Here is a 141,033-nt window from a genome sequence, read left to right on the forward strand (position 1 = left end):
TCGCCGTCCGACAGAGGAATTTCTACACCGGATACACCTGTGATTTCTTGCTCCTCCTCTCCCCCCAGGATGCATTAAAGGGTTAGAACAATGTTCGGGCTGGAGGATGGAGGACGGAGGAGTGAGGATGGGAAGAAGAACAATTACCGGAATAAAAAGCCCCCACACAGTGGCCACTGGAAGTCGGGAGGTCAGTGTGAGGAATGAGGATTTAAGAAGAGGCCTCATTTTTTAACTCTGTGTGGACGTGTCTTGCTAAACTAGAGTCATTATCCTGCCGGAACCGGCGACTTTCATGTGAGCGTGGTTGTTGAGGCAGAGGAGCTCACTGCTGCGTATGGGCGGGATGACTGAGCCCAGCTGTCTGGTGTCACATCGGCTGAAGTATCGCATTAGTTATCGGGACGCAGCATCAGAACTGTTGGCTCTTAGGGAAGTGGAAGACAAATATCGACTGTATCAGCCAATGCCTGAGTAATTGGTCTCTTATTTTAGCACTCTCTGCATCTCTTGATATGCTGCTGTCATGGTAACCAAGGAGACGGGGAAGAGACAGCACAACGATCTCTTCACCAAGATGGAAGTACAGGCTGACCTGATATTAATCTATAACCTATATTACTATGACCTATATTAACTACAAAACGGTCTTCATGTAAAAGGATAAGTCTGTTGATAGTCTATCTTTCTTAACAAATCCAATGTGCAGATCCAAACCAAAAATGAATGGATCATACCAGCAAGTATTGTCTGTGTCTTGGCTTGGGACTTGGCCCAGGTTAACAAGGCTAGATCGAAACCTGGTATTTGGCTGGACTGCCTTTTGTGCTCACATACGCAGTATTTTAATGCAGCTGAACTCTCAATAAAGCTGCTCTCATCTACATTTGTTTCTGTTTCTGTTGTCAGACAAAGGAACAAGTATGAAATAGTGACTGAAACGTGGCCCATTCAGGCGTCATGTTAACCAGGAGTCACTTCCAAGCCATTTCCAAGCTGCTGCTCTAAGCTGCTAAAATCCTGATCTTATAGCCGTGACTTCGTCTGACAAAAATCCCCAGACACATGAGTTAAAGACAACGGCTGTGCTGTAAGATTTTGGCTATGTTTACCTGTAAAATGATCAGTCAGAGAGGAAGTTAGAAGCTCATTCATGTCTGCGTCCGTTGAATAAGACGCATCGAGAGATGTTGCCTGCGAAGGGAGAGCCCGACATCGCGCCAGCGGGTCAATGGTGGCGACCTCTGCAATGGAAAGTAGCTAAGGTTTGTCCAAAAAGTCGCTAGATTTGTCTCTAGGTGCTTTTGTGAGGAAACCTTGCTAAAAGGGTGTGAAACATCTGTAGATCTAGCGACAAAGGTGCTGGTTGGCAACACTGCCTTTAAACACCTCTCTGATGATGTGAAACAAACTGTTTGCGCCATTCGCTTTGAAAAGGCAAGGACCAATGGTGTAATGTCAGCAGTCAGTCACGCGACATTCAGCTGACCAATGGTGTAACTTTATGTTTATAGGGCTCGCCCTGCTGTTGCGGTCCAGCCAAAAAAATACTAGAATTTCCCCTTACACTGACAGTAACTGATATTTTGGTCTAGGTTGAACACAACATTGACTTATCATTTTGTTATCAAACACATCCAGCAGCTATAGAGCAACATTATCATTCATCTGGATCTGGTGTCTGTGTCACCTGATGAATCCAAGTACTCCCTCTTCTTTTAGCTCTGGTTTTGGTCTCCACCAGCTCCTGAGGGAAACATCTGTCTCTTTAGCTGCTAAATGCTCCGCCGTGTTCACCAGCTGCTCTCTGACTGTGTCTGTCTGCTGGTTGCCGTTCAGCAGGTAGTGGACAGAGGGTTTTTTTTTTACAGCTGCTTCTCTGAAAAACATCTGCCTGCTGTATCAGAGCGGTGAGAGTGAACCAGAGCAGTAAAGTCGTGGTCTGGACAGATAAACAAGGAGCTGAGACTCCTGTAAAGCTCTGTAAAGCCGAGGGAAGCTGCGGGTTCAGCTGATAATTCTCTGTAGGTTCATCACCCCCACAGACGCCTCTCACGTTGTCACACTGTTTACACTATAACCACTTTAATGTCTGAGGTGTCAACATCTGTGTTGTTACCGTGTGCTTGTTGGGTTTTGAATGCAGTGTGCCCCTTTGCTTCATGGTGTGTCTACTTAATCTAATAGCAGGAGTTGTTATGTGAATATGGACAGTAGAAATTGCTTTAGGAAGAACATCCCATTGGAAAAATTGTTGTGAGTCTTAATAAAGCTCACACCGTTGCAGCTAGCGACATTTAAATGAATTCCTCAATTGGTGTCTGAATTTCCAGTGCCCACCAGATTAGTTTGGTCTGGCACCAGGACTCCCTGCCTGTATTACCGCAGCTACTGTCTCTGAGCTCAGTAAGCTGTCTCTCAGTCTCAGTCCTCTAACTGGAGAATGAGACACCAAGACGTTGAACTCCTCCACTTGGAGCGGCTGAATAAAGCAATCCATCTTTTTCTGGCACGGAGCCTTGGTCTCTGATTCAGAAGTGCTGATCCTCATGGACCGCGTCACCCTCATCTGCAAACCACCCCGGTACACAATGAAGGTCGCAGTGCAGATTAGGGATAAAAGCATCCACCGATAGCTTGGATATTACCTCTCAATTGTCATATTCAGTCGTTACAAATAGTGAATGTCATTCTAGAAAAACTTTACTGACTAAAAAACGAGGCCTGTATTTATCAAGCGCCTCTTCTTTCTGGTCCTGCTTTGAGGAGTAAAAGCATTTTGCCATCTTTGATAAGCAGTGACATCGCCCCCATCTATGCTGATGTCTGGGAGTCGTAACCTTTCAGGAGCAGCAGGAGATGGAGGTCACACAGAGACAACTGCACATTCTGTGGGCGGAGAGAGGTTATTCACTAATGACAATTAGGTTATTAAAAAAAAATATACCGTTTTGACAAAAACGAATGAATTATTCCGACCGACCTTGTGCGGGACAGACAGGTACACATGCTCTCTCCACAATAACAGGTCCTCAAACCCTCACAGCAACAGGGAAAATGAAACTTAATGCTCAGATGCTTTCATTTCAAAACCACTTAAAATTAATTTGTCGAAAACCAAGCTGCAGAGATTCATGCAAGTGCTATAGAATTATTTAATTATAAAAGAGTTTATTTGTACGGCCCCTTTCAAAAGCAAATGTTAAAGTGCTTCAAACACAAACAAAAACACTGATAGAAGAACAAAATAAAAAGGCAGACATCCACATAAAAGAGAGAAATTATTCAAAGCTTATAATGAGTTTTAAGAAGAGATTTAAAAAGGTAGTTATTTGGTTAGAGTGAGCTCCTCAGGCAGGTCACTCCAGAGCTAAGGTGGCCTAACAGCAAAAAAGGTACCATCCTCTCAAGTCTGACATCGAGACAGGGAAAGCTAGCAGGTGCTTGTCTGAGGACCTCAGGCTGTGCGTGAGTTAGCAAGGGAACGATCTGGAACGGGGCCACGAACAGCCTTATAATTTAATCACAATCTTAAAAATCATTCAGTAGCCGGCGTAGCGGCGCTAACCCGTTAAAAAAACACTGCAGTAATCTATTCTCGAGGAGACAAAGGCAGGTAAAACAACTTCTGTGTCCTTAAACCGGTTGAATCTTGGAAGTATTTCTTAGATTATGAAAACAGGGCTGGATGAGCTTTCTCGTATTCAAAACTGCTGCCTGTACTAACTCAAGCTGCATTTTTCTCCACATTTGCAGTTATTTGCAAGGGTGCTACTCCACAGTCAGTGTTCCCCCCTCCTGCTAATTCCTGCCCGCCTGGCTCACCGCCGTCAGGAGAGCCGGCGCGGCTCAAAAACCTCCCAAAAGTCCATCTTTCCACTCCAACAAATATCCGAGCTCTGACTGCAAACCTGTCGGCTCATCCAGACTCTGTCTTCACGGACCACCTGCTCACTGGTCTCTCTGAGGGCTTTCTGGGTCGGGGTCTTTCCATCCCTGGACTCTACAAATGTTGCAAGAAAACTTCCAGTCCGCTATAAAAGATCCAGAGACCGTGTCCCCAGTTACTGGGAGAAGAGCTGAATAAAGGTGACCTAATCGGCCCCTTTGCCTCATCTCCTCTTCCGTTTCTTGTACTAGTCCTGTGAGCATCAAAACTAGGAAACACTCAGGGAAGAAAAGATTCATTTCTGGTTTATCGGCTCCTCGCTCGACAGTCTTATCCCTCCTCTTCTTTTTTTCCTTCATTATGCTTCAGTGGAGAATCAAATTGATCAAATAATATAACAGATGCCTTCAGAACTGTCCCCATTCGTCCGTCTCAGTGGCATCTCTTTGGCATATGGTTGGATTTTGCCGTCCAACTAACTTTTGGCGGTAGAAGCAGCCCGTGATTATTTATCCTGGTGTCAACGATCTTCTACTAATTGACCAACCAAACAACAGCTCCAGGCATCACTCTTGACACTTGAAAGCATCTCTCCCTGATGGGAAACTGCAGAGAATCGCTCAATCCTTCACATCAGCTGAAAACATCTCGCAGCAACAGTGACTCTCCGTCCTAGGCCAACTTCATTTTGCTACGTGCGTAACGCCACAAGGTCGCTCCTTTATTTCTAGGCTGCTAGATCAGCGGAACGGCATTTCCACTCCGCAGCTTCCATTTTAACGTCTTGTCCATGAAAAGTCTCAGGTCTATGATTTTGCTTGGGTTACTTTTGCTATGTTTTGTGTTTCGATTAATATTCCCCTGCAACCTGTTCTTAAGCCTCAAAACATTCATGGCTTCCTTGCAGGGATCCAATTTAATGTTTGATGTTTTGATCCCTCTTTTCCCGCTAATTGCTAACCCAGCAATAAAACTACTACTAAAAAGGACTTTCTAAATGCTTCCCTTCTGTGCCTGATATTGGACGCCCCATGACGCTGCCGGTCTTGCATAATAATAACTGTTCTTCACAAGGGTCTATGTTTCCCCTTCTGTTGCTTCACTTCTCGTCAGTGTATTTTTATTAGCCCTCTATGGGTTTTTAAGAATTGCTGAATTCACTTCATCTAATTCACATAATCCTGCTAGAGATACTTCATTTTCTGATCTAGCGTTCCACCCTGGCCACCATAAGTTATTCCTTAACCATTCTAAGGTGAGGGGCACTTGTTCCATTATCATCGCCCGCAGTGATTCCTCTTTTTTGTCCTCTTGGTAAAATGCATTGGCCTCAGACCCTCCTCTACTTCGTCATCTCCCCTTTTTCAAACCCCAGGCAACAATCCGATGTCAAAGATCTTGTTTAGCCGGCACCTTAAAAAAGTGCTCCTCAAGTGTAATTTATCCCCTCGGCAGTATTCAGGTCATTCGTTTGGAACAGGCGTTGCCACCTCTGCTGCAATGCCAGGGGTTTCTTCAGCCTCTGGTCAGCAGCTGGACCGCTGGTCTTCTTCTGCCTACTCCTCCTACATAGGTCCAGACTCTGCCTCAGTGCTAGCTGCTCAGAGATCTCTTAAACCCTGACTGTCACGTAAGTCATGCAGATCACTGGTGTCTCTGGCATTTTCCCTGATTGCTGTTTCTGTCCTCATCTTCTGATTATTTATTTCTATATTCCCCCGCATCATTATTTGCTGTTTCCCACATTTGTAGGCTATTTTTCTCAGCATCTGTGGCCTGCACCCCCGACGTCATCGTTGGCCTTTTCCCCTCCATAGCTGGCCTTATTCCCCGGCACCGCTGCCGTTCCTTATTCCCCACGCATTATACAAATGTTTAACCTCCCTCTGCCGGTTTAGAGCTGCGTAGTCAGGTATGGTGTACCTTCTGTTTTCGGGGGACGTTTCCATCACATCGGAAGCACCTTATTCATCGGATCGCTTCCCATGGCGATCTACTTCCTGCCGGGGTCTAATCGCCGAAGTCCGTTCCTCCCCTTCACAATATATCGAATCTCAGATTTGCTCATTCTCTTTCCTTCCTCTTGTGAGTCTATTAACCATTAGGCTCGACTGTATAACATACAAAAATGACAACTCCCTTTTAACGTTTGTGAAGAGAGGCAGGAATATTAACTAGTGAGCCAAAAAAACTGAACCTGTACACATCTGTGAGTTTGATAAATGCATGGAAATATAAAGGCACACACAATTGTTCACACACACACACACACACACACACACACACACACACACACACACACACACACACACACACACACACACACACACACACACACACACACACGTGCGTATTTTCCAGACACACAAAGCCCAAACCGAGCTCTCGCTGATAAGCAGGTTGGTCTGCAATTACTGCAAATGTAGTCGGTCTCCATGTTTTCCTGACAGGTCCCAACTTTGATCCTGTGATCCTCTGGGCTGCCTCAGTGCACCAGCTAACAAGGCCGTGATTGAAGTTTCTGTGTGTCTTCACAGTGGGGGATTGGAAGGTGAGATAAAGTAGAAAATTGTGGTTTCACTGTCAGTAACAACTTGTCTCATCCTCTCCCTCTCTCTCTCTCTCTCTGTCTCGTCTGTTCTTCCGACTCGCTCCTGCTCGTCTCTCTTTCTGATGTCTTCTCTAAAAGAACAGTGGGCTCACACAGAGCTACAAGAGATAACGTCAACAACAAACATTTTGCTTGGCTGAGTTAAATTAATAATTGATGGTAAATTTGGACCACGAGCTACTGTAACCGATGGTACGTTCTCTACTGCAAATTAAAAACGGTAACTGCGAGCGGCAGTGATGGATTTCTAGCCCATGATAACTGATGTTAGGAGAATAAAGGCCTCTGTAATTATCTCATTTAATCCAGGAAAGTATTAATTACACGGTTGAAAAGTTACGTCTACAAATGTACCACCACGAACGCCGCATTTCTCTGTTAGGTTCGGTCGGTGATACTGAAACCAATTAAAATGAGCTCAGAGTAACTGAGCTAGAAAAAGAACAATGACACTAAAGTTGCATGTGAAATACACTAATTACACCTGCCCCACTATGATGGACAGTTTACTCCTATAAAGACAAAAAAAAACTGGGAGAGCTGCACACTCACAAACCTGATGCATTTATTTCAACCTGTAAAAATAAATGTTTCAGCAAACTACCTTCTCCAGGTTAAAATATTTATACCAAGTGGGACAGGTGCTACAAATCAGGGCGATCAACTTCAGGAGCCGGTCTGAAGGAGGCCAGAGCCCAGACGCCAAGAAGTCAACCAGGACAAACCAGAAAATACAGGACAAAAGTCATCCACAACACAAATCTATGAAAAAACTACGATTCAGTTCTGAAGGTCAAATAAAGAAGAGTGAAGTACACTCTAATGTACTGATATGTATTTATCCCTGCATCAAAAAAGGCAAAATAAAATATGTATGTACAGAAAAGCTACATATACGGTAGATTTAGATTCACTCAAAATGCATTTGTACCATCGACTCTGCAAACCACTGTTCTTTTTATACTCTGGAACATTTGACATCTGGCAACTACTGTGTGTGTGTGTGTGTGTGTGTGTGTGTGTTCTCCCTTCAGGTGTATCCGATCTGGTCTGATTAGGGAAACCTATATAGAGGGAGCAGGGTCACTGTCTCTCCTGGCTGCTGCTGCCGCTGCCTCCTGAGATGTGACCGGCCCACGTTCCCTTTTCAGTTGTTTCTTTTTTTTCGGGCTGATAGGTCCGGTAGTCCTGTTTTTGCGGGGTTTTTGTTTGTTTCTGTTAGATTTAGTTATCAAATCAGGGGTAGTCTAAGGGGAGCGCCCATTGTGTGGTTGGCCCGGGTGGCTTCCCTTCCTTTTTGTCAAGTTCGGACGGCCTGTTGGTCCCTTTTCATTTCTTTGGTTTAATATTGATCTGGGGGTCACATTTGTCACAAAAATAGTTGTTCATCTGTTACTCCTTACTCTGGATTCTGTCATCGACCATGCATGTTCCTGAAAGTAATGGTTGGGGTTTTGTTTGTTTTTTGTTTGTTTTTAAATAAAACCCAGCTATTTTTATTGAGGAAAAACCCGGTTTCACCGTTTTAAATCCTGGTGCACCTAGACCTTGACGAAACCACATCTAGGCAGGTCAGCCTCCCTCAGACTGGCCTCTAAAGCTGCTTACCCTGATTCATGTCACCTGCACCTGTCGGTGTGAATCCCAGTCAGCCATCTGCTGTTTCGGAGCCCGAAGGAGGCAGGTTGCCAAAATGTTGATCTTTATTAGTTGAAATAAACGCGTCATCAGAGCTTGGCGTGTGCAGCTTCCCCTCCGTTCTTCAGTTCGCTCATATTACCATAAAATATGCCACAGTCAGTAATGCACCTGAGAGTCAATACACAGTCTCTTACATAACAAACTGCGCCAACTAAACAGGAGAGTGCTGAGGTAAAGGTTTGCGAAGATGGAGGATAATTGCGTTTTGGCAGCAGGAGGCTGACTGAATGCACTGAACCGATGAGGACAAATCAACCTGCACTTTTTCTCGGGCAGAGAAAACTTTCTACTTTCTGTTGAGTAAAAACAGACATAATACACATCAGCTTATCACCAGGATATCCCAGAACAACCTTGTCTTATATTGTTTGTTTTGATATTTTAGCTCTAGAGTAAATAAATTTATTCATTGAATGTTTGTGTGAGGAGTAACAGGTCACAAATCCCTTTCCAATTTAACACTTCACAGCATCAAGTCGAAGGTATTTCTGGACTCTCTCGAGTGGTTTGAATGCATAAGAAGAGCCCACGAAATTCAATGGGAAGCAGCAGCCTTGCGGGAGCTGCGTCCCGTTATTGCCCTTCACCACAGCCGGGCTTTCTCAGGCTTCTTTTTGTCGTCTTCCGTGTGCTGCCTTCTTCCAGCCGGCCACCGAATTTGTGTTCAGAGAGAAAAGTGGCTCACATTGCAGTGCCTCTTAAAAAGTGGTGTGTTCTTTCACAGCTGAGGGTGAAGGAGAGGATGAGGATGTCATTAAAGACCGAACGTGGCGAGTGAATCGTGGTTTCTAATAGCAGCCTGCAACAGCTGTGCAATATTAATCAAACTGAACAGCAACAGACCACTCGAGAGCCTCTCTCTCATGCGTGATAAGCACTTGGGGATTTGTGACAGACATCAGGCTTGATTCGTTTCGTTACTGATGGAGCCATCGGCTCCTTTTTTTCCTTTTTAGATGTGTCAAGGAGCAGTGACTTCCAGGGGTTTTGTTATCATCATGAGGCAGCTGAGACTCCATGAAGTCACTGCAGTTAAGTCCAGCACATAAACTCTTCCGTTTTTCTACAGATTAAACAATTGCAATACAACCCTCCCTTGTGAGCCTGAGAGGTGCCGGAGGCTGGATTTTGTTACCTTCAGATCAGCGCTGGAAGGATTAGTTGATCTGACAGAAAATTAATCGGCGACTATTTTGATAATCATTTTAGGCAGCTTTACAAACAAATGTCAAACGTTCTGCGGTTGCAGCTGCTGACACACGTGAGGATTTTCCACTTGTCCCCCAAATCAAACAACAATATGTGCCAATACAAGCTTTTTCTGACAAAAATCAGCGGACCGACGTCTTACGGTTGCGTTTTCCACATCGCTGTTGAAAAATCAGTTTTATCACAAGACGCTATGGTTAAGGGTCGGGCACGAACACGACTTGGTCGGGTTTAGAGAGAGATCAAGGTTCGACAGCCGACAGCCACAGGTTACAAAAACCAGCAGTGTGTCCAGATGACCTAAGCCAGGGGATCCCAACCTGTTGCACCATGGACGGTTTCTCTATAGACAATTTTGCTGCAGACCTGCCAATATTTACTAGATTCAGATTCCTTGTTATTACCTACCAAACTTTACAGTATCTGTCCATAGACTATAAAACCACAGTAAAACTACTTTCTCAAAGGCTCCCTTCATCCTCCACTGTCGGCCTCTCTCTCTCCCTTTCTAGACCTTTTTCCAAATGCTCTTTGACACGATCAAAAATGGCTCTTTCGGGGGCCATATTTGCCTTTTGCATCTCAGAATTTCGTTCTGCCGTCAGGGCTGTGGGGCTCGGTGGAAGCCTGTGGCACAGCAGAGGCTATTGCAACTGCAGGCAATGTGAAAGTGACTGAGTCATTCATCAGTGTGAGAGCACACCACACTGACCTGTGTGTGTGTGTGTGTGTGTGTGTGAGTGCAAAGTATGTAGGGCTCTTCACTGGAACTAAGGCTGCTATTGATTGGCCAGCACATTTACTTTAATGCTGATGACACTCTGTTTGTCTCAGCGTGTGTGTGTGTCGCTGCAGGTGGCTGTGAGAGCGTGGAGGTGTGTAAGAGCAAAGTCGAGGAGGAGGGAAGAGAGAAGGCATTTCATATCTGATCATCACGGGTAAACAACTCCTAGTTGTGTCTCGCAGTCCAGAAAAAAATAAACAAGACCTTTTTTATAAATTTTTTTGGAAACTGAAACCAAAGCTGTTTAAGACTTTTCGAGACCTGCAGGTACCCTCTACGCCGAAACCTGCCCTGAACTGTGCCATGTTGGAGAAGAGGCCTGAGCTGTTCAGCTAAGCCTTAATGCAGATAAGCCCTGATATTTGTAGCAGACTTTCAGCTCATTAGCCCTGCAGCCATTGACACTGGAAGATGGAATATTCATTCAGTGCTGACAAGTTTCAGTGAGGCCATTTATTTAAAAAAAAAACACACAGAAAAACAAGAAAAAAAGAAAACTGTAAAGTTGAATCAGCGAGTTTCTGGAGGAGCTGCTGGAGCTCTGTGAACAACTCATATTATCACAGTCATCCATGTGGAACCGCAACAGAGTCTCCCAGTCAGGAGGAACTTTCTCCAGACCTGGGTCCAGGCAGAGTTGAAAACTTTCAGGAAATCCTTGAAGCAGGATGTGAGGAGCGAGGAAAAAAGACTCATGAGTATTTGCTGCAATTCGTTTTATAGCCAGGGGCTTTTCTCCCAACTCAAACTGAATAAAAGATTAAGGCTCACCACGCTGCTTTCAAGCTCTCCGAGCACACATTTCTGTCTGTGTGTAAAGGCTTAATTTCTCAGGTGCATCTACCGTATGTACAGTTAGGTGCGCTAGGATTTGGACAGTGCCACAGTTTTTGTAAACTTGCCTCTGTGCGCCACCACAGTGGATCTGAACCGGCGCCATCGAGATGTGATGGAAGTGTCGACTTTCAGCTTTAAGTCAATGAGGTTAACAAGAATTTCTCATCAGCTGTTTAGGAATTACAGCCATTTTTATACATAGTCCCTCATTTTCAGAGGCTCAAAAGTAACTGGACAAGCCAACATAATTATAAATATAAGGATTATCTTTATTCTTGGATGAAAATCCTTTGCGGTCAATGACTGGCTGAAGTCTGGAACCCATGGACGTCATCAAGTGCTGAGTTTCCTCCCTCGAGCTGCTTTGCCAGGCCTTTACTGCAGCCGCCTTCAGTTGGTGCTCGTTTGTGGGTCTTTCTGCCCTCAGTTTTGTCTTCAGGAAGTGAAAAGCAAGCTCAGTTGGGTTGAGGTCAGGTGACTGACTTGGCCGTTGAAGAATATTCCATTTCTCTGCCCTGAGAAGCTCTTGTTCTGCTTTCGCATCATGTTTTGGGTCATTATCCATCTGTGCTGTGAAGCACCGTCCGGTCAGTTCTGCAGCATTTGGCTGAATCTGAGCAGAGGGTTTAGAACTGTACACTTCAGAATTCATCCTGCTCCTTCCATCAGCAGTCACATCATCAATGAACACCAGTGACCCAGTTCCACTGGCAGCCATACATGCCCAGGCCATAACACTGGCTCCACCATGTTTGACAGATGATGTGGTGGCTTTGGATCAGGAGCCGCTCTTTTCCTCCTCCAGACTCTTCTCGTCCCATCATCCTGGTACAAGTTCATCATCTGGGTTTCATCAGTCCAAAGAATCTTGATCCAGAACTGGGCAGGTCTTTTTAGATGTTTTCAGGCAAAGTCTAACCTGGTCTCTCTCTTCTTGAGTCTTACCAGCGGTTTGCACCTGGTGGTGAACCCTCTGTATTTACATTCATGAAGGCGTCTCTTGATCGTAGACTTTGACAACGATACGCCTGCCGCGTCCAGAGTGTTGGTGACCAAACCTGCCTGACCTTTTTTTGAATTTTTCCTGCCTGTCCTACGAGTCTTACTTTTCAGTCCAAACTTCAGTGCCAGAACCGTTACGCTATTGGATATTAGCATTGCCATTGTGAGCATGTTAGCATGCCAACATTTATAATTTAGCTCAAAGCACCACCTCACAGAGCTGGTAGCAAGGCTGCGTTCTCTTAAGCTCTTCCCCATGTCCATTTTACATACCACCTCATACTAATAATCAGAGTTTACCGTTTCAGCAGTTAGTTTGAAAATTTTCCGTGAGCAGCTCCTCCTTTTACTTTGTGCATCACATGGTGGGAAAATACTGTGCATCAACAGCGTGCTCAAAAATCATTATTTTTAAATCCCAATTTTAAATCCAGGATTTCTTCCGCCTGGAATAAATGTACAACTGTCCCAGATTATTGTGAAACCTGGCAACGACGGAGTAATAACCACGTCAGCTTGTATCAGACTCTGAATTTAGGGCATCTTTCTATCCCGATTAGTAAAACTGTTTCCTCCGCTGTTCAGAAGATGATTTAGCCGTTTGACCTGCTGCACTACTATTGATAAGAAAAACCTTGCAAAGTTATGTGTCTGTCAGTCATGTTGTCTGTTTTGGAATAAACAGATTTATGGACTAAATTCCTCCACAGTCCACTAAGAATTAGACCAGAGGCGGCAACAAACCGGCTGAGACAAACTACAAAAACGTGCGGGCGGCACAACGACCTTTGTGAAAAGGTCAACTAACGTAACCATCAGGCGCCGTGGACGTGGAGGAAGCGTTAACGTTACTCTCAGTCTGTAGTGTTGCTATCGGGAGGAGTGAGTTCCAGGATTAATGTCGGCGGTGCGTCTAAATGTTCGCTAAACAAAGGTCACAGGATCCACGTTTTCCGACGAAATAGCGTCTCCTCTGAATCTAAACCCGGGAAATGAACGGTACCTTAGTGAACAGGTGAATGAATCCAAGATTTCTGAATGATTTGCTGCTCAGAAATATGGCACATTAAAATATGTTCAGTTTTTTGTGACTAAAAATAACAGAAATCAAAAACCTCAGAACTGATACAGATTTTCGACAAAGGACTAAAACGAAATCAAAAGCAGTTGCCAAAACTAACACTGTAAGAGGTGCTGCAGTTTTCGGGAAGGATCGTGTGAAATCCAGTGCATCGCCGGCTTTATCTCTGCGACCTCGTATTAGCCGGTGACGTTAGGAGCTTTCAGTCCATCACTCTTCAAAAAAATTAAAAAAAAAGCCTTGGATGCTCACTTTTCCAAATGAAAGACTGAATGGTAACTGTCCAGATTCCCGCCTGGATTCTTCTCAGGGAGCTGAGAACCCGGATTTACATGGATTTACAAATCACCGATGATGAGGTATCTTGTATTCTCTGCTTGTTCTCATCTCACTCGTCTCCCTTTGAAGATCTGAGTTTTCCACAGAGCTCCGAAATTTGATTTGCCCCAGCTTCATCTGACTCACCCCCAAAAAATCAATACTTCTCATAACAGTGATAGTTTGCTCCAATATATGGAGTTATTAAACACAGACAGACACTTAGAATCTCCAATATTACAGGCAATACGTTTTGCAATAAACTTCAGGTCTGGCTGATGTGAGCACCAAGTGTCTAGCGAGTCACAGTCTGCAATTTGTATCAAATTTCCAAGGTGTAGTCCCGTTCGAGTTATCGAGCCGCATGAGTGAAACCTCAGATCTGGCGTCTGTATCGCGGCTAAATTGCAGGGTTAGCTTCAAACTAGTTTGTACTTTTTTGCCAAAGTGTTTATGGCTGTTACAAACAGCCAGGCAAAGACGGGACAGAAAGCCCGCCATCACAGCGAGGGAGCAGATGCACTGATTTGTAAAAAAGTTTGAAAAACAAACTTTATTGCCAGATAACAAAAACACTGATATTGGTAGATTCTTGGACTGTGTTAAATCACATGTTTTCCACTGGCAACATTCTTAGCCATGCTAGTGGTGCGGCTCAGTGGACGGTAGCATCGTCTGTTTGGTCAGTTCACCGCTCTGGTTCAGACCCAAATAAGTCCCAGCAACTGCGGGATGAATCGCTATGAAATTTTCTCCTGACATTCATGGTCCACAGACAGCGAATCCGGCTAACTTTGGTGATCCTCCGGCTCTCTGATCCTCCGACGGGGATCAAACATTCACGAGGAAGTGACAGAAGAAGTCGTGTACAGGATGGAAAAAGGAGCTTGAGTGAGAAGTTCAAACCCTCCTGCCTTCACACCTCCACACACCTGACCAGTTGGTCCAAAACTGCTCGTACACACACACTTGACTGAGGCCTTTTTCCTGCAAAGTGCATGAGCCTGTGCTAAATGCAACAGTGGTTTAACAGCATCTAAGTAAACACACACACACACACACACACAGAAAAAAACACACACGCTGTCATTCATCTCAATACATCATATTTATCTTATTAGAGGAGAAAGGCCTGCCACAGTAGCTGTCTATAAACTGATACTCCCTTCAGCAAAGACATCCGTCTTCATCTGTCCTGGCCTCCAGGGACAGATGAGGGCAGAGAAGGAAGGAAGCTATGGAAAGAAAAAAAAACAAAAAACATTATCCACGGGCAGAGCAGAAAACATTTAGTCTGAGAAAACAAAGGCGAGAGAGAGAGTTCTCAGAGAATAAGGGCAGATTGATAATCTAGCATTAGTGTTCGGGTGTCCTCTCTGGTGAAGAATAAGACAGAGGTACCACGTCTTTGACCTAAAGCTGTTATCATTTTTAAGCCACTTGACACAGAGCTGACAGACACACAACCCAGACATACAGTATTATTACCTTTTTTTATACAGTTACTATGACTAAAGTGGAAGCGAACAGCTGCCTGTTTAAACGTCCAGCAGTTACAGAGCAGCACGATGGTTCATCTGGATCTGGTGTCTGAGTCCACCTGATGAATCCAAGTCCAGTACCCCCTCTTCTCATAGCTCTGGTTTTGGTCTCCATCAGCTCCTGAGGGAGACATCTGGCTCTTTAGCTGCTAAATGCTCCACTGTGTCCACCAGCTGCTCTCTGACTTAACTTCCAAGGGAGGTCGAGTTATTTCACTATAGGACTAAAACAAAAACTCAACTTAAGAACTTCCTGTTGAAACAAGAATTTATGTATGAAAGTTAATAGGGATCCTTTCTTTTTTTTTTCTGTCTGTAATCAAGTCAGCGATGAACCAAACACTCGACACTGTCCAGACATAGCCAGTGACCCGGACACGGCAGAAAATCAAACAGCCAGACGGACACGTGTGACGATAATAATGGAGTTGTGTTGATGGCAGAGGCCCGACGGAGAGCTCTCTGCGGGCTGGAGTGGCGTCAGGCTGTTGAGACTGTAGTTGTGACAATTCCACTTTATTCATTGAGACAACCTGACGCACAAGCAGCGACAACAGCCGACAACATAAGCTGCTTTCAGACACGCAACCTTTTGCAGGTCAGTATCGTGTCTGAAAAGCACCCTGGTCCCTTTTTTTTCCTTTTTATTTTGATCGGATCCAGCACCAGTCTGAATTGACGTAAAGACTGTAAAGTAAAACATGCAGAGAGAGAGACATGTGCATCTTATAACGTTACTGACTGCTATGGTTACTGTAGTAAATGCATTAGGGCCTTTCCCTTCAAATGTTGAAAATTAAATATTTGAAGAGTTACGACCTTCTTGAATTCAAACTTTGCATCTGTCTGTGCATCGGAGCGTTTGAAGTAGTTTGCCTAATGTCCAGTAAAATTTATTGTCAGCTTGACCTTTTTCATATACTCCGTTGACCTCAGAAATCTGAGCTAATCAGTATAAATGCATCAGTGTCACACGACGCAGGCAGATATAAAGACCGTACCGAGGGGTGAGCCACTCCACCGCCACTGACGACCACCGATGGCTGTCTTGGTGTTTGAACGAACACCAATCACATGTTAGTCTGTTAGTTTGAATTGTTTTGAAACTTTCTTCGAGGGCTTTTTGAAAAAGTGACAGTCCTAAGATGTATTATCTCGATCTTCAACTCTTAAAGACAAAGAAAATAAGAAGGTAAAACAGTTTCACGCTGTATCATCCAATTTTACATCGCTGAGGTGAATTTTCCTTAAATGAGATCGATATATAAAAAACGGTTTTTCCTTTGCTCTGCGACCAACACAAAAGATGTTAAAAAAAAACCCCTGTACGACCACAGCAATAATCTGACCGGCACTCTCCTCCTTATATCTTTTCGTTCAGGCCGACTGCAGGAATGAACAGACGAAGATCCGGCAAAACGCTTTACATACAGCATGCGAGCTAAAAGGGATTAAAGCAGAGTCCCAGCTTGACCTCCCGTCGTTCAGTGACTGACAGATCATAAAACAGGCAGCGGACTCTGCTTTCTAATGACATTAAGGAATGAGAGTGATGCGAACGTGTATCAGTGGATTCACTGTGGCAGGCAGTGTCTTTATCTACCCCCCTCCCGGTCATCATGTGACTCACGTGATGACCGGGGGGGTCAACGACTCATGTGACCTCAGCGACTCACATGTGTTGCTGATCTCAATCTCACCAGAGGATACAAACCTGGAAGTCCCCGCCAGTCAGGCAGAGCTGAGGAAGCCTTTCGGTCTTAAAGACCCTCAAGCACGTCCAGTTGCCTCGGCGTAGCACGGGTATAATTTAACGGGGACACTGAGACATTTCATTTTTACAACCCTTTTTCCACAAACTACATTCATTACATTCATATCCAAACGTTCTGGAGTAAACGTAGCCACGTCCAGTTCATGTTCCAAGTGTTTTCCCTGTCCTTCAACAACACAGACGCACAGAAGGCCGATATCTGCGTTTCCCTCTCCAGCTGACCACCTCTGTCGGCAGGGTGGGAGAAGGTCAGACTGTCTCTGCATTGGCCCCTGCGGCTCTGCGGCGCTTTGACCCAGAAGTGGCCCCAACAGAAACCCCGACTGGTCGGGCTGGATTGGCTGGATCTCCAGACGGCAACTCAGTGTCATCTGACTCAGCCTCAAGGCAGGATAACTCACAGTCCATTAAAGAGACAAGAGACAGGGGTAGAGGCTGACGGGAGACAGGGCCGGCACGAGTCAGGAGTTGGAGCTGGTTAAAGATTTGGTTTGAAACACCACCGTCCTCAACTCTGACATGTTCCATCCTTCCTCTTTGCTCCTGTTTAACCTGCTGCATTGCATTGTTGACCTCAGACAGACACAACGCTCACACCATATTTTTAAAAGCGTTACTGCAGCGTAGTACGTTGTTCGTGAGATTCAGCAAGGCTCAGTAAATGGAAGCAAACAAGCCACTTTGCTGTGACGTGGGTGCGGCATTTCAGGTTTTAACTCCCTCCGACCAGCTTCTGCCAAGAGATGTGTCCGGGAGATCTCGCAGAACCCGCTACCTGTTGTAAATATGGTCTGTGACATGCAGTCCACAGCCGTGCTAGCATGCCCCGTGAGGCCGCGCTCCGAGCTAAATGCTCATGTCAGCATGCTAACATGCTAAAATTCTGCCAACGTGTCAAGTTTGCTACAAAAGGAGAAAATCCACTGGAACTTGTGATCATTTAAAAATCAGTGTCTCCTGGACGACGCTCCTCTCTCCACACACCTGGACAGTGGCACCTGGAGCAATGGGTGTGATTGACAGATCGCTGGTTTTGAAAAGTTACAGAACTTGTTGGATGCAGCCCCCCAACCCCCGGATCTGACATTTGAAAGGTGTGGGGGGAGGGGGTTGGTTTCTCAGTTATCTGACAGGCAAGTCTGATTAAGTCCTGGCACCGGAACAGCAACAAAAGTGAAATGCGGGCACCATTGGATGATCAAGTGTCTTTCTGTGTTGGTGATGATTAAAGCTTCTTCAGTGAGGAGCTGTTGCTGCTCATTTCTTCCAGCCCAGAGCGACAGTGTTTTCCTGGGCTGGCGCTCGATATTCACAGCGACCGAAAGAGACACAAAGTTATGACACCAAAACTAACTGCATTTTACGTTTTCTAATTAAATTTTCTGAGTAGTTAGTCTGAAATGAAAAATCAGTACTTGCTTTACCGTGAAGCCTGTAGCGCAGTGGCAACACGGGCATGATAATTAGATCCCTAAATGAGCAGGACTTTGAGTAGTTTCGGGTTGCCTACATTATTAGGGGCATAGACCCTGGATTTTATTTTTAGAAATTTGTTTTCTGTTTAGAACACCTTTCATCTCAATCTGTACAGTTTGAAATTTCTTGACCGGAAGCTCAGCTTTGTCGAAGCGAAACACGGGGTCCCCAGATGAAAAGCGGACGTGAAGAAAGGAAATCTGATTTGTGATTTCTCCTTTATAAACTCAGGGGTACCGTCTGCCAAGGCCTCTCGTAATCCTTTTCTCGGTGATCAATCTTTGTACCTTGGTCTGACAGGAGCGTAAATTGGGTGTAACAGGATGCTGTGAAGCTCCTCAGGGCCATTAGGAAGGAGTCCTTGTTGACTGTAATGTTTTCTCACTGACCAACTTTGACTTGAAACAACTCCAAAGGAGGGAAAGTCAGCACTGATGTTTTGGGTCTATGAGCATCACGTGAAATGTTGGTCGGCGTCTTATCTTTAGAGAACCACATTTCCTTTGGCTCACGATACTGATGCTTGTGAATTAATAGCCTCCCAATACCGAGGTCTCTCTTCATCTCTCCAAACCCACGGCAGAGACATGAACGGCAGAATTTGCAACGGTTTGGTTGTCGGGCGGTTTGGATCTAAAACTAAACGCCCCGACGAACAAAGCTGGCGTAGATGGAGCACGAAGAGCGGAAACCATCAGGTCCGTGTGGAGCCACGAGGAGACTGGAGCCTTGACATGGGGTTGCACCCCATGATTCTTTTCATCACTCGCACACCATCTGATTATTTTCTCCATGAACCGATTGATTGTTTGGTTTGTAAAACTGAAGAAAATAATGAGAAACGCCTGCCAAAGTTAGTCAGTCACACCTTCCCATTAAAAAAAAAAAAATGTAATAACTAAAATTATGAACGTAATTAAATGGAAAAGCAGCAAATTCTCTCATTTGAGAAGCTGGAACCATAAAATTAATTTACGGTCAATCGAATTATTGACTAATTAACTCACAGTTTCTTCTCTAATTGTATATACCGACGGATATTTCCATCTATCACAAAGTTTTTTATACTTTTGAAGCTTGTCCTACGTTTTGTACGTAAAATCGTAATTTGTAAAGTAGCTGCTAAATAAAGCTGTTGGATTGTGGAGTGAGAGGTAAAATTTTTCCCTGTGAAACGCAGTAAATGTGTTCCTGCCAAAAGTGGCATGAAAACGAGTAAACGCGGGTACTTTCCACCACTGCCATGGTGTGAGGTGTGCACATGGCCGCAGCTGCGCCCTGACCTGATACTGCTCCTGTACCTCCGCTGCTGACGCTTGAAGCTGAGAACACTGCTCTACTTTCACTCAGGTCAAACTTCGAATGCAATATTCCGAGTTCTTCTTTCACCGCTGGAGACGAGCTCGTGAGGAGGCGTTGTTCTGCATAAATAACCTTATTATTATTTTGCCCCATGCGGAATGTGTTTGCGGGAAGGAGCCTCAGACGCAAATTCAAGCTGAGGCTTCTACCCACGGTGTTGCCGAATCGACAAATCTGCTAAATTTCTGTCCCGTGCAGACACCGAATTCCTCAGCGAACCATCTCCAATGAGCTGCTGGAACTGAAGAGCTTCCTGAAACACCATAATCCCTCGTGAGACAGAGTTTCTATGACGACCGAAAGGACAGTGATGCTCAATTACCCACGTCGCTTACACCTCTTCCCTACTCCCTGCTCCCCTCCTTTTTAGTACGTGTGTCTGTGTCTGTCCCAGTGTCTCCCCTTTTTGTTTGTGAAAGCACACGTTAGGCTTAATTGGCCAGACTGTCTTTTCTGGTTCACTGAATCATTGCTGTTCCTCTGCCCATTACTGTCCATCTAGTGCTCGGTTATAGAAGGGAGGGATGGAGAAGAAAGGAAAGCAAAAATACGTCGATATCAAATTGAGAGAAATGTGAGGACAAGAGAGCTGAATTTTTTTTTTTTGAGGATGTTCAGGGGAAGCTCGATTCAGTAGGCTGCACATATTTTCACTCACAATGTGTTTGCTGGCGACTTTCATCGTCCTCAACCCTTTAATGGTCTTCTCAGCCGTTTGGTGCAGCACATTCTGAGCGTAGATATCTGCTCACCCCCCCCAGTGGATCTGAAACGGAGCCATCGAGATGTGGCTGAAGTGTCGGCTTTCAGCTTCAATTCGGGGGGTTTAACAAAAAGATCACGTTAACTGTTTAGGAATTACAGCCGTTTTTTCATACGTAGTCCCTCATCGTGAGGCACAGTTACAAAAACTGTGTCACCGTCCCAATACTTTCGTCCCTGTATGTCAGAATGTAGCGCCTATAAACGAACGCAGTGAATGATGTTGTCAGGTCGTTTCTCATTCGTTGTCTGCAGGAGCAACGTCCGATTTCCAGCAGAGAGCGGTGCGGTTTCCACAGGTCGCGTGACTGTATTCACTAACTAGCACCAGAGGTTGTGTAGTTGTCAGATTACCTGCCAAATAAAGTAAATCTGAAGCGAGTATTTTCAGTGGCCACGGAAAGGGTCAGAAATCCGTTGTGGCCGACCAGGTGAAAGAGCCAAAGAGAATGCACTGGCCTCAAAGCTCATGGTGCACGCCCCCACACCGTGAGAGGCGAGCGCCGCTACGGAAGCGGAGGGAATCAGACCCACAGTAGGAGGTGGGAGGAGAGCTGCACAGCCCATTGAATAAAGTGACGGACTGCACGTCAGTGTCATGAGTCGGGGAGATGCTGCACGTCCAAAAAATGCTCAGCTACATCGGTCTAAGGATTCAGGCGTCAAAAGTCTAGGATTAGATTGGACGATTCTTCTCGATGAGACCATTAGTGTCTCCATGAAAAGAAAACGCTGTTTGTGTGTCCTGTATTCTTTCCCTATTGGAATATATTTCCGTATCTTGAGCGTTGTTAGGCAGCTTTTGGTTCACCTGTTTGTACTTGCACGTTAAAAAAACCCGAAAGGGAAAAAAAAAGCAGAAACGAAGAACAAGAAGCGCTAAAAGCCGATGGAAACCTGGGGCCTGTCTCTGCTTCTCTGTTCATGATTTATACTCCTGTGACTTTCCATGTGAGCACACAGGTTGAAGGCCTTCCAGAGGAGACCCTCTGAAGCTCTGTACAATGCCCCCTTCCTCTCCTTGAGGAGGCTCCAGGTGGCTTCTCAGCCTGCTTTAGTGCGGACGCTTGGATCCAGCCATAAGAACCTTCGCCTCCAGGTGGACATCACGTCGTACGAAGGAGATCTTTTCCAGAGGATCCCGGCCCTAAGGCTGGATTTATGCGTCTGCGTTAGGAGGCTATAAAAGGCCTAGCTGACGGGCGCCTCCTCAGAAAGGAACTGCGCGTCGGGGCTTCGCCGTCCACGGAGATACCACTGCGCGGGGAGAGGACGAGATGCGATCGGCTGCTTGTGTTTTTCCCTGACACGTGTCTGAAAGCTGTGTCTAGTTCTACTGTCAACTGGTGACATCTGCGGTGCAGGTTGCTGTGGTTGGACTCGCGGTTGGTAACCTCTTGAACCAAATCCTGCGCTGACCAGGAAAAGCAGCATCCCCCGTCTGCCTCTCCCTCCGTTTCCTGTCATCGCTCCGCTGTCACCTCTATAATGCACCGCTGAGACTGACACGGTGACGCAGGTCGGTGCACCACGGCTGAACCTCCTCCCGACCGACAATTAAATGACTGACGGAGCGAGAGCGTGCACGTGGACAGAGAGGAGAAGCTGACACCTAACTTTTAATCTGGTAATTATTTGATGTTGTTCCCAAGTTTATCAGCAAAGTGTGTGTGTGTGTGTGTGTACACTACCGACGTCTGAAAGAGGTATGCTGAAGCCAAAAAATACCCCAAAAAAGAGTTAGTGGCGCTCGGTTAATTGTGATGATCAACTCCTGATCAAAACACACACCCATTCACATTTTATTTGCCAGAACTTTCAGGAACAAAACCCGAGGCAGCATTAAAACATTCGAGTGAACAGAGCTTCTTGCTCTCGGAAATGAGGTTGTTCATTATTCGTCAACGTGTCGATCCGTCCGAGTCCACAGCCACACAGGTGTTTTCACATCCGTCTCACTCTCTTTGTGCCGTAGTTTTGCTGAGTGTGTTGTTGTTTTCCAACTCTTCAGAGATAGGCGACATCATGTAACTCCCATCGTAGCCTGCCCAACTTCGACTTAAGACGTGGCCTCCGTTGCCACGTATCTTTCCATATCCCTGTCAAAGTTTCCGAGCTTTCCCCGAGTTGCAAACTTCAGTTTGCGGAAAATGTCAAAGTGTCAGTTTCTCAATCTGAGGTCTCTTTCGGCAGTCAGTGAACTGTGGGACAGAGGCTACGCTGCAGTGCCTCGCGCCACTACACAGAGCCACGCTTTGACACGACTACAGCCCTCAGAGTCAGCCAATGGGAGCTGAACGTTCACGAAACTCGCCACTGTCTAAAACTAGGGGGCCAAATGCGGGATGTTATTTTTCATGATTAAAACCAGGAAAATGTATAACCCTTGTTTTCATCAGAAAAAATGATCAAAAAATCCTGATCATTAGGGAAGTTGTTGCATGTGCCTCATTTCCGGCCCTACGGGAAGCTGTAGAGGCCCTGGATCACCATATCAGTCGTATCGATACTCCTGCACCGAACGCTCTTTCAGTAAACAGCAAAGACGACGCACAGTTCCATCGACTGCGTCAACCTGGCGAGGTTCTTCAACAGGGGCCGGAGCAGCGGCATCATTTTACCTGCACGGTGAACTCAGGCTCCCACTTCAAACTGTATTCGTTTTAGTGAAGCGTTTCGTTGTTTTCTCCGGTTTGGCTGGAGCCAGTCAACATATCTGGCAGTTCCCCTTCGCACCACCATAAGACAGATATCCGCTCGTAGATCTCGCTGTTTGCTTTTACGATCGCTACCATTTTAACGTCCAACACCTGCGTTGTGGACTATTCCCGGCAGAGTTGCAGACTGAAGGCGGGGACACACATTGGGACTAATGAGCCAACTGATGGTGGATTCTCGGTGGATTTGTGGGGTCGTCTTTCTCCAGAACTCCAGCACTGCGGGACTTTGATCCTTTTCATTTTAGGGGTGTTTTCAGGTTCCCCTGCGCCAGTTCGAGGTGCCCCATCTTAGTGAATCCGTGAGACCCGGGTCCGGTTCTTGCTTGGCGCTGAGAGCACTGAAGAGCTTTGCAATTTAGAGAATTATTTAAGAGGCAAAACCAGAAAACTTTAAGCCGGGGGGTCCATTCGGGATCAGCATGACGTGACAAGGTGCAGTTAGCCCGTCTCATTATACAGCTGAAGCCAAAGGTCGGACACACTGTGTCACCGCTGCAGAATTCAACGGGAGTGAATGTTTCTTTACTTCATATACTATACAGCAGCTGTGGCTATGAAGCGTTAATCGGTTAAGTTTTTGTGAAAAGTCAGGTTTTTAGTCTCAGCAAAGTGGTTAGAGTTGACTTGTCTTTACTGAATACCTGAAGATCCAGGCAACAAAAAGCAAGAGGTCATTTGTGAGTTTTGAGTTATTCTGTGGTGGTAAAGCACAAAAGCTCAGATGATGATCATTCCTGTTCGTGCTTTGTGGGCAGTGGCCATTTTAACTGGACAAATATCAAAGAATTATGGTGAAAGGATCCTGGGGTGTGTTGAGGTGACATTAGGCTGAGTGTGTTATCTGTGTCCACTGCTCATAGAAGGTGTTGCCACAGAACAATGAGCTGCTGCAGTCTGTGCGTATAGGTCACAGGGATCAGTGGGTCATGGGCATGAGGGAAGTCGATTGTTGCTGTTCCCTCCTGACTCCAACGGATTTTCTGTCAGTGACTAAATCCCATCCCATCAGTTTTTATTACAGCTTTTTTAGCCACAATGTGGCGGCTGACTGGTCAGTCCACCGCTCTGGTCCAGACGTAAATATCTCGACAAACAAAGGATTGTCTGCTGTGAAGCTTTGCACAGAGCCTCGTGGTCTGCAGAGGACACAGATCATGGCTGGATCGAGCTCCTGAAGAGTCAGCTTCATTCCTTCCCCAGACACCAGAAACTACCACAACTCAGAGCTGAAATGATGAGTTCATTAGTCGATTGGTTCATTATCATAGAAACGAAACAATCTGAGCAAAAATGGCAAAAATTCCCTGGTACCAGCTTCTCAAATATACGAAATCGAGACATTAATTGAGCACAATCTGCAGGATTTGTTGTGTGAATTTTTCACTGTTGGCCGTGAGTTCACAAAATCAATCATGATATTAATATTAATGCGGCTTTTCCGGAGGTTTTCTGTTCGTTAATTGCTTGACCCAGTAGAAACAGTCTAATGTAAGAATTTACAACAAACAACCAGAATAAAAACAGCAACATTTTAGGTCTTAAGACTCCGTCTGGCTGGTAATTCAACCTCGCTACCGGCTTTTCCTCCAGCGCCAAGCATCAGGTCGACATTTTCATTTGTCCAGTGCTCCGGTTCATGACCAAGCACCTGCAAAACGAAGGACGTTCCCGTCAGCCTCAGCTGGACTTGGCCTAGATAAAAACACAGATAATGCGTAACGTGCACAGAAATGAGCACGAATTTACGACTTGGCTGATCGTGCTCCCCGCAGCGTAACACGAATCGGCTCTGTAGCACCGCCACACAGATCTCTGAACACTTTCCCTGCTCACATCATGATAAACCCTTCAGATTCACCCTCTGGGCAGTCGCCACAGTTACTTCACTGCGACTGCTAAAGAAAAAATGTGGACCTCAGCTCTTATCGTTTCAGGTAACAGGGAAGTTTCCATCCAGACTTATTGCAAGTTTTTCTGAAAATGGCCAAAAGAAAATATAAGTTACTGTGTGTTTCCATCCACTGTTGTTGTGAATACTAGGAGTCGGTCGTAAAATATTTCCACATGCATCGGAGGCATTTTAAGTCGTCCGTTATTTCCAGTCACAAGCGCAATCTGAAGCAGTTTAGCAGTTTCTAAATGGATTTTGGTCCAGATGTCCTGCGGCCATTTTCCAGAGGATAAGCGGTCAAACAGTCCACTGGAGACGTCTCCCTGATGAGTTAGAGATAAGAAGACAGCAGTGTCCTGCTGGGGGAGGATCATCCGCAACCCGGCAACCCAAAAGTTGTTCTAATCAATGTCTGATAACTGATCAATAAAGCATTAGTAAATGAGTAAGTAGTAAATTTTTAATTACAGCTTACAAAGCCTTTATAAATGCTGCCTTATCAGAAAGTGGGACCGTCAAAACTCACCTCGATGGCAGAATGTGTAAACTCCACCCACAGAGGGACTGAAAATCAAACACACCTTCTCTCCGCAGGTCGTCAGTGTTGGGGGCCTTGAAGCCCCTGCCGCTCCGAACCCTTGACCTCGTCAACGATGGCTCCGCGAGGGTCATTTCTGAGGCCGATCTGCGTTCGCCACCGGGGCACGCCTGGAGTTTTCCTGCTTCTGTTCTCCTTCACCACCTCGCTCTTACCCATGAACTCCCTCCTCGTTCTTACCAGACTTTGGGTTGTACTTTATTTTCCGGTTCATCTGTCAAAGTCTGGGCATGTTCTGCAGACCTCGCACTGCAGTTTAGCCTGAGAAGGTGTCAAAATTGATGGAATCTGTCTCAAAACCACTACCTTTGGCCTCATATTGTAAAGATGACGGATGCGATTTCATGTTACTTGTGGCAGAGGCCTTTCGGGAATTTAACCGTATTCATGAATTCATATTGGGAGCCTCGGCATCATGAGCAGAAACGGTTTGTCGCCGGCGCTCTCTGCTGGTCGACGGTGGCACACACTGGTTCACAGACCAAGCTACTGATCAACCGACCTGCACACATGACAAGCAGAGTTCAGCAGGTTTTAAGAGTCTGGCCATGTTTTATTGTTTCTTTTTTTCCCCATGAACAGACTCAAACCAACAATGAACGTATCGGCCAACAAGCAGTGGTGGAATGTAACCAAGTACATTTTACTCTGTGTACTGTGCTTAGGCACAAAGTGGAAGTACTTGTAGTTCACTTGAGTATTTCCTTTAAACAATTCCTAGATTTCAGAGAAAAAATGTTGTACTTTTTTACTCCGCTTCATTTATCTTATAGCTTTAGTTACTTTACAAATTTAAGATTTTGCAAACAAAACAAATAAAGGGGTTTATAAAATAAGACGCTGTATTATAAATGAAATTACCCAACACGTACAAGCAGATCTGAAACAATTAGTTGATTGACAGAATATTTATTGGCAACTGCTCTGATAATCGTCGTCATTTTCCATGTTTCATGGTTCCTGCTTCTCAAATGTGAAGATTTGCTGCTTCTCCCTAATAAATTTGGGGTTTGGACAAAGAGTGTGAAGGTTTCACGTTGGGTCCTGGGTAACATTTCTCACTATTTTCTGAATTTTTACAAACCAAACAATCAATTTTGCAGATTAATCCAGGGTGAAAATAATCATTAGCTGCAGTGTGGATTAATCCGCCGCTGAAAATCGTCCCCAACAAGGTCACTATTTCCTCCTGTTTGTTAAAAACCACAGTGAGCAGCTGTTTTAGGAAACTGAGCCCGTTTTAAAAAAAGAAGAGGAGGGGGTCAGAAAGTAAAGTGTTGAGAATAATAAAAATATGGATTAACAGACTAATATTTCAAGTATTTCTCCCTGAACATCGACCCTGGATCTGAGCTCTGCCATGTCGCAGGTGTTTGATCGATTCAATCTTCTCTCCAACCAGAGAGAGGAGTGAACAACAACAACAACAACAAAAGAGTCAGGCTCAAAGCAGAAAAATAAGTTGAAGACTTTATTGGTTCAATAAAAGGAATAAGTGGACCGAGTGTAACATTGTACAGTACATGTGTCAATGTAAACTGCAGCTGAATGGAAATGTTTTGAAAGAAACAGTTGTGTCCCAAACCACATTTTATCCCTCTGTAAGTTTAACACGTAAAGCAAAGACTGATGAGGTTAGCAGGTGGATCAAGTACTGAGACAGAACAAGTCAAGGACCAATCAGACGACGGCTCATACAATAAGACCTCCCGGAGACGGGGGAATGAAAACATCGCCGTCTGATCCTTCTTCGCCTCGTTCTGATGGAATATTTCAAAGAGAAGCAAACGCTGTGCAGAGACACGGCTGCGCGGTACACGTCTGTGATATCAGAGGTTAGTTATAGGTTAGTGGGGGAGCTCATAGTGGACCAGTTTGTAGTAGGAACCACAGGACGGGCAGCGCTGGGCATCGCCCTGATGAATCCAGAACCAAACCACGGACGTGTTGTCTTCTTCACCTACGGAGAGGAGATGAGACAGAGTGAGAGACGCAAACACAGAGACGCTCATTTCGCATTCGATGTGAATATTGTAAAGAAACCGTTAAATGGGGACCGAGAGCTTCAGCATGAAACACAGGGTGTAAACTAACTCCTTTTGAAAACAGCACGGCACATGAATTAAGTGAGACAAATTTTCTGGGATTTTACGTGAGCACTGAAACTACTGGCTTTTCAGCGGCTTGGGTTGAGTAAAGTCACTACGTTTCCATTTTAACAGCGAGCGACTCTCAGATTAAATTTTCTCACCATTATTAGGTTTCAGACTTGGTGCGTCTACCTTCTGAATGACCCAGTTCTGGTGAGTTTTTATAGCACATGCCTTGCATGTGTAACACAAGACATTTTTACAGATGTTATCTTCTTCGCTACACATGCAGGACACTATATTTGCATCACTTCTTTAACATTTAACCTACAAGATGCACAAGGCACAGGAGCAACCCGACCTAACAAAACACAAGATGTACTTGAGACCACAAACTGCACAGGGGCTGCTGATTTGTTTTGTTGTTTGGTTAAACGCTGTGCACAACTTGATATATAAAATGAAATCAAATAAAATTCTATGAGGCTTTGCAATTACGGGTTTGTGCGTGACGGCAGTTCATCAAATTCCTTTATCCAGGTCAAATCTAACCTGGTTTCAGACTCTTAATCGCTGCCCACGTCCCCTATTTTTCAGAAATTGATTCAGTGGGATCAGCGGGCCAATTCAAATGTCATTAAACCTATTTAGCATTCAACTTTTAACAGTAACCAAAGTGTAAGTAAGCAAACCTGCAGCTATAACCTGAAAATGAGCTGAGCAGCAGATGATATGAAATCCTGACTAAATATCTAAATAATGTCTGTGTACACATCAGCATATGCTGTTAATGAAAGTTTAACTGGGGAATTCTAAAACTGAACCCGGCCTCATCAGCACCACTCGCAGCGTGAAGTTTGATCACGGAGGGAGGCTTCCTTTTCCGCTGCATTTGCTGTCGTTTAACTGGTGACGGCGACAGTCCGCACTGGGCTGAAATACTGAAAGATACACTGCGTCTCACATCTTAAAACTACTGTCGTGATTTTCTACTGAGCAATACAGAGTCTGTATTTGTGCTACCAAAGGGCAGGATCTCTTGTGTGGTTAGACAAGACTTAAACCAAAGAGAGACTGAGGTCTACAAAGGCAGAATCCAGTGTCACTCATCGAAACCAGATGTACGAAGCCAGACAATGTTCAGGGCACAAAAAAAAAAAAAAAAAAGACTTACAGACACATCCCACAATCCTCTTGTCTGTGATGGAGGGAACAAGGTTTGGATCGTCCTTGGTGCCGCTGTACCACTTTGCCTTCATCATGTTGTAGGGATCCTGAGGCAGAGGGAAGGATTACAGCAGGTCAGGTGAACCGATCTTCTCAAAAGAGGTAGACGACAATGAGAATGAATCGCTTCAGCCTGAATATCCCTGAGCGCCACAGTGCCGCTATTATTTTCATACGAGTGTCATTTTAATTAGGCCTATCAATGTGACAGCCTAAAACCCCATTCCCTCGACAGGATGAATTCTTTTCATTAATAAAACCGGTTCTGGTCCACGTGCTTCAGGACTCCCCAGCAGAGAAAACACCCCGACAATAAGTAATACCCTTAATGTCTGAGATAACCGAAGTTAATTTAACAGCCTGTCCAATAACACGCCTGCTGGGCACAGATAACACCCTCCAGAGTCACCATTACCCGGCTCTACACATTTCTTATCTGGTAATAGACCAATTATTGAAAACCGGAACAGCTTGCGTGAAGTATTTCGGCTGGACGATAAGAGATTCTGATCAATACGCTGCCGCTACAGGCTACCACGTGGACGTCAAGGCATCCGTTTTCTGCAGCCCATCCAGCTCCAGGTCACGCTAGCAGCAGTGTGGATGTATTGACCCGTCTTCAAGCTGGGAGCTCACGTGTATACGGCCGAACTCGAACACTTTAGTCGGCTGTGTAGTGTCTGCTCACGTCTCCTCGTGCGTTCAGGCAACAGAAGGGGGAAAACGGTGTAAACCCAAATAACAGAACTGGCAGGAGCAGAACTTCATCTTATCACCTCATCTAGGAGAAGTTTATGAAGTAACGTGGAAGTGTTTGCTCAATATATTGTCACTGATGACTTAAGACTCTTTAGCGTGGCTTTTCATTAGAACATTTTATGGCCGTTATTTTATTTAATACTTTGTTTTACAACTACAACTATAAGGCGGTTAATCAATCAGCAGTAAAATTATCAGCAACTAATCATTTAAGTAATTATTTCAAGCAACACAGCTGAGGAGAACTTGCTGTTTAAGCCTCTAAAATGTAAAGACTTCCTGCTTTTCTCTGCATTACATTTTTGCAAAGTGAATATCTTTGGGCTCTGGACTGTCGGTTGGATAAAATGAGACTCCTGGAGACGTCACCTTGGACTCTGAGGAACTGGGGACATTTTATAGACTAAATGATTACTTGATTAATATGGAAAATAACTGGAAAATAACTGGAAAAGAATCGTTAGTTGCAGCCCTGATTTATTTTAGGTGTTTTGCAATGTTTTTACTCCCTCTTATCTATTTCACCGTTTTTAAATTAAATTTTAAACTATTTTATTGGTTTTATCAGATTTCTTTCTTGTGTTCATTAGTCTCAGACTGTTTAACTGTTTACATTCGTACTGTTTTAATATCACTTTGAATTGCATTCATCTGTGTGACAGGTGCAACACAAATAAAGTTTGACTGACTGACTGACTGCTGGGAACAAAGCTCAGAAGCCAAACACATGCTTATTCAGAGACATTATCGCACCTTTCCCTCCTTCATGGCCTCCATAATGATCCTCTCCAGTCCTGTGGCCTGCTCCTCGTCGGTGGGGATCCCTGCAAACACGACACATCAAAACAGGTCTGAGAAAGGGGTCGAGACAGCGGCGAGAGAAGTCGTATTCAGCAACCGCCACTGTTTGACCTAACAAGCTAATTCTGTGAATAATACTGTTCTGAAACAATCTTGTTGAAAATGACCCATTGGTAGGTTTCCACCAACTAGCAGAGTTAGCAACAGCCCCCAGTTGATGTTTGTTTAACATTTTATGCTCATTTCTGAAGGCAGAAGAGTAAATCCAGCCCCTGCAGCAAACAGGCATTAAAACGAGCCCTTCTTCAAATATTAGTGCTCTCTTACTTTATACTTCATCAACTTCAAAACAAAGGGAAAAACACTCATTTGGGGCACCTTTATAAGTCAATACTTACACACTACTTATCTTCTTACCTGTTAAAATGACTTCTTTTACCTTCAAAAATCAACTAAATGTGAAACCGGTCCAGTCGTTGGCAGACGCATGTGACCCAGTCACTTACTGACCACTGGGACTTAACGTGCCCGTCTTTCCACAGCGCTGTAACTTTTATTCGCTTTTAGCTTCTTAGTATCTTGTATTTTGTGCTATTGTTTTTTATTTCCTCCTTTGACTTCTAACATCGTTTTGTGTTCCTTATACGTCCTTTGTGTGTCCTGATGAGGAAAGGTCCGGTACAAGTAAAACCGGCCTGGTCCTACTTCATTAGTCTAAAAGCCTCATTAACAGAAACCTTGACAGTTTTAATCTTAATATCTGAAGCTGCGTTGTCGACTGTGAGTCGGTCGTTAGCTCAGTTCAGCTAACGTTAGCCGAGGGGCTTTTCGTAAATGTAACTACGGTCTGTGCAGTTTTCTACCCGGTGCATCACTCACCACAAACACAAAGCACACTTGAATGTTGGTAGCAGCTCCTGAAACTTTAACGCTATTTATTTAAAAAAAAATCACGTTTGACCTTTCACGGCTACGGCGCTGCTGATGCTAGCCGGCTAGCGGACGGCGGTCTTTCCGCCTGCGTTTGCCGCGGACAAACTACCGTTTTAAAATCGGATTTCACCGCTCTGTCGGGTTTCTAAGGTCCCGGTGCCGGTTTTCGTCCTCACCTCCAGTCGCCATGCTGCGGGTCAGGGCAGGGACCCGGGCAGCCCGGCACGTTGTGGCGGCTCTGACAGCGGAGCGGAGCAGTAACCTTGCAGCCATTTCTTCCTCTTTACTGACACAACAATCTGGTCGCCGGGTGATGACGTGAGAAATTTATTTCACCGTCGCTCGGTTTGAGCGTCATATATGCTTTTTTTTTCCCCTAAACAATAAACCAAAGTTCATTAAAAACACATTTATAAGAGGTTTAGATTTCATTTGATCAGTATGAATATTACTGACTCAGTAATAAACATAAGAAAAAAAGCTGTTTTATGATCAGTTAATTAGCTGGAATAAAACTTGGTCATCACCCTATAAGTAGAAAATAAGGTTGGAGAAATACATTTTAAAATCCTACATAATGTAAAACATGCTTTACTGCCGTTAAATGTTTGCTGCACTTTTTGTTGAAAAGAAACGGAATCACTCATCTTTTTCAACTGTAACTTCAAACACAGTTTCAAACTTTCTATTAAAGATGTCATAATAAATTTTATATGTAAAGACTCCAGGATTGATTTTATCGTAAATTCGGTGATTAGAATCGGAACTCACAAATGATTTTGTTTAAAATATTTTATTAATTCTCAAATTTTCATAAAAACAATCAGTACATACAAGCGGGTCCAAAAGTCTGAGACCACTTTCCTTGTTCTCAGACTTCGTCCCTGGTCCCAGACCCCACTCTACACTGTACACAATACTTTCAATCTGCTGTTCTCACACACACACACACACACTTTCATGTTTACCAACCAGCATCTAACGGCACAAATTATTTCCACTGCTGAAATAACCTGCATACAGTAACTTACAGTTCAATAAATACGTACACACAGCCTCAAATAAATACAAGCACAAACATAAAATACAAACGTAAATACAAACATAACCCGAACAAATGAAATCTACATTTATGCACCAAATTCGTGCCAGTTAACAAAACGTATGACAATTAATCAGTTCATGAACAGTCTGTAACTCATAAAGTAAAGAATAAGGCTTTTCTATAGTCAACAGCAGCACAAACTGCACCTCTCTAAAACCATTTCAATAAAAACTGAACATTAGAGGCTTCATAAGGGTTTGATGCAGGACTGCTGTGTTAGGTGAAGCTAATAAAAAGGCAACTGAATGTGAAATGAGCGCAACCACATGAATTGTATTACCTTTTTTTTTTCTTCTGTCAATTTGCAAAACCTTCTCCACTCGCGCACCGTCATCCCAGTTTAACAGAATAATGCTTCTAAGATGTTAGTATTTGGAACAAGAAGGGAGACAAGTGTCCAAAAGAGTCAAAGACGTCTATAAACAGGAGTTTAGAAGCTTTATTGGTTCACCAGTGGATCGAGTGTAATGTTGTACAGTACATGCGTCAATGTAAACTGCAGCTGAATGGAAATGTTTTGAAAGAAACAGTTGTGTCCCAAACCACATCTGATCCCTCTGTAAGTTTAACACGTAAAGCAAAGACTGATGAGGTTAGCAGGTGGATCAAGTACTGAGACAGAACAAGTCAAGGACCAATCAGACGACGGCTCATACAATAAGACCTCCCGGAGACGGGGGAATGAAAACATCGCCGTCTGATCCTTCTTCGCCTCGTTCTGATGGAATATTTCAAAGAGAAGCAAACGCTGTGCAGAGACACGGCTGCGTGGTACACGTCTGTGATATCAGAGGTTAGTTATAGGTTAGTGGGGGAGCTCATAGTGGACCAGTTTGTAGTAGGAACCACAGGACGGGCAGCGCTGGGCATCGCCCTGATGAATCCAGAACCAAACCACGGACGTGTTGTCTTCTTCACCTACGGAGAGGAGATGAGGAGCGGGTTAGAAAACGTTCTCTGCAGATTCAAATCAGGCGTAATGTACTAGTTTTACTTGTGTTCTAATTCACTATTCAATTACAATGAGTGGATCGCTGGCAACCGTAGGTCCGATCGATAAACTTTCATCATCATCAGAAAGATTTCTCTTTTCATTTTCCTATCTTAGCCTGGACCATGGAAACTCTGAAGTCAGAGAGAGGAAGAATGTGTTGCCTTTCAGCGGTAAAAACATTTTACCTAAATATCCGTTTCTATGAGGCAGATTGTCCCATCATGTCAGGCAAAAGTACATCTTCACATGAGATATATTTACATAATTTCCACTTTCCTTACTAAATAATTTCTACCAAATGATGAGACATTGTCATCATACCCTGGATTCAAACATTATGAACTCACAAATAAAAACAACAAATGCAGACACAACTAATGAATTAAATAAACAACACCTTATATGCTGTCAGTGTCTGAGCAGTGACTTTGCAAACGGTGGTTTGATGGATCTGTTCACCACATCGGTACCAGACACAGCTGCTGTCAAACTCTTTAAGATCTTTCACAATTACTTTTGTCATGGTGGAGGACGTCGCTACATCGCTGCGCCGGCTGTAGTAACTGTGAATCCTTATTATCATCATCTGGACAGTACATCACATTATCTGTTCTTCTCAATAACCACAGAGAACAACATTTGAGACCTGCTACACCATCGTACCGGCCGAAAGATAAAAGTATGATGGAAAACCAGCAGGGCCAATATAACCTACAATTATTCTATCACAGTTTTCAGTACTTCCCAGCAGCTTATAGCAATAAACTTCTGATGATATTATTAGTGTAATTAATGTGACCTGTGCGTAGATAAACAGCAGTAAATGGATGGATAAGCCAATTAAATACGATTTATTCTTTTTAGAGCTGCAACGATTGGTTGATTATTCAATTAGACCATCAAAATAGACAGCAACGACTTTGATAATTGGTTTTTTGTTTTCAGTCATTTTTCAAGCAAAAATGCAGAAACTTTGTTTAAGCTACAAAATGTAAAAGAGTAAATGAAATATCTTCGAGGACTGATGGACGGACAAGACAAGAAAAAATGGTGGGTGCAAGACAACGTTTGACTTTTGATTTTTAAAGCCTTCTAAAGCCTTTTTTTTTTTGAAAACCTGAATTCAGTCCAGACCTGCAGATACCCCGTGTTAACACCTGCAGACTGACAGCCGATCCAGCTGTGCCACCATCATCAGAAAACTGGTGCCGACGTTGTGTAGGGACTGGGACGTGAAGAAAAGACGCGAGTGAGGGAAACGAGAAAACATTTCGGACAGACGTAAAGCAGAGTCTACAGCCACGCTCACAGCTCTGCGAGGCCATACTTAGCCACGGCAGTGCTTCAAGACTGACAACGGCTACAGCATGGCAACGTGCTCGCAGTGACAACGCTACGCTGCTGATGTTCAGCAGGTTACACGCTGCCATTATGTTTCATCCTCTGGGGAACACGAACGTCTGAACCGCAACTCGTGGCAATTCCACCTAGTAGATGTCGAGATATTTTGACCAAAGTACGGTGGCGTTTCACATGTTTGAAATTTCAGGTGCTAAGAGGGAGCGTAGGAGACCACCAACGTCATCAGGATTCATCCCCTGGGGAACACGACTGGCTGAGCCAAATTTCAGGACAATCCATCCAACAGTCGTTGAGATAATTCGGTCTAGACTGACCGACAACCAATCCAACCCTGGTGACGTCCTCAGGGTTAAAAATATCGGTGTGAAGTGAGCCTACAACGAAACAATAAGCTTACTCAACCTGTGGTTCACAGTACGGTGGCGTTTCACATGTTTGAATCCGTTATCACTTCAAAACGGATTCGTACATACCACAGCACTCATTACAAAGCTCGAATAGATTAAATGACGACAAAGAGTTCTTGACCGTGCTTATTTTTCTCTGCTGCAGGTCATTTGCCTGCAATTCAAGCAGCAGTGTTTCCCAACCTGTTGGTCGGGACACACCCGTGGGTCTCAAGGTAAATCTGACAGGTTGGGAAATCCATTTCTGTCACACAAAATTAGGTTTCTTTTATCAGACTTTTCTCGTAACTTATGAAATGCTGAGCAGTTTTAAAATGTGTTTCACGTGACACAATTTAAGAAAAGAAAATCACTCGTCGTTTGAACACCTCACAACTTTGTGATAATTTGCTAAATCCAACCCAAAAAAACCAATCCAGAAGCGCTTGGTAGGGCTGGTTTAAAGGGCCAGTTCACCATTCAAACAGTCGCCCCAACTTTGATGCTCATCTAGCGGGTGTAAGAAGTCAGGTAATGTTTAGGGCAGGCAACTTACAGACACATCCCACAATCCTCTTGTCTGTGATGGAGGGAACAAGGTTTGGATCGTCCTTGGAGCCGCTGTACCACTTCGGCTTCATCATGTTGTAGGGATCCTGAGGCAGAGAGGAGGCCCCAGGTCAGGTTTTACTGATCCTCTGGGTGATGCAAGACAATCACTGAAGAACCAGTAAAACTCATTAAACGTGTTTTCCTGTCAGAAAACTGTTCCATCTTTTTTCCCCCCTCACACATGGTTCACTAGCTACTGCCTGACTGCTGACGAGGTTAAAGGGTAGGTCATGAGTCCATACCCAAACAAGGAGATTGCTGTTGCTATGAAGGGAAGACACTTGAGGAACTAGGAGCGTGTATTCATCCTGTAACAGGAGGGCTCTATGTGAGGAAATATTACACATCACTGAGGGAGATTTATGGTCAAACTCTGAAACTGCTTTGACCAGATTATTTCTTCAGATAAAAAGATAAAAGAATAATGTAACACACACACACACACTCCTTTGTGGGGTCCTAACAAAGGCAGCAAATCCTGTATCCCTTTTGCTATGATTGCTATGATTATAATTGCCAAGTAGACATTTACTACTTAAACTGCAGTAAAAATGGACTAAGCCTTGACTGACTGTGCCCACACTGATTTAACTTTAACTCAACAGTTTGTCATTCTGCTTCACCCCCTTTCATTTGTAAGTTGTGAGTTCCTTTACTGATCTCAGCAGACGGTGACGGAGTTATCGTACCTTTCCCTCCTTCCCGGCCTCCATAATGATCCTCTCCAGTCCCGTGGCCTGCTCCTCGTCAGTGGGGATCCCTGCAAACTCGACACATCAAATTAGATGCAGAGAAAATCCACCACATCAGCAAAAAGCAAACTTTAGTCTGGCAAACTGTTTAACGGGGAGGTGTATCCATCAAACTGATACAGAGGTGGAAGAGTGACGACACCTAGTCTCAGTGGAAACTTCCTTACATACGACCAAGACAAGGTCAGTCCTGGTCACCTCAGTCTAGCACTGCACTGACAAGATAAAAATATGAAGATCTATTTAGTTCAAAATAGTCTGTTGTAATTTTGAAGTGTGTCGAATTGAAGGCGGTTTTGTCCCAATTCTGTTGCGGAAACTGCCTTCATCTTTCACAAGCTATGACTTAAGAGTTACACGAGTTCTAATAAAATTGGCACTTTTTTAAATGAAGTCTGGCCTGATCTCCTGGGTTGAAACGAATGTCATCAGAGGGTCAGGACGTCTTCCGCCCTCAGTCGCGTTATCTGTCCTCGCCTTGAGCAGTCAGATAATAAACGAGTTTTCACCGCTCTGTCAGGTTTCAACGTCCCGGTGCCGGTTTTCGTCCTCACCTCCAGTCGCCATGCTGCGGGTCAGCGCAGGGACCCGGGCAGCCCGGCACGTTGTGGCGGCTCTGGAAGCGGAGCGGAGCAGTAACCTTGCAGCCATCTCTTCTTCTGCGCTATGCCCTGACAGTAGCTGGTCGCGGTGATATGACGTCGCAGGTGGGCCTCGTCTGACTTCTTCTTCCCGGTGTTTGTCAGGGTGGTAACGGCGCATTACCGCCACCTACTGGAATGGAGAATTCCGCTTCCCCCCGATGAAAAACAAAAGAAGCTTCATCTGGCTCCGCCATGTTCGTTCTCAGATACTGAAACAATAACAGATAGAACTTGGGCTTCGGCGCTTCTGTGGGACGGATCATGAAGAATTCAAATTCACCTCGATTTCCTCCGAGGTTCAGCATCTTAGTCTCATGAGGGGGCAACAGGCCAAACCCGGCCACGAAACTGATCAGCTGCCAACTGTCCCGTAACCTTCGACCCTCTGGAAAAAAAAGGGGGGATTCGTGTAATTCGTCAACGGTCAACGTGGCCCCTCGAATTAAAGCTGAGAGTCTACACTTCCATCACACGTTGATCCATGGCGGTGGCGTACGGGGGCAAGATTATGAAAAGTGTGTCGCTGTCCAAATACTTAAGGCCCCAACTGTATGTTCTGAGAGAAAATCAAAATCAAAATATTTCAAGAAGGGAAAAATACGGTTTCGTCGTTTTTACCCAAGTAAGAATCGAGAACATAAATACCTCAGTGATATGAATTTCTGATCCCATCGAAAGTTAAACAACACACTCATTTTCTTCTTACAATGTTCATTGTTTGGTTTTAATTTATTACTAATCATAACAGAAATGATAAAATTAGTGATATGCTGATGTTTTTATCAAGAAGGAATCGATTTAATGTTAATGTCTGATATCAAGACAAGGATTACATTTCTCCTGTTAGTCAACACACACACACACACACACACACACACACACACCAGACATGAAGACTGATAGGAGCCTATTCATAGTGATTTTTACGACAGTCTGTTAAACAATGAGAGATTTGGACAGAGACACGACAAACAAGTTTATTGATGAGAAATATTTTTCATTTTCATGCATCCGCCTCCCGGTTTTCTGAAAAATGTTTGCACCAGAACTCTGCGATCCACCAGACGGAGGGCGGTGAAAGTTAGAGAAGCTCCACGTAATTGGCGGGAAACAGGCCGTAGTGTCCCCCAGGTCCGTAGCCTCTCCACCAACCTTCATCCACCATCTCTATCCCGGTTATGATGTCGTCCGGGTCAAAGGTGAGCTCGGTGTCGTCCACTGTGGAGCAGAGGTCACGGTGGTAAGGAACAGCGTGAATATTGACAGTGGTGTGCGTTGATGTTTTTGTAGGTGTGTTTGCATGTGCCTGCTTTTAATGAAACATTTTCAGTTTGCACATTAACGAGCTGAGTGGAAACGCCAGACGTTGAGAAAACAGAGAGCTGAACTATCCCAAAGGGTCTTCAGGATCCTCCTAGACCTGTCCACCGCGCATCTTGCTGGGCTGGTTCCTCTCTGTTTGTCCCTCCGACCGCCTGCTAGCCGCCCGCTTTGAGCTTCTGCCGCTGCTCCGACGCTTCATTCCCTCACCGACACCGACGCCCTGCCTTGTTTCTCTCCATCTGGGCTGCGACTCCGTTTGATTAGGGACGGAGCCACGTGTGAGCGAGCCCGAGACCCTGCCGCCGCCGCGCGAGTGAGCGGCGTCGGCAGACCGGGGACGGTTTCCTCCTCTTTAACTCAGCGGCGCCATTTACGAAAATGTTGATGAAAAAGGTCTCGTGCTCACGGTGCAGTTCACTGTGTCAGCGTAGTTTTTTTTGAATCCTCCTGAATGATCCTACATCAACCCTCTATTTATTTACCTGCCCAACAGCACTTCTGCAGCTGCGTTCCCCCCTCGAGCAGCACAACTGCACCACAGCACCACGGCGACTTAAAGCAGATGTTGACAGCCTTACATTTAACACTCATACTTCAAGCTTTTAGTTTAAAACATGGCCGTTTAGAGTTTCTTAGGAATTATGTTGAACTGGCCGAGTTATTTCCATGTGAGCCTCTGACTGAGCCACATGAGACTCGTCGCTCCCAGCGAGGGGAGGAAACCATCGAGTGTGTGAGGAGCCGTGAGGAGGCTGGAACCTTCCTCACATCAACACATGGAACCAACAGGAACGTCAGGTCTCCGTCACGTTCTCCACGTGGTTCCCCATCGTCTGAGCTCCGACTGCAGCTCTTTCAACGACCTCGTCTCGCTGCGTCCTCTTCTTCTGTGCTGGTTTAACGGCGGCGACTGGAGAATCGGCTCCACCGGCTGTTGATCGGCTCACGTTCACTCAGCAGCAGTGGAGGGAAACCAGACTTTTCTGGAGACTCATTTAAAATTTGCATTGGATTTGGATGGAAAGTCGTGTGTGTGTGTGTGTGTGTGTGTGTGTGTGTGTGTGTGTGTGCACATACCAGCCTGGTAATCATACAGAGCTCTGGCGCGGACGTTCTGTCCATTCACGTCCGCGGCCCGGTCTTCAGCCTTTTATTTAAGACAAGTCGTCAGATCATTTCACATCCTTTCTGAAGATGATAATTACACCGTGACATGTTCATATGACGACAGAGGGGGTCGCGGTCAGCCGAAACCCGAAACCGGCGCCGCGGCGCTACGACAGAGCGGACTCACTGTGTGGCCGTCCTGGTACACGTTCTCATACAGGTCCTCCTCCTCCGTCCCGGCCGGCGTTTGTTCTTCGTACACGTCGTCTTCTGCCGCGCACTCCTCTGTAGATCGGGTGAATTACTCATATTAGCGATTCAGTGCATGACAGGGTATTAAGTAATCTGTAGATGTACCAGCGCCACGATTTGAAAATACTCCATTACAGGTGAAGGCCCTGCGCTCAAAATGTCCCTCAAGTTCATAGGTATAATCAGGAAAATGTTTTTATGGTATCAAAAATGAAAGTACTCAAGCAGTAGACATGGCCAGTGTGAGTGTATCTAATGATAATCTATAGATATACTGATTTATAGTATTTCATTAGATTATTAATGTTATTGCATTAAAGCCTTAGCAGTTTTTACTGTTGTAGTTGGAGGCAATTTTTAACTATTTTATATAAGAAGCTGAAGCCGTTTTCCTTCCGGATGAATCCTCTGGTTGTTTTCTTCAAAATAAAACTCGTCGCTCATCAGCACAATTACCCAGAGTTCAGTTAAGTGACACCCTCAGATGTCCCCGTTTTGTCCGTCCAACGGTCCAAACATCACAATTAATCACTTTACTGTAATTCAGGATGAAGAAAAGCAGCAGCTGGATCCATGAAACGTTTGCTTGAAAGATGACTCGAACAATTAGTCCGTTATCAAGACAGTGGCTTATTAAGTTTTTGTTAATTGACCAATCAACTAACTGTTTAAGCTCCAATTTTACGTTGATTAAAATGCATCATATTTTAGCAGCTCCTCGCGTGTTTTGTGAGTAAAATCTTAACCTGTAAAGTAACCGCAGCTGTCGGATAAATGTAGTATAAAGTAGCATGAAATTGAAATACTCTGGTAAAGTTCGAGCTCCTCCGATTTCTAGTTGAGCGGAGTGGTTGATTTAATGTGCTTGAATTACATTCGGTCGCTGTTCCAGGAGTTACCAGGGGTGGCGAATGCTCAACAGCACCGAGCTCACTGATGTTGTTGCCTAACAGGTCATGTTTCGTACCTGGAGCGGCTTCTTCCGCGTCGTCGTCAAACTCGTCGGACCACCCCTCCTCCTCCTCCTCCGCGAAGGTCGTGTCTGTGAGGATGAAGGACAGAGAGACGGACATGTCCGGGCCACTTAGTCACCGTTTCGGTCCACCTGTCGGACACTGTGAGAATCTCACCGTTCGACCCAGGAACTCTTTTCTATTCAAAGCCGGCTCTTGATTCAGTAAATAGAAAAGCGTGTCCTAGTGTCAGGCTCCCGCTCAGTTGTTTACTCCCCTAAAACGCAATACGACACAGGTGCGTGGCCAAGGGGAGGTCCGGACAGAGCCAGGCCTCCTCAGGTTGACCACATTCACACTGACCTGTGGTCCCTGCTGGCGTGCGGGAGACAGCTGCCGCAGGCGAGCGAGACACCGCAGGGGTCGTGGGAGAGGTCGGGAGCGCAGCTGGAGCCGGGGGATACAGAGGCTGCGGCGGGGCTTGGCTCTCAGGGGATGTCTGGGATAGAAACGGACTCTGCAGCTTCCCTGGGGGACAGAGCGAAGACGTGGATATAGCGACCCGCTTCACGTTTCAGCAGGTGTTATTTACGCCGGGTTTCGGTCGCTTACCAGGTCTGGGAGCAGCAGCAGACGCTCTCTCGTTGGCCTCGAAGCTCTGCTCCCTCTGCTTGAACACGTCTCTTGGGTTAAATGTTCTCTGAGAAATCAGTGATCTGGCCTCCTGTGAACGAAAGCGAGATTTTCCTTCATACAAACCCGGCAACTTTTAACATAATGACAGAATCCTTCATTCTTCGTGCTTATACTCGCATTGGCTTTCTGCACGGATGCCGCAGAGTTGACGCCTGTCTTCTTCTCCTTCTCTTTTTCCTGCTGGGTCTAAAACAGACACACGATGTTACCTGCACCTTCTTTTCACATTGATATTGGTATTTAACGGCCTGAATGTGGAAGCTGCAGTTCTCCATTGGAAGGTTAAAGGAATTTCCAGTGTGTTTATTTACAGATGCGTAGTCAGTCCAAGCCTCAGGACGCCGGGAGGAAACAGTGCATTTGCTGGGGACTATTTTCAGTGGCGGATGAATCCGCATTTGGCGCTGTAGTGAGTGTTTGGGGCAGCAGGAAGGTGTGTGTGTGTGTGTGTGTGTGTGTGTGTGTGTGTGTGTGTGTGTGTGTGTGTGTGTGTGTGAGAGACTGAGTCTAAATAAGCTACAGCGTGTTTGTTCATAGTGATGAAGGAACGTGTCGCCCAGAGCAAGAAAGATGTAGAACCATCACCAGAATGATCCGTTTGATTCCCAGTTAAACCAGCTCACCGGTCGCAGTTGCTCCCTCTCTCTCTCCTCTTCTTCTCTCTGCTTCTGGTAAATCCTGCCGCCCACATAAAAAACAACAAGCAAAAGACAGCGGCGTTGACTCTTTGGTGATGTGTTCGTCGTTGTCGTGTGTTGGCATGGCCGGATTAACCCCCTGGGGGGGCCAAGGGAGAGAAAACTCCTATTGACCCCCATTCCCGCATGTCAGTTTCCTTATTTTCCCCAGAGACCCAGAAACCAAAGCTGACACCAGGTAGCTAATTAATTGGTTGGTTAATGAAGTTAATTGGTTAATTAAGTCATTTTTTAAGTAAAAATGGCACCAAAAAAAAAAAAAAAATCACTGATACCAGCTTTTGACCAGTTTCTCATTTTTCTATCATAACACACAAACATATCAACCTCTGGGGCTTTCACTGATGGTCAGACAGCTCAGAGGTTATTAACTTATTAGCTTCAGGGAGTAACGATGGGCAGTTTCTACTACAATCAATCAATCGATTGTTAAAGGAGGTAACTGTCAGACGTATTGATAGTGAAAACAATCGCTGGTTGCAGCTTTACACTTCTTCTGCGATGGATATATTTGATAAAACCCTTTACAACAAATGAGCAACAAATCTTAACTCAAACAGTGAAGCTCTTAAAACCACATTTCAACACAGAGTCCCTCCACGGGACCGGGGCCCCAGGACGGAGGATGGGGGACCCATCGGAGCTGATACCGTGCTTTTGAGCTGAAACGTTCTGTCAAACTTGGGATTAATCAAAGTGTTTAGACTCAAATGATGTGCAGAAAACGGTGTGGCTGTTGGGGCCCCTGGGGGTCTGTGGGGTAGCTGACAATCCAGCCTTGTGTGTTCGACTCACTTCTCCTGTTCCATCTGCTTCGCCCGCTTCTCCTCCATCTCCCTCCTCTCCCTCTCCAGCCTTTGCCTCTCCAGCTCTGCTCGTCTGGTCTCCTCCCGGCGACGGACCTCTTCCTCCCTCTGAAGAAGAAAGTCGTGTCGTTGTCAGGTAAACTAGAGACGCTCGGGGCTGCATGGCCGGCGTTTCACGTGTGTGATAAATGTGAAGAGAAACCTGAGTTTGGACCCAGAAGTCGCTCTTCTTGGTTTCTTGAATTTCCTCCACAGCATTGACCTTGCGATACACTGAGCCCTGAAACAGCAGCAGAGGGTGAATTGTGAAACTGTAAATTAGGCCTAATCGCACCCATTTCCGCCTCATGCTTCTGCGGCGCGTGACGTCGCGTGTCTCCTCACCACAGGTCCTCTGGGTGCGTCTCTGTATTCTGTTGGTTTGTAGAAATTGAAGTTCGCCCCAGACGCTTTGGCCACTTTTGCCAAGATGGTCTCCGGCTCCACGTCCTCCTCCCCCCGGGCGTTGATAGTCACATGGGCCCCCTGCGATCACACACGTGTCAGGGAAATCAGTTACGCCGGGTTTTCACAGCGTCCCGCACGGAAAGCGGCGTGGACAGAAGATGGAGCCACGAGCGGGCGTGTTGGGGGAATGTTGACACATTTTAAACAGGAAGTAAAGATGACATTGAAAAAAATATGGAGAGGAGATTTTATCCCTGTGTGATATGATCATACGGTTATCTTAACTTTCACTATTTCTTAAAATGAAACTGAGGGCAGAAAGACCCACAGACGAGCGGCGACTGAAGGCGGCGGCAGTAAAGGCCCGGAAAAGCAGCTCGAGGGAGGAAACTCGGCACTCGGTGACGTCCATGGGTTCCAGACTTCAGCCAGTCATTGGCCGCAAAGGATTTTCATCCGAGTATTTAAAATAATCCTCATATTTATAGTTATGTCGGATAGCCCCTCATTTTCAGAGGCTCAAAAGTAATTGGACAATTTATAAAAACGGCTGTAATTCCTAAACGGTTAATGTGGCATTTTCGTCAAACCCCTTGAATTAAAGCTGAAAGTTGACACCTCCATCACATCTCGATGGCTTCGGTTCAGATCCACTGTGGTTTCGCACAGAGGCAAGTTTACAAAAACATGTGGCACTGTCCAAATACTTACGGACCTAACTGAGTAACCACATGTGGGTCTGAGTGTTTTTCGTGTGAGACATGAACACGTGCAGGCCTTGAAACACATTTCCCTACTGGGACGATCCAGTCGTGACCGACGCACTCTTCAGTGTGATACACGCTCTCGGAGGATACAACAACAAATACAATAAATATAATTTATTTTTTTCAAAGAAACGCGAAGCGGTAAAAAATAGGTGACTTTTTCAATCGTTCTATCCAGGACAGCAGTGTTTTATTGGCAGTAGCGGAATAACCCAAAGTCAGACTCACCTTGAGGAAGTTGGCCATGGAGCCCACGTGGTTGGCACATATCCCTTTCCGAGAGTCCTTCACGCCTTCGCCTGTCTGTTGCACACGTACACATGCGATCACACATATAGACAAAGGACACGCACGTGTAAAGACAAACATTATTGTATGTGTCTTGTGGTGTGTGTGTGTGTGTGTGTGTGTGTGTGGGTGTGGGTGTGTGCGCGCATGTTGCGTGTCTCACCCAGTTTATGAGGACGTATTTGGGGAGACCAGAGTTGGGGTCCTGGACCCGACAGAAAGCGTACATCACCTTCCCACTGTTCAGCTCCTCCACCATCTCCTCTAATCCACCATCTACACACACACACACACACACACACACACACACACAGGATTATCATCAGATGAAACGATTATGGAATAAAATGCATTGAACACTGTGAAATCAGTGTGTAGTGTTGTCTCCCCCTCATGTTTCCGGTGCATATGATTTGTTATTACTTCCAACAAAGAGGCATTACCTCACTAAACGTCTCACATCGTTTCATTTAAACTGTCTGAGGCACAACAAGGTCACATCGTCCGATATTAGTGGAAAAAAATGAATCTAAATGTATGTATCAGAACTTTGCTTCTTCTTCTTTCTTCTCCCATGAATCATCTGACGACCCCTCAGGTTCATCTGGTGACCCCCTGGAGGGGCCCGGCCCCCAGGTCTGGAACCAGTGGACTATACTCTGGTCCCTGTCTCTGACGTAGCTAAAAGCAGCTCCAGCAGTAAAACGCTGCCGAAGCCTCCGAGACTCAGGATCAATGATCCATTAGAATCAGAGACCAGTCACAGGAGACAGGTCCCAGCACAGTGAAGTACTTTTACTGTGATACTGGGACTACAGGAAGTACTTTTACTGTGATACTGGGACTACAGGAAGTACTTTTACTGTGATACTGGAACAACATGAGGTACTTTTACTGTGATACTGGAACTACAGGAAGTACTTTTACTGTGATACTAGAACTACAGGAAGTACTTTTACTGTGATACTGGAACTACAGGAAGTACTTTTACTGTGATACTGGAACTACAGGAAGTACTTTTACTGTGATACTGGGACTACAGGAACTACTTTTACTGTGATACTGGAACTACAGGAAGTATTTTTACTGTGATACTGGAACGACAAGAAGTACTTTTACTGTGATACTGGGACTACAGGAAGTACCTTTACTGTGATACTAAAACTACAGGAAGTACTTTTACTGTGATACTGGAACTACATGAAGTACTTTTACTGTGATACTGGAACTACAGGAAGTACTTTTACTGTGATACTGGGACTACAGGAAGTACTTTTACTGTGATACTGGGACTACAGGAAGTACTTTTACTGTGATACTGGAACTACATGAAATTCTCCAAAAGCCGTCTTTTTTCTAATATATAAACAGCAACATGATGGAGGCAGTTGTGCATTTTTTTTGTCCATGTGTCTCGGACGAGTCACATTGGCTTCTCTCTGATGCAGGCAGGTGTCAACCACTCGTCCTCTATAAATATCTTTAGCTATAGATGCCTCATCCGTTTTCACTGATCCTGGCCTGAAGGAAGCTTTGACCATTAACGGCTGCAGTTCACAGACTAATTGAGAGTCCGCTTAGAAACAGAAAATTCCGAATGGGTGCGACGTCCAGATGCGAGGCACGGAAACTTTGCGCCGGTCGACGGAGGTGAAAATCCCATCAGTGAAAGTTGGACAAACTTGGGGGGAACCCCAAACAATGAGCCTAAGCGACTAGTTAAACATTTTATTGAGGGTTACGGTACATCAATCAGATCTTACCTCCCTTCTCTGCCAGGCGAATGTCATTACTGTTGCCTTCATAAGTAAACAGCGCCCTGAAAACATAATTATAGAGGAGCACATGATGTGGGGGTGTGGATAGACAGATGCTTCCAGGTTCCAGGAAGTGAAGTTGGTAACTTAAGACTCACCAGTTTGTACCCAGCTTGCTGTCCACCACTTCTTTATAAGCGGCCATGAGTGCAGGACCATTCTTACTCAAATTCACTGCCATTTTGATCCAGGTTTCCTCATTCACAGTCCAAACCGGCTGCAAATAATCCGACACAAATCCGCACCGAGATCCCACAGGCTGGGGAGACGTGGAAACAAAAAACCCAAAGAAAGAAAAGAGGAGAAACTCCAGGTGGATGGAAAAAAAAAAGTCCCCAGAGTCAGAGCAGAACGACTGCGACTCTGAATGATCAGGATTTCCAGAGCAGATTTTCCTCCGCCCTGATGTGTCAAACCAGTCGGGGAAGAACATCAAGACCTGATCGACCACATTCTTACAGAAGTTACTCACCTCCGAGTTACACTCAGTCATTCATCAACAGCAGAATAATGTGTCTGAACGAGGGAATATACACTTCTTCGTGTGCTTACTGGCTCTGTTCTCCTCTGCGCCGTCCCCACCGAGAGTCGGGGATCTCCTCACGCAAGGCTCCAGTCCCCTGGTGGATCTGACGGCTCCTTCTCTCCGCTTACCTTTGGGTCTCATCCGCACGGCTGCTGCGACGCCTCAACAGACACCAGCCTATTCCCCCACATCAGCGGCACGTCGAGGGGAACCCGGCGCGTGCAGGCGCGCAGGCAACCACCAGGGGGGGTTTCAACATAGGAAATATGAAAATGCTTCCACCAGTGGGGACAAAAGCCCAGAGCTGGAGACTCACCGGATCCGTCTCAACATGAAACCGAATTACTTGCTGTCACCAAATCCCGCGTGCAGACTCAAACCAACAATGTGTTAGTTGGCCGCCCGTCACTTGTCTGACCTCTCCTCTCTGTCACTGGCGTGTTTCAATAGGTTTTTGCTCTTTCCACAGGATTTGTGACACAGTGTGAGTTTCACGTGTAATGAGGTTCAGCAGGGGATCAGCGGAAACCCAAGCTGGACATCTTCACTCTAATCCTCTGCTCCAGTGTCCCGCAGCATTCGGGGTCACAGCTCTCCACCCCGTGGGGATCAGCACCGTTTCCTCATCGGCTGGACCGGGCGCTCCCTCGTGTGCCGCGCGAGGGACGTCTCGGAGGTGCTACGAGGCAGTCAGCCACAGCACTGGCAAGTATACATTTCTCTTGGAGCCCCGCTCTGCTGAACAAGTGATGGATCACCCTTGAACACACACAGACACTAAACAGTTTTGGTCCACACACTCAGAAATGGACTTTAAAGGCTTCGCTTTCCCAGTTGTGCAATGTGATGACCACGTGCTATTTCAAAAATAGTTTGTGTCTATGTTTGTGTTCCGATGTAAAGCGTGTAGGAGCCCTTTTCTCCCTTTGCGCAGCGACGTCCTCCAGTTTCTTAAAATAAGCAACTTTCCCCAAGACGGACTTGAGATGTCTTCACGGTCTCTCTTCACCGTTGATCCCTCATACGTCCCAACGAGTGCCCTCCCTCCCAGCTTTTTAGTTGTAAATCTCGCTGACTTAACCCGCGGTCGTTCTCATATGAGCGTACCTCGCACTCCCGGTCACGTGAGCCGGGGGCACATGGATGCCCGGAGCTAGTCACCCACCTCGGCGTGCCGACACGCCCAGTGACGACGCGAACATGCCGGCGTTTAGCAGGCGTGATGTTCAGCACGGTCGCCATCTCAGTTCAGCTGCTCCTCCAGCCGCGCGCGTAGAAGTTTCTCCGTTCCCATGGGGGCCTGAATCTGCTTTCGAGCAAAGTGCTTTTCGGATCATAGAAAATCCGACAGTCCCGCTTCTCACCATTTGATCGGGGTCAGCTGTTTGGAAGTGGGGAGCTAGGTGGGGTTTGAGCTCTCGTTTCCCTTCTCCGCGCACCCACTTCAGTCCCTTTTTCACACAAACAACCGAGTTCAGCGCCATAAGTGACTTCCAGGAGACAGCGTCTGGAATCTCCGTGTCAGAGACAATGTGTGCATCCCTGGGCTCTAACAAACACGTTAAATGTGTTTCCCTCCTCATTCATGGTGTTAAAATGTATAGATGTATTTTTGTCCGTAGCGCCCAGTCCTAGATGCGACAGTGTCTGTGTGGTGGATCGGCCTGTTTCTGTCTGTTTGACAGATGTGACTTGGACAGAAACAGGAGCAGCCATTGACTGCTACAATGGCAGGAACAGGGATCACTCCCTTTCTCACTGATGGCGATCGTGTGTGTCTCTCTGTGTGTGTGTGTCTGTCTGTGTGGTTGTATGCATGCGTGAGGGTGATTGTGGGCTCTGATAAGCGGTTTTTCCTCTTACTCGAAGATGTCCCACCCTGGCTGCTGAATCTCTGCCCACATCTCTGATTTTTACAGATTCAGAGAGCAAGCCACAAATAAGAAAACAAAACGAAACGCTGGTTATTCTGATTATCATCTCTACTCCCGCCTTACCTCTGAGATACGTTGTGTGTGTGCTCGTGTATGGGTAAGATTAATGAGATTTTTGTTCCCTATAATGGGCACATACTGCATTAGCCTTTTTTGGGGTACACTCACAGAGTTGTCTCTCCTTCCCTGTTCGGATTGGACTCCAGGGGCCTGTACCGCGATGCGAGATCGGTCGGTCATCCAGCTCTTTGTGCGCCACTCGGGTTTTCCTGAATCACCCCGGTAGCCTGTGCCGCTCTGGCGCAGGTGAACTTCAGAGGATCGGATCAAAGCCTGCCAACAGCCCAACAGCTGACCAGTCAGATCACTGGAAACACCAAGGCGTCGCTCCTGCAGGATCCCGACAGGGGAAAGAAAGAGTTTACAATAAAGCGACAAGTAATAAAATCAATAAACATATTTGTAGATCGGCTGATTTGTTTCGCTGGCCCAGGCTTTCTGCCCTGACAAGCAGAGCGATAAATAATAACACAAAAGTTCCTGTTTCCATTTAATTCCCGACAGGATTCCTGAAAGTGGTGATGATTTATTCCTCTTCTGCACTTTGTGGTGATAGTTGGAAATAAAACAAAACCCCGTGTTGTCTTTAATTACACGAATAATTCACACACTGTTAAATATTTGGACGACACCCTCAGTGCCGATGTTTGTGTCCAGCTGATGAATTGAAATTCCCAGTTGGACGGGACTGATATTATGGGGGGAGGTGTGGGATAAAATATTCCACATGGTAATTTAACTCGTCTTTCAGGTCAGGTTTTAAACTTTGTGAAATTACAGGAAAATAGTGTTCCTCTGTTTTACTTCAGGACATGTCTACATTTTGGGACTTTTTTTAAACTGATGGGAGTATTGCTATTTCTTGTGTGGTATTTGTGATTTTACTCTAAATCCGTCTTCCAGTACTGAGGACTGGTATATGTGATGATGTTAAATACTAGTTATATAGGCTGTTATACCGTAGATAAAATCAGTTACAGTGGGGTGGACTAACCAAGAGCGGACACCGGTACTTACGCGGCGTATTAGTTCCCAAATAGGCCTGGGTGTTTGTGCGGTAGATAAAACTCAGTGATCCACTTTAAAATACAAGGACAAGGACAAGGCTCCGGACGGGACTTAAATTACAGGAGCAGCAGCCAGTCAGCTGAAAAACAAGAGGTCATTTCGGCTGTAACTATTACTTGGGGCCAGGGGGTGAAAAATGACCCATATATGCTCTGGATAAGATTAAAAATTGCTGACCAGGACAGGTAATATTAAAATCACCTCACGTCCCCTAAAGAAATAAATAACATGCCGAGAGGCTTTAGGTCCGGTGCTCCCTCTCTCTCTTAGCTCTGGTTTTGGTCTCCACCAGCCCCTGAGGGAAACATCTGGCTCCTCAGCTGCTAAATGCTCCACTATGTTCACCAGCTGCTCTCTGACTGTGTGCTGACGTCTAAAGACACTTAAGAAGAAACTTTCTTATCTTTTTATAAATTACAGGCAAATCTATGTGAATGGGTCACCCAAAGGAATTCCACACGGGAAACACTGCTCTCCTAGCACTCTTGAGTGTTAATCCAATTTTCCAGTGTTACACTACTTGTTGACATTAATTTAATTACATAGCGTTTTCCTTAACACACACACACACACACTCAGTGTGTGACGGGCTGGCAGACGATCCTGTTAGTAAATGAATGGTTGATTGATGGACCGAAGCTCATGAGCAAATTGCCCCCTGGGGCTATAAGCTCCCTCCCCCATCCATCCTCCCTCCTTTCTCCCCTCTTGTCAATTCTTTAGCAACCCCCGCATCCGCCCTCACCTCCACCCCCCCGCCCGGGGTTTTACCCCCATACTCTCCTCTCTCCCTCTGCCTGCTTCTCCGTTCTTATCTGCTCCGGCTGTCACAGGTAACGTTAACATTCTCCCTCTCGCCGCTCCTGCTCTTCAGTTTCGGGAGGTTTGCAGGGTCGATAGAGGAGTACGCCCACGCTCGCATACACACCTCATCTGAGAATTTCAGCCCAGTCCACTTAGGAGATACGTTGGTGACACCTTATAACAAAGCCCGCAATTTACAGTGTTATTTAATTATAGGATTCAGGCACCAATAAAACACTGACTGGCTTCTACTGGTATTTAAATGTAGGTACAGTGGAGGAAAACGGAATATATGGGGAACAGGGGAGTAACAACTGGGTATTTTAGAGGAAAGGCGAAATAAATGATGCCTACAGGGTATGGTACTTGGAAACAAAGCTGAAGTTTGGGGGAAATGTCGTTAAAACAATGTTTTTGCCGTGTAATTAAAGAATAAAGAGAAGAGTAAGACAAACGTGCTATTATGTGTGATGAGCTGACATTTGAGAAGATGTAAATGAGGCGCTCCAGGTGCAGACGGAGCCTCTTTAGGCAGCTGTCTTCCTCCAGCAATAACCTTTCACTACAGCTGTCAATGACCTCACCCCTCAACCATTTCATTGAACGTACATGCATGTTTTCTTACACTAGACTCAGATTCTCCCATATCCCCTGACAAAAAGTACACTTCAGAAATATAAAAACCACGAAGAAGACTTTTTCTTATTTTGGAGAGAGTTTGTAAATGAGCTGCAGTTCTCACTGGGGGGGGGGGTGTTTTAATAGTGAGAGTTCGGCTTTTACAGTGTCTCATTTCCTCTCTGTTTCTGTGCTGTAATGAGCTTTGAGCTGTATAAACACACACACACACACACACACACAAGCCACTAAATTGTTCTCTTACCGCTGAAGCTAAATGTCATTGATTCTGTGTCCCTGCAGAAATTTCTACGCCGACATGTTACTGACACAGTCATGACCTTTAGGCTCTGCAAGGCCAGAAGACTGATTGACTTCTGAGCAAAAGTAACGTAACATGAGTGAAGCTTGTCGGGAGGCTCCGTCTGTTCGAAGTCACCAGCTGGACCGGCTCGGCTTGTTAAATACGACCATTTCTGGAAAAATGTTTGAATGAATGTCTGACTTTGAAACTTTTTTTTTCAAAGCGATCACAGATCAGAAACTCCAAGTAGAATGGAGCCTACTAAATTCCTAAACCCAATAGAGGCAATGCATTCATTATGTAACTCATTATGTTCAGACAACAGCAGCACCAGAAAAAAAACATCTCCTGACGTGGGGGGGGGGGTCACTTCTCCTGTTTACCTCACGATCACGATTAAATATCTGTCAGAAGTCAAGTTTCCATCTGAATCTGGCACAAATTTTAAACACATTTCCAGAAAAACCCTGCAGAAGAAAATGCCTGTGGGTTCGCATTTGAAGAGCTGGGTGCTTTGAGATAAACAGCCGGTGGAGGCGATTCTCCGGTGGCTGCCGTTAAGCCTCCACAGAAGAGGAGGACACGGCGAGATGACTGGAGCTTTGACTGAGTGCCAGTCCACACAAATAAGAACAAAGAATATCGTGTGTTATATGTGCTTGGGATTTATCATCACTAATTTGTCATAACTGCTCATTTGGCAGTGAACGGCTACTAAACACTTCCCTGACGAACGTTTCCAAACCTTAAATTTCAGGTGTTTGACCTTTTTCATGCCCTTTTCACTTCTGTTTTTTCCCCACTCGTGCCCTTTCACTGAAACTTTTAAAATTAAACACTATGACCAACTCAGTCTGAACTCCGACCTCTCTGCTTTTCCACTGACTGCAAACATTAAGGACAAAACCGAGAAAGCGTTTCACATGCCTGCTCTGAAAATAGTATTTGGGTGTGTCTAGTGTACACAGCTTTATTTTAATTCTCACTGTCTTGAAGGATAAGGCAGATAATCTATAGTTTTCTTCTTGTCAGCAAATCCCATGAGAGCACCAGAAAGGTTGGGCTCTCAACATTTTTCGACTTCCCTACTCTGTCTGGATTTGATGTACACTTATTTATCTACATGGCCCAATTAGCCCCGTGCAAACATTTGTTGTTAGGCACCTGTTGACCCCCGCTACACATGACAGTTTCACTGTTTCCCCAGTCACCCAGAGACCGAACAGAGTACTCGACTAGTCGATTGACAGAATATTATTTGGCAACAATAACTGACTGTCTTTTTTTAAAAGTCATTTTTTTTAAGCAAACATCCCAGAAATTCAATGATACCAGCTTCTAAAATCTGAATATTTGGTTTTCCCAGTTTTCTATGAGAATAAACTCAACATCTTCGGGTTTTTGACTGTTTTCAGACAAAGAAAAAGCAATTTGAAAAAGGTTAGCTTGGGCTCCAGTGATGAATGAGGCATTTTTCACTACTTTCTGACATTTTACACACAAGCCAATCAATCAATCGTTAAAGAAAACATTTGTCAGATGTACTGATAATGAAAATAATTGTTGGTTGTGGCCTTACACTACTTTTGTAAAGGACTGAAACGACCTTGCCTGAGGTTTCTTCTGCCTGTTAATTATCTGGCGAAATTAAAGCAGATTGACGAGACAAAACTTTACAACAAATGAGCAACTTATATCAACTAAAACAGATCAGGTCCTGAGGCTAGATGTTGACTCAGGGTCCCTCTACAAGACCAGGGCCAAAAGATGCAGGATGGAGGACCTGTTATAGTTGACACTGTTCCACAGTGATGCAAATTTCTAACTAATTAGAGATTAATCAAATTATGTAGACCCGAGATGTTTGGAATAAACCCGGGGGTCCGGGGCCCCTGGGCGGCGTCCCGCTTTGTCTGGTCGGCAATCCATCTTTGATCGCTGCTTGCTTTAACCTCTGACCGAATTATTGGCGATGAACTAGCTCCAACGTGTAATCTAACCAAAACCACATAATGTCTGATGTTCTGTTTCTACAGGGGTTAAATACAGACTGTGCGCAGTCGCCACAAGCTGTGAATAAGAACTCTTCGGAGCTGTTAGTGGTAAATTATAAATATGTACTGGATATTATGTCTGAACTGGACAGCGGTGGAAAGTAACTAAATACATTCACTAAAATACCGTACTTAAGTACAATTTTGTGGCACTTGTCCTTACTTGTATTTACCCTACTTTAACATGATCCTAATATCGTACTTTCTACTGCACCACATTTATTTGACGGTTTTTATAACTAGTTACTCTACTCAAATGGTAGTAAAAGACTAAACTAACGATTCCCAACTTTTTTGACTTGTGACCCTCTGCTCCAACAGTCGAATGCTGCTGAAGCCTCCGTGACTCAGGATCAACGATCCGATCGCGTCACCGGAGACAGGTCACTGCACGAGTGTAACGCCTCAGGGTGGCGGGAACTCAGCTGCATGACTCAGGCACCGGTAAAAGCTCCAAACAGTTCACCTTTATTAAGGCTCGGCTGACACGAGCAGGGCGCGGGGCAGTGATCGGCAACCAGCGGGCAGGGAAACCAGGCGAAAACTGCACAGCAGACGGTCTGGCAGAGAATGGGTGGAAATGGGCAGGTATTTATAGTAGGGGCTGATTGGAGAATCAGGAACAGGTGAGCAGGGGGTTGGGGAAGTGTCAGGTGGCCAAAAGGCGGGAAGCGCCGGGGTTGCTGCAGGACAGGAGGAGGTGGCAGGGTCTAAAATGACAGCAGAGTTAGGAACGTGGCAAGGACAGGCAGCGGATGAATGAACCCACGAAAGAACTGGGACAGCTAGCACTTTTACTGCTGATGCTTTCACTACCTTTAGCTGATAATACTTTTGTTCTTTAAGTTAAGTAAGATTATGGATTTTATCGGTACTTTTACTCAAGTAGAGGATCCGCGTGCTTCGTCTATCACTGGTACTGGCTGCAGACGGGTACGGATACGGTATCTGGTTGAGTGAGACACTAAAGGTTTCCCAAAATGTTAGTCTTCCTTTGACTTAGTTCCTTTCTAATAATAGCCACTTCTAATTTTACTCTCAGTTTGGTTGTACCTGCAGATAGTAGACAGCCCTAGGACTTTCCTACAAGTGCTCTTTGTCTCTAATCAGCTGAAGACTAAAAATGAGTGAGAGAGAGAGAAGTACCACATCTGCATTCAGGAGTACGCCCAGGTCTCCAGTTTCATTTCCACCATTACGAGCAGGAAAAGGGGTCACGATCCTGAAAGCTACAAGTGTTCACAGTTGATTTCTGTTAGCGGAGGGTTCAGTAACAGCGCTGTAATGTTTCCCAATTTGTGATGGAGCTAGAAAAATCCAGCCCATTCCTGACAGGCTGAGCTATGACGGGTCTGCTGGAGGGGAATAATGAAAAAAATATATGACACAAACTGGGGCTAGACGCTCAAACGGCCATTGTACGCTTGCACTCAACACACACACACACACACACACCAGCAGCTGTGTATATCAGCAGGAGGGGATTACAGAGAGGGTTCAGTCTTTGGCTCAGGTCCAGACTGTGAAGATCCTCTCCCCCAAAGCTATGCAGGCTGCATACCTCAGTTCAATCGTAACCCCCAAATCTGCCTCCTATTGTAGGATGTGTAGCTGACCTCCACCACAGAGCCTGCAGCTTAGGAGAAGACGCAGGCGTCCCTGCTTGTCCAGTATACATTCATGGGTGTGTGTTTAGGCTTGAGAGCCCGTCGATGGGGAGGAAATCCCTCTTTTGTTTCCGAGGAAGCCAAGTGTGTGCTTTCTGTGTTCAGTGGAGGAAACTCAAAGACGGTGGAAGCGGAAGGATGAGTATGTGCCTCACTCAATCTGACAGCTGGCGGGAGCCAGACAGAAAGACAAAGTAACGGAGAGAGGTCAAAATTTGCAGCTCTTCTTCTCAAGACTACGCTTTTGCTACTAATTTGTTTTGATAAATAGATTTTGAGAGCAACGTGATCGCTGCCGACGTGAGTGCTGAGGTTTTTTTGTATGAAGTAGGTTTGTAAGGACATGGTCACAGTGGAAGGTGGAAGTACGAAGTTCGAGTCCTGAGACTGCATCTACAAGAAGCCGTCTAAGTTTTAAAATGCCTTTTTTCATGTGAAAAACATTCGCATCCACATTAGTGTCTGAACAAGGTTAAAACTGTTAAGATCAACTCAATCTTTTCTTCTTCGTCCTCTTTTAATTCGGCCAAAAAATAAACTGGCGTCACAGCCAAGCCTGGTAAAGAGCTGGACAGACGGTCGGCTGATAAAATCGTTATGTCATGGTCAAAATCAGCATAAATCCCGGTTCATGACAGCAGCTCTGCCGTGTATTCGGCTGTATTGAGCCGACTATAGGTTGTCTTCTTAATTTTACTGTTACTGTTGGCACAGAGCCCCCGACCCCCCAGCCCTCACTGGGCCGGCTAATATCATAGTTTAGCAAAAGCTCGGTTTACCCCATACACACTAAAAAAACACCAAGCCAGCGTTTTAATATTATTAAATTATTATAAGAGTCTGGAGGCCGTTTTGGAAAAGCTCCGTTTTGGAGTCAGAAAAACACAGTTTTAGAGAAAAAGATGTGTTTACAAATGTAACCGGCTTATTTATACTCCTTCCAAACTGCAATGTGCATTTTAGAGTCAGACGGTGTCCGCCCTTTATCTGTTCGCTCACATACGCAGTAATTTAATAGAGTTGAATTCCCAGTAAAGCTGTTCTCATTTACATGTGTTTCTGTGTTTGTTGTCAGACGACGGAACAAATATGAAAAAGTGACTGAAACGGGGCCCATTGAGACCACATGTTAACCAGCAGTCATTTCTAAGCCATTTCCAAGCTGCTGCCCTGCTCTGCTAAAATCCTGATTTTAAAATCCTGACTTCATCGTGACACATTGCCTGTGAAAAGATCAGTCAGAGAGAAAGTTAGACGCTCATTCATGTCCGCGTAAGCTGCCGTGTGGTCAGTTGAATGAGACGTACTGACAGGTGTGCCTGCGGAGGGAAAGACCCACCTCGCGCTCGTGGGGAAGTACTGGCGACTCTCTTCTACGGAAAGTAGCTAAAGTTTGAAGACGCTGGATTTGTCGTTGGCTGCTTTTGTGAAGAAAAGCCGCTAAAGGGTCTGAAAAGTCGGTAAATCTAGAGACAAAAGCGCTAAATTGGCAACACTGACTGTAAACCGAATAGAAACCGTTCACGCCAATTTATTTTGAAAGAGCAACGGCCAATAGGGAAAACCCAATGCTCAGCTGGCCGACCAATAGTGTGACTTCATCACAAACTCATCCCTATCACTCAGTCACGGACCGTGGCCAGTCCAGCCGCAAAGCTCAATTATGCTTTAGTTGCTACGATTGGATATGATATTAGATTAAGATACACTGTGATTGATCTTTTTTCAGATTACTTACTTAGAAGCTTTTCCTCAATATGTTGATAAGAAAAACTTAATTCAGGCAGCATTACGTTTCCACCCACATTAGCAGTATATAAATGTAATTTCTAGGAGGCAGGGCTGAACAAAGAGGGTTCACAACAACCTTGAAAAAGAGGACAAAACAAACAAAGACACAGAGGGAGGGTTATGAAGCAATGGATCCTAATTACCACCAGGTTGCTCTCCACAGGGAAGCCACTATTGAGTTGCAAGTGGGAGCAGTAATGTGTATGTTTATGTGTGTGTGTTTGTAATTAAGTATTTATGTATCTGTGTGTTTCTTTGTTCTTTTCAACAGAGCATGGATCATATGCTGGCAGGAAACAATAATCAAATTTGTATTTTCAGGCTACGTCTTTAAGTGAGTTTAAGTCCGCTCATGTTCTCTGTTTACCTTTTTGTCAGCAAATCTCGTGTTTAGAGCCAAACCAGCACTAAATCCCTCCTACTAACAAGAACCGTGTGTGTATCACAGCCTGATACATCTGATTCCTCTGAACCATAAAGCTCCATTGTTTCCAGAAACTATTAAATCACATCAGTGGGCCACACTATTCCTTCATCACCACAAACACACACACACACTGTAGTTTATTTAGACTCAGTCCCACACGCACACCATCCTGCTGCCACAGATACTCACTACAGCGCCGAACGTGGAGTAATCCGCCGCTGAAAATAGTCCCCTACAAATGCACTGTTTGAGGAAAATGACTGAGATTTAAAAAAAAAATGAAACTTAATAGTTGTGAGGGGCTTTTAAAGATTCAGCATTTTCATTTCAAGCTACTTTATATTTCTGCTCCACTTTATTTCAGAGCTAAATATTGTACTTTTTACTCCACTACATTTACCTGAAATCTGTAATTTACCTGAAATCTCCAACACTACGTAGAGCAGTTAAAATGAGCTCCACCTTGACCAGGTGCCCTATTAAAACGCTGCTTACACGTTAATGCATTAAGATTAATAATCAATATATACAAGTCTGCACTGGGCACTCTTGATAGTCTAAAGACTCGCTCCACTCAAACGTGTACGTTTCTTCTTGTTGGTCGACAGGGATGTTTGAGCTTCAACGTGCAGAGTGATGCATGTTCAGGGCTTGTTTTAGTATTTGCTTCTCAAATGTGAGGATTCTGTGCTTTTTTCTGTTTGTTTTCCCCTGTTTTATATGTTTAGGAACTGAATATTTTTGGGTTTTGGACTCTTTGTTGAACAAACCAAGACATTTAAAGACGTGTTGGGCTGCGGGAAATCATATCTTGCATTTCCCCCCTATTTTCTGACATTTTATAGATAAGTGATCGGTTGATCCAGCGAGAAAAATAATCAGCGGAAAATAATTGTCAGTCCCAGCCCTCGATGAGACGTTATTGATCCCAGCGAGGAAATTCACATCGCAACAGCACAGAGAGAGGTGAACGCAGTTTATGAAATACATGAATTAAAGAACTGAAAATAAATGACAGAAGATACTGAAGACATTAGACAGGTGACATTAAAATATGTCTTCAACGTATCCGGAGGGGAAGTATGTAGTGGATACGGGACTTTTATTTGTAACAGAGTAATTTTACAGATACGTGCTGTTAGGTTTACACCAGAAACACATGAGGGTTGCACTCAATTTTGGACCCGGGCCCTTAATTCTCCAACTTGTCAGAATGACTCTACTTTTACTTCAGAGTAAAAACAGTTGGTGTCTGAGTTTGAGCAATAAGACGCGTTCAACTGTGACTTCCTCCTACTTAAAGCCAAGTGGAAAGGTCACTCTGGAGAGCAACTCTCAACTGATCACATGATCGATCACATGTCCAATCGGAGAAGGAATAACCAGTTTATTCAGTGGTTTGTTATTTCGCAAGAACAGACAGAATTATGACTTTGTTTTTAAAAGTTCATCGTTTTATGTATAAAATATTAAATCTCTGGGATTAATTACATCTAATCTATTTATAGTGTGTGGATATAGGTACAGGGATGAAACTTTCCCTGAAATGGAGACTAAGGTCAGTGGATGTTGGTGGACGGAGGCTCGTCGGAGGGGTCGTGGTGAGGAGCAGAACGAAAGTTCCACGCAGACGAGGGCAGAGAGGGAAGATGTTCAGACAGTGGCTGTGAACCACATCAGTGTCAGATTCATTCTGCTTGTTTGTTTGCAGCTGATAAATGAACAAAGAAAGAAAAAAGAAAGAGCGGTGCAACATCCTGTTAGACGCACAAATGCATATAACAGACAACCTTATTCCTAATGATGCCGCTTCAGCTTCTATATTATTATCGTTATCATTGTTATTACCATTATTACTACTATCTTTATGACTGTTATCACGGCTCTGTGTCAGTCATCTCTGAACCAACCAACCGAAGGAGCCATTTAACAGCATTTTTAGGTAAAAGAAGTTTGATCCATCGTTTTTATTCTTCGGTCTGTGAGTAATTTTGACCTGTATGTGATACTTGGGTGTAAAGAATAACAGCTAGGAGTTTGATAATGAGTCCTACCCCCCCCGGGTCAGAAAAGTGCCTGACTGCTCCTTTAAGCTCTAAACGCGTCTCCCTTCTTTCCCCCTAAACTCCTCCCTCCCTCCTGTTTGCGCCTCCTCGCCGAGCAAATGGGATCAACCTGTTGTGCCCGGTCAGGGATCAGCTCAGCCAACTCTTGCTGGCGCTGCTGCTGCGTGCCGAGCCGATCCGGGGTCAGTAAAGATCCCCGGGCCTTACTCCCCCCCCCCCCTCCCCAGTGTATTCCGACAGCCCCGCAGTCTTTTCCTCCCAGTCCGCTTCGGCAGCAGCGAGCAGCCAGGCTGTTCCCACGCCTCCACACCGCAAGCCTCCAGAAAACCTCTCGAATCAGCAAAGATCGCAATATGCGGAAACGGCCACTGTAGACGGCGTTTGTGGGGATTATGCGCGTTTACGACTGGACTAACGATGTAGGAATTAAACCCAAAAGGGGCCTCGACTTTTTCCGCTGGAGAAACTGCACAGAAGGGGACGTAAACTTTTCAATCGGTGCGGACGGACGGCGCTCGGTTTTTCACAATGTCACCGGCACCGAGCGGGCTTTGAGTGATTTATTTTTGTTTTTTTACCGTTATTTTTTTAACCATTCGGAGCTTTTATTGTCGGAGCACTGCATTTTACGGACTCTTGTCTCGGTGGAAACGAGCTGAAGGCGGATTTCCACACCTCAGGAATTTCGACGCCAGAAACTGAAGCGTTCGTGAACGCAGCAGGTAGCTAGCTAGCTCGTTAGCCAGTTACTGTTTTTTTTTTTGTTTGTTTGTTTTTCTTAAACGTAGTAAAAGACGAAAACGTCGCCCAACTTAACGTTAGCGCTGGCTGCGATGCCTTCAGCACACAGCTAACGTTAGCTAAAGATCTCCTGAAAGCTCTTCCAGCCTCGTAGGTTGTTTTTCTACAAACTGTAAGTTAGGTCTCACAACAAAACCCGTGTCGTTAGCGGTCGCAGCTAACGTCCAAACATGCCGCAGCTAAACGGGGGAGACGGGGACGACTTGGGAGCGAACGATGAGCTGATCGCTTTTAAAGACGAGGGGGAACAGGAGGAGAAGAGAAATGTGTCCGCCGAAAGGGACCTGGACGACGTCAAGTCCTCGCTGGTCAACGAGTCCGAGACCAACAGCAGCTCGGACTCGGAGGTGAGTTTAGTGACCGGGGCCAGAAATGTTCAAAATCCAACTTTTCTCCATCGTCTGGTCGGTGGATCCCAGGCAAAGCTTGTTTGTGGCTTGGTTCTAGCTTTGTTTACGTTCGTGTGTGTGTGTGTGTGTGTGTGTGTGTGTGTGTGTGTGGTTTACATGCAGGCAGACAGACGCCCCAAGACCAACCCAGATCTGGAGAGCAGGGCCAGGCAGAGTCAGCTGTTTGAAGAAGGTAAGCACTCCGAGTAGTTGATCCCTTTGAATCCTCTTGTCATCTTTTCCCTTGAACTGTCATTCATGTGTCACAGACTTGACTCTACAAGTAAAGTCAACAGGCTCGTTCAGACTTAAAGTGTCACTCTGTGGTATTAAAATGGACTTACACTTGACCAAATGTTAATCTAAGTCCTGTTAGTGGCTTTATTATGTACAGTTGTCTGCCACAGGTGGGGTAAATTACACGTTGTTAATTGTTTAATGTAAAGGAAGTAAACCCAACCCCTTCGGCAAACATTAAATATTAACATTAAAAAGGTTAATGCACTGTTACTTTTGATTTACATAACTTTTATTCATAACTTAAAAAATAGAAAGAAATAAACAGTAATTGTGGCATGTGCAAGGGTTTCGACACCCCACTAATGCAGTACTTGTTAACTCCCCGTTTGCCAACTGTTAAAACACGGTGGTGTAAATGTTCTGCTTGGGGTGTGTGTGTGTGTGTGTGTGTGGCAGCCAGTGGCACAGGAAACACTGCACAGATAAGAGGGAAGAATGGATTCCACTAAATATCAGCAGATTCTGGAGGCAGTTATCCTGCGGTCAGTCAGAAAAGTGAGAGAGAAAAGAGTCTGGTCTCTACAATAAGACAACGATCCAAAGAAAACCTCAAAATCCACCATGAACTACTTCGATAAACACGAGGGGGTGGGGTGGGGGGTGTCTTGGTAGAGTGCCCGAACCTTAGTACATGCCACAATTATCGTTTGTGAAATAAAAACTGAAAGTACATTAACATTGGTAGAAAAGGCTCATATTTAAAGTCTGGTTGGATTTACTTCTTTTCACTTCAAAAATCCATAAAATATGGAGTTTGCCCAAACTTTTGCATAAAACTGTAGCTGTACATAATGAAATCACCTCTGAAGTAATCAACAGAGCAACAACCATCTCCTAACGACAAATGAAGCGGGATGTATAGCTCTCTCGTCTTTAAGAGTAAAACCAGGACTACATTTGGCTCAATTTCTTACAAGCAATACCAACGATCTATTTATATTTTATGTAAGTGTGTTTCACCACTTTCAACTCTCAAAAAACCCTGGAAGTGAATCCCAGGCCACGGAACAGTCAAAGCGCATCTTATGAGATGGTAAATTCAATATTTTTTGGTTTTGGTTGGAGGTTGTAATTGTTCTTTTTTGTTATTTCATAGACTCAAATCAAGACTACTTGGTAATGGCAATAATGCTCAGTTGCAGCCATAATTCCAATAACACAACTCAGCAGCATCTTCTGCCTGTTAAAAGCCCTCGTTCTTAAAACTCTGTGTTCCTAGTTCACAGGTTTTCTGTCAGATACTTTAAGTCTCAGGGCCGATTGTAAAATGTTTTCTCAGACTTGACAGAGCTCCAGAACACAACCGTTATCACAAGCCGAGCTCGGCGGCACACTCCGTGATGGGAGAACTGATCTTAACGTGTGAAATCAGTCGGAGTGACGCTTTAAATGTAACACACTCTGATGTTGGACTTGTTTGTCAGCGCTGAGGAGGCAGCAGGATGGAGGTCTCTTCCAGCCCTCGCCGTATGTTGGATATCCGTTCTTCATGATCCCAGACCTCGGGAACCTGTGTAGTCCCTACCTCACCAACGGAGCTCTCACGCCAAGTGCCCGGAGGGTAAGGCGGCACGCGTGCGCGCACACACGCACACACCCACACACGCACATTAACAGAGCACCGGGGGGGCAAATGATCTGGTTGGACTCGGGTTTGTTGGCCTTGTGGTTGCATCTATCTTTCCTTTATTACTGTTGATTGCACCACCTGGTGAGGAGGTTGCGTGACCCACATGGAGCACACTCGTCCAGCCGGTGCATGTAATTAACATTTTTTAAAACCGGGGGTGTTTGTCAAAAATTCTGTTTCCTTGTAAACTAAAAAGTGACACTCAGAAGATAAAACAGAAGCTTTAAATTGATTAGGAGATGGACAGAAAGTTAATCAGCAACTATTTTAATAGTCATTTAAGTCATTTTTTTAAGCAAAAACATAATTCATTCTCTGATGTCTCTTTCTCCAAAGTGAGAATTGACTGCTTTTCTCTGTTTTATATCACTGTGACCTTAATAGTTTTGTTTTTCAACTGTCGGTTGGACAATCTGAAGACGTCACCTTGGAGTCGAGAGACTAGACGATCAACCCATTGATCTAGAAAACAGTCGGCAGATAAATTGATCAGGAAAATACTTGATAGTTGCAGCTCTATCAAAAGAGCAAAACAAAGGGGGCATCTGGAGGAAAAAGTTCCCATCATCATTAGTTTTTTCTGCATCGTTGTCTGCGAGGGACGGGGACGATGAGGCAGCAGCAAGGAGGATCCGCTGGCTGGAGGAGAGCAGAGTAAAGCTTTAATGTCCCAGACGGGTAATTTGGCTCACAGAAAGCAGCCAGTAAATACAGAAAAGTACAGGCAGTGTAAAAAATTACAGGTTAATGCCAGAGTCAAAGTTGTTTTTGTCGTTTGTTACCAGAAAAGTTCAGAAAAGGGCCAGAAACTGTTGGGCCATCCTTTCACATTCACATCTGATAACACGACACATTGCATTTTGCTCAAAGAGTCAACGACTGATGGAATAAAAGACCCCATACACCCGGTAGTGCCGCCTGTAAGGAGGTAAAAGGTGTGTAGAAACTGCTGCGGGCCCAGTAAGACGACCTGAGCCTCCTGAGTGACTACGACTTGAAGGGCATTTTCCCCATTTGAAAAAACAAATGAATAACCGATTAATCAAGAAAATAATTGCCAGATTAATCAATAATGTAAAGTCAGTATAATTTGAAGATCACAAAATCATAAATCACAAGTTTGCCTCAAAGTGTTTTGCAATCTGTACAGATTTTTTTTTAAAAACTCTGACTCTGCAGTAGGCAGCAACAGGTTCTAGCGGCTTCACATTGTGAGGGTATTATTGTTTTCAGATTGAGACCTGGATACGTATGACTCACCATTGTCTTGAAAGCTGCTTTCTGTTTTGCTCTTGAATTTCACGTGTGTGTGTGTGTGTGCGCGTGTGTCTGTCTTTCTATGGTTGTGTGGACAGATTTTGGTTTGAAACCATTGTTGTGAGGACATTTTCTCCAGACCTCACACCTTCAAAGGACTGTTTGTGGGTTAAGACTCGGTTTTAGGTTAGAATCAGGTTTAGGTAACCAGGTTTCATGTAGTCGTGACGGTTAAGGTTACGGTAGAGGGGCTTGGGAGTGCGTTATGTGAAAGCGTTGCGTTGTGTCCTCGCAAAGATAGAAGTACGCGTGTGTGTGTGTGTGTGAGCTGCTGTTATGATAAGATGGTTTGTGATGGTGCGGGGTTAGACAGGCCCCGACACAGTCTGTCGGTGGAGCTGCCTGCCTGCAGCAGCAGTGAGCTCACATCATGGCTGGAGCTGCGGAGCAGATTAGCTGCTTTAGCTGCCAGTTGCACAGCGGGGATTGACATAGTGTTGCCCAATTTCTCCATTCCCTGCAGCTTTATGGAAGCCTCAGCTTGGATTATAGGGATACTGGGTGATGGTTTAATACAGTAACACTCATGTCTACTAATTTAAAAGTTGCCTTGTTGGCAGGGTAAGGAATTTAAGAGTATTTTAAGCAAAATATTATTGCAGAGGATGTATTGCCTCAGGCATAAGGTTTTGCTGAGTAGTCCTTTGTCTGATTTTTTTTTTTTTTTTTTTTTTTTTTTTTTGGAGATTGATGTGCTCTTGAAGCACAGTTAAAACAACATGATTATCCATTGGCATAAGATTTGCAGAGTGCTGGTAGCAGGGCTGCAGCTACCACTGAGGACACTTGGGTCATGGCCCTGGTTGGTAGGGTGCATGTAGTGCTACAGCAGGGTATCTGCAGTACATGAGAAGCATTGATTTCTGCCGCGGACTTACTTCCCCTCCCGGTTTTCAGTGATATCGTCCATACTTTGCTCAGTATGACTATGAAACACCTATTAATTACATCCAGTGTGGAATGAGAAAGGTCTTAAAAGCCTTAAGCTTAGGTGGAATTTTTGGCTTGTTTCATTTGTCTGCTTGGGAAATGACTTACATGCATAAATGGATTTCAGAGTAATTAATTTTCTTTCCACTGACTGATTGTTTTAGCTCTAAATCCGTGTAATAGTACAGATTCAGTGGACTATGTAAAGGGCTGGATATCAGACCTCAGTATTACTTTAAGTACCAACTTAAATGTGCTGGTCACACAGAGTTTACTTTTTCTTTTATCGGTTATTAACTGATTAAAACCCAATTTTACCAGTTGAAAGTGCATTTTATTTTGCTTCTTGTAAGTCCTTGTACGTCTGAATGCATTCAGACAACGTTTGACCCATTTGAGAACATCGGCTTCCCTTTGCCTTTCCTGATAATAATTATCAGTTACTTTGGAATCGAAACTTGGGCGTTGTATCGACGACTGCTGAAGTGATAAGTCACTTAAAATTGTCGGCGACTATTTTTCATTTTAGTAATTTTTCAAGAAAAAATGCAAAACATTGACAGGTTCCAGCTTCTTGAATGTGACGGTTTGATTCTTATGTCATATCCGGTAGTACACTGAAGATCTTTGGGTTTTGGACTGTTTGAAGTTTGAAGCTTGGACAAAGGGAAATTATAAGGAGCATTTTTCTCTATTTTTCGAGACAAAACAATTATTCAAGAAACTACTCTACACATTAATCAGTAATAAAAATAATCATTAGTTGCAGCCTAGTATTGACACTGTTTAAAAAAACAAAACAAAAAACCCATTAATTCTGAATAGTTTTTAGGGGGATAATTAATTTATTCGGGCTTAGACACTACATAACAAAACACAAAATCCAGTAATGGTAACACTTTACCAGCATTTCAGAGCAGCATATAAACACACAATAGATGGTTTATAACACACTGCAATGTTGTCGTAAGCAGCTATGAGACCATTTAAAGTGTTTATTAATGTACAGTATTTGTCACCAGCTATGAAGACATATTTTATATTGTTGCAGCTGTCTTTTTTTATATTGTTGTTCATTGGAGGAGTTAGAGTTGTTAACAAAGACATTAATAAACACTTGTATCTGCTTACAGCTACATTATACAGTGTCGTTTACCATCTGTTAAATGTTTATACACTCAACTACACATGTTCCATAGGGGGACTTAAAGTACAGTGCTGTTCCAGCAACTATTTTCATGAAAACAAGACTGAGAGCAGCACTTCGGGTTAGATTTTGAGGTTTCTAGCGTTGCGATTGCCCAGTGACACAGATTTGTGATTTCTTTTCCTTCTCTGGTTTGTTTTGAAAGTCTTTCCTCTGTGGATATAGCCCCGACGCACATGTAGGCTAAACACACAGCCAAACCCACTCACACAAACACCTGCATTCCTCAGCTTTGTAGTGCCCTCCCCCTGTGCTCGTGGGTCATTGTTGTCATTAGCAGGGCCTGAATGGCCCTAATGCATGGCTCCACAGGGGGGTCGTTACATCTCATTATACCTAACACACTGCCCGTGGCTTCTCCAGACACACGCGCTTCCACTGTGCCTGTGTGACTGACTGATTTTTTTGTGCTCAGACTGCACGTTGCCTTGAGACAACACGGTTACTCCTACTCTCCCCCTGCTCCAGTCCTCCTTCACATTTCTCTTTACACAGTGGAGACCTTGTGTGCTTTTCAGCCTCCTCAGTAAGAGTGTTAGGTGTGTTTATGAGAGAGAGAGAGGAGGAGGAGATGAGCCTGCCAGTCTGAAGGCAAGTCAAGGTAAACAAACTATCGGTAGCTGGACGCTACCTGAACCATAATACAGGCTGTTTACTGTACTCATGTACCTCAGGCAGGAAGCAGAAGGCAGCATGCAGAGACACCCTGTTTACTTACTCCTCTCCTAACCTCCCCCACTTGCCTCCAGTCTGCTCCTCAGACTGGACTCCTCGGCGGCCCACAGCAGATATCAGCAGTAACATAGATAAATAATTCTCAACTTCTTTGACTAGTCGTCAAATAAGTTGAATTATTTCTTTGCAGCTTTTTTTGGGGTTTTTTTTTTTTCCCTTTTGGAATTGATGACGATGTTTTCTTCAGTTTCACGTGTTTTCTGTAGTTGCAGCGAATTGAGCTCAGGGCTGCCATAAACCTCCCTTTAATCAGCATCTAAAGCGGGACAGACACTGTGTTATGATTAAGCTTGTACGTTGTGTTAACTCGCATTACATGTTTAAATTGTCCTTTCTGAGCGAGCAGGACCTGAAACTTTTATACTCCAACTCAAACCCACCGTGACGGGAACCTCTGGTCGTGACTCCCGAAGCCACAGCTCAGAATACAACTGATCTGACAGATATTGGGTCGATTCTACGACCAGTTTGGGATTAAAATGGGGCTGAACCCCCACAGCCCGTGCTCGCCTCTACTCAGCCAGATAAGTGGAACTATGCCTTTTACGCAAGCAAAATTGTGCCACAAGGAGTAAGGAGGAAAAGCTCCTTGTTGGCTGACTTTTGGAGGTTTTTTGACTTTCCAAATTGGTCATACACACACACACACACACACACACACACACACACACACCAACCTTCATACCAGTGTCACACCTGAGCAGCAGTGAATGGCAGGAGGAGGGCTGAGGGGAGATAAGCTAACTGGTATGTGTGAGTGTTGATCATGCTGGAGATGGCAGACCTCTCGATTTATTTTCACTCTCCTTTAAAAAGGTTTGTGTTGACCAAGCTGACCATCTGTGTTACTGTTCATGTCTATGTATGTAAATGTTTGTGCACGAATGTGGCACCGCTTGTTTAGTTAAAGCTGGTCCCTTTCAGCAGGCTGGACAATCCCAGAATTCCTCTGTTTACTCGACATTGTCTCCAAAGTCTTAAAATACCAGGAGGATGACCTGTCTAAAACAACAACCACATACACACACACACGGTCCTATATATATGCAAACATACACACACACACACACACACACACACACACACACACACACAAAACTCAGGCTCCACATCATAGCAAGTTGCTTTCAGCTCATTCCATATGTTTATGTATAAGCAGGATTTGTATAGTAGCTGTGAACTTTGTGTAGTTGTAACATAGCTATACCTGCTGGTTTTTGTGAAATATAACGATCGTTCAGTGTTTCCTGCAGATTCAGAATCTATTGAACATTAATTTTTGGTGGTTTAAGCTGTGAAATCTTACTTTCGAACACTCGCAAGTAAACTGTAAAGCAACTTCTCTTTAATAAGATGACTCATTTTTAGGGGTTATTCTAAGAAGATTAATGTGTCTAATATGATTGCTCAGTCACACTTTTCAGTTATTAAGAGGAACTTGTAGTTTCATAGGAACAAAGAAAAAACAAAGAAATCTTTGTTGGAAACAAGGAAAGGCCATAATTTGCTTTATGAACTGAAGTTATGTGGTTTCGATTGTCCTCTGATGTTTTCAAAAGGTCTTTTTAAGTTTAAGATGTTGAAGCAGAGATCTCTCAGCCTGGACCAAAGTGCTTGACCACCAAACCACCGAACAGCTTGATCCTCAATCCTTTTGTCATGAACATGAGCTGTGTGTGTGTGTGTGTGTGTGTGCGCTGTGCAGTGTTTCGTAACAGCAGTGAGCCTAATAACTTCTTCTAGTCACACAGTGATTTTATGCTTCCCTCTGTAATAGACTGATTGTGCAGGAGTGTGTGTGTGTGTGTGTGTGTGTGTGTGTGTGTGTGTGTGTGTGTGTGTGTGTGTGTGTGTGTGTGTGTGAGAGAGAGAGACTGTGTACATTGATTTTCCTGGTATTTCCAACAGCTGGATCCAGTTAGCACTCTCAGCCAGAGCTTCCTCGGGCCTCTGAATGGGGGACGGGATGAAGCTGCATTGTGGTGTTGCTGTGTTTGTATTTCTAGAGAATGGGATTTTTTGTGTGTATGTGTGTGTGTGCCCTTGTATGTGAACAGTGCTGTGGTTGTGTGTATGTCTCAGCAGGGTCCACAAATGTCATGGGGTTTTATACGGCAGTAGGGGGAGGTGCGGTGTACACATGTGTGTTTGCATGCGTGTCTGAAGCAGAGTAAGATGAGCTGGAGATAAGAGTAATTATGAGGGGAAAATGTAATTAGTTTCCCGTTCAGCATGATGGCTGCATGGTTCCTCGTTGTGCTGACTGAGGACTTTTATTATTTCCCTGTTCAAATCCGGGCATTTATGTGCACTTAAAGGTACCCAGTGGCGTGTTGGCCACTCTCAGCTTGGTTTGTTACCGTGCGTGAGGATGCACACCGACATACACGCCGGCGATACAGTACACATTCCTGCCGATGGTTTTACACCATGCCACTCATCTAGAGGTGGCAGTAACTTGCCGAAATATGTGGAGTTATGGCAGCAGAGGCCGGAAAGAAGAACAATGGCAGCAAATAAACACGGACATAAACAATGCAGTTACAGTCTTTTAGGAAAAATTGGATTTATTAGGGCCTCAAGGATACTTAATATGTTTTGTTGAGAAACACTGAATGTAAGCAGAAACTTTTTTTGTTTTGTTTTATAAGAAAACTCCACAGGGGAGCTCCAAGTAACCGGGTTACAATGAGCTTACTGCCCTAGCCTAATTTCACAAACGTATGTATGAGAAACCCTTTTGCCGTTATCGGGGATTGGAGAGACCTGATTTCTCCAGCTAAATTTATCTCACCATAGAAAATGTCCTCATTGCATCACCAGCCTCCAGACAAAAAAAGAAAATATCAGGAAGCAACGCTTCCAAAATAAGGTCACACGCAGGAGAAATCTGATTACCGATGTGCTGCAGGTATACAGATTTACATCAGCGAGGTTACCACAGCGCAGGTAAACGTGTTGTCCTGTTGCCTGCGTAACCTGGATTCCTAAGGGCCTGTAAACTTACTCAGAGTCTCTGACGGCAGCTGGATCAGATCTAGTCCGAAGCCCTGCATTTTGATGGTGTCGGGGTGTTTTCATACTTTTAAATAAGCATACAGTAGCTCTTTCAGGTGTGTAGAGTTATATTTTCAGACTGGTGAAGCTGTAAAGCGGAATAAAAACAAATCCATTATTGATCACAAACCATAAGGTCCTACTTGTGGAGAGAGATTGGACCTACAGCTCGTCAAACTGCACCAGACACCAGAACCTTAATTACTAGGCCGATCTGCTGCAGTAGTAACTTTGGGCAAACATTTGGAGAATGTGTTGGGCAGTTTCAGTAGAAAAACAGAACAATAGAACAATCACTTCTTTTTTTCTTTTTTTTTTTTTCAAAATTACAGAGAAAAGACGAACATTTTTCTTTTAAAAGAGTACTCCAGTTATCCAGCATTTCACCCTCACGAGGTTGGGGGGCTTGTTAGAGACAGGTTTAAAAAAGAATGGTCAAAATCAACCAGCATAGGTCAAGATATACTCATTTTTATTTAGAAGTACAGGTCGAGCTCCAAAAACACTGGATCCTACAGTGCCCACAATGCAAACCCAGTCTTCTGTTACATCCTCCCCGCCTGGTAAACGGTCACATTGTTCAAACTCCAGTTCGCAATGGGGGCTTTCTGTTAAAAAAAAAAAAAAAAAAAGTCCCCCAGCCCAAGTGGAGATAACCCCGATGACATCACTCTGAAATCATCAGAGTCATTTACTCAGACTTTAGAAAACGGCTCCGGAGCAACAAAAGACGCGATGCAGCTGTTTTCACAGGGCGAGGAGCACTTGCCTCGGTGGGCTTCACGAGTAGAGGGACCCACCTGAATCCCTGCAACAAGCCTCCAGTTGTAACTGCTCCACGGTGTGCTGGTAATGACGTCTCCTTATTATGATGATAATATGACTTAGAATCACCTCAATGCGTAGGAGAAGATCAGAAGGCTGAAGGATGAGAGTTAACGAAAACACTCCGACACTGGCACTCGGCAGTCAGGAGGAGAGCTTTGTTTTTTTTCGGATCACAGTTGCGGGTCTGTGGACGTCACTCGCAGTTGAATGAGCACCAAAGGCCTCTTCTTTTCTGCGTCTGAGAGAGGAAGGGGTTCCCTGTTTTCAGACAGCTTGGTCAGCAGAGGGACCCTGGTGGTTTGGGGGCTGGTAGGATTTACACGTGTGGGGGATGGGACGAGGGCGAAGGCAAACTTTTTGGACGCTTTCCTTTGTCTGACTCAAGACCCAGAGCTTCCGTACAGACACAAAAGCAAACACGCCCTCTCCAAACGTAACATGTTTCTGTGGTGTCGATTATTCCATTTGACCCTCGGCACAGTATCTTCCAGCTCCTATCGGTAACTTACTTTTCTCCGGTTAAAGGCGGGTGTATGCGCGCTCATCTACGAAGGTGTGTCTGTGTATTTTGAAACCGCTGTCTGTTCAGTCTGAAAGGCAGAGAGAATGTAAACATGTGGGAGATGTACAACACTGAAACGTGTTATCTCACCTGGTATCAAAGACGGTGGCGAGTGGCTCGGCAGGAACTGCAACATCCGGCGCCCTTGGATTTTCCCAGGTCATCACAGTTTGCTGCTGATGTAAAAGTTTAAAAACTCTTGTTACAAAACAATATATTGGCCGATAGCAACAGTCTGGATGCAGATCCCTTTTTTCCCTATTGTGACTGGGATATATAGTGAGGAAAACTTGCAGTGAAAAAATGAACTCGTCAATGTTCTCTGGAGGACAGACTGTTTCCAAATGACCTCAGGCCCAGTTTGACATTTCTGTGCTCCAGTTTGTTGTCACTCATCGGCCAACATATACACAGATACTGATACACTGTATTTGCAGTAAGCCAATATTGGCTGATTTATGGGTCTAGGCCTTTGAAACAGCCAAATACTTTTATGATGATTACAAGGCACTGCATTTATACAAATTGAAGTTGCATCTATTAAGTTTTTTAAAAGACTACGTTAAGAGAGACTTTCAATCTGCTTCTTTTGGCCTCACAGTCTCCTAAATCCATCCCTATGTGTGAAAATGCACCCTGTGCCAGTTCAGAGTTAATTTTGAGTTTTTACAGGCATGGAACACACCTTTTTTTTTTTTTTAAGAGTGTGTTAAGGTAGGCCGGTTAACCTTCCTTCTCTCCTCCACAGTACCTGCCGTTTCAGTGGCCTCTACTCGACGTCCCTGGAAGATCAGCTATCAGAGACTCTGCTACTCCTACACACCTGGTAAGACCTGGTTAACCTCACACTCACACACACACACACACAGAGAGAGAGAGAGAGAAACTCCTCAGCAACAAACAGGAACAAAATCTGCTTTTTCCATGTAATAGACACATTGCAGAAGCTCCTATTCTCTGCGATCTGAGTCATGTAGTGGTGAAGGAGAAGTTAAGAGTTCCATTGTTTACATGCTGCAAAGAATCTGCAGCTTCTTTGTCTCCAGCCTGCTATTAATAGTTATACTGCATTCTCCACTTTATCACTTAGGCAGTTGTTTATGTGTGTATGACCTCACCACACAAAAGGAGCAAGAAAGGGTATCGTACCCGTACAACGGCCCATAGTCATGCAAGCGTGACAGATTGATGACTGTGGTCGGGGGTTGTAGGTTCCAACAATCGGTGCATTTTCATGGACACAAGAAATAAGAGAACGTGTTTGAATGCGCAGTAGTAACCTGGTAAACCTGTGTATCCACGCAGCAGGTCACATTTCTCCCCCGCCCTCTCTTTATGTAAAACACTTTAAAAAAAAAACAAAAAACTTTTTACAAAATTTTTTACAAAAAAGTCAAATGTTCAGCTGTGGAAACTGCGAGCGAGCGTGAGAGAGTGGTGGAGGTTGAGCGAGCTAGAGAGTGAATGAAGAGAGGAAGCGGTGACACAGAGAACAAAGCCAGCGAGTGACAGAAAATAAAACCTTATTTTCTGATTGTTTCATGGCGGCTACATTATAAATAACCATCGTACACTCAGCAGATTTACTGTGGAGACAGACCCTCCGGGGCTTCAGTTTCATTGTTCTCCTCTGCCTTTCTCCTCTTTATTCATTCATTAGATCTAAGTCAAACATCCGAGTCACAGGCAATAAATACAAAGAACAGGATGACTTTGATTTGTTTCTTCCTCCTGTTAATACTATGTTTCAAACACCACTGTCATTTTTTATTTCTTCAAGGGTGTAATTTGCATGATCTACCTGGTTCTTCGGATGAAACACAAACAGGAAAGCACAACAGGGACTTTTCGATGCGGGAAAGTTCCTGAAAAAAGTTCCTCTGGTTCCAAAGTACCGGGAACGGATCCAAACTAACCGACGGCATATCAAAGAAGTCGTCGGCGTGTGCTGCATTTTGTTAAAACAGAGCGTCAACTTTGCGAACAGCAATTCGCCATGTCACAGTTTAACCACCAACGTGTCGTCATGTAGAAACGGCAGGGTAACGCGTCTGCGTTAGGATGCTGCGCTAACCTTCGGCTTTAACGCTTGAGGCTTTGAGTGTGTACTCCCCAGTAGTTCTTCTGCCGGGGTCACCAGCTGATACAGTTCTGTTTTCAGAAATCATATGATGATGGTGCAGGTTACTGCTGGTCGGCTCTGAGTCTGTTGTTATCACTTCATTATAAAATAATTAGGCTAAACTGATTGAATATAATTCATTCAGGCTGATAAAGCCGCCAGGCAGAGTGCACTGTGGCCCATTTAGTTAACTTTCCACCAATCCATTCAATCAGTCAAACTGTGGGAAAGAACTAGTTCGGATCCTCCTGTAATAAACGAGCAAAGATCGAAAACCTACAGTGAAAAGGTGGAAGTTTTTCCACCAACAGGGCCTACGATAACAAGTCGGTCGTGGCTCATGAAATGCAGTGGCCAAAGCTCAGGTTGGATTAAAGTCGTAAACTATCGGCTCGCACTGAATTAGTAGAGATAGGATTCAGGTCTGAATGGATGTAACCTGGAAGGCGGAGGGTGGTGGGGGTCGATTGTTTGTTGTTGTTGTTCGTACGTTCCCCGTTCATCATTTTTCTTCTTACTCCTAAATGCCATCCTTTTATTGTCTGATACTGATGTAGATGTCAAAAGTCATGTACCCAATAAACAGTTGTGGGCCTTCTTGTCCCTGCTGGTTTTCCGTCATTCTTTGACCACTATGACTGTGAAACAGGAATTAAAAAGGTCTTTAAAAGCCCTGGAGAAACCCTGGTCCCTGTACATGAGGCTTGATACTGATGATGGAGTCAAAGTCTTGTTCTTCCGCATATTCTCACAGTGAATGAGCCGAGACATAGGAAACAGATTTCTCTTGATTAGAAACAGGATTTAGAAGATTCTCCACTTCTATGAAATGTTTTGACAGTTGTGTAAAAAGAAAAAAAAACTCAGATCAAGTTCAAGAAAAGTTGGAGAAAAACTGTAACTAAGAGGGAGAATTCTGACACCTGGTGGACGGATGGCAGCACTGCAGCTTAAGTAATCACCTGTTCTCTGTGCTCGTGTGCGTGTGTGTTTTCAGTCTAACAATGTGCCGGTAGTGCAGCACCCCCACATGACCCACCTGCATCCACTGCTGTCCTACAGCCCAGAGGCCTTCTCCCCTCAGAGGGCCTCACCTGGCTTCTCTCCTGACACAGGTAAGCAGACTAGTCTCACCTGTCATCCAATCAAATCCTCAAACCGCTAATTACGCCTTCAAACACAAACGGCACCGTATTTCGCCGTGTGCTCCCAGATATGCCTGAACAATTATGAGCAAACACACAAATGCTTCTGAGCTGATGTCAGCCTCTGTTGTTGGGAGAACAGCCTGTCACAGCACACACACTGATAGGTGGGACTCCTACCTGTGTGAATCTCACCTGTACTGCTGTTTATGGGGCAGGTATGTCGAGGACCCCTCATGCGGCCTGCTACCCCGTCTCTCCCGGAGGCATGGCTCAGATCCCACACCCCCTGGGATGGCTGTGAGTAAAACGCTCTCGCTGTAAATACAAACAGACACACGGCAGCTTTGACCTTCACGTGACTGCTGGAGAAGTAGACGGAACATGAGACGGTCTGTGTGTCTTTATGTCTGCAGGCAGGGACAGACGATGTACCCCATCGCGGGAGGGTTCACGCCTGCCGCTCTGTCAAGGTAAGCGTGTGTCCTGATTTTACCTGCAGACGCTCGACAGAGACATTAAGCACACTGTTCGTAATCTTGGTTGTTTTTTTAGCCATCCTGGAATTATTACTGGCACCAAGAGAGAGGATCCCATTCCTCCAGGGCAAACCGGTTTTTATACCGGCTCCCTGTCATAGTATTCATATTGATTTTAAAATTCCTCAGATTGCTTTTAGGGCTTTAAATGGCCGTTCTCCAAATTACTTCGCTAATTGACTGAACGCGTGTTTGTCTCCACTTGGATGGATGAACTGTGGCTCTGCGGGTTATTCAGATCTCGGCTGGGGACAAAGGGTGACTGGACCTATGCAGTTAAAGCCCCTAGACTAATGAACACTGACGCAAACTACATCTTTTAAATCACGTCTATAAACATTCTTGAATGCTTGATATGTTTGTTTGTTATTTTACCTCTCGATCCTTGTGATTTTATTTCTCACCTTTGTATTTTATATTGAACTTTCAAAGTATATAAAAAATCCTAACTATGAATCGACATCACGCAGATCAAACTCCCCGACCCGATACACAAAACCCGTCTTAGCGGCAGCGTAACTGCATATTCGTGTAATAAACACGTAGTCGGTGTGAATGTTGCCTCGTGCTTTGATGTGCTGAAACTTAACTATAAAGAGCATTAGTGGACATTGATTTCCCGGCACCCTCGGCTGGTCCTTCAGGCACCCCAGCATGTGACGGTACCCACGTAAGGAGCCACTGCTCCGGTGTCACCGGCCCAGTATTGGTGCGGAAAGACCGGAATCCCTGAGCCACCTTATGCCCTGGGCTTTGGCAACAGGCTTTGGAAATGCAAGAGAGTTTAGATGCCCAAAGAGAAGGCGTGATTATGGGGTGTGAGGAATGAAGGCCCAACACAGATGGGTGCATTTAGAAATAGATCAAATTGGGGAGTAGCATCCTCTTAATTCAACCTGCCCATTATCCTTAAACTTTTCACCGAGACCTTTAAGCATATTTTCATCTGCTTTTAACTGTTATTCTTCAGTGTTTGACGATCTCATCGTTCATATTTGTTGTTATTTCATTGTTGTAATTTGTTTCGCCCTATTTTTGCCCGGAAAGCTCTTTGTGACTACACAAATACTGTGTTATTGTTGCTATTCTCCTCAGTGTATTCATGATCTGCGATATTAAATTAAACATTTGTTGTGCGCGTTTCGCCGACAGCCTGGTGTCGAGTGGTTTCTCTCCACGCTTGGTGCCGAACCCCCAGGCATCCATTCCCCACCCGGCCATCGTCCCCACAGGAGTGAAGCAGGAGCCTGGATGCAGCAGCCAGCCCGGGTAACAAAACCAAAATGTTCCCTTATAACATTGCCATTCAGTGCATGTCCCCATAAGTAAACCCCGTCCCGTGCTATTCTCGTCATCCTCCCGTCTCTGTCTGTGTGATGACTCTCTAACCCGGCACTTTCCTGTGTTCGTGTAGAAAGTCGATGCCTGACGCCCAGCAGGAGAGAGAGGACGAGAAGAAGCCTCATATCAAGAAACCACTTAATGCTTTCATGTTGTACATGAGGGAGGAGCGGCCCAAGGTGGTGGCTCAGTGCAAAGTGAAAGAGAGCGCCACCATCAACCAAATACTGGGACAGAGGGTGAGTGTGGCGACTGGTGCGCGGATGTGTGTGCGTGCGTTTTCACCCAAAGGTTCATCCAGGTTGGCGAGTTAGGGTGAGACACTCGGTGTCATGGTCTTGATCTCAGCATGGTAGAAGATAAAGTTTACTCTCTACTGAACGCGGAGGTCCTCAGCTATTAAAGCGCACGATTTACATTAATGTCACATGACAAGAGACTAAACTATCAATAGCATTTTACAATAAAATCTTTTATGCCTTAAGAATTGGTTTAATGTATGTTCCTGATAAGTTTTAATTTATAATGTTAACTTAGCATCACAAACGTACAACATAGTGTTAGGGCCAATTTTAGGAAAACAGACTCGGGAAATACATTTGAAAGAATAAAGTAAGAAAAAAAAAAGTCCAGAAAGTTTGAAAATTAAGTTTAAACTTTACAAGAAAAAAGTATTAATATTTATTGAATAAAGTTGTCACTTTGAGAAAAATTTTCGAGGACAAAAGTCGTATTTCGAAAATAAAGGAAGATTTCTGCGAAAAAAGTAAATATTTAGAGAAAGAGGTTGTGATATGTCAACAAATTCTTCTTCAAACCTCCGATCGTTTTTTCTTTCTGTGGCACCCTGTGCTTTGGAGCGACTGTATTCATTTACTATGATGATGTATAATATACACAAAATGGATCCGTGCGCATTAAATGCGTCCGTTAATATGATTCAGTGCTCGTCTTTGCGAATGTGAGCTCGTGGCGGCGTGCGTGCTAACTGACGCCGTGTTGTTGTCCTCCGTCCGCAGTGGCACTCTCTGTCGAAGGAGGAACAGGCCAAATATTACGAACTGGCTCGCAAAGAGAGGCTCCTCCACTCGAAGCTGTACCCCGGCTGGTCAGCCAGAGACAACTACGTGAGTACATCCTGCGCGCCTACGGCTCAAACCGGTTTAACCTTTACATCGCCACCACCTGCATGGGAAGTTTAATGTGTCTGTTTTTGTTCAGGGTAAGAAGAAGAAGAGAAAGAGGGCAAAGAGCGAGACTCAGCTTGAAGGTAAGACGGTACTCGCAGGCATCGGAGCGCCTAGATACAGCGGTTACAGTAGTGATCAGCGTTCGGGGCGAATTTCACGCCTTCCCCGCCGTGCATCGCACCCCCTGTCCCGACGCTCTCCGCTGCTGCAGCTTCACTAGGCTCACGTTAAGCTTACAGTTCAAACGGCTCTGAAGCCACCGCCGGTGAAAATAGATGCTCACTGGCCACCAGCCAGTTCAGGCTTTCAAGTGTTCAGAGGAGACTCACAGCGCTGTAACTATGATTACAGCTCCATCACAGTTCATCGCGCTGTAGTAACCTCAAACCGAAGGGTGTGATGCACGGTATCCAAGTATGTCAGCACACACGTGTAAACATACACTTCGGTGTCCTAAATGACACGATTCAGCTGATAAGAATTTCTGCATAGGAACCAGACCGCGCCATCATTTCTACATTTCGTACACAGACGCCTGTGCAACCTTAACTATGTCCTCAGCGAGAGAGAAACGCCTGTGATCGATCTGTGCCCGCGGTCAGGAAAAAGGTGCCGACATTAACGACCGGTTCAGGAGCGCGGCGCGCTGGCACACCCGACCCAAACGCACACCTTCAGTATCTAATCGAACCGGTCAGTCGCTTCTCGAACTCTTCGCCCTGACACTAAAAAACACGATAAACACAATGCCTCATCTCAGCGGCGCTTCTGGCTGTACCCACCAGGGGGCGCCTTTTCCTCTGTGTGTCCCATTTGAGTCATGTTTGCTGCAGTCGTTCCTCCGGCTCATTCCGGACCAGAGATCCCTTCCTAAAGAGACCTAAGGGTAAGAGATGCAGGATGAAAGCTGCTCTCATTGTCCTGTGTATTTAATGTTCTAAGTCTTATCTAAAGCCAATGTGAGCTCTGAGCAGAATTACTCGAGGCGAATGTTTGTCTTGCAACGTAACCGTCCCCTCCGCCTCGTGTTAAATTCCCTCCCCCGGGAACTCCACGGGGACAGGGTCCGTAGAAAACCGTTCCCCTTCAGCTCAGCCTTCAGTTGCCGTGCTGCTTGTGAATATTCGGTGGGTCTGAGCTCATTGGTCGGGACGTGTGTGTGTGGCCACGCTGATGGAAATCCGAAGCGCCCGAACTGTCCCCTCCACAGTTCCGGGGACGCGCTGAGTGTTTTGTGTTTGTTTCTCAGTTCCCGCGGCAGCAGAGGATTTCTCCCCGCAGCTAAAGAGACCTCGCGTCCCCACTGGACCCGAGGAGACGCCCCCCACTCACGCCCTGCTCCCGCAGCGTCACCCACAGACTGCGCACGCACACGCCCGCCCCCACCTGACACAGGCGCACTCCATCTCCCACCTGACGCACACGCACCTGTCCCAGGCCAGCCCCGCCTCGTCCCTGGACTCCCCGGCGACACCCACCACGGCGCTGGCCTCACCCGCCGCCCCGGCCCCGACACACACCGAGCACACGCACTCCGCCTACGGCCACGGCGGACACACGTCGCCCTACACCGAGCAGCTGCAGCCGCTGTCCCTGACCACCAAACCCCACAGGACCCCCCTCCCACTGAGCCAAAACCCCATCACTCCAGGACCCTCCACGCCGTCCTCCTCCTCCGACACCCCCACCTCCTCACCCCTCGCGGCTTCTTCCAGGAGCTCGCCCCTCCCTCCCCCGCTGCTCGCTCAGCCTTTCCTCGCCCCGCCTCCTACCTCTGCTCACCAATCAGCAGCGAGCTCTCACGGTGCCTTAACTCAGTCGCAGCCCTTCTCGCTGAGAAGAGCCAGTCAGCTGTGAGGAGCTGGGTGCCGCCTTTACTGTGTGAATCATGAGATCGGATACAAACACAATGAAATCATGTAACGTACACTTCAGTGATTTGTACCTCTTTTTAATGCTGTAAATAAGCCTTGTTTTTTAAACTTTTTTATAGATGTATCACATTTTATATTAGTATGAAAAGGGCAAATAATTGGTCAATATTTGACTGCATCTCTAACTTCATCAAACGGTGTATTTTTTTGGAAACTGTCACTTTTTCTACTTACTTTTTAAGAATGATCAACTTGTAATGGGAAGCGAGGTGTGGCACAGGGGTCTGTCTGTTTAAAAATGCTTTTTTTTTTTTTTTATTCACTTGGTAATAATGAGTGTCAATCTATTTTCTGGTTCCTCCTCTGTGTTAATAAATATTCACTGCGTTCTGACATGCTGCCTGTGTGGTGTTGCTGGAAAAGCTGAAGGTCTGCGTTTCTGTTTGGAAGGAAGGAGGAAGCAGCGTTTGCTAGTGACAGTAATTGCTGTGATACACGGCTCATGCAGTCGATTGAGGCATTTTTTACAACTCTTCACACTCTTTATCTCTGGGAGTAAACCTCCAGGCTCTGTATAACTGAATCATCCTGTTTTTAAGTTCCCGTCAGTATCGCAGCGATCCGGCGACGGCCGTCTGAACGTCCGCGGCCACGCCGAGAACAGGAGCTGATCGCAGCTGGTTCAGCAGCTTTTACTGGGACAGTTTGACTGAATGGAAACAGACGTGCTCTTTAAATGTTGTTTCCATTGCCTGGGTTTGAAGACAAACTCATACCAAAGGTTTTTATTACCGAGCTACACTTTAAATGACCAATTAGATTACTGCATAAAGTAATAAAGTACTGTGGAGAAGTAAGAAGGTTTACAATTCCAATCATTGGAAAAAAAAATCAAAATCAGTAAAACGTCTCCCCCCGGTGATTTGGAATCAGCCTTCCCGGGACATTGTAAAAGCTTTATTTGTAAAGGACGGTTAACAAAGTGCTTCTCAGGATAAAATGAGACTGTAGTAAAATGAAAACAATAAAAAGTTACAGTGCACATGGACATAGAGACAGAAAACACATGCATGTTTTTTTTTCCTGCACCAGAGCGATTTGTGCTTTTCACGTCTGCTGTTTACAATCGGTGGCTATTAATGCAGCACGGTGCCGTCTGGTTTGTCCCATCTTTCTATTAACATAAATATTCCCCATTTCATTGCTTCGCATGACACATTAATTAGCACCTGACAATGAAGCATAAAGGTGTCATGTACAGTGTTTTATACTAACATTAATATGTTAACTCTTTTTTTATTATTGCCCTGCATGCTTCTAAATTACCTCAATAAGTTTTGTCATTGTAATCTTACATTCTCATATTCTGTCCAGGGAACCTCTTGGTTAGCGCTGGCACATTTACAGTAGGGTTTATTAATGTGCACTGTTCCTATTAAATAAACCAATTAAATTTTAATGGATAGATGAATAAATGCAGAAATAAATTACAATTGAAATTGGGAAGGGAGGGAAGGGAAGGCAAATAAAATCCAAAAAAACAAACAAAAGCCAGACTAAAAAAGTACGTTGTTAACACCTGGATAAACAAACTGCCATTTAGAGAAGTTTTCCCCAGCCTCTGTACCTGGAACAGGTTATTCCCTTTTTGCAATCAGATGAATAAGTAGATTAACATATTTCTGAGTCTGAGTCTGATAGTAAGCGCGTGAGACGGTCTTGAAACTGGTCATGACTCTGAAAACCAGTTTTTATGATGGGTAGATGAGCATCAGCCAATCTGGAAAACAAACACCTGAGGGCCACGTGTGCAGTGATTGCACGGTGTTGTTTCCCAGCACAAGAAGGAACAGGATAAAGTTGCATAACTCTGTGTTACACCCACACATGTCACAGCCTGAAGAGGAAACTCCAAACCATTTATGGTCAGACAGGTGAAGCGGAAGACTTTACAGCTGGGCCGGGAGAGGTTTGAACAGGACCGTGGTGCAGAGACAGAGACAGACATAACAGATACATACACAGGTTCATACACAGAGACCTAATCCTCCACAGAGCAAAACAGCAGCTTCCTGCGCTGAGGTGTTTGAGGGACTATGCTGCGGTGGAGAGGACCGATGGATCGCAAAGGGGAGTGTAACAGAGCGGTGCTGGTCTCTGTGGCAGAGTTTGACCAAGGGGTGAGGCTGGGCAGGAGGCCCGGAGCCAAGAAGGACACCAAGAAACTCCACAGCATCCTCAGCAAACTGGGCTTCAAGGTGGACATCCACAGCGACCTGAACAGTGACGAGATCTATGAGCTGTTTCTGAAAGGTGACACAACACACACTCTCCACAGCATCAAACACACTCAGTCCGTTGAAATGTCTATGATTATGGACACTGACTGATAGGACGCCAGCACTGTCTTCATTCATTGCACGGCATCTGTGCCTTAAGTAAACGCATGGCTGGATTAACCTGCAAGCGAAGCTATTAACCTCCAATACTCTATCTGTACTGTCTTTACACATCAAGACACAAAATACATACAACGTACAGACGTAGATAATCCAAGACTGTCTCGGCTGCTTCTCGTCCTGAGCCCCACTTCACTTATAATATTGAAAGGGAAGAAATGCATTTCAGTTTTTCCCCCCAGGCATATCTCCCTAGAATCAGATTTCTGAGTACAAACTCAGATCCCTGTCAAATCTGGAAGATGTACTGATTAAAAAATCATGTTTTTTATTCAGTGACATCATCCAGACAACTGAGTAGAAGTGCGTCTTGAAAGAAAAAGCAGAGCTGGACAGCAGCCCTGAAATATGTCAGAGATTGTTGAAGATACAGATGCGGGACATTTAAAAGGAGAAGAAGCCACAGCGTGATAGTGATTTCATGTTCCACCACAAGCGTAAAATCCTCTAAAGGACCAGTAAAACCTCCAAAAGACACCTAGAACCTCCTAAAGGATCTTTAGAACTTTCTCATTGGCCTCAAAAACGTCATAAACTACCTGCAAAACCTTTCCAATGACTAGTAAAAACATCTAAACTGCCCGTAGAACCTCCTCATTGGCCCCTTAAACCTCCAATAGGACCCCTAGAACCTCAGTGACAACCAGAACATCCTAAAGGCCCACTAGAAACCTCCTGAAGGACTACTAGGACTTCTTAAAGGACCATTAAAAACCTCCTAAAGGACCTCTAAATTTTCCAAACTTCCAAAACTGCTAGAACTTCAAAAGCTACCTGTAGCTATAACGACCTTAATGACCACTAAGAACACTCAGAGGACCCCAGACCCTCCCCACTGACCCACAAAACCTCCCATAGGACCCCTAGAACCTCCTCATTGACCTTCAAAACTTCTGAAAGACCCATTAGAAACCCCCTGAAGAGCTGCTAGGCCCTCCTAAAGGACCCATAGAACCTTTTCACTGACTACTAAAACCCTCCTAAAACCATCCGTAAAAAACAACTCCTAGAACCTCCTAAAGGGCCGCTGCAACCTTCCCGTCAACCCCTAAAACATCCTAAACGATCCACAGAACCTCCTCAGTAACCACTAGAACCTCGTAAAGGAACTCTTCAGACTCTGTAAATAATATACTGACGTGGTGAATGGAATGAAAGTAAAACCCAACACAAAGTATGTCAGTGAGCCTCCCGCCAAGTTTTTCCAGTTTACTGTGTCAGGTCTGACTGAGCTGGTGTCGAAGGGCCCAGAATTTCTAGATACTCACTGCACTGTTAACTCTTGAGAGAAGCATTTAGAGTTCAGATTATTTTACCAAAAATCCTTTTTACTAGCATACAGCAGAGAGCTGACAGAAAAACCAAGAGAGAGAGAGTCTCAGATGCCTTGTTTTTGTCCGACTGGTATTCTGTCTTCCTCTTTATTTCAAAAACAGACTGTGTGATGAGAGTTATCCTAAAGAACCCCCAACATCCCCTAAAGTACCTCTTGAGTTTCTTAAAAGAAGACTAGAACCTCATAAGGATCCCTGAAACCAGGTGAATGGAGGTGACTAAATCAGCGGTTACATGGTCAGCATCCCAATCCCCTCAGTCACCAGGACGTCAGGACAAATTCAGTAAAAATCGAACATGTGATCACTTCTCTGAGCCAGATATCACACACACTGAAAGTTCAGGCAGAGTTTTACAGGTAGATAGAACTGTCTCGTATATGATTATTGGTCACATAATCAGGTTCTGATGGAGGATAATAAAAAGGAGCTGCGGGGGCAAAGTCCATTTGAATGTTGATATTAGCTCAGGGTGTTAATATGAAATGTGGGATTGTAGAAATCCATGAGACGGAGCCTGAAAGTTTCTGTTAACACCCTCATGAGTCAATAAAGCGTTCAGACTAATTGTTTTCTCACCTGCACACTTCAATGACGTTGCGTAAAGAGGTGTACGCCTGATTCTTGCACCATGCGTATCATCGCATGCTTCCCCTCGTCCTTCTGCATTGTGACTAATACAGAGCGAGTGAGGTGTGAAATTGACTGAGAATGCGTTTGTGTCTTGTCGCGTGTTTGTGCTGCAGAGAGCAGGCGGCCTGTGAAGGACTGTTTTCTGGCCGTCCTGTCGTCTCACGGGGAGGAGGGCTGCGTGTTCGGAGCCGACGGGAAACCCGTCCGACTGTCTCGTATCTTCACGTATTTCAACAATGAGTACATGGAGAAAAAGGCCAAACTGTTCCTCATACAGGTAGGAAGCAGCAGCGGCAGGAGACTTTAGCGTCGCCAACACAAAAGCTGTGACACAACGATGATCAGGTTCATTATTTTACTCTGAGGAGGGAAGGTACAGGGATGGATGGAAGACTTTTTACTGTTCTGCAGATTTTTCCACATCAGTAGAATTCAGATTGAAATCCATGGACAGCTTAAGGTATGTGTACAAATCTTGACATCTGTTATCTTTGCACCGCCTCACTGACAAAGTTCAGGTTGAAATACAGGTTCAAGCCTGCTGGCTACACGTCCTCATCATCCCAGACTCTCATGTTTCGGTTACTTTGGGTCGTGTTAACATTATTATTTTTCTCCTGGATCTGTCTCGCTGAGCACTGTGTCGTGTTGCTGTCTCCGCAGGCCTGTCGGGGAGACGGTCTGGATGATGGAGTGGAGGCGGACTCAGTAGCTGATACCACAGAGTGCAGCTTCTCACAGCATCAGTCACTCCCTGTAGATGCAGCCGTAATGTACGCCACAGCGCCAGGTAAACACCAGTCCGCCCACTTGAGAAAGGAATAGTTTCCGACTCACGAAAGACCAGATCTCAGACGGATCTGGTGCACAGGCCACCACAGCAGGCTGCGAGAGAGAATGCGGGAGCAGCAGGTCCTGCAGCTTTAGGACGCCGGAGTCGACGTCAGAAATGTCTAATCAAAGACGGGGCAGTGCTTTTGTATCCTGAGGGTTTTACACAGCAGTCGTCGTCAGGCCTTACTCTCTCTAGGTGTTTAACCTCTGTTCAGCTGCCTCGTGTTCTGCCTGCTAATCTATCATCTGGCCAAGGGACAGCAGTAGTTAGTGCGGCCTTTGGCTAACTCGGGCACATTTACGGGGGTTTGTTGATTAATGGGCATTGTTCCTGATAAGTCCTGTTAAAAATAAAAGCGTTCGCATTCTGCAGAGTGAAGCTGCCCGCAAACGCTTGATGACACACAAACTTGTGACTCCAGTCTGTTGCGTCTAACGGATGTACAACATTTGCCCGGCGCAGAATGGGCCACATCCGCACCCGTGAAACAAGCGCAAGAGCCACCGTAAATCTGGCCATAAATGTCGATCAGCTGTTTGAAACATGTTCGCATGCATCAACTGTCACAGACAAAGTAAGATGATACAACAAACCAGTACCAAAAAAGATGGATTAACTCTGATTCTCGGAGAAAAACAAAGACAGTTGTCTGAATCTTTTCTTGGCCAAAAATGTATGAATATAAATGAGTTCAAATATCAAACTAAATACTTGGTTTCATGGGTTCTACAGAAATCCAAAGTACATGTTTCATGGTTTCCACTGGGGGATTTTGGATCTTCCTCTCTGTTTAAACCCTCCTCCCTCCATCCTCTCCTCAGGTTACGGAGCTTTCATGCACCCGCTGGGATCGGTCTTCCTCCAGACCTTCTGCACCTTGTTAGAGAAGGAAGGCAACCGCAACCTGGAGCTGACTCGTCTGATGACCCGCCTGTCCCACAGTGTGGCCTACACCTTCCAGGCCAAAGGTCCGGTTCTGGGTGGGAAGAAGGAGATGCCGTGCCTCCTGACACGACTGACCAGGGAAGTGTTCCCCTTCGCCGAGCCGGGGAAAGACAGCGGGGCCGCGGGGCTCGTCAGAACACGGACTCCTTCAATCAGTTAGACCGCAGCACCGCGGTGGACGGGACCGCGTCTGAACGTATGAGGACAATAGTTATTAGCAGGAATGTAGGAGGATGAGAGGAGAGAAGCTACCGGACTCTGAGAAGAGCTGCTGAAACCTCTCTGTGTTTCCCTTCCTGCAGAAAATCCAAAGAAGTCGTCAAGGAAACAGCTGCTGTTGTAACTGCAAATGTTGTGCACACCTCTGGCTTAGGTTGTCTACGATGTGAATGTCAAATTTTCTTCAATGTGCCGATGTAACTGTCAATAAACAGAAGTTCGATTCACAGAACAATGTTCTAAGTTGGTCTTTTCATCGGAGCGACACAACGTGCTTCTGTCTGTCGGGCAGCATAAAGAAACTCACTGCTCCCTGACTGAAAAAATCTATAAATCTATCGATCCGCGTGTTGCTTGTCCAGGTATGTTTTTCCATAGTAGGAACCAAAAAGAGTTCGTTAGAAGGAAATAACAGTCTGATGTCGCATTTACATTCAACGTAGCGTAACTGTAGCGTGCGAAGAGCCCGACGCAGGGGCAGCTGTACGGTAACATCCGTCCATCCTGCTGTTGGAGGAAAAACAGCAGGATGGACAGCTCCACAACAAAACGCGGTTTTCAGACAGTTGTGAGACAGGTCTGAGACGGGTACAGGTACTGGCAGCCGTTGATAAGCTAACTGGGTGTTGGACAGTTGTGTGTTCTCAGTAGTTTTCAATAAAGAAACTCACTGCTCCCCATGATCAACAAATACCTGCATCAGAACGAGTCATGGGCTGGACACTGCGTGATCCACTCTGACAGTCTGAACGAAAACTGACTGCGAACTCAAGTGGGATCGAGTGGGACCGAGTCTGCTGAATGTCTGATAGGTACTGGGACATGAATCCGGCGGTAAAGTGTTCCCAGTGCGTATCTGCTGTAAACCATAAATCATGAATTCATTCCAGGAATAACACAGACGTTTAACCCGAACCAAACTGAAAGTACATCAAGTTCACCTGTTACTTAAAACAAAACTGATCACTAACACATGACTACCTGCTGACGTCCCCACACAGTCAGCTGCTCTCTGTCATTATCTCGATCATTCGCTCTCATCGGACTTTGTGACCTTCAGGAAATCCCCACGTTCTGGTCACATCTAAGTTCACCTGCGTGGACTTGAAAACTACGTGGTGCTAGAAGCCTGTTGACTACCTGGGCTAATGGTCTAATGTGGCCAGTGAGCTAAGCTAACGGGCTAGCCACCCAAAAAGATGCTACGCTAGTCAGTTAAAATGCCTGTTGTTGAGTCCATCCTTCAAAACATCGGGACTCGCGCATTCGTTTAGTGAAGTACGCAAGAGGCAAAAAGTTAAATTCACGTCTGTTTATTAAAATACGGCAGAGTCTTAAAGACTGAGGTTGCTCACGGAGCTCTGGACCAGACTCTGCATCCCTGACAAGCCTACAGAATCCACATCAGTTCACCAAGTCTGAGTGTCTAGTCTCTCCCTGGTCCAGCAGATATTAAGTTTAAATATAGTAAATAACATCGTCGGCGCGGTCATCTTCTTATTGACTGAGACCTCGGTCGCTCCTCAGGTACGTGCCTCCCTCGTACGATATTTCACTCTGGACGTGATTGACTCTCCCCATTTAACGACTTCTCTGTAGAAAAAGACGAGACACGGGACCCAGGACAGTTTTTCAAATTGTCCTGCCGCCTCCATATAAGGGGTCGTTTGTCACATAGAGGCAACCATATGTCTTTGGGTGACTTCTTTACAGAATAACACCTCAGTTCAGTACAAGCACCTGATTTTAATAAGCACCATCAGCTGCTTTCTTTTAGTCTCATAATATATAAAAACATAAAAATAACCCTTCACTGTCCAACACCCAGTTAGCTTATCAACCGCTGCCAGTGCTTGTACCCGTCTCAGACCTGTCTGAAAACCGCGTTTTGTTGTGGAGCAGGTTTTCCTCCAACAGCAGGATGGACGGATGTTACCGTACAGCTGCCCCATGAACCTGTGTATGTATCTGTTATGTCTGTCTCTGTCTCTGCACCACGGTCCTGTTCAAACCTCTCCCGGCCCAGCTGTAAAGTCTTCCGCTTCACCTGTCTGACCATAAATGGTTTGGAGTTTCCTCTTCAGGCTGTGACATGTGTGGGTGTAACACAGAGTTATGCAACTTTATCCTGTTCCCTCTTGTGCTGGGAAACAACACCGTGCAATCACTGCACACGTGGCCCTCAGCTGTAACTCCCTCAGATGTTTGTTTTCCTGAGGAGCGGATGCTCGTCTACCCAGAGTCATGACCAGTTTCACGCAAGACGCATATTTCATCCGAAGGTTACGACCTTAACAAAAACTGTCTCTCCAACAAGGTCCGCTCATTAGCTGTTCTGGAGCTTTTGACCGTCCCACAATCTGCCTCACCAGATGGAGTTTGCTTATCTGTCATGCAATTGTAGGCATTAAAATTTCCAGCTTTTTCGTAGCATTTAAAGAACCTCTTGTCTGCGTCGGCTTAAAATTTGAGATCGACAGTTCGTTTCTGACCTTGGAAGGGTTTTGCTCCGAAAAATGGAAATTTTGAACATCTACATTTCCATGACACGTGGCCAAAGTCCACCTGCCGATGGAGACTGTGTGATATAATTGAAATAATCCAGAACACCCACTGAATGAATCACGTGGTGTGCGTGTTTTTATCAGCTGCTGTTTGAAAGTGAGGTATTCACGTCTAATCTAATCAGAAACTGTCTTTTAATCTTTGAAGTCTGGGCTTTCAAAAACCAGGAACCAGTGGATCCCCAGTTGCTTTACGTTCAGCTTTATCCTCAGTCAAAGACCCTCAATCATGCTTGTTATGGCAAATCACAAATGAATGACTTCATGAATCCATTTAGAAATTACAGGGGAAAAAAAGGTGTTGTTTGTAACGGCAGAACCTGCCTGAGAGTCTTCAGGTTTTTAAGTTTTTTTCAGTATCACAGTGATCCGGTGGCATTGGTCTGTACATCCGTGGCTACACTGCGTACTGGAGCCGCTTATAGATAAAGCTGCATACTTTTATTAGTGCCAATGTAAACAAATATATAGACTACAAAAAAAAAAAGGGCCCAAGCTGTAGCCCACAGCTAATTTACTGAGTGGCCCCCAAATTAGAGGAACTGTGGTCCCAAAACTTAGAGCATGATTTTCCCCAAAGTAGAAGTTATGTACTTATTGTTATTTATATCATAACTTCTTTTCTTTTATTTCAGTCCTGTGAAGCACCTTGTTAACCTCACTGAAATCAGTGGACTGGTGTTTCGATTGAAGATTGTGTCCAGTGGAAACCACAGTCCATCGATTCGTATTCGACCTGCTGTAAAAAATAAAAAAACTGTAAACTTTCTCGTATGGGCTGAAACAATCAGCCAATGAATGAGATTAGAGAAGGTGAAGTAATTATTTGTTTCAGTCCTTGATGAAGTAAAATGCCAAACATCCTGTTTCCTGCTTTTGAAAATGACTATTTTTCTAAGTTTTCTGTTCATCCTACGACTAATCAACAGGTTACTTAACAATGAAAATAAACTCAGTAATTCTTTGCAATAAAAACGTGTTACTGGCTTGTGAGTCACTTGTCTGTCTGTTTCTTTCAAATCTAGTTTAACACTTATAATCAAACCCGTCAGCTTCTGATGTGCTCAAAAACACGGTCAAGCGAAATAACTGGCAAACACGAGACTGACACATCTGTCAGGACCTGTTGACCTTACAGTACTGATAAGGTTGAATTATACTTTGCTGAATCAGACCCACTGGGAATGCTGCTGCTCACTGCTATAAGGTCAACCAGTTTATATTTCCTGCCTTTGTTTTTAATGAACCCATGTGTTTTACTGTTACTTCTTTTTTGGCAAAGGCTCTGGTCACCTGCCGCCCTGTCGCTACTTTCACTGGGGTTTTTCATGACTGTGATTGAATGTTATGATGAGGGAAACTGAAATAGCTGAACTTGTTTCTCAGATACCGGGTAACCTGTATGTATGTATATATATATATATATACACACACATTACACATACACATACATTTATTTACTTCTGTCTTGTGTAACTGCGGCACGTGAAATAATCACGCGACTGTCCACCCTGCCAGCAGAACAGAAACCATTCAATGGAAATGTGGTAAAAAAAAAACAAAACAAAACAAAACAATTTAATAGGATGATAACGAAATTTTTTGTTGCTATTCAATTTTTGATCGAATTGTTTCTCTATTCCTTTATTTCCCCTTTAGTGAATTGTTATAATGATATCTACATTATTGATTTCTCCATTTATTTATTTATTTATGTTCCCACGTTTTTTTCCACGTTGTTCATATCTATTTGTCTCTATTATAAATAAATGTGGAGATTAAATAAATAAATTAATGAATGAATGATGTGTATATAAACGGATACATATATGAATGAATTAGAAATACGTTGGTAGAATTAAAGTGAAACAGAAATAAATGCAGTCTTGTCTTTGTACCTATTGCGCATGCTTCAAGCGGCCGTGTATTATTTCTACCTGATGTGATCTGCTCCACGGCCACCAGGTGGCCCTCAGGTGTCGCCACGTCATCATCGTGCGACTGCAGTTGTTTTTGAGATGGGGTCTGAGAGGGGGGAGGTCTGACTCGATAAATATTGTTGGGAGTTAACGGTACTGTGTTTTTTTTGTTGTTGTTTTTTTTTAACCGGGGGCACTTTTCCCGGTTTTAACCGCTGCGTGTGAAGTCGCCCTCCCCGTAGCCGGTTGTAGAAAGAAGGAGCCGTTAGCAGGCTAGCTGTGTCTGTGGTCGCACGTGGTGAACGTTCGGGCGTTTACGTTTTTCCGGTATTTTGTTTAAGACGGACGGAGGCAAACTGGCTCCGGTACACAAACACTTTGAAAATGTCCCGACACAGTAAGAAAACCGGCATACCGGACAGGTGAGTAACGGAGAGAGACGGCTTACGTGTCAGTGACGTGGAGCTGACGTTGAAAACGGTTGAGTGGGTCCGGATTACAACGGATGATAGTCCGGGTTTTTATACCCGCCATGTTTTGATCTAGTTAGCGGCCGTCCGTGGTGTCAGGTCTGTGAAATACTCACGTTGCCCCCTGAAGGATGTCGTTTCCACTGGGAAACAAAAGGCCTCTAGACATCGGCACCGGCTTTAACGGCCCTGTGTGTGTGTGTGTGTGTGTGTGTGTGTGTGTGTGTGTGTGTGTGTGTGTGAGTGTGTGTGTGTGTGTGTGTGTGTGTGTGTGTGTGTGTGTGTGTGTGTGTGTGTGTGTGTGTGTGTGTGTGTGTGAGTGAGTGTGTGAGTGAGTGAGTGTTTGTGTGTGTGAGTGTTTGTGTGTGTGAGTGTGTGAGTGAGTGAGTGAGTGTGTGTGTGTGTGTGTGTGAGTGTGTGAGTGAGTGTGTGTGTGTGTGTGTGTGTGTGTGAGTGTTTGTGTGTGTTTGTGAGTGTTTGTGTGTGTGAGTGAGTGAGTGTTTGTGTGTGTGTGTGTGTGTGTGAGTGTGTTTGTGAGTGAGTGACACGTACAAGGAGTGTTTACACACTGTTCCCGGATCAGTTTTCAGAAGATGGATGGAAATAGACAAACGTCAACAAAGTTGAACACATGAACAAGTCACTACAAGTAGGTGGAAAGCAGACACGTATATAAATATACGACAACGACCAAGAACACACAGCGGCTTCATAGGAGTCTGACTGTGTGTGCACATTGTAAAGAAGACAACAGCAGTGAGAAGGTGCAGAGTGCAAAGTAAAATACACGTAGCAAAACACAGATAGCACATGAAACGTGGTATTTCTTACCACCTTGGGCCATATCTAGATGTTATTGGTGTTGCTGGAGTGTGGGGCGCCAACTAATGATCACGTTTATTGTCGATGCAGTTTATAGGGACATAACACGAAGGAAAACAGAAACACCTCTCCGTTTGATTGGGACGGTTCCTGTTATCGAGCCGACGCTCATTAGTATAAACGTGGTGGACACCTGACAGTACAGGCTGCCTCCTCCACAACGATCGCACAGTCGAATCAAGGCCTCTCTGGAATGGTTTCAGCACAGACTCAACATTATGGCCTTCGTGAAGCAGGATTTATCGCAGGACTGTGGGATCAGACAGCACTAGTTTTAGTTGGGTAATAAATGGGCAATTGAGTGTATAGTTTAATTAAAAGAAAAGTCTCTAATCACCTGAAACAGCTGCTCACTAGTTTTCATCAAACAAACAGGAGGAAATAGGGACTTTGTTGGGGACTATTTTCAGTGGCGGATGAATCCACATTTGGTGCTGTACTAAGTATCTGGGGCAGCAGGACGGTGTGTGTGGGAGACTGAGTCAAAATAAACTACAGCGTGTGTGTTCATGGTGAAGAAGGAGCGTGTGTGCGGCTCACTGACGTGTTTTTAATAGTTCTTGAACAACTGTGGAGCCCTGAGACTCAGAGGAATCAGATACATCAGAGGCTCAATGTTGGTTTAACTCTGCACATGAAGAAAAATATCGAAATATCACCAGATTTATCCTTCAGGTGATCACAGTGATTCCTCTCCCTATGTTTAAAGTGTCAGTAACAACTGTACATCACTGTAACACTGATGCGTTTCTCTCTCTCTCTCTCAGATGGTTGGATTATGAAGCTGTTGGGAAAAGACTTCACGGGACACGTTTCATTGCCTTCAAAGTTCCCCTCAAACAGGTCAGGAGTTATACATCAAGTGTGTGTGTCGCGGATTCGGACCGAGAGCAGCTTCTTTTAAAAACTAGGTTCGGAAGTGAGCAGTGAGTTTGTGACTGCTCCTGAAAGTCTGTGTGTTTTCTTTAGTCTTTGAACCGTCAGCTTCCATGCGCCGAGGTCTTCGGCCACTGGGAGCTGCTGGACACTCTGAGCAAAGAAAATCAAGAACTTGGTTTGATCATTGACCTGACCTTCACCACACGCTACTACAAACTCCAGGTAAAGAAACAAAAACACTCACCCAAAGCTCAGTCATCATTTTAAAGGTTTTTTCCTTTTTAATTTAAAGGGAATGACGGTAAAATGAACGCTGTACTTTTTTGTGCAGGACGTACCGGAATCACTGCTGTTTGTGAAGATCTTCACAGCCGGTCACGAGGTTCCCAGTGACAATAAGATCCTGAGCTTCAAACGTGCTGTACGCGGGTTTCTACGGGAGAACGCAGACAATGGTGAGAACACACCGGACGTATTATGAAGCGCTGCTGCTACAACAGGTGTATATTCACTGTCCAATATGTCAGGAACTCTTATTTTAAACTTGTTTACTTATTTCACTGAGAGTTCAAGGAACTCCAGAGCTGTCTCACTGACACCTTCAGTCTTTCTTTGCTGCCTCTGAGCAGTTGCCAGGCAAGCAGCGGAGGATTTGGAACAATCGTTACTGCTCCCAATCAAGAAATAGTTTGGCACATATCCCCTAGTTTTTGTCTTTGTTAAACAAACGCGATATATCTTGTTAATTATGGATTCTGTAGAGATGCCGGTGGGTGGATTTCGTTACCTTTGGAAAGAGCCAGGCGAGCTGTTTCCTGTACAGACATGAGAGTTGTATCACTCCTCTTATTTAACTCTGCCAGAAAGCAAATATATAATAATAGTAATAGTATATTTCCCAATGTTAGAGAATTCTCTGTTGGGTTAGGCAGGTCAAGCATGGGCCTTGAGGTCTCAGACAAGCAGCAGCGAATCTTTCTTTGAGGCAAACTGTCTTCTCTCCGTGAGACGTCGGGCAGCCGTCGGAGGTTATTTGGGGAAAACGGAGCCGTTCTGATAAAAGCGAAGCAGCGTTGCTGTAGCGGCCAAGGTCAAAGCAGATGGCTGCTTTTGCCTCCCTAGACGCCACAGATTGGGGTCCGCTAGAATCCAGGGGCAGAGCCAGATAACGGCGGCTCCAGACCGGGATACACTGAAGGCCACGTGCAACGTGATCTGAACTAACACGGGTAAAAACATTTCCCTGTTTACAGAACAGCAAACCAACAGACCAACTCCACAAACTGTGGAGGCAGCGAGCTCGACCATTTCTGGGCGTAAAGTATCGGCAGCATCGTCTGTAGGGGTTGAAAGACTGAGGACAGGGGACCGAGCTTCAGGATGGAGACGCCGTAAACTTGTACTGATAATTTCTCCATTTTCCTCGGCCAAGCTTCAATAAATATTTTCAGAATAAGACATCTTGGGCTCCCGAACGCTTTCTTCACTGACGAGTGGGTCAATAACCAGCAAAATCTCCACATCACCCAAAGTGTAGAACCATTCCTCAAAGACATATTCAGGATCACTGCTGTGTGCAGGTGCTACTAGTGCTGGATGTACAGGAGGTAAACATGCCTCTATGACACATGATCAAATCAAAACCTGCATAAGTCTTAAATACTGGTGTGCATGTAAACATGCTTGTGGGTTGTGTCTGTAGATATGAGTGGAGGGAAATCCGCTGCATAGGCCAACAAAACGGCTGCTCCTCGTCTGCTAAACATTTACGTCATTTCAAGTCAGACTGCGCCTCGCACTTTCCAATGCAAAGAAATCGGTTGATGCTTTGCCTTTTCACTCATCTTCACTCTTTTTGTTACAGGTAGAATATCTGTATTTTCTTAAACACTAGAACGCCTGATCTTGTGTCTTGACAACACGGAAACTAGAGTACGTCAGCACTGTTATCACAGAAAAACCCGTTATGTCTCCTTGGAGTATGGATACAACACTGACTTTGAACGAGATGAATCTCCGTTGCTTCTTTTTACACGGATTCACCTGTTACACGCACACGTTAACCGGCATCTCCATCGCAGACAAGCTGATCGGAGTCCACTGCACCCACGGCCTGAATCGCACCGGTTATCTGATCTGCAGGTATCTGATAGATGTTGATGGGATGGATCCTAAGGAGGCTGTAGAGCGTGAGTACTGATGTTAAAGTCTCTCATTTTAATGTCTTTTACGGAACGCCGTGCGCGTCTGTGAATGGACACAAAACATCTTCAATGTTCTTTGTTCTCAGTGTTCAACTCGTCGCGGGGCCACGCTATAGAGAGACAGAACTATCTTGAAGATCTACAGTGTGGACCAAAGAGGAGGTGATGCAGACACAGACATATTTACTGTCAATTCTCGGAGAGTTTTATTATTTCTCTTAGATTTAAGTTTTCACTTTTTCTTAAAGAAAGGGTTGGTACATGGCGGCAAGAAAAGGGTTACAGGAGTCAATACTGTTACAAGGACTGGTCGAGGATATTTGAAAAAACAAGAAGGGGAATAAATAAGAATGAGTAGCACATAGGGAAGTGAGACACTCAGTCCACAGAACAACGAAAGGAAAACTTTTTACATTCACAAGAGGTTTTTGGCTTGAAATCCAAACAGGCACTCAGGAAGAGGTCCCGTCGTCCAGACCACCTTTTAACCGACGGAGCATAGTCTCAAAGGATGCCGTCTGTACCGCTGCAGCTTTCCCGTCTTTCAAATCTGGAGCGTTGACTGTTTTCCAGCACCTCAGTATAATGGTGGGGGCTGTAATCGTACCCGCCCCACCTACTAAAAACGCACATTTTCCTGTATTTGTTGTTAGAGGCCGGAGGAAATCAAGCAAAGATACAGAGTAAAATACAACGCACAGTACGTGGATTTCCCGTTCACGTAATCATTTACTGGGTCTGTGCTGCTCTCTGATGGACAGCGCACCTCTACGCTTTGTGTTTTCTGTGTTGGGATCTGAGTCAAATGTGGCTTTTAAAATTGTGTCACAATGTTTTTTTTATTTTAATTCTGACGCAGTAAATGCATATTTAAAAAGTATATGCAACCCACTAGCAACGTGTACTGTGTTTCAGTATTTTTTGTTTGATTTGTTTTATTTAGGCCTTATATTTGAGATCTGTTCCCTAATAAACATAAATTCCCTAATAAAGCTAAAGGGACCCCTAAACCAGAGTAATGACCCAGGACTCAATAAGTTTGACCCAGAATGGTCTTGCTAATGTGCATTCCCATATACAGAGTAGGAAAGAAGAAGTCTATTAATTTCTTGTTTGTAAATCTGTTGCTCACCCTGAATTAGCAGGTAAATGGGCTGCACTTTCCTAGTCTTATCGCCCACTCAAAGCACTTTCCTCTACAGCGCTTTTCTCTCTCACACACACACACCAACATTTGGGGGTTCAGTATCTTGCTAGGGACACTTTTACATGCAGACTGTTGGAGCCGGGTATCGAACCGCCGACCTTTCGGTTAGTGGACGACCCGCTCTACCTCCTGAGCCACAGCCGCCCTGTGGTGTAGTTATCTCTCTACAGCTCTGCATATATCTGTGCACAGTGCGACTTTTATATCCTTAAAATGTACCAGTCAGTGTTTTACATAACTGTCTGCTCTAGTTCGATCTGACTGTCCAGCACGTTTATTGATTGGTCCCTTGTGACTTTTTTCTCCACAGTAACGAGGGGATAGAGGAGTCTGAGCAGGAGCCAAAGAGAGGCTGCGCTGCGCATCGGCCATGTTCCACTTCACCGTACTCTGACAGCAGAGAGGAGAGACGACCGCACCTCAGTGACTCCTGGTACCACAGGTAGGGAGGAGAAACAGCAGATCTAAAGGTCTCCTCTTCATTTCTAGAGACGACCTTTTTAACCTCTGCGTCTTTGAAGTTTTCAACACTTGGGGGACTCCATTTTGAGCTTCCTTCACCAGGCTCAGGTCGGGTTGCTGGGTTTTCAGAGATAATATCACGATATTATTCCAAGGCCACATCACCCACCGCGACCTTGGGAGACGTGGGAGACGTTTGGTGGCTCGGGCCATAACGAGTAAGGGTCTGTCTACAGTGTGTCGTCGCTGAGATCCGGGGACGTGGCGACACTGTTACACAACTCAGCCAGACAATATCTGAACAAGAGTAACTCACCAGCAGGCTGAAAAAGCAGCGTTTTTCTGGCTGAAAGTTTCAAGTCTCTTTCTGCAGATTAATCAGTGATAGAAGTCAAAATTAGTTGCTGAAAAACATCAGTGCTCGTATTTTCATCTACATTTATCAGGTGTATCTGGTTATTTGCTGCTGTAACACTTGCTGCGTGTGTTTCGCGATAATTACATTTTCATGGGCAGACATTAGTAGGCCTTTATTGTGAAACCACGACAGGGAAATTGACAGGACATTTTCAGCAGCTCTCGTTGAGAAGAGGGTTTGAAAGTCAGCGATAAGGCGTGATGAAGGAGAGCGGGTCAGGACTGACAGCAGTGAACTTCAGTATTTCGTTTTTGGCTTGAGAGCAGGAAGAAGAAAACGATCGATCCACACACACAGGTGACGTGATTAGATGTGGGATGGAAGCTTTATCCAACCACAAGCTTCCAAAATGTAACCTCGACTTGTGATTTACAAAACCTTGTGATCAATAAAGATTTGTAGCCATGAAAGCTCTAACTTTAATAAACAAGGGGCATTTTAGTCATTTATTTACAGATGAGTTGCTCTGTTTCTCTTTTTCTAACCTTTTCACTCCATCCTCCTGCAGATCTTTGCCTTCACAAGGGTTAAACCCCCGCTATCATCATCACCAGCCCCACGACCACCTTCTCCCCGATCCCCCGTTACTCCCTCCGCCTCCTTTTCGTCCACTAACGGGGGCCCCTCTCCACCCCCATCGATGGACACCCCCTCACCCTGACGGTCGGTGGAGGAGACCCCCCCGCTCAGAGGAGAGCAGGTCCAGATACCCGCCACCTGAGCCGGAGTGGAGTCCAGCCCCCTGCCTGCAGGAGGACAGAAGAAGAGGACCTCTACCTCCTCCCCTCCCCCGCTACTCGCCACACTGGACCAGCGAGTCCAACGGCTATGATGGATCTGGGGGGGAGTGGGCCGGTCCCAAAATGACACATGGCTACAGACACCGAGTGGACGGATACGACCCCTACTAGGGGGGTCTACGTTTGACAGAAGCCAGGACACTGACATAAGCACCGCGGGGTTCAACAGCTGCCGCGTGATGTGGGACACAACTCCGGCCACGATCACGGCACAGAACAGACTCTTTTATGGGCTGAGTTGGATTTGGTTTTACGCCGCATTTCTACTGTTCTGCTGAATCTGTATGTCTAAACGTTCAGTTCGCTGACGGTACCAAACGTCTACCCACCGAAAGGACCCACTGTTACATCCGCCGAGGAGGTTCTGTTCTCACCCGTGTCCGTCGGTCAGCAGGATTACGCAAAAGCTACTGAACCAATGTGCGTCAAAATTTCCAGGAGTTTTTCAATCACGTTCCTTAGATAGGGCGAGATAGGGCATTTCCCCGCCTTAGCTGAGGTACGAGCTCTACTGAGGGCCAGTCCAGTTCCTCCTGCGAAGAGATTCCTTCTTAAAGTAATGGGGGACAAAATCCACAGCCCATTTCTAGTCTAGGGGGGATTTGAGCAAACAACCGGCTCCAGCAGCGCCCCGACCGCTTGGTATTTCCCTGACCTTGATATTCCCTCTGCCCGGCCGCGTGGTATTTTTGTGCCCAGTGTGGAGCGCGCAGGCGGGAGGAGAGGCACAAACGGGCGGGAGGTTCCCTCAGGTGAGGCCGTGCAGAGTGAGATGCTGGAATTTTGACGGAAAATGTGTCTCAGACTTTGTACTGAGACTTTGTCTGTTGTCATATCTATTCACGGCCGGTCCGGTGATTTTATCGACGAGAACAGACTAAATACTCGGAACAGATGCGCAATAATGACTCCATAATGGTGAATAAGCTATTTTCGTTAAGTACTCTCCAACCAGTAGATGTTTTTGAATCGGCATCAGAAATTAATGTTTAATGCAGAACTGAGGCAGAAGCTTTTCATACGATATAAGGCATCCGTGCACAACAGATGCTTCAGGAATCAGTCACATTCATTTGTAGATCACTGCAGACTGATTTACCGACATCTCTGCTTTGAATCCCGGCAGCATCTGAAGGCAGCAGGACGCACACGCTGAGGTTTTTGTGGTGCGACGGGTTCACATCGAGCCGCTCCGCGCCCTCCAGAAAACAATACGGTGCCCGTTTGCTGAGCTGCCGTCGTCAGGCCCTCAGTCCGATCGGCCCGGCCGTTTCCGAGCGATGACACCGGTGGAGTGATTGAATGAGGGTGGATTTATTAATCCCCACAGCCACCAGTCGGTTTTCCCCTGCAGCTTGTGGACGGAGTAACGAGAAGAGGAGATTTATTTGGTACAAAGGAAAAAAGACGTGAAACCAGAAGTTTGTCAGTCAGTTCCGCTGTGCCTCCTTCATATGTTCATGTTTGTCTAAAAATAGACTTAAACCATGAATCGATTTAATAATGGATCATTTATTCTCTGCCATCCATTAGTCGACTACTTGTTTCAGCTCTACGGGCAAACCGACTGGGGCTGAAACGGTTAGTCGATCAATCTATTAGTCGATTGACAGAAAACTTAGCTGAGTGGATGGATGATCGGCTCTCGTCGCGCTGAAGGGCGAGAGGCCGGCGACACCACCGTCATGAAAAGAGACATCATGAAATAAAAGTTGTCTTTGTTTTTAAAAAAAAAAAAAAAAAAGTCAGTGTGAAATAAAACTTTTGAAAGACTTTTGAAAAGGGACATTTTGAAATAAAAATTCTATCCAGAGAAACCCTGGTATGTAAATGAATGATGGATAACGTTTTATAGTAATGAGCTGAGTTTTTATAATTTCCTCAATTATTTTAAAATTGATTATTTATCTTTATTTATTTACTACGTAACCTACCATAACTTTTTCTATAGACATCCATTCTATGATTTTGTAACAGTAAAGTACATGGGGGGAACAAAAAGATCAAAATATACAAATTCATACATAAAGATATATGAAGACAGAATGTGTAGTAAAGTATAGAGAAGGGCTGAAGAAAATAAACATGATAAAGAAAAACGAAGGCATTTTACATGAAATCTCATTAACTCCTGAAGTACGTTTATTATTTACACCATTATTCATTTGTGCACGCACAGTTCCACAGACTCTGTCATTTCTAAGTTCAGGGATGAAGAGTCGAACAGAGGAGTGAGCTTCAGAAAACCCGAACCAGCAAAGCGATGGATCCCTCTCGGTCTCGCACGCAGCCGATAAATGTCTCGCCGCGTGTGGGCTCGTGGTGGACTCGTTGTGGACTCGTGGACTAGTCTCCGTCCTGCATCTCTTAGCCGGACTCCGCGAGGACTTGTTTACAGCCCGCGGTCGTGCACGACGAGCTCGTGCGGGGGGAGAGCGCGTGTTTTCGCCGCATCCCTCGTGGTGCAGCCGGTGCGGCGACCGCGCATGCGCGGAGACCGTCACGACTCGGACGCTGCTGCAGCCGCCGCGGGTGGAGACATGGCGATGAAGGCGCTCAGAGGGATGGTGAACGGGGCCATGAGCGAGCTCTCCTCGGCCGTCAGCGGCAACCGACCGACGGCCGCCGCCCCGGCCGCCGCCGCCGCCGCCGCCTCCCGGGAGCACGTGATGGCCGTGAGCCGGGATTATATATCCCAACCCCGCCTCAGTGAGTCCCTCCCCGTCTGAATAACTCCGTCAGCTGAGGTAGGAGTCCGCGGCGGTCCGAACGTCAGGTCCCCGAAGGACAGGAGGCGGGCGACGGATTGACGGGAACATCGCCGCTTCCGGCCGAAAACCGCCAGTCCCCCAGTCGTCACCGGTTCACCTGCCCGACCCGTGGCGAACGTGGTCTTACGGGCATCTCACCCATTTCCCTCACGCGTCACGTCCAGCGAGCCGAGCTGCAACGATTCGATCGATCGGTCATCGTTCACTCACGAGGTTCTTTCCTGTCTCCCTTGATCCGAATTCAGCCGGATCTCTCCGGGTTTGGGGGAAAACCAGGGTTGGAAAGAAGCGCAGTTCTGGGGCCCTCGTGCCGTACCTGGTTCTGTGCCGTACCTGGTTCTGGGGCCCTCGTGCCGTACCTGGTTCTGTGCCGTACCTGGTTCTGGGGCCCTCGTGCCATACCTGGTTCTGTGCCGTACCTGGTTCTGGGGCCCTCGTGCAGTACCTGGTTCTGGTACCTGGTTCTGGGGCCCTCGCGCCGTACCTGGTTCTGTGCCGTACCTGGTTCTGGGGCCCTCGTGCCGTACCTGGTTCTGTGCCGTACCTGGTTCTGGGGCCCTCGTGCCGTACCTGGTTCTGCGTACCTGGTTCTGGGGCCCTCGTGCCGTACCTGGTTCTGTGCCGTACCTGGTTCTGGGGCCCTCGCGCCGTACCTGGTTCTGGTACCTGGTTCTGGGGCCCTCGCGCCGTACCTGGTTCTGTGCCGTACCTGGTTCTGGGGCCCTCGCGCCGTACCTGGTTCTGTGCCGTACCTGGTTCTGGGGCCCTCGCGCCGTACCTGGTTCTGGTACCTGGTTCTGGGGCCCTCGTGCCGTACCTGGTTCTGGTACCTGGTTCTGGGGCCCTCGTGCCGTACCTGAGCATTTCCCCTCTGCGTTCCGGTTTTTACTCCCACCCCTCTCCACTGAGGAGCGGGAGCATTCTGCTTCCTACCTCCCTACGCGGATCCCACATCCTTCGTCACGAGTTACTTTTCATGCTGAGATTTCACACCGAACACACACACACACACACACGATGAGATTAGAAAACGCAGCACGTTACTGCACATGAAAGCAGGCGGCTCCCGGCCCCTTTGGCTCTTGACCCCTTCACAGAGCAGCGGCGGCGTCAGGTAGAGGCCCCACGTGTTTCCCCCTCCAAAGGAAGAGCAACTTTTCGAAGCCCAACGAGGTCAAACTCTGCGATATTTCGCAAAAAGGCCGAAGCCCGGACAAAAGCCCGAAAATAGACCCTTTGCAGGGGCCCGACCCGAGGGCTGCAAAACAAGTGCTCTTCCTTTCAATACCTTACGTTCATTTAGCTGATAAAACTTTGTCATCTTGACTTCAAATGCAGTATTTTTACTTCATCGTGTTGACGCTTTTACTTCAAAGACCTGAGTAGCTCCTCCGTCGCTGGGTGAAACTAGACGTTTGAATGTGTAAACTTCGTTCGTGGGGAAATGGCGGTGGCACTTTATTGCCCAGATAATGATCGATAATCAAAATCGTCCGTCGTCGCCGCGCTGAACTGAACCGACGCCCCCGGGTGTCTGTGCTGGATCACCGTGTGTGGGCCTCGGTGGTGAGCTGCGTCACGGGCTATTTCTACCCTCACCGGCATGAATGAGGTGGACAAAATAACGGAAACACCTGTCAGTATAACGCAGTACAGTTCAACCGCAGCACATCTACGCCCTCCAAGTCGACGCCTCTGAAACAGCTTCAACACAAACCTTCTACCGCCGGATCGGCCTGCGTCAGTCAAAAAACCTAAAGAACATAAAGAACGGCAGCAAAAACTGACAACTGAGGAGCCGGAGCTGAGCGGTGTTCGGCGTTAAGTGTGTTTCCACCCACCTACTTTTAAGTGCATTTTCAATTTGCACATAAAAAAAGAAGAGTAAAAATGCTGGAAATCATCAAAATATCTCATCAATGATTTTACATTTGTATTGTGTGGCTAGAAACCCAAAGGTAAACAGACGTGGCGACTAAACGCTGACGTAGATGAAGCGTGAGGAGAGGAAACCATCAGGTCAGTGAGGAGCCACGAGGAGACGTGAACCTTCCTCGAATCAAAACATGGAACCAGCAGAAACGTCAGGTTCCATCACGTTCTCCACACGGTTCCCCATCGTCTGAGCTCCGACTGCAGCTCTTTCAACGACCTCGTCTCGCCGCGTCCTCTTCTTCTGCGGTGGTTTAACGGTGGCGTCTGGAGAATCGGCTCCACCGGCTGTTGATCGGCTCACGTTCACTCAGCAGCAGTGGAGGGAAACCAGACTTCACTCATGTCTTGACCATTCCTCTGAAAATTTGGTTAAAATTTGCGCCAGATTTGGATGGAAATTCGACTGTTGTTGCTTGATACAAAAATACAAATAAGTAAAGTTGTTCATTACTGTTGTTGTCCTGTTGATTGATAGGGGTCACCTGCTGCCATTGGCGTTTGTGTTTGCTGTCTTACTGCTCTGACTAAGTCGGTCTCTGTCAGTGGACACTGTGTTTGCACTGTTGTCAACACAAACTGTCTTCTGCATTCTCAGCCTATAAGACAGTGTCCGGAGTCAACGGGCCGCTGGTGATTTTGGATCAGGTGAAGGTGAGGATGAGCAAAGATCTCAGATGTTCTCCATTTATGAACCAATACACGCTGAGTTTCTCATCTCTTTTCCACTTTCATCGTGTGTGGCTGGTTGCTCAAAATGTCTTGATTTCAAATGTGGCATTTCCGCCTTATTCTCAACGACGTGGACAGAACTCCAGATGGATTGTACAGAGGTTATCGTCCATCTCATGGGTAACACCACTTGGGGGCGGAGAAAAGCTGAACTAGTGCGAGGAGGGCCTTGGCAGACTCCTTGTGGGAGGCAGGGAGGTAAACAAATACACCGTTCTCTGACCAGATGTGAGCAGCATCTAAATATTTATAGTGACATTGACCTGTCTCCGGACTGGCAGGATTCACCACAGGTGTCACACGGTTTCTTCTCAGAGTCAGAACGCAGTCGAGTGGACAGACGCAGGATCAGATGATTCGCTCCTCGCTCAACTTCGGCTCTTTCTCATAACCAGCTGATCCGAGCTTTGTCTTCAGTATCGGACGTCATCCAGGCGCCTGTTGTCTGTGCAGTGAGAGTAGGACCGACTAGCGGCCAGAGCAACCAGGCTCTGATGATGCAGATTTAGGCCACAGAGTTAAAAGAAAAAAAAAAATGGAGGTGGAGATGGCTTCGGTCCCGATATTCGGACATTTATCGAGATTCATCCTCCGTAACTTCTCGTCAGTCTCGCCAGATTTTCTAGTCAAAGCTTCACTGATGTTACTGTATTTAGCTGTTACCTCGTGACACTGAAGCCAGGCATCTCCAAGACTCCACAGTAGACGGGCTGAAGTTGAGGTCTCTAAAGTGCATGTGAAATGGCTGACAGAGCCCCCCCCCCCATATTTTTTTTTCTATTTTTCATCACACACATTATGGTCTCGTTCACTTTTTTGAAACCTCTCATTACTCCATGTTCCTGACACGTAATCTTCAGCAGACACATCTTGGAACACTCTCAGCCTCCTGTAACCGGTGCCTGTGGTCGGGCTTTGCTCAGTTCCCCAGGTACGCAGAGATCGTCCATCTCACCCTGCCGGATGGTACCAAGAGGAGCGGGCAGGTTCTGGAGGTCACCGGCTCCAAAGCCGTGGTGCAGGTACTCTCAGTGTCTGTGTGTGTGTGTGTGTGTGTGCGCTTGAGCGAGTGAGTGTTCCGTTGTTCAAAAGATTCAAAACTCATTTTAGCCATGCCAGCATGAAATTAAAGTATCTTAATAACTATTAGATGAACTGACGGGAAACTTTATAGAGACATTCGTGTTCCCCTCAGGATGAACTGTAATAACCTTGGTCATCCTCTGATTTCCTATCTAGCGCCACCCACAGGTCAGATGCCTTACTTGTGAAATATTTCTGCATCCACTGGATGGATTGGTACAATCATTCATGTTCCCCAGAGGATGAAGCCTACTGACTTTGCTGGTCCTCTGGCGTTACAATGAGGTTGACGTGCTTTAACAACTATTGCATAGATCGCCATGAAATTTGCAACAAACATTCTTGGTCCCTGGAGGACAAATTCTAATGCCATTGGTGCACGTCTCGCTTTTCCTCTAGTGTGATCATCCGGTCAAAACATTTACTCCTTCCGTGACACATCTCAACATTTGCTTGATGGATTTTGCACAAAATTGTTCCTGGTCTCCAGATAATTTGTTCTTCTGACACTGGTGACCACTGGACTGTTTGTTTAGTGTCCCCAGCAGGTTGACATTTCTGGGTTTGAGTGAAACGTCTCAACAACTATTAGATGGATTACAAAACATTTTTTCATTGTAGATACATTCAAATAAATTTGCTGCGGATATTTAAATAAATTTTAAAAACTCGAGCCTCACGTTCCTCCGACTTTTCCTGTAGCAGATTGTTATTTTTTTGTCCAGGATGTAATATCTTGACAGCTATTTGATGAGTTGTGACGAAATGCGGTTCAGACGTTCATGTTGAATCATCCTCAGGATGAACTGTAGTAACCTTGGTGATCCTCTGACTTTTCATCCAGCGTTCGTCATAGGCTTGTAACAAACGTCAAACAGAGCAAATGTACACAAGTAAATTACAAAACAGAAAACATGTATGACACAGAAAGAGGATTCAACGGGGGACTTTGACTTTAACCTTTAACCTTCTTTCTCATCTTTGCTCCTCCACTGGGCCCTCTGCAGGTGTTTGAGGGGACTTCGGGTATCGATGCCAAGAAGACCAGCTGTGAGTTTACGGGGGACATCTTACGGACACCTGTGTCTGAGGATATGCTGGGTACGAGGCACAACACAATCAGTATGTCCAGTCCATTTAGGTGCAAACGGAGGCGACTGAACCAGTGCAGCGTCACATACATTCATCTTTAGCTGTGAAAGTTAGATTTGTATTTAATGACAAAACAAAAGTGAACGTTTGAGATGTTTGAGACTATAATCTGAAATATGACCAAGTGTGTTGGTCTGGGTGTGTGTTTGCAGGTCGTGTGTTCAATGGATCTGGTAAACCTATCGACAGAGGACCAGCAGTCCTGGCTGAGGACTTCTTGGACATCATGGGTACGTCGACAGTGTTCGTTCATAATGAGTTCCAACTGACATAGGTACGAGGTGACTCTTAATGAACACGAGGCAGCAGGACATGTTTGGTTTGAATGAGCAGTAACTTAATACGGAAAAACTGGTCCATTACGGCTGAATTCAACCAGTCAAGTGAGGCTGTTTGCTACGTGAATGTACAACATTTTCATTATCGCATCATCTACAAGTTATTTTATTTTCTCGATTAAACGATTCGACGTTTCATCTATAAAATATCAGAAAATAAGGGATGTAAGAGAAAAATGCCAGCATAAGTTCCCAGAACCCAAGCAGACGTATTCAAATTTTTTGTTCAAAACCCGTAGATGTTTAATTTATCATCCTATATGATAAAGAAAAGCCTCAAATCCTCACATTTGACATTTGTCGGAGCCAGCGAATGTTTGGCATTTTTACCCGAAAGATGAGTTAGTGAAAACACTCAAATGTTGTATTGAATTCTCCATCCTCCGTCATTTCTTTTTTCTTTTTGCTTCAACTGGAAACTTCACATTACCAGTGTTGTGAACTGTCCTGTGAACATGATATAATTATGTTGAGAGAGACGCAGCTCGGTAACAGTCATAAATGATGCCTGAAAACCAGCAGATAACGAGATAATTTCTTTTCATGAAATATGAATAACTATCAATTTTATGTCAACCCTGAATAAATTAACACATTTCTATAAATTATCATGGGAATTTCATACGGTGTGAGATGCTTCAGCGAAAATAGTGGAGCCACATGTAGTAAAACTTAAAAGGTATTAAAACATTCTGATTATACAAAATTGGTTGATTGATTGATAAAGATTTGGGGTATTTTTCTGGCCTGGTTTGGGAACACTTGGCCTCCTAGAGGCATGGTTTACTGCAAATCAGTACAAAGTTTTGCATGGTGACCTTGATCCTGCTTAGGAAGTTCTAGTGGTCCTTTAGGAGGCTGTAGTGGTTCTTTATGAGGTTCTAGTGGTCCTTTAGGAAAGTTTGGGGGTTTTCTAGATGTAGGTTTGTAGTGACCTGTCAGACGCTCTCCGCCACCGTCATCGAAAACACCAAATAAGGGAACATCTTTTGGCAGGAAGGTGTTCTCACACATCTCTGACAAGGAGACCCGAAGCCTGTTCTGGAGGCCTGTGGTGGAACAACGCCTTGCTAACGCACTTTATGTTGGCTTTTACTTTAGTATGTCACCCATCGGTATAATTCTAATACATGTTTTCACATTACAGGCCAGCCTATAAACCCTCAGTGTCGTATCTATCCCGAGGAGATGATTCAGACCGGTATATCTGCCATAGACGGCATGAACAGCATCGCTAGGGGGCAGAAAATACCCATCTTCTCTGCTGCAGGGCTACCGCACAATGAGGTACACACACACACACACACACACACACACACACACACACACACACACACACACACACACACACACACACACACAGATTGATACATATAAACACCCAGGCACACATGCAAACACACACACATGCACAATGCTGTTTCAAAGTGGAAGGAAGCCTCTGTGTCCTCTGTGTGAGGTCCTCAGGGATAGATCTTTACCAAAGCTGATGAACTGCATTGATTAATTAATTGCATCAATTATTGAGATTTTTCCTTAAAGTAGGCTGAAGATGTGTGGATGTCTTTGGCCAGATGGTGTTAGAGATGTGCCAAAGTTGCATGATGTTCTCCACGTTTCTCTTTCTGCTCTCTGCCCTCGGCCCTCGTCAGATCGCAGCTCAGATCTGTCGGCAGGCCGGTTTGGTGAAGAAGTCCAAGGATGTGATGGACTACAGCGAGGACAACTTTGCCATAGTGTTTGCAGCCATGGGGGTGAGATTCTTTTTTTCCCCAGCAAATTCAGACACTTTGAAGGCTGAGAGGCAGCTCAAAGAGCAGGTCAACACCCCGTTGTACCCCCGAGCTTGCCTCCTTTACAAATGCACAAAATGCATTCAAACACACTCACACCATCCTTGGATCAGTAATTTCTGTCTGATGGGGGGGGTGTTCCAAAAAAAAAAAGTTGAATTATCCGTATGACACTTTTATCCAAAACGCTTCACATTCTGCCTCTGATCCGCCCGTTCACAATCACTCACCAGGGGCAGTGAGCTACCATGCAAGGTGCTGACCATCGGGAGCAATTTGGCGTCAAGTGTTTTGGCCACGGACACTTCCACACATGGACAGGAGTAGCTGGGGATTGAACCACCAACCCTGTGTTTAGTGGACAACCCCTTCTACCTCCTGAGACAACCACTGAAATATCCAGAATCTCTCAATATGGGAATATTGAGACATTCTGGATTCATTTCAAAAGTTTGACAGCTGGACACAAGATGTCTCCGACTTTACTGAAAAGCCCTGATTGGCTCCGATCTAGTTGTGATGGCATAAATGCTGCAGGTACGTCCAGGTGCTGAACTGCGATTTAAGGTTAGCTCAGAGAAACCTTCCCCCTTCAGCAGATGAAGGTGAAAGTAAAACTCTGCACAGACATCATTCTGCACAGTGAAGCTCAAACATCACGACTAAAAGACATTTTTGAGTGTAGGGGAACTTTTAAGTGTTACGTATGCACTGAAGTGATTTGCTTCTCTCGTCAGAGAAATTAACGGTCTCTCTTCTGTCTGCCACCAGGTTAACATGGAGACAGCCAGGTTCTTTAAGTCGGACTTTGAGGAGAACGGGTCCATGGACAATGTGTGTTTGTTCCTCAACCTGGCCAACGACCCCACGTATGACCTTTACCAAAAACCTATACCTAATTAAAATTCCCTTCTTTTGCGATTTCTAGTTCTTTTAATTATGTTTATCATGAGTTCCAAGAGATTATATGTTGAAAGAAGATGATTATTTCTTGAAATATTGGAATTTTGGAGAGGTTTTGGATAGACACAAAGGTCTACTAGGTCCACTCTTTCAGTAATTGCCTCGTAAAACCTGATTACATTTACATATCAACTTCAGATTTGGTACTTTTGTGGACAAGAAGTGTGGGAAGCAGAAAATAATCAGCTTGTGATTGAGTTTTATGAGTCAGATGTTAGGAGATTCACTGTAAGTAGTAGTTTATTTTTGAATTTTTTCAGTGGAAGTTGTATATATTTACCGCCCTGTATTTTCATGAGGATTATTACATTCAGTATGTTAAGTTGTAACATTTTAATTGTACAAGTGTCTTCTTGGATGTTTAGATCACAGGTTATAAAGCATTATGTTTTAAAACTTGCTATTGCATGAAGAGAGTACACTCCCGTCTTTACTGCAGCATCGAGCGAATCATCACGCCTCGTTTAGCTCTGACATCAGCAGAGTATCTTGCCTATCAGTGTGAGAAGCACGTCCTCGTCATCCTCACCGATATGAGCTCCTACGCAGAGGCTCTGCGAGAGGTCAGCCTCAATTTCAGTGCATTTATTCTGAAATGACTACGGGAAATTGGAAATAAATTGTGCATTTACTCACCCGTGTGCAAACCATCCAAACTGTGTCCCAGGTGTCTGCAGCCAGAGAGGAGGTTCCAGGCCGGCGAGGTTTTCCTGGCTACATGTACACGGATTTGGCCACCATCTATGAGAGAGCTGGCAGAGTAGAAGGACGTAATGGCTCCATCACGCAGATCCCCATCCTCACCATGCCCAATGACGGTACACACACTATCACACACACAAATGCATGCACAGTCATTATGCTAACGACTGTAGTGTTGTTTTTACAGTGTGCCCTTGTGTCTCTTAGACATCACTCATCCTATTCCTGACCTGACTGGTTACATCACTGAGGGACAGATCTATGTGGACAGGCAACTTCACAACAGACAGGTAATGAGGACCAACCTCAAAGACAGGGTTAGCTATTGGACTGTACTGTGCAGAGATCAGGTCCAAAAAGACAGTTTTTATGCCTGTTAAACGCTCAGTGGTCACAGTGATTCTTGATGTGGCCTCGAGTCACATGATTTGGACTTGAGTGAAACTTGAGTGATGATTTTGGTGGATATAGACTTGGAAAAACTGACTTTTTGGTCTTGGCGTGGGACCTGACCTGGGACTAGTCGGTCTTGATTTGGCCTTGATTTGGGATTTGACACAGAGGTTGATGGTCTTAACTTGAGGCTTGTTGGTGTTGACCTGGGTCCTGACTTGAGACTTTTTGATCTTGATTCAGGACTTGACATTTTTAGGTCTTGATTTGGGACTTGACTTGAGACTTGTCTTGACTAAAGACTTGTTGGTGTTGATTTGGGACTTGCCACAGGACTTCTCGATCTTGACTTGAGACTTGACTTAAGCCTTGGTGGCATTGACTCGGGACCTGACTTGTAGGTCTTAACTTGAGACTTGTTGGTCTTTACTTGTGACTTGTTGATCCTGACTTGTTACTTGTTGGTTTTGACTTAGGACTTGACCTGAGAATTGTTTGCTTTGACTTGAGGCCTGAATTGAGACTCGGTGGTCCTGGGACTTGTACTTGCAGTGGTTTACCTGTGTGACCCGTGTGTTGAAGTCATGTCAGGTCTGCCGCCAGAGAGTTTTGTGTTTTTAAACCACATATTCGCAACCTGTTTCGGTCCTGTCGATACGGACTTCAGTAATTGGTTCAACAAGAAAATCAAGAATTGTAATTATAATGGTTAAATGAGTTCATCAGCATAAAGCTGAATTAGATTTTACAAATGTCACACTGAGATAAAACGGAAATAACCGAAGCGGTTCATTGAGATTCTTTTAATTTAGCCCACATGGCGGCAGCTGTTCTGCATTGTTGCTCTTTTGAACAATGACAGAACAAAAACAACAAAAAAAAGCAACGGCCTTGACTGTCGGAGCCTTGTGCTAGAAATGAAAGACCCACTTGCTCACCACTTCATTTCCTCTGTAGCCAGGCCGGGAGGTGCGCGAGCAGCCGGTTGGTCTGTGTACTTACTGTACGTATCCTGATGTTATGTCGTCAGATCTATCCTCCTATCAACGTGTTGCCGTCTCTGTCTCGTCTGATGAAATCTGCCATCGGGGAAGGAATGACCCGCAGAGACCACTCTGATGTTTCCAACCAGCTCGTACGTGCACACACTCCTGCTGCATAACGCACATACTGGCCTTTTCCATCCCACTCTGAAAATTTGTTAAGCGCGCGTGTGTGTGTGTGTGTGTGTGTGTGTGTGTGTGTGTGTGTGTATGTAGTATGCCTGTTATGCCATAGGGAAGGACGTCCAGGCCATGAAGGCAGTGGTGGGAGAGGAGGCTCTGACAGCTGATGATCTGCTCTATCTGGAGTTCCTGACCAAGTTTGAGAAAAACTTCATCTCCCAAGGTACAGTGGGGCCCTGGCAGATCACTCAGAGTTACGGTATAGCTGCTGGTGGATCTGAAACAATTGACAGAGGCTCGAGAATGCAGCTATATTGATTTTGAAGCCGTTTATCGAGCCCAGGGAGTCGTCAGGTCAGTTTTATTTATAGAGCCCAGTATCACAAATAGCAGGAGGTTTACAACCTGTACAACATACGACACCCTCTGTCCTTAGACCCTTGGTTTGTATGTGGAAAACCGGCGGGGACAATATGACCCGTTTATCAATTACTGTATATTCTGATGTTTCAACAGTCGGACAGGAGAGAGAGAGAGCCTGTGACTGAGACTAGGTACACCGTCGTGGGTTTTACGTGTCACAGTATTCCTTGTTGAGAGAAAAGGCCTTGATGAGGACTCTCTTCTCCCTGGATTAATGGGAAACTGACCCTGACAAACAAATCAAAATCCATCGCTGGATCGACAGAAAGTAGATTTATCGATAGTCCACATGCACATGTGTTTCTGTGTCCAGGTGCCTATGAAAACAGGAGCGTGTTTGAGACTCTGGACATCGGGTGGCAGCTCATGAGGATCTTCCCCAAGGAGATGCTGAAGAGGATCCCTCAGAGCACCTTAGCTGAGTTCTACCCACGAGAAGCCAAACATTAACCCAACACACTACCGGTCCTGCTGCTTCCATCGGTGAAACCTCAGTATAGTATTGTGCCGTCACATATGATTTGATGCTGTAAACGTCCTGACACTTGTGACTCTCATGTGGGCCTGACAACAAACCATTCCTGCTTAGACAACCAGAAACGGAAGATACTCAGATACACATGAATGTAGAGGAAGGGAATAAGTTGATGTGTTTATTGCCTGTGTGCGAGAAGATAAGGATTACATTTTGATTACTGTGTCACGCCTATATTTAGCAAACAGCACTGCACAAAGTGCAGGAAAAAAGGGAAATAGCTTCCATAATCATTTTTTTCAGACCAAAAAAACATAAATTGTTAATAAAGCATCCTTTCTCACACTCTGGAGATTAATTAGCAAAGGAACAGGTCGATAGGTTGGGAAATACGCCCATTCCTTCTCTGGCAGTCCAGCACAAACCCCCCTGTAAAACGACAAATTGACGCGTTTACATTTTACAAATGAACTAAAGTGTAACTGTGTTAATCGGTGATCATTAGAGGTGCTGGTAGGTGGGCTTTGTTGCCACTCTGAACATCTAACTCTCACCAGGAAAGCCAGTAAGAGTGTTTCTTAGAATGTCAAACAAGTTCTATTAAAGGTGCCCTTGCGAGTTTTGGACCACTAGTAGTGCCACGGAGGAATGTTTGTATGTCTGGGTCCCTGTAAACAAATGTTTAATTATGTTTGCTAGAGCTCGCGGACACACGCAGTGTGTTTTTTGTGAGAAACGCTGAGTGAACTTTTGTTTGTTTTTAGAAGAAAACTCCGCAGGGCGCTTTAGTACCAACCACGTGGTTGGACGAGGTGAGAAGTGTGACCCGTCGCACCTGTAATCGTAACCAACCAGTGATGTCACAGTGCGCTGGAGTACACCTGTGCATCACTGCAGCAAGGTGGGAAGTGAAACCGCTGGAGGTCAGCTGAAACAAGATTTTCCCAGGGTGTTAAATGGCTCTTTTAATATGCATATATTTTGATATTTTCAGATCATTTTTCTTCAAACTTACTTTAAAAAAGCTTAATTTTATTATTCCCACAGTATTATAGTATAATTGCAGCTAATTCTTGGCCCCTGCATGAAAAAGTGTGAGGCGTGAGTGAGTGCAAAGGCTTGATGACGGCCGCGTGTTCTCATTAGGCTTCTGCGTGGCTCACTACAGTGTTTTCTTCGAGCAGTCGGTGCACATTTCCGGCCTTGTACGTGCTGTACGATTGTGACACTGGGACAGACTGTCGTGTCACTGCCACCAGGTGCAAGGCCTTGTCTGGAGGAACGTTGTCCGCATTAGACGGTAGCTTTGATGCCCACTTTTCATGAAAGCCATGTCTGTAATGGGGGACCGGGAGATTAAACTATATCAGACTAAGTATCGGGCATTTAAGTGATGATCACACGTGTGAGGATACTGTGAGCTTTAAACAACTTGTCCCCTCATTACTTTACTGCTCGATGTTCTTGTGGTTTCTTCGGATGATCATTCTTTGTTGACTCTGCTCTTTTATTCCAGTGCCAGAAGCTTGAAGCGATGTTACCTTGTTTGATGTTTCCTGTGTATGTGTAAGCTTTAAGTTCTCTACTGTCTGAATACATCAGCCTTGAAATATCTATGAATTGTGTATTTCTGTTTGAACAGTGTGTGCATATCGACTGGATATGTGAATCGGCTTGCATGCATTGCCGTTGAATGTTTCCTGTTGGTGCCTCGAGTACCGTATAAAATTAAAGCTGCTGCCTCATTATTTCTGATCAGTTATTGTGCGTCATATCGGCACGTAAACACACATTCAGGTAGGAAGTATTGACAGGTTATTTATTAGGCATACTTATTCATGAAATGCATCATAAACAGGCTCCATGTTACATGAGAAGCTCGTCTCTGTGGACCTCGCACTTCATGAACGTCTGCTAATCAATATTTTGAATGTCGGTGTTGGTTCAGACTGAAACATCTCAAAAACTATTGGATCAGTTGTGATGAAATGTGCGTAAGACAGTCGCGTTCCCCTCCGAATGAACTGTAATAACCTTGGTGATCCTCTGGTTTTCCATCTAGCGCCACCCACAGGTCAGATGCTTTACTTGTGAAATATTTCTGCATCTACTGGATGGATTGGTACAAACATTCACGTTCCCCAGAGGATGAATCCTACTATTTGAACAACTATTGCATAGATCGCCATGAAATTTGCTACAAATATTCTTGGTCAAAACATTTACTCCTTCCGTGACACATCTCAACATTTGCTTGATGGATTTTGCACAAAATTGTTCCTGGTCTCCAGATAATTTGTTCTTCTGACACTGGTGACCACTGGACTGTTTGTTTAGTGTCCCCAGCAGGTTGACATTTCTGGGTTTGAGTGAAACGTCTCAACAACTATTAGATGGATTAGAAAACATTTTTGATAATAGATACATTCAAATAAATTTGCTGCGGACATTAAATAAATTTTAAATAATTGAGCCTCACGTTCCTCCAACTTTTCCTGTAGCAGATTGTTATTTTTTTGTCCAGGATGTAATATCTCGACAGCTATTTGATGAGTTGTGATGAAATGTGGTTCAGACGTTCATGTTCCCCTCAGGATGAACTGTAGTAACCTCGTATCCTGCCTGTAGACATCAGAATCTGAAGTTTGCTCCTTCGATATAAGGTATCCAACCACCAGGTGCGGTCGCTGCCGTGTTTCTGTGTATCTGTGAACGGACGAGTCAGTGGAAAGGAAACCGAAGTGTCCTCATCACAGCAGACAATACAAAGTTATGTCCGTGAAACGACGGGAAGAGCCAGCTCGTTTTACGGCGCCGCTGACGACGTCAGCTCAGGTGTTTCAGTCAACTAGCAGGGACGGAGAGAGATGGCGCCAACAAAGACGAAACACACGAACTGAGCAGGCGCAGTGGGACTTTATTTCTCGTGGACAAGTCATGTCCATGAGAGGAGGGAAAACGTGAGCCAGGTACACTTTCTGTCTCTTGGCTCTCCTGATGGTTAAATGTCCCGCCGTGGCTCTTAGTGTGTAAGTGAATGTATGTTGAGGTTTTTATTATGTTCTGTACAGACGCTGTTGCGTTGTTGCTGCTGTCTACACAGTCCACAGGGTCTGAGCCAGACTGCGAGTCAAACCGGGCTCGCCATCAGGAAATTCTGGTTAATTCATTCATCTGTTACAGACAGTCCAACAGTCTCAAAACCGGATTTACCTCAAGAAACCTACTTTTTAGTTTAAAAAACAAACAAAACGTACGTATATTAACAATGAGCTTTACCAGGTGACATTGGGTGTGATTTTTGGACATTGTTGTTGATGTGGTCCAGGAATGGGCTCGAGCAGTGATACCAGTCCAGCCGAGGAAGGGAGAGTCCCCAAGTTACGTAGTTGACCTCTGATATAATAATCGTTTTTATTAAGTTAACCCACCCAATAGTAATATAAAACAGTTTGATCTAGTTGTGTAAAAGGGACCCAGTGATTCCTATGATATGTTGTTGATTAGCCTGCATCCTTTTCCAAATTTCCCCCTAAGTTTAATACCCAAGTAACCCCCATACCTGAGGGGACGGGGATTTGTGGGTCGAGTTGCTTCGCATTGCAGTCGCTGAAGGCTCAAGGGCAACTGCGGAGATAAGGGGGGAGAGAGCGGGCGTCCCTGCTTTGTGCCTCCCGTCTAAATGAAAAGGAGAAGATATGACGGCATCCCACGGTACTTTCGGCCCAAAAGCAAATTCCTTTAGTGTGTAAAACTTGAAGCCCCATTCAACCCTGGCGAAGGCCTCCTCCACATGTGGTGAGACGGCAACCACAGGGTCTGGGTTGTCAGCGTTTCCCCATATGATATGTAGTTATCTTCAGATGACCAGCACTTAACGAGGCCTGGGTGTATTATTGTATGAAGCACGTTGGTTAGTTTTAGTGAGTGTCTCGACATCTACATTTCCTAATGATATGGGCCCAGGGCTGCTGCATTGCTGGGGATCTTTTCCCCTTTTTTTATGAATAATTTTGATCAGACTTTTCCTCATACTTAAAGAGAGTAGGCCCATTCCCAGTGCACTGCAGAATAAAGTCAATAGCCTAGGGCCGAGTACATCTCTGAATATTTTATACAAATCCGATGGGTAACCATCGTCTCCAGGGGCCCGGCCTGATTTAAGGCTTCTCGCTGCATCCTGGACCTCTTGTAGTTAAACCTCTTTTTCCAGTGGGTCGCTGTTGGACAAGGAAATACAGGGCACCTCTCAAGGAGCAACCTCCCCTGTGTTGTATATAGTTCTTGGTAAAATGTTAATTTCCTTATTCCCTGTAATTAGCTTGTTTTAAGAATTAAAAATCGATGGGATAATATTTTGTATACTGAGTTGTTTGACCCTATGTGCCCCCAATTTTTCCTATTTAGTGCAAAACAGGGAAAATTCATATTTTCATTTCATTCCAAGTTACTTGATCTGATTTTATATATATTTTTTTGAAGCTTAAGATGTTGCAGCTGTTGCTCTAAACAAAATAATTTTTCACGGCCCTTCGTTGAAAGAATCGCCCCCTCAGGGCCGCCTGAAATGCATCCCGAGCGGATCCGGGATGAGAGACAGATCCATTGTTACGTGTCCAACGTTCTTCTATGTCTGACACTGTAGAAGTACATGACGCGTCATTTAGTAATAGTGAATAACTGAGTCACCAACCTCATTATCTAGACCAGTTCCCATTGGATCGACTGGTGCGTGATCGGAGAAGACAGACTGAAGCGTTCTGGGTGTGATCAACGAGGCTCTCGGATTCTAGTGTAAAGTCGGGTCTGGCGTGTAATCGGTGTGGACGGGACGAGAAGGGAAAATCCGTCTCTAAGGGCCAGATATCTACTGGACTCCGCTCCTCCACGATTGTGTCAATGGCCAGTCTGAGGTGTCCCCTGTCTGTCCCCAGGTTGGTCCAGCTGGGTGTCTCTAACCCGATTGAAGTGGAGTATTGTGGTTCCCAGTGGCTCCTGTCAAATTTCATGCAAGCTGTCGGGAGGCAGGACATTAGGAGCCTAAATACCGATGATGGTGACTTGTAAGTTATTTCACGTTTCTTCCACGTTGTTTTTGAGCAGTATCCTCCCCAAATTTGGGAAAGAGAGCTGGCAACATTTATTGTACTTGTAGTCAAGAGTCTATTGATTTCACCACCATCTGTGGGTTACCTTAACTTGTCCACATAGGAAGAATAAACATGTTGAAATACGTATGAAATTGCTCTCGGTTGAAAGAAGTGCAACTTCTCAGGAAAAAAAAAAAAACAACGCTCCACGTCCAATAGTTATTTGACAGCTGACCAATCACAAGAGGAGCAGGAAGACCTGTCATGAGAGGAGCCTTTTATTGATCCCGAGGGGAAACTCAGGTGTTTTTACTTGATTTGTTTGTTTGAAAATGGGCATTTCCCCTAAAATCATTGGCACTTTGAACCAAAGCCCTTTAACATTCATCAAAAAGGGACTCGTGTGCCCGTTATTTTCTTTTATTTATGATTGTTTTTTTTTTGACAAGTTGTTTGAAGTTTAAATTCACACATAAAGGCAGAGCAGATGTTGTTTTCTGTTTAACTCTCACCCATGACATTTCGGAATAGGCTGACAACCAAAACGTTGCTGCTGTTCACATGGAAAATACAGAAAATTCAATCTTATAGATGTTTTTTTTTTTTTGGTTTCAATGGAAAGGACTGGAACAAACATAGTCATTTAGCCAAAAATTTTGATTTTAATTCTATTTATACGTTTCAATCACTTAAATTGGCAGATGTGACCAGTTATGAATAGAGGACAGAGCAGAGTTAATCACTGGATTTGATTTCAGAGCGACCAGGACTTAATATTTCAAGTAGTATGGATTCACAGACAATTAAAACCTGGAGGTGAGTTACTACATGAGGTTTCGACAGGTGCTTGAGTCTCTCAAATAGAGTTTCATTCACTTTACATTCACTGCATGGAAGTCAGTCCGTATTCATTGCAATAAGAACTGGACAGAGCAGTTCCGGAGATGACCATAGAGAGGCGCTGTTGGCCTGTGTGAGTTTCTGCAGCTTCCCTCCTCGTGAGCCGAGTTGTCTCCCTCCCCAGTAATCAAATGAAAGGTGGGGACATTTCAGTCCACATTCGGTCGAGGTGACTCGCGTCTCTCGCAAAATGCCACCGGGTCACGCGTGAAAGTTCAACTTGAAGATGAGAGTCAAAGCGTGTGCTAAGTGCCGGGAGCGTGTGGTGCAGGCCGGGGTTTTTCCGGGGACCGAAGCAGTAGTCCAGACCCGAACCCCGGTCGGGACTCTCTGTGGGTGGCTGAGCACGAGCCGCAGACGCCTCACGCGGAGACAAAGCTGCATCTGAGTTGTTCGGATGCGGTTTCTGCCCGTGTCTCCGTTAAACTTGCATAAACCTCAATGTGACGCGGCTCCAGATCGAGCCGCGGGGCCCCGGGGGAGGAAGAGGGCTCCTAAAGACGCACAAAACAAAACGACTACGTTTTGATACAAGCCTGGTCTCAGAAATGCACTGGGGTGATTTAAAAAACAAACAAACAGTCATATCTGCATTGAGAGAATTAAGCGAATTTAAGGGACAGCATGAATACGAGGGGGGTGGTCACAAAAGAGGAAGGGTTGTGTATTTTTTTCATTTTGCAGTAGGGAGGGAACTTGTTGAGGGAGGAGGGCCGGGCCTCGTAATTGTTTCTCACCCCAGAGTTACGTTTTATTCCATCCTCAAATCGTTTTTTTTTTGTTTTGTTTTTTTAATTTTGTGTGTGCCACAGGTCATAGAGGTGAGTTTTTCCAATAAAAGGAGAACAATCTCGTCTCTCTCTGTCAGGGCTTTATTTTGCTCATGAAAATCGACTGGGAGCTGCCCTGACCAACATGTCTGGTATGTTCCATGCGTTAAGGTCTGAATCAGAGAAAACCATCTCTATGTATCTCCTCTCGCTCGTCGGTGCACCGACTCAAAAGGGTCACGGTTTCGTCAGGTGTCCATCTAAAGTTACGTAGCAATACTCCGGCAGTTCATAATTCAGCTTCCATTAGGACAGTGAGGGAGGTGTCCACAATTTTAACCCCACATTTCCCATAATGCTAATTGCCTCCAAAAGCATATTTTCATTGCAAGCTGTCGCTGACAGTTTTCCTCCGATTTGCCGAAGTTGTTGAAGATTTGTGATCTGCCAGTTTCCTTTTGAACACTCGACTTTTTGATTTTTTTGGTCCCCCCCCCCACACCCCCAACATCTTGCTGGCGTGGTCGCAACCTGCAAGCCTGTCACATGGTCACGCGTCACGTTAGTTGAGAGCTGTGATGCACAAAATTATCACTGAGATTAAATGTCCCTGTCTGAGAATAACTAATAACAATTCATGTTTATGCAGGATGAATAATGTCGGATTACTAATGTTTCTTACTTCATGGGCTATTTGGGATTTCTGTGGTAATGCATATATAATAATAATTACAACCGAAAAACCCCCCGCAGCCCTGGAATACTGATTTGGACGTCAGTTACCATGGCAACGGTCAAAGCTTCGAGGCATCTGGGTCGGTCGACACAAAATCCACGCGGCGCACGGACCAGTGCGAAATCTGCCCGAATGTGGGAGCGATGTACAGGTAACTCAGCCCGAGGGGATGGATTGAGTCCAAAACGGGGTCTGTTTGTGCATGCAAGGGACAGAATGTGTCCGCCTGTCTGGGACGGTGTGTGTGGGGTCCCACTGGGAGCTGTATGTAAATCAGCTTTACCAGGTGAGGAGCACAAACCTGTGGGCTGGCATTTTAAGAGGGCGGGTTTTTCATCCCCGAGGTTAGCGGAGTCCTTCCTTCCAGAGATTATGCATGCATGCACACACACACACACAAACACGAGACACAAACACAAACACACACACACGAGACACATGCAAATAACTGTAGGTAGAGAGAAGGTCTCTTTTCTATCTCGGGTTTATTTAGCCTGAAAGATCCAGCAGGGCAAAACGGTCATTTGTGGCAAATTGGGCCTTTGAATTGTCCGTCGGCCATTTTAAGATAATTCTGAGTCAGAATGTTACGATGTGTGAAATCATTTGATTTCCACAAAGTTCAGTGTTTGAGGAGGCCAGGAGGCGTCATGGAGGGAAAAAAAACGAAAAACATGACTGTGCTTTGGATTTAGCAGAAATCACTTCCTGACCCCTCATGCTCTCACCATGGGTCGCTTGTAATTAATAAAGTTTTATTTTGATTCTGAAACAGATTCACGGACCGATCTGGGTTCTAGGTGGAGGCAGACGGGCCGTCGTCACTGTGGGGGCCTCGCTGTAGCGAAGGCCAAGGATTTCACTTCTTAATGGCTTTTGCCACGAACCTTTGTCCAGCGGATCCTGCCGACCAGCCACATGTTGCGTCACCAGATGCCATTAAACCTCCCAGTCAAATTGGGACCAGTTTGGACGGCGAGACTTCTTTTCCGTTCTGCTCCAACAGCAGCCGGACGAAAAAGGCCGACACAAGAAGCCAGGAGCCTCAGCTCCGTGAAATCGATAAATCTCCGTTGTGATCGAATCCTCGTGTGATGAAGGAGCGACTGGGGAGCGCTGAAGCCGGATCGGTCCTCCTACCGATCCGGCCGGTGGTGAACCACCAGCCTGCCGCGCTCCCGGCCGAGTCCCAGTCCCGGGTTGATGTCTCCTCATGGAACTCTTCGGCAGACGGTGGCCAACAGACACAGGTCACATTCCAGAGGAGAAAGAGTGGGTCCCTCTCTCCTCTCCTCTCCTCCCCTCCCTCTCTCCTCTCCTCATCTCATCTCCTCTCCTTCCCTTCTCTCCCCTCCTCTCCTCCTCTCCTATCCTCTCCCCTCCTCTCCCCCCTCCTCCCCTCCTCTCCTCTCCTCTCCCCTTCTCTCCTCATCTCCCCTCATCTCCTCCTCTCCTCTCCCCTCCCCTCCTCCTCTCCCCTCATCTCCTCCTCTCCTCCTCTCCTCTCCCCTTCTCTCCTCTCCACCCCCCCCCTCCCCTCCTCCCCTTCTCTCCTTATCCTTCCCCTCTCCTCTCCTCTCTTCTCTTCTCCCCTCTCCTCTCCTCCCCTCCTCCCCTTCTCTCCTCATCCTTCCCCTCTCCTCTCCTCTCCTCTCTCCTCTTCTCCCCTTCTCTCCTCATCTCCTCTCCTCATCCCTCCCCTCTCCTCTCCTCTCTTCTCTTCTCCCCTCTCCTCTCCTCTCTCCTCTCCTCTCCCCTCTCCCCTCCCTCCCCTCTCCTCTCTCCTCCCCTTCTCTCCTCCTCTTCTCCCCTTCTCTCCTCCCCTCTCCCCTCCTCCCCTCTCCTCCTCTTCTCCCCTTCTCCCCTTCTCCCCCTCTCTCCTCTCCTCTCCTCCCCTCCCTCTCTGCTCTCCTCATCTCCTCCTCCCCTTCTCTCCTCATCTCCCCTCCTCATCCCTCCCCTCTCCTCGCCTCTCTTCTCTTCTCCCCTCTCCTCTCTCCTCTCCTCCCCTCCTCCCCTCTCCCCTCCCTCCTCCCCTCTCCTCTCCTCCCCTTCTCTCCTCCTCTTCTCCCCTTCTCTCCTCCCCTCTCCCCTCCTCCCCTCACCTCCTCTTCTCCCCTTCTCCCCTTCTCTCCTCCCCTCTCCCCTCCTCCCCTCTCCTCCCCTTCTCCTCCTCCTCCTCCCCTCTCTCCCCTCATCTCCTCCTCTCCTCTCCCTCATCTCCCTCCTCATCCCTCCCCTCTCCCCTCTCCTCTCCCTCCTCCTCCTCTCCCTCCTCCCCTCCCCTCCTCCCCTTCTCTCCCTCATCTCCTCCTCTTCTCTCCCCTTCTCTCCTCTCCTCTCCTCCCCTCATCTCCCTTCTCCCCTTCTCTCCTCCTCCCCTTCTCTCCCCTCATCTCTCCTCTCCTCTCTCCTCCCCTTCTCTCCTCTCCCCTCCTTCTCTCCCTCCTCTCCTCCTCTCCTCTCCCCTTCTCTCCTTATCTCTCTTCTCCCCTTCTCTCCTCTCCTCCTCCCCTCCCTTCTCTCCTCCTCTCCTCTCCTCCTCCCCTCCCTCCTCCCCTTCTCTCCCCTCCTCTCCTCCTCTCCTCCCTCCTCCCCTCTCTCCTCCCCTCTCCCCTCCTCCCCTCCCCTCCCTCCTCCCCTCTCCTCTCTCCCCTTCTCTCCTCTCCCCTCCTCCCCTCCTCTCCTTCTCTCCCTCATCTCCTCCCCTCCTCCCCTCCTCTCCTCCTCTCCTCTCCTCTCCCCTTCTCTCCACATCTCCCTTCTCCCCTTCTCTCCTCTCCCCTCCTCCCCTCTCCCCTTCTCCTCTCCTCTTCTCCCCTCCTCCCCTTCTCTCCCCTCCTCTCCTCCTCTCCTCCTCCTCTCCCCTCTCCTCTCTCCTCTCCCCTCCTCCCCTCCCCCCCGTCTCCCCTCCTAGTTGAAATGAATGTGAAGGGACGAGTGTTGGGGACTGATGTTGATGGACAGTGGCAGGTATGTGGCATCTCTGTCTCTCTACACTGCTCTGATTGCTCACAGTGACTGGTCCTCTGCCACAGTGTCACTGTGTGTGTGTGCGCGTGTTACTGTGTGGTGTGTGTGTGTGTGTGTGTGTGTGTGTTTGTGTGTGTGATGTGTTTGTTACTCTCTCTCTCTCTGTGTGTGATGTGTGTGTTACTCTCTGTGTGTGATGTGTTCGTTTCTCTCTCTCTCTCTCTGTGTGTGTGTGATGTGTGTGTTACTCTGTGTGTGATGTGTGTCTTACTCTCTCTCTCTGTGTGTGTGTGTGTTACTGTGTGGTGTGTGTGATGTGTGTGTTACTCTCTCTGTGTGTGTGTGATGTGTGTGTTTCTCTCTCTGTGTGTGTGTGATGTGTGTGTTTCTCTCTCTCTCTCTCTCTGTGTGTGTGATGTGTGTGTTTCTCTCTCTCTCTCTCTGTGTGATGTGTGTGTTACTCTCTCTGTGTGTGTGTGATGTGTGTGTTTCTCTCTCTCTCTCTCTCTGTGTGTGTGTGGGGGCAGACACAACGCCGGGAGCTGTGGCTGCTTGCAGCAGGCAGTCTGTGTCGGAGGGTTCAGCCTCCCTGCAGGGGTCTGAAACTTTTCCTCTGCTCTGCGGTTCCCTCACAGGATCGTGTTACAAACCTCCCCGGTGTTTTGGAACACGAGCCAGACGAAAGAAGCAAACGTCGTTTCTTTATTTGCTTTTTTTATTTTAATAGTCTTTTCTAATACTTTCATTTTCAGCGCAAGTGACAACCTCACAATAAAAGCAGTGAGCTCAGAAGTCAACACAGTTGGAGCCGCGACAGTTGTCTAATCAGCCCACGGAGAATGGATCGGCAGCTACGTCGATAATCCATCCATTGTTTAGAATAACTTGAAGAACTGCCCACATTCTCAGTTTCCTAATGTTACCGGCATGTGAGCCAACAAGATGGCCAGATTTGATGAACATATAAATAGCTTTAAAGGGCTGAAGTAGTTCAAATTCGAGTAGGATGTGTATGGAATGTGATTTAATGCGTTAGTGTGTAGATTTAAAGTGACTGCACTGATAGCGGCCCGGTTCATCTTCAGGAGCGTCCTCTGTGGACTTCCTTTGTAAGCCCGCTTGATAAATGGTTCTGGCTGTGGGTCAGGAACGCCGCGCTGCGGGGGCAAACCCTGCTTCCCGCCAGGAGTGCATCACTCACTCACCGCCTATCTCTGCGCGCTTGTCTGTCTCTGTGCACGTTCGCGGGGCAGGAAAAAAAACCCAACGTACACAAATGTATTTTTCTGTGTGTCTTCAAATTAGCGCTGTGCAGAGAGACGGCCGAGGAACATTTAATCAGGCTCAAACCGGCATTATCTCGTCCATTTTGTAATTCAGTATCACTCTTAATTATCTGTGGCATTATCATTCCAATGGAAGCTGTTTGTGTCTGTGTGTGTGTGTGTGTGTGTGTGTGTGTGTGTGTGTGTGGTAGATAAAAACACGCTTCCTGCACAGGACTGGAATTATTCATGAGCTGCCACAATGTATTCCCAACCACACAACACACAAATAATTGAAATAACAATGTCGAAATACTCACGCATGCTCACACACATTAACACCAGTGAGACGCTTCTGCAAGCGCGCACACACACACACACACGCACACACAGGAAGGCAAGTATGACAGTAGTAACTAGTCTGCCCTGGTTTCGTTGTGAGACCCGAGTAACTGCAGTATAATGCAATCCTACCAAAATAAGTGCCGTCATGATACACATCTGTCCGTCAGCGTCCTCGCCTGCAAACCTCGGGTTGTTTTCCTCATCGATGAGTGTGACGATTGTTTTCTCCATCTCCGATCGCTTACTCTCCTCGTCTGCGGAACACAGGAGTGGAAAAAGCCGGTTATCACTTCGTCCTCTGAAGCTTTGTTTTGTACGACCAACGGTCCAAAACCCAAAGAGATTCAGTTTAACAGCATGTAGGACAAAGAGAGGCATCGAATCCCATTACATTTGAGAAGCTGGAAACAACAAATGTTTGTCGTATTTGCTTAGAAAAGAACGAAAAAGATTATGTGATGAGTTGATTGATAAATGGACCAATTGTTGCAGCTCTTATGTGTCTGAAAGCAAAAGAAATGCTTTTATTCCGCGTATTGTTTTCCATAACAGTTTGATAGTCCGTTCTCGAACACACGTGGTGAAATATTGCCAAAGGTTAGGTTGAGCATCTGTACACGTAGTGGGCCTCCGGGTCTTGGCTGGGAAGGGGCCAGAGAATTCGTTCAAGTCCAAAGAGACGCGTACGGCCTGAATCTGAGCAGAAGAAGTGTGTGTGTGTGTTGCTGTAGAAATCGTCTGTATTCCCGTCATATGCCAACAAGCATCTGTGTGTGGGGGGGAAAAGGGTAATGCGGTGCGGAGTTCCTCCTTAAACGGCGTCTTGACCTGCGACCAGGACCTGCTGAGCCTGCTAACAGGAGACACCCTGACCCCACCTGCCTTTAAAACCTGCTTCAACTCCGGCTCTTTGGATCCACATTCCACCCTCAGTTGGCGGTTTACTGGCAACGCTCGGCTGCGCTCTAACACAACCGTCCTGCAATAGATCCTCCTTCGTGAAGGTTCTGATGTTGAGGTTTTTGTTTTTAAACGGACTTAAAGAGGCCTTGAGATGCGATTGGTATGTGAGGGGTTTATCGCCAGTGCACTGTGATACACGGCGAACTGGGTTTGAGTCGGAGGGAGGAGATATTACCAGAATCAGTGCAGACAGAGGGACTGAACGATGCTCTTCAAACTAGCTGGAGAAAAAGCAGATTTACTTCTGTACAGAAAACAAATTTTGATCTTCAGTTTTCTGGAAAATCATCCTGTCCGTATTTCTGTCTTTGTTTATTTTGTGCATTCAAGCCCCAGAATTAGTGTTAAAAACCCGATCTACCGGATCTAATCCCGTGTTAAAAGTCTGACCAAGAGTAAAAACACTTCAGAGCAGCAGAAGTTCTCCACGGGGATGGATTACATCACGGTATCGTGACTGTCGGAGCCTTTTAATGACGACGGCTCGTTCTCTTCCCAGAGGTCACGCTGTGGAATCAGCGGATTAGAAAGACGCAGTCATTTCATGTGGAAAAAAAATGGCATCGTTTGTAAGTGTACCAAAGTCACTGATGTACATTTAAAGGCCACATATTTAACAAGAGTCTAAAAATAACCTGCGCGATACGCCGATTGCCATCTGTTTTCAGAGATGTCTCGTGCTCTGTCTCGCTCTAATCCGCCGGCGAGGCCCCTGATCCGCATCTTTTTTCGGTACCTGCTCCGTGAGCGGGATTTTGGGGGGGGGTCCCTGGCTCTCCGGACCGGCGGGCCACAGCGTCACGCACCGTGCCACCGTGATTAGTCGTGTCAATCAGTCACAGTTCCTCACGCGTGCAGGCTTCACCGGGAGCGCGCCCGGTTGTTTTGCCCCGGGCTCCACATGTGGTGGCGATTCCAAATCGAAATAATTGTCTATCAGCTTCACCCGACTTGTGGTTCGTGTCCGCGGCGTCATTTGTCAGTTGGTGTCTTTTCATCCCCACAACTCGCCGGTTTCCAGGATCCCGGTGTTAATTGGATTCAAGGTATTTTATGGAATTCACCTGTGCAGGTGTCTGTGACTCCTCCACATCACAGCCTCTGTCATTTCGGTACTGAAGGTTTCGTCAGTATCTGACTTTCACTTGTGGATTTCATGAACACGTTTTATGATCCAATATTTCTTTTTAATTTAATTTTTTTTTTACACTTTTTTCCCCCCCATAATTATATGACACAGTGCAAACTTTTGACCTGCATAAAAATTAAGCAATAAAGATATGATTGAAAGCTGACTAGCTCTGCATTAAGAGAATATACTGTGCTGGTTTCCTATAATTTGCGCAGTACCCTCTAGTATCTTCTGTAATATTCATAGAGAGGGGTTGTGAGTGTGAAACTCTTGTAGGAAAGTCCGGACAGGATTTAGTTTGACGCACGTTAACCTCGGCAGGAACAAAATGCTTAAGTTTCCAACCGGCAACTGCGGCGCTTCAGAGGCGGGTTCGTCTGCTTGCCTCGTTCACTGCCGTTCGCTGTTCTGTGGCTGAAACCGTCCACTGGTTTGCTCACTTGCTCGCAGACCAGGTTCGCATCCAGAGTCCCGTCTGTGGTTCAGGCAACGACAGCTCTTTGGGAAAGATGGTGGTTCTGGTTCAATGTAAATGTACAGGTTATGAACTTTGTCTGTATCAAACCAGACCAGGATCTTTCCCGAACCTGAACCAGGCGCTGTGAGAGTCTGAACCGAACCGTAAACCAGTTTAATGACGCTGGACTCGCTACAGGTGGATGTTGTGCTGCAGGATCAGGTATTCTGGTGGAAAACAAACACGTCGTCTGTGAACATTTGACTGATTCGTTCAGTATCAACGTATTTATGACTCGTCAAATATGTAAATGAACAACATTTCCTCTTTATGTTGATAGAAAACGTGATCTCTTACAACACATATTTGTCGTTGCGCGTTAGTTGTATAGAAACGTGATTTTCAGGAAACGGTTGCCGTGACGGCTGTCAGTCCTGGAGCAAACATCTGGATTTCTAGCTGATACCGTGTCGTCTGTGGCTCGGCCAGATGCTTTGGACATGTTTACTTTCGGTCCGATTTCAGGTTGTAATTGTTTACCATTGTAGGAAGTCTCGGTGTGGGTGGGTGTGATGACAGTACTGTAGCGCAGCATTTCACAAAGACTGACAAATCTCACAGGATCAACTTACCCAGAATATCACATTGGTTGAAAAGGAGGACTTTTTTTACTATGTGTTGGGGCTTTCAGGTGCGACCGTGGTCGACTGGGTCCAGGTTTTGACTGCGTAGACGGGAGGCCGCGAGAGGCCTCGATCCTCGCTGTTTGTGCCTCATTTCGTGGCAGATTGCAAGAGTTGTGTGGCGAAGACAAAGTCTCCCTCTGTGGACAGAAGGGCTATAACCTTCCTCGCCTCTCAGGGAGAGTCCCGATGCCGTGTCTCCACCGGCCTGTGTAACTCGGTACAGCGTCTGATTGAGTATTTCTCTTGTTTGTCGTTCTGAGAAGGAAAATGAAGCACGTTCTGGGTTTTACTTCCCATGTTGGAGGACGAACTGGCTCCACTACAGCACTTGATATTAGAAGTTGAAGCCTTCATGACGTTAACAACGTGCTGACCGACTTTAACCCGGTCAGCACGGCTGACTTTATCTGTCTGGATAATGTGTTGAAAATGACTGGTCTGGACATGTGCAGGGTGTTTCTATCCATCGTCTGTTGGCCGCTTGCGGCTGGTATTGTGTCGTGCACCTATGCATAGTTTGTGTCCCGGGGTTTCGTGTCACACAGAGCGGGGATCCGCAGCGACTGGGCTGCAAACTCCGCACCCTTCGGGTAGTGCTCGTGTTTCTCGTAGTGCCACGGTTTAGGGCTAGGGTTAGGTCAGGGTGAGTTGTAGGACCTCCGGTCCGCGAAGATGATATCAGAGAAGAATCGATATCTCCCGACCACTCTTCCTGATCACGCACCACCGCTCAACCCCAAAGGTCAAAGTTGGCGAATACACGAGACGCACCCTGCGGTACGATAGAAAAAGGCTCGAAGATGTCTCAGTAGTCTCTCTATGCGATCTTTGGTATGAGGCAGCTTCGGCCACTCTCTCTCCCTCGATCCCGAGGCCGTCCATCACTCTGATGTGGTCTGCGACAGATATCATCCCACTTCGCTTTCCCTTGAAAGCGAGAGCATAAAGAGTTGAAACTTTCACGCACGTCCACATTTTTGACGGGTGAGGCTCTGAGACGAGATAGATTTAATGCGTATCAAAGACACCATCTAGAAACCCCCATTTGACCGTCGTGTACACATTGCGAGGAAGACCAGTGGCACCAGTTTGCAGCTTGACAGCCATTCGGCCTGCGGTGAGGCAGATTCCCCCTACTGTTCCCTCCGGACCGGTGCATTTCCTGTCTGTGTCCTCCCGGCGTGTGGTGAACACAGAGTCGATATGGAGCTACAGAGGTCACATCGCTCCGGCCTGTGCCGTATTGGTCCCAGGCAACTGGATCCGGTTACAGCACCGATGATGTGCTGTAATGTGAGCGCCTGACTCCAGAGCGCTGACATGAAACTGCTGGATGATCAACATATGCTTTTATTTATCACTGCGTGTGTTTGCATTCATTCCTGTGTGTGTGTGTGTGTGGGGGTTGGCCTGCGTGTGAGAGCGGATCTGGAAGCGATGGGGAGGGAGCGGAGTCGCGGGGAGCTCGGCGCTATCTTCCACGCATCTCCAATCCCCCTCCGGCTGACGTTCTGCGAGCCTCAAGCAGAAATGCATTGTTTGTTTTGACAGGAGCTGAAATCCATTTCCAGTATCTGTCATATGCCGGATGAATTCATTTTGAACTCTATCTGCTGCGTTTCTGCCACATGGATTTGTAGGAGTATCTGTTTGTGACAAGAGGCCTGAGCGTCACACGTGCACGAGACACATTTTCAGACAAACTGGCTGCACTCCGGTCCGTCCCTGCATAAGAAAGTAACCGAGCAGAAGAGCAGCTGAGCACACATGCATGCATAAACACACGCAGCTGGCTCTGTTGGAGGTTATTATCCATCCTTATTCTGTCATTATTCAAACATGAGCCTGCCCCTGTCCTGAGGGACGCAGCAGTAAATGAGGGCTTGTTAGGAGAACAAACTAACAGAGACGAGCGGAGGAGAGAGGGGGCGGCCGAGCGAGGAAGACCCAGACCTAATGTCAGCTGTCTCTAGAAGTACTGGACTTCTCTACTCTCGTCTTCCGTCCTCTGCTCTGCTCTCCTGTCCTGTCCTCGATTCCTGTCCTGGGTGTCCTCTACCCTCTGCTTCTCTGCTCGTCTCTCTGATGTTGTCCTGGTTTACTGCTTCCTCTCCTCTCCTGTCTTGATTTCTCTACTCTACCCTTTTCTTCTCCTTGTTGATTACCAGCCACGACAGCAGGGCTGGTATTGTTTTCACCTTGAGTGTGTGTGTGTGTGTGTGTGTGTGTGTGTGTGTGCGTGCGTGTGTGTCATTACGGCAAAATGTGGTCCTGGAGACAGCTAGTGTAGCGGGAGCTACCACCGAGGCTTTGTTTCCTCTCCCTGCCTCCTCTCCTGTCCTCTCCTTCTTTCCCCTTCCTTCCTTTCTGGCCTTGTTTCATCTCCTTGTCTCCTCTCCTTGTGTCCTCTCGTCCGCTTCTTTATCTTCCTCTCCTCTACTTTCCTCGTCTCTTTTCCCCAACCTGTTTCCTTTCCTTGTTTTCTCTCCTTGGCTTCTCTCTTTCTACCTGTTTCGTTTCCTTTTTCTTTTCCTCTGCTTGTTTTTCTTTCCTTCTCCCATCTCTTCCCCTCGTCTCCTCCCCTCTTTATCCCTCAGTTCATCTGCCCGCAGAGCTCTTTCGCAGCTTACAGGAATCCTCCCCGCAGAAATGCTGAAGTTGATCCCTCGCACCTTGGCTGAATATAAGTCCGGGGGAGCCAAGCATTGCCGGTGTCTCCCCGCTCTCTGTCACACACACACACACACACCAGCAGCTGAAAAGTCCCGTTCATTCGTGGCGACTGACTCTTCGTGAGCACATGGCAGCTGGAGATCACTCTGGAGAACAAATGTCCTAAAGTGTGAATAGAGAATTATGAAAGCTGTGAGCAGGTTGGGGGATTTAGGATGGAGTCACGCAGGCGCTACAAACCTCAGAGACAGGCTCAAGGAGCAGCAGAGGCAAACAGACTCCGTCTTCCCTGGTACACAACAGGTTCAGTGAGACACGGACTCACAAAGTGGTTTCGGGAAAGCAGAACTAAATAAGGAATCATTTTACTGAGCCGATATATTCATTCATTCCTCCGCATACAAATATCGTTTTGCTTTCTCTATACAATCAAGACTAGGGCAAAATTTGGCCAGTCCTTTGGTCCTCCAGCCGTCTCTTCTCGTCCCGCGACCTTCTTCTTGGTTAGGGCCGTGGCTCGGTGGATGGCAGTGTATTGGAAAAGTTTGTGCAGACGTTCATGGTCCTCAGAGGATAGAAACCAAGGACTATGGTGAGACTCAAGCCACCAGGAGTTTTACTTTTGTGGCTTTGAGTGAGACATCTCAGCAACTATTGGACGAAATGCGGTTCGGACGTTCGCGTTCCCCTCAGGATGAACTGTATTAATAACCTTGGTGATCCTGTGACTTTTCCTCTAGCGCCATCATCGGGCCGACATTTTAATTTGTCCAATACCTTATAAACAAATACCTGCAAAGCCAAAGGCATTCCCATCAGCCTCCGCTCTACTTTGTGTTCAGGGACTCTTTCTTCAGTAGAAAATAGTTTTTCAAGTTTCCATTGAAAACAAACTAATTTAGAGGATTGTGCAGACTTGTCTGAACCACACCGTAGGATTCTCCCGAGTGCTTTCTAGTCTTACTTATGCTTCACACACCAACAGTGCCTCAGCTTCTGAAATGTTTCCTGACCAGACGTACGGTATCTGGACCACTGTATACATCCTGGGATCCGTTTGCTGTTGTAGTAATGTTCTACGTGTTCTTGTTGCGGCACACGTCAAAAGTGTCTCAGTGCCATAAATGCGTCTATCCCGCTTTTGTCGGGCCCGTGGAAAGCAACAGTGTCGACACTGTAAAACACATAATCTGTTTCCTGCTCGCTCACACAAAGACGACAGATGAATGAAAAATGAAGGCATTTCTGGTCCATACTGCAAAGTTTTGGGTGAGTGAGTCTCATAGCTCGCAAAATTTAACAAAAACTGTCACTTTTTAACTCTTAACAAACAGAATCTCAAAGGGGCAAAACACTTTCTGACACCCGTACTCGAAATGAGTTAAGATTGGCTCATAATTCCAGTCCAACTCTACTTAGTACTTTAGTTTCAGCCCAAGTGCCAAACCTACAATAGACACTGTTTGATACATGACCAGGACTTTCACGGTCTCTATCCACTCTGTGGTTTAGGCCCAAATCCACTTGGTTATGGAGACCTTTGATGTTGTGGTTAGGGGACTGTTTCGACGGTTTGGGAAAAGCACTTACCTACGTTCTGGCGGCAGATGGGAAGATTGATCACTCTCGTTTCTGTACTGTAAATATGAAGCTAAAGTCAGCAGCCCCCCGTAAAACCACAACATGTTCTTTTTCACCTTGGTTTTTGTTCAGATTAATCAGACGAGCTCTAACGTGTTAATCAGTGAGCTTAAGAGGCGCTGGTGCGTGGTTTGTGTTACTTCCGGACAGAGCCGGGCCAGCAGCTTCCCCAGTTTCCAGTCATTATGCTAAGCTTAGCTAACCAGCTGCCGGCTGTAGCTTCGTATTTAACAGACAGACCCGAGAGTGGGATCAGTCTGAACGTCTAACTCTCAGAAAGAAAGACGAAGAAGCATATTTCCCATAAATCCCTTTTTAAAAGAAACTAACACTGACTTTCGGGTGGAACCAAGAACCGAACGGTGACCTCCATCAGACGCTGCTGTCCCGTTCCCACAGCCACTAGAGGTCTCTGCCCTGGGTGGGCGCTGTGCCTCAGGAGGTAGGGCAGGTCGTCCGCCAACCGCAGGCATCCCCAGCTCCCGCTGTCCACATGAAGCGTACTTGAGCCACACACCGAACCCCAGCTGCTCCCACTGGTCCTAGTAGCTCCACCTCGTGTATGTAAGCTTTGTTTGCTAGGGGGACAGAGAGGAAATGGATCCAGGTTTCCTCTGGGTACACTCATCGACCGAGGAAAATAAAAACGACACTCACTGCATCTCACTTTGCTGTTCATAAGTAAAAGTGCTAAAGAATTAGAGACTGTGAGCTCTGATGTAAACCTTGACGAAATGTGCAGTCCACCGTTCCGTCTGCGTTGGGCTGTGGAGATCTCCTCTATGCTCACGCTGCTGCCGTTTGTAATAATAACTGACTGTTGTAATCCATTCCACTGTTTGTATGTACGTGTGCTCGTGCGAGTGTGTGATGGTCGTTTTGAGTGACCGAGATGCCTCGTCGTGATCTCGCGTGTACGTCGTCTCTTCTCAGGTTTCTCTAGAAAAAGAGTGATGTCACGGAGATTTCCCTGAATAGGAAAAACATCCCTGAGAAACCCGGACAGAGACGTGTCGGTGTTGGGTTTTTGCTGAAATGACGGATGCTGTCCTTTGTCCTGGGAGGATGGTCTCTTCTCACATGTACAGTTATTTATAAACACACTCTCTTCGCACGCGCGTACGCACAGGCGCCGCTTGTATGTGCGGTGTGTATCTCGGCCATTTTAAAGTGGATTTATCGAGGTCTTTCAAAATCGATCGAGGGGAGGCTGTCTGAGAGTCTGATATGAATCGTGATCTGAATGTCATCATTTCGCTGTCGCTGCCGCCTTCTCTCTCTCTCCGTCTCTCTCAGACACACTCACCTACTGAAGACACACACTGATGTGGATGGGGAGTCCGTCCTGAACGCACATTTTTCTTGCTCTCTTTCCCTGCGTCTGCCGTTCCCTTCATCCACCGACTCATGTATCATCTAAGTGCTTTGTTAATCTCTGCTGTGCGAGCACTAGTCGGCAGAGCCGGCATTAAGTAGGTTTTAGAAATCGATTGCCATCGATCTTATGCCTGCACACTGTGCAACGGTTATTGTAAATGAGCATGTGTGTGAATATACGCTGATGTAAGTGAATGAAAGACCAGCTGGAGCAGTAAGAGCTCTTTAAGTTGATTAAATCACATATAGAATTTCCTCTCTCTTCAGACTTAATAATTCTGTTGTAATCCGGTCTCAAACGCTGATGTCAGGAAAGTACTGAATGTTTTGACACTCGCCCACTTCACACACAATCCCTGTAGGATGTGGAATATGAATTCAATCCATGCTTTTATATTACTATCGCTGACCACGGCTACACGAGAAAACACAACCGAACAACTGTATGAAGGTCCATCAATGGGACTAATGGGTCCCAAAACTATTGGGACAGCACAAAACTACAGTAGTCCAGACAGGGTGAAAGAGAGAGTTTGTATTAGCGACCCTCCGCGGTGTCTCTTGTCTAAACGAATCTCTTGGAGCTGGAGAAGTCGGTAACGGCAGGTTTACACCACATCCATGACAAAGGACAACACAGAGCAGGAGAAACTAAAATTTCACTCACACTTTATGCTGCTTGTGGCTTAGTTTGACTTTAAAGTGCAGGTAAAAGCAAGAAGTAAAATTAGGCCTGGAGCTGCTTTTTAAAGGTGCTCTCAGTCTCCATAGAGATCACATCCGACTGGAGACTTCCAAAGTTTAGGAGCCAAGATTTCATTTTCATATTATTTGTCACAAAGTGAACCCGAGCCTTACGGGGCCCCTGGGGGTCCGGGGGCTTTGCCCAATTGGTAATCCAGCCTTGGCGGTGGCGCATTCACGCGAGCAGCAATCACCTAGATTCAAGCTTTGGTGTGAAAGGAGCGACTGATGCTCTGAGCCGATCGACTCCCATCTACATTCTGACAGAAGCTCCCAGTGTAGAGTCCGTCCGACGACTCCCTCGGCTCGGTGTAAAGCCTGTGGTTACTGAAAACCATCCCCGCTCCTCTGCTCAGGCTCCCTAAAGTGTTTGCTGGTTTCTGCTGTCGCTTTCAAGATGACCGAGCTGTGAATAAAACATAAATAGAGAACACTCCCTGTCAAAACCTGGTGACGCTGCACTCTTAGGGCTAAATGGCAGCCATTTACGTGTGTGTGTGTGTGTGTGAGAGAGCACCTTTGTCATTGTCGATTAAATTGAATCAATATGTGTTTCTGTATTCATACATTCCGTAAATGTGTGACTGCATTCGTGCGGAAATGTCTTCTGGTCGAGCACCAAATAGCAGTTTACAGCGAGGGAGGGCATTGATGTCGTTTTTGCATGTGTGTCAGTACAAAACTGTCTGTGTGCGTGTGTGTGTGTGTGTGTGTGTGTGTGTGTGCGAAGCCGGAGTCTTGCGATTGACTCTGGCAGGTGTTGCTCTCCTCACACGCCCGCTGACATCTCATTCTCGTCCAAGTCATTCAAAGCCGGGGTTCGCTGGGGACCGGCAGCCCAGGATCACAGGCTGAATGCTAAAGAAGATGGCCGCTATTCCCGCCCCGCTCTCCGATAACATCGCGCGCCGATGTGACAGGGACGGATCAGAGCCGACGTGTCCTCACCTCGGCCGGTCTCTGTTCATTCGCCGTGGCCAGCGGAGAGCTGAGATAAAGAGAATACAGAGGAGGGACATGGAGAGGTGACAGATGATGAAGTCAGCAGGCAAATGAGAGCAAGGAGAAACGGGGGCCGAGGGATGAAGAGGAAACGAAAGAAAACAGAGATAACAGAGTACAGACGAAAGAGGGACAAAATGTGTAACGTATTGAGAACTGGTTCTCACACAGTTCAGAAATTCACCGTGGAACAGCCGCTGTCTTCTTGCTTCAGCCCTTTGTTTTAGGTGTCAGACAATACTTTTGACTGGCAGACGAAATATGTGGATCTTTACCCAAGTAGAAGTACAAATACTGCTGTAAAAACAGGAAAAGTGAGTTTATATAGTATGATATATTATTTTATACCGTGAGGTCCAAAAGTCTGTTGAGCACATTCCCATTCACTTGAAAGGGAATGTCAGACTTTTTATATACGGCTGCAACTGATGATTATTTTCACCAGGGATTAATCAGTAACACTCTAAGTCCCGTTTTTAACATTTATCATCAGTTTATAAAACATGTACTAAAGGGTTAAAAATCCACATCCGAGAAGCTTAAACCATGAAACTTAAACACTGAAAGGATTATTCAAGTTTTGGAAGTTGACCGATCAATAAATCCAGTAACTGGACAATCACTGAAGATCGGATTTTTTAATACTGTTCGGTGTCTCTGAAATGTAGCGGAGAAGAAGTACAAAGCGTCGTGAAGTGGGACTGCTCAAGGAAGGTGCAGATACCTCCAACCTGTACTCACGCCGAGTCCTTGAGTAAATGTACCTAGTTACATTGCGCCACTGCTACTTTTTGCGTTTAATTCTCCTTCCAGCTCTTTTCCCCCGTCTTTTATAATATTTACTCCGTTCCTTTCACTCCGATTCTCTCCCTTCCACACTCCTCTCACACCAGCCCACTTGGACAACCACTTTGATGGATGGGCCCCATGGTCTACCTACAGGAGTGCTAAGGAGGCCAAAAGCCATGTAATTGCAGTCAAATTAACAGCGACAGAATGACTAATGTCGACCTCCTTCCATTTCCTCCCTCCTCTCCTCCCCCTCCATCACCCTCTCGCAAACCTTTTGAAATTTCTCATCTGTTGTTCGGCGACCGGTTCCCTACCTTTGCCGGCCGTCCTCACTTTTGTTTTTTTTTTACTCTCCCCACTCTGTTCTGTGCTGATGTGTCTCCCTTGACCTCATCTTCTACTTGGCTCTGATAAGAGGCGCAAGAGCGAAGCTGCTGAATAAGCTGTGTTTGTGTCTTTTTGTGTGTTTGGGTGTGCATTCACTGCCCCCACTGTAGACTTGCTGATTTAGCTGTTTTCTCTTGTAATATGCAGATGCTAGTCATATGCTAGTATCTAGAGTGTGTTTCTCTCTAATAACTACACAGCAGCGGGTCAGACGGTGGGAGTACATGTTAATAGTAAGAGACAGAGCTAAAAATGTGCGCTTTTGAAGCCTGGGATTAGCATAGCAAGGCCCCTGCCTTCACCTGCCGCCTGATTGGCGAAACGCCCAACCCTTACAGCCAGGGTACGCTCGAAATGGACTAGATCGTACGGCAGGTCATTTGGGAAGGGTGGTCGGGCCAAAGTGTTGGTCTTTTGAATAATTCTTTGGACAATTTTGTTTTTTTTTTGCGCCTTTACTGGATCACGATAGCTGAGAGATGACAGGAAGCGAGGGGGAGACAGAAACGGCAAACGTCCGTAGCCAGACTCGATGCGGGGAAGTTTCGATTCATGGTCTTAACTGGTGAACAATGGGGGGGGGGGCAATCAGAATCAGGGGGCAATCAGAATCAGAATCAGAATCAGAATCAGAATCAGAATCGGCTTATATATACCCTTGGAGACAGGGTGAAGAGCTCAGATATCCGGAAGGAGTTTGGAGTAGTACTGCTGCTGCTTTGCATGTAAAGGAGCCAGTTTAGGTGCTTGGGACGTCTGTTGAGGATGCCTCAAAGACGCCTCCCTTCTGGAGAAGACCCCAGGGAAGACCCAGAAACCACTGGAGGCATTCAGTTCAGTTCAGTTCAGTTCAGATCTTCATTGTCCAACAAGAGGAAATTCCCTCTCGCAGCAGGACAACATAAAAAAACATAAAAACAAAAACATTGAAAAAAAAATCAATTTTGTTTAATCAGTGTACAGGTCCCATTTGGCCTGGGAACACTCGAGAGCTGAGGGGCATGGTTTAGGGGAAGGACCTCTGGCTGACCCGAGCCCAGATAATTGGGTAGAAATGAATTGATTGATGGATGTCTAGAAATGTGCGGACATTTCAACTAGAAAACCCCCCTTCTTATTAATCGCATGTGAGCGTGTCCCTCTTAAGCTTGGTCCGGAGACCAGAGGCCCATTTCACAAAAGCATTTTCTGAGTAGTGACGGCACATTTTAGCAGCATCACGTTTCTCAAATAATTTCCAAACAAATTGCAGATATAGCATATTTGTGAGTCCTGCAGTGTTCTTGAACACTTGTGCATAGTCCGCAACCATGTCATTCATTTTATTTTCTATTAGTGAAACCTGTCAAAATAAGCAGGAGGGGAAATTCTCACATTTCAAATCACTGCTTGCATGTAATAAAGTTGAGGGCCGTTTTTCAAAATCTTGCTGGTTTCAGTGTATTTTGTTTTTGGGCTGAGATCTCAGGTGAAGTTTCTCGAATTCCTTTTAAGAGTGCTCCGAAAAACACTGGCACCATTGCTTCCTCCGTGTACAGGTGAAATAAGGTCAAGGGATCGAGAACCCCTGGGACCATGCCTGTTCGCAACCAATTTCATGAAACTTTGGCGTCTAGTTTCAAGAAATGTACATAATAGTAGGGTAGCTTAAGAGGACATTTTGACCCAAGGGAGCACAAGATGAAAGGGGAGTTGGCCACAATGTAAATAAGAGTAATTGTCTGAGGGCCATGGATATCCATGCCGCATTTAACAGCAGTGTGCCCTGAGGTCCAAGGTATTTTGCTCCAAAACAATGTGCCGGATACCAATTTAATCAAGCTGTTAGTGCGACACAAACATCTAGATTTAGAATAAAACAGGGTGTCTGAGCTCGACCTTAGGGACATGGTGAGAGACTTGCTCACATTATAGCACATGTCCTTTGTACATGCCAGGTTTGATAGTCACTTGTGTAATTGCCTAGCCATCTGCAGCTGTTCCAAAACACAAAACCCATTGAATTTTTGAAGAGGGGTCTTGATATCTTCTTGGCAGCCATAGCGCCACATTGTGCTGCTCCGCGTCCCGCTCAGCCCTGCTCATGAGTTGGCACGTGTACCTTTAGCCGCACAGTTAAGATGGCGGATGGGCAGATTTATGATGTTTGGATGTAGTTGCTGGTTTATCATCTGCGGCTCTGCGTTCGCTGATTTGAATCACGTCAGAACCTGATGCTGTGATCCAAAGCGTTGCGTCCGCCTCCTGCGGGACATTAAAGTGGTTCATTTCAGGTCAGGTAGCTACTCCGCACCGGTGTTGAATGATAACATCTTCGGATTCAACTCATTCTTTAACATGCGCTTATCCAGGCATACTTCGCTCCCGCGCCCCAGGAGGAATCTGTTTGCGCTTTTTTTTGCTTGTATTTGTCTGCGTTCTTTTCAAATTGTCTCCATTAAAAGTCTTCTGAATTAGTTAGTAGCGGCTCCAGTTTCCATTGTACCCATGAATGCACAGGCATCTATCGCTGGATTAATGTGAAACTGACGAAACCATCAAGATGTGACGATTCTCAGGCGGATCTGTGGACGTTCATTTAGGTTGGTATCTACGTTGGTATGATCTGCTTTAGTTTAGGCCGTGTTTTCGTTTGTCAGAATGCTTGAAACACTGCTGTACTAAAAGACTCCCGAGATCGCGCTGTTGTACGCCGCACTGCTAAACGTGTGTGCTGGTGACGATAGAGTGTGTGTGAGATCTAATAAATCAGGCATTAAAGGAGAGCTGCCTCGGACAGAACGGTAACATTTGAGGCAGTTCATTTTATGTGCGTACCTAGCGTCACTTCAGCCTACAGGGACCGTCAGGGGTGACGGTGTGTGGGCTGTAACACAGGGAGCCGATGCAGTTGAAGGACTACTGATGCCATCACCTCTCACTTCACACGCATAAATAAAACAATGAATGTGACTGATGTGTGTGCTCTTGCATATGCATGTAGTTTATCAGGGTCACTGATCAGAGGATACTGGAAATACGGGGGGGGGGCTCCTTTTCCTCCCCTCTCTTCCCTCTCCTCCCTCCTTACTTCCTCTTTTTCCTTTTCCTTTTCCCGCACAGCGCTGCAGATTGCTGTCGTCACTTTTCAGTACATTTACACGGACGTGCAATATCTTGACATTTACACGAGTGAGACAATATTAAGTAAGTAAGAAAACTGATAGTGCTGATTTCTAATAAGGCTCACTTTATAAAAGATTATTAAACTGTAACTAATAGCTTTATTATGTGGAGCCTGGAGCCTATTATTAGAATAATTATTGACTTTTACTGTGTTTAATATTAACAAACTGATAAATTGAGTAATTTATAAACATTATATCTTGATTAATTAAACTTTGATTTACATAATGTATCATAAAACTTGAAGTAAAAAGAAATCATCTAAATTTGCCAATTATAAAAAAAACTGTTCGGTTTGGCCTTCAGTTAATTTTTTAGTAGCACACTGCTAACACACATTTAAATTAAAAGAGAGTTGCCTTTAATTAAAGCCACAAAAAAATGGAAACATGCATAAATGCTAAAGGAGCTAGAATATGATCGACACATCAGTAAATTGCAAAACAAAAACCTATTTCTTAAAATTAATTTAGCAGTTTTTACATTTTTATTTGTAAATTAATCTTTTAAACACAAGAATGAAATAGAATTTTAAATGGCAAATTGAATGATATTTTTAAGTGTGTTTGTTTTATAATGCACAATTTAATTTTAATTAATTAAGATATGTTTTAATTATTAGGTGTCTTTATTAATTGAACGATTAAACACTGTAGAAATCTATAATTAATCTGGTGGCACACGCCAGGCTACCTATTATTAATGGTCACTAAATCATTTATGAACCATTAATAGGGATGACCTTTTGGGTTGTCAGGTTGTGAAAATCAACGTGGCTGGTATCCTGCCTCTGTCCTAGATCTACGTAGCTACAATTCTGCACGTTGCAAATGCTAATAAAGTTTGACAAATCATCACCGGTTCCTCACTTTCTAGTAAACCATTGAGAAGTGGGTTTGTTAAGTTATCTGCTATTTTAATTGTTGCTAATTATCAGTAAAATGTGTTTTTAGTACCGTCAGTCAGTTCAGTTGTTAAAGAATGAACCGTGGTCCAGTCTTCCCGATGAACCGAAGAGCTAGCCAAGAGACAGTGCAAGCTACAACCTATATACCCTTCAAAAATGGTGCCTTCTGGGAAAGTGGTTGCTGAAAAGTATGGAAGATTTAAATTGCCTAAATAAAAAAAATCCAACAAAGAAATAATGTGAAATGCAAAGCACATTGTAGAATGTATTTCCATGTTATATACGCGTGTACGGTACTGTGTCAAAAAATGTGATGTGTGATTATTATATTATATTTCCTGACTTTATTTATTTTTTTTTTTAAAATGCATCGTCCATGTCCAAATGAAAAACACTCAACTGTCAGAGGCAGGTCAGGTATTTTTTTCATTCAGTTACGACAGAGTAAATGTGTACGGAGGGAAGGAATTGCATATTACAGTGTTACAGTATTTCACTTTGATTATCAATTTAATTATTCTTTCCAAAGTTATAAAAATCGGCATTTCGTGGGTTGAAAATGGCTCAACGCTTCATCTACTGTTTTAAATCATCCCGACCCTGCCAAGGCCAGTGCTGAGATAGATTCAACCGTTTGTGACTTCTTTACGTCATGAAATTTATATTTAAAAAAAAAAAGAATGTTAACGTCCTCTAATCGGGGCGGGGGGGACGGGCAGCCCCCCTACCCCAGGGCCCGTCCTCGAGTGGGAGTCTGGAAAACAAATATATGCAGTTTGAGACTAGTTCAGGGGAGTATACGCTGTTTTTTGCCGACCCTCTACTTAGTATTTTTCGGTTTTGGTGCAGTGGTCTGGACTGTGGCCACACCACCCGGAGTTAGGCTCAGAGCTGGGGTGTGACGTTCCGCTTTAAGGAAGATATCCTATTCTTTTTACATGAGACACGTACAACACAACAGCAATATGAATGGTTAGTTCTAGCTAGTTCTAGTTTTAATCAGAGTAGTGTCTTATGTAGAATAAGTCCCTGTGGAAACAGTTACTCACTCGTGGACGTTCGGTGGGATGTCACTGCTTCTCCTTGTACATTTGTGTGCTTTTATGCAAATCAAGTTCAACTAAAGGACACGGGTAAGGACACGCGGTGAATGCCCACATTCGACCTGCTGACATGGAATCAGACTATATATAGGTTGCAGTCCTGTTTCACCA

General features: G+C 45.6%; 6 protein-coding genes and 1 long non-coding RNA gene across 22 annotated transcripts; 3 read left to right on the forward strand and 4 right to left on the reverse strand.

Moving 5' to 3' along the window:
• Nucleotides 1-27,013: 27,013 nt before the first annotated feature.
• Nucleotides 27,014-31,684, reverse strand: LOC120806844 (cytochrome c oxidase subunit 5B, mitochondrial-like). Its single transcript, XM_040158327.1, has 4 exons — nt 31,543-31,684; nt 30,386-30,456; nt 28,821-28,920; nt 27,014-27,516 (listed from the first exon to the last, which is right to left on the reverse strand). The coding sequence occupies exons 1-4, from the start codon at nt 31,637-31,639 to the stop codon at nt 27,404-27,406; spliced, it is 381 nt and encodes a 126-aa protein (XP_040014261.1). The 5' UTR covers nt 31,640-31,684; the 3' UTR covers nt 27,014-27,403.
• A 1,208-nt stretch (nt 31,685-32,892) lies between these two features.
• Nucleotides 32,893-37,274, reverse strand: LOC120806508 (cytochrome c oxidase subunit 5B, mitochondrial-like). Its single transcript, XM_040157745.1, has 4 exons — nt 37,132-37,274; nt 36,515-36,585; nt 35,770-35,869; nt 32,893-33,389 (listed from the first exon to the last, which is right to left on the reverse strand). The coding sequence occupies exons 1-4, from the start codon at nt 37,226-37,228 to the stop codon at nt 33,277-33,279; spliced, it is 381 nt and encodes a 126-aa protein (XP_040013679.1). The 5' UTR covers nt 37,229-37,274; the 3' UTR covers nt 32,893-33,276.
• Nucleotides 37,275-38,097: 823 nt separating this feature from the next.
• Nucleotides 38,098-54,303, reverse strand: LOC120806507 (drebrin-like protein B). 4 transcript variants are annotated; one of them, XM_040157741.1, is made up of 17 exons: nt 54,210-54,297; nt 49,004-49,225; nt 46,474-46,634; nt 46,322-46,377; nt 44,722-44,834; nt 44,499-44,573; nt 43,441-43,581; nt 43,259-43,336; nt 43,046-43,164; nt 42,176-42,230; nt 41,690-41,738; nt 41,469-41,597; nt 41,220-41,384; nt 40,871-40,945; nt 39,839-39,936; nt 39,622-39,691; nt 38,098-38,439 (listed from the first exon to the last, which is right to left on the reverse strand). In XM_040157741.1, the coding sequence occupies exons 2-17, from the start codon at nt 49,073-49,075 to the stop codon at nt 38,303-38,305; spliced, it is 1,593 nt and encodes a 530-aa protein (XP_040013675.1). In that variant the 5' UTR covers nt 49,076-49,225; nt 54,210-54,297; the 3' UTR covers nt 38,098-38,302. The 4 variants fall into 4 exon arrangements, with proteins under 4 accessions (XP_040013675.1, XP_040013674.1, XP_040013678.1 ...); XM_040157740.1 differs by having other exon boundaries at nt 41,469-41,580; nt 41,670-41,738; XM_040157744.1 differs by lacking the exons at nt 46,322-46,377; nt 46,474-46,634 and having other exon boundaries at nt 41,469-41,580; nt 41,670-41,738; nt 54,210-54,303.
• Nucleotides 54,304-59,952: 5,649 nt separating this feature from the next.
• On the forward strand, nt 59,953-86,280 carry LOC120806258 (transcription factor 7-like 1-B). Of its 4 annotated transcripts, XM_040157211.1 has the most exons (15): nt 59,953-60,842; nt 61,008-61,077; nt 62,609-62,745; nt 72,199-72,276; nt 74,570-74,687; nt 74,936-75,017; nt 75,134-75,190; nt 76,409-76,525; nt 76,671-76,836; nt 77,617-77,724; nt 77,819-77,867; nt 81,828-81,974; nt 84,201-84,364; nt 84,751-84,877; nt 85,744-86,280. In XM_040157211.1, the coding sequence occupies exons 1-15, from the start codon at nt 60,666-60,668 to the stop codon at nt 86,025-86,027; spliced, it is 1,881 nt and encodes a 626-aa protein (XP_040013145.1). In that variant the 5' UTR covers nt 59,953-60,665; the 3' UTR covers nt 86,028-86,280. The 4 variants fall into 4 exon arrangements, 3 of the variants coding, with proteins under 3 accessions (XP_040013145.1, XP_040013147.1, XP_040013146.1); XR_005709665.1 differs by lacking the exon at nt 85,744-86,280 and having other exon boundaries at nt 84,201-84,547; nt 84,751-84,852; XM_040157213.1 differs by lacking the exon at nt 81,828-81,974.
• Nucleotides 70,525-91,170, reverse strand: LOC120806262. 4 transcript variants are annotated; one of them, XR_005709669.1, is made up of 5 exons: nt 91,018-91,170; nt 74,913-75,035; nt 72,136-72,283; nt 71,541-71,626; nt 70,525-71,478 (listed from the first exon to the last, which is right to left on the reverse strand). It is a non-coding gene; the product is annotated as an uncharacterized LOC120806262 (long non-coding RNA). The 4 variants fall into 4 exon arrangements; XR_005709667.1 differs by having other exon boundaries at nt 70,526-71,478; nt 71,541-71,623; nt 72,202-72,298; XR_005709668.1 differs by having other exon boundaries at nt 70,526-71,478; nt 72,202-72,298.
• On the forward strand, nt 90,618-100,164 carry LOC120806261 (RNA/RNP complex-1-interacting phosphatase-like). 3 transcript variants are annotated; one of them, XM_040157220.1, is made up of 9 exons: nt 90,618-90,991; nt 92,479-92,596; nt 92,689-92,764; nt 92,891-93,022; nt 93,132-93,255; nt 94,882-94,989; nt 95,091-95,166; nt 96,522-96,653; nt 97,600-100,164. In XM_040157220.1, the coding sequence occupies exons 2-9, from the start codon at nt 92,556-92,558 to the stop codon at nt 98,000-98,002; spliced, it is 1,092 nt and encodes a 363-aa protein (XP_040013154.1). In that variant the 5' UTR covers nt 90,618-90,991; nt 92,479-92,555; the 3' UTR covers nt 98,003-100,164. The 3 variants fall into 3 exon arrangements, with proteins under 3 accessions (XP_040013154.1, XP_040013156.1, XP_040013155.1); XM_040157221.1 differs by having other exon boundaries at nt 90,620-90,722; XM_040157222.1 differs by lacking the exon at nt 92,479-92,596 and having other exon boundaries at nt 97,600-100,162.
• Nucleotides 100,165-100,246: 82 nt separating this feature from the next.
• atp6v1b2 (ATPase H+ transporting V1 subunit B2) lies at nt 100,247-113,550 on the forward strand. Of its 5 annotated transcripts, none has more exons than XM_040157215.1 (15): nt 100,247-100,600; nt 103,193-103,248; nt 104,250-104,348; nt 105,417-105,510; nt 105,714-105,791; nt 107,047-107,186; nt 107,552-107,653; nt 108,464-108,561; nt 109,095-109,218; nt 109,323-109,473; nt 109,565-109,647; nt 110,781-110,885; nt 111,010-111,139; nt 111,653-111,822; nt 112,579-113,550. In XM_040157215.1, the coding sequence occupies exons 1-14, from the start codon at nt 100,378-100,380 to the stop codon at nt 111,787-111,789; spliced, it is 1,620 nt and encodes a 539-aa protein (XP_040013149.1). In that variant the 5' UTR covers nt 100,247-100,377; the 3' UTR covers nt 111,790-111,822; nt 112,579-113,550. The 5 variants fall into 5 exon arrangements, with proteins under 5 accessions (XP_040013149.1, XP_040013148.1, XP_040013153.1 ...); XM_040157219.1 differs by lacking the exon at nt 100,247-100,600 and adding exons at nt 102,382-102,487; nt 102,611-102,681 and having other exon boundaries at nt 111,653-113,550; XM_040157217.1 differs by lacking the exon at nt 100,247-100,600 and adding exons at nt 102,447-102,487; nt 102,611-103,031 and having other exon boundaries at nt 111,653-113,550.
• The last annotated feature ends 27,483 nt before the right edge of the window (nt 113,551-141,033 follow it).

Source organism: Xiphias gladius, chromosome 20 (genome assembly GCF_016859285.1).
Source record: "Xiphias gladius isolate SHS-SW01 ecotype Sanya breed wild chromosome 20, ASM1685928v1, whole genome shotgun sequence".
NCBI classification, from domain to species: domain Eukaryota; kingdom Metazoa; phylum Chordata; class Actinopteri; order Istiophoriformes; family Xiphiidae; genus Xiphias; species Xiphias gladius.

What these genes read in the sequence shown, in the direction of transcription:
- LOC120806508 (XM_040157745.1), bottom strand. Translation starts at nt 37,228, where the DNA reads ATGGCTGCAAGGTTACTGCTCCGCTCCGCTTCCAGAGCCGCCACAACG. An exon ending in CCGCAGCATGGCGACTGGAG is followed by an intron (nt 36,586 to 37,131) that starts GTGAGGACGAAA and finishes TCGAGTTTGCAG; the next exon opens with GGATCCCCACTGACGAGGAG. An exon ending in GAGGATTGTGGGATGTGTCT is followed by an intron (nt 33,390 to 35,769) that starts GTAAGTTGCCTG and finishes TCCTCTCCGTAG; the next exon opens with GTGAAGAAGACAACACGTCC.
- LOC120806844 (XM_040158327.1), bottom strand. Translation starts at nt 31,639, where the DNA reads ATGGCTGCAAGGTTACTGCTCCGCTCCGCTGTCAGAGCCGCCACAACG. An exon ending in AGGCCATGAAGGAGGGAAAG is followed by an intron (nt 28,921 to 30,385) that starts GTGCGATAATGT and finishes CCTCTGCCTCAG; the next exon opens with GATCCCTACAACATGATGAA. An exon ending in GAGGATTGTGGGATGTGTCT is followed by an intron (nt 27,517 to 28,820) that starts GTAAGTCTTTTT and finishes TCCTCTCCGTAG; the next exon opens with GTGAAGAAGACAACACGTCC.
- LOC120806507 (XM_040157740.1), bottom strand. Translation starts at nt 49,075, where the DNA reads ATGACCGACCGATCTCGCATCGCGGTACAGGCCCCTGGAGTCCAATCC. An exon ending in AGAGGGAGCAACTGCGACCG is followed by an intron (nt 41,739 to 42,175) that starts GTGAGCTGGTTT and finishes TGTCTGTTTTAG; the next exon opens with ACCCAGCAGGAAAAAGAGAA. An exon ending in TGCTGCTGCTCCCAGACCTG is followed by an intron (nt 41,385 to 41,468) that starts GTAAGCGACCGA and finishes TCTGTCCCCCAG; the next exon opens with GGAAGCTGCAGAGTCCGTTT.
- LOC120806261 (XM_040157220.1), top strand. Translation starts at nt 92,556, where the DNA reads ATGAAGAAAAATATCGAAATATCACCAGATTTATCCTTCAG. An exon ending in TCAAAGTTCCCCTCAAACAG is followed by an intron (nt 92,765 to 92,890) that starts GTCAGGAGTTAT and finishes TGTTTTCTTTAG; the next exon opens with TCTTTGAACCGTCAGCTTCC. An exon ending in AGTGACTCCTGGTACCACAG is followed by an intron (nt 96,654 to 97,599) that starts GTAGGGAGGAGA and finishes ATCCTCCTGCAG; the next exon opens with ATCTTTGCCTTCACAAGGGT.
- LOC120806258 (XM_040157211.1), top strand. Translation starts at nt 60,666, where the DNA reads ATGCCGCAGCTAAACGGGGGAGACGGGGACGACTTGGGAGCGAACGAT. An exon ending in GAGTCAGCTGTTTGAAGAAG is followed by an intron (nt 61,078 to 62,608) that starts GTAAGCACTCCG and finishes CTTGTTTGTCAG; the next exon opens with CGCTGAGGAGGCAGCAGGAT. An exon ending in CTATGAGCTGTTTCTGAAAG is followed by an intron (nt 81,975 to 84,200) that starts GTGACACAACAC and finishes TTTGTGCTGCAG; the next exon opens with AGAGCAGGCGGCCTGTGAAG.
- atp6v1b2 (XM_040157214.1), top strand. Translation starts at nt 100,378, where the DNA reads ATGCGCGGAGACCGTCACGACTCGGACGCTGCTGCAGCCGCCGCGGGT. An exon ending in CAGGGCTACCGCACAATGAG is followed by an intron (nt 107,187 to 107,551) that starts GTACACACACAC and finishes GGCCCTCGTCAG; the next exon opens with ATCGCAGCTCAGATCTGTCG. An exon ending in ACGCAGAGGCTCTGCGAGAG is followed by an intron (nt 109,219 to 109,322) that starts GTCAGCCTCAAT and finishes ACTGTGTCCCAG; the next exon opens with GTGTCTGCAGCCAGAGAGGA.